The following is a 144179-nucleotide window of genomic DNA, read 5'->3' as shown; positions in this document are numbered from 1 at the left end:
CAGCAGCCCCGTGTAGCACGTGCACAGCTCCGCGCCCGCCGGGATCGCCTTCACCGCTATCACTATCATGTGGAAGTCACTGTTGAACGCGTGCCGAGTGTTCGGGACACAGTCGTGGTTCATCAAACTCGCTACCGGGTATAAACCTCTCTTGTGCATGTCCCCTTCGCCGTACTGATTCGATATTTGGTACGCGTTTGCGTCAAGAACACAGGAAGCCAGAATCATTAGCTTTTCTTCTTCTTTAGGAATGTCGAAGTATTTACTGAGATCCCTCACTTCATTTCCATGGGGAGGCTGAAAGTGTGCCTGTAGCGAACACAAGAATTGCCGACTCTTTTCATCGAGGAGCAGGGCCCTTATTGAAGTAAGCGCTCTCGATAGCAGCGTATCGTCGACTTCCTCGATGGGTACTTTATTGGGCCAGCGCGTAATGAGGGCACAGTCATTGTGATGCGCCGTTGAACTCTGACACTCTTCGGAACACAATAACAAACTACACTTTGGACACTTGAAGGAAGTTTGGTCATTTATTTTGGAACAGACGGTGCATCCTCGGTGTATGTTGGTCCCGGAGCGCGGTCCGCAGAGCAGCGGGTGGTCCACAAACAGCACCTGGCCCGGCGCGATGTCCCGGACGGCGAGCAGGCCGCGGCCGCCCAGTGCGGACTCGCCGGCGACCCACGCGGCCGCGCCGGGCGCCGGGTCCCAGCCCTGCCCGAGGTGCTCCTGTATGAGCGCCGACAATTGCTCCATCGGCAACATCCTGCCGCGGCTCCGCTCTCCGCACTGCACTCAGTTCCCGATACAAATATAAACATCGGCTGTGATAACGCAGATACTCAGTTGACATTTGATAAATTACATGGCCAAAAGCGAGTTAGATGCTCCGTAATTAAACACACTGCGAGCACAGAGGGAAGTCGTTACAGATGAATTTCACTTCGCGTTAGCTGCCAACCACTCGTATTTTATAATTAATGAATGTTGTCAACGTTTGATAATTATAGTTTCTTTCTAATCCAGGTGGTAGGTGGTGGCCGGTGCGCCGGGCGTGGACTGTGAGAGACGAAGCCGTGACATGTGGGAAATGTTTGCTACAAGCCGGTAGATTGCTATTTTTAAATTCACTGAGACTTGTTTAAAATTTGTGCATAAGCCCAGGTAGACGCTGTGTACACATTCTAGCAAATCGAGTAAACTGATATTATTTACGTAGGTATAGTGAATAATAAAACAATGGCTGACAGGAAAATATTGAAACAATAACAATTTGTTATTGCACAACCAAGGTGCTATCTAAGTATTTATGCAGCATATACTTAGAACTTTTTCATGTATTACATAGGTTACCATATTGTTAATTTAAGAGAAGGTCGGTAATAAAAAGGACTATAAATTAAAACTTACTTTTTAACTATAACTTTAATTATTGCCCCAGGTTCTCCCTGGTTGCCTGAAAGAGATCGCTCTTAACGATAATGATGTTTCTAGCTAAACAATTTATGACCGGCCTACAGCCATTTGAGCATTTACATTTTACGAACTAGTTTAATGTAAGTACATACTTAAGTTCTCTTACGAATTAGATACGATACCTTTGCCTACCTCATTTCTGAAGCGATCCTTCTGAGAAACCCCGAGCGTAAATAGCTTTTTCAGCAATGACCTAGACACGTAGGTAAGTACTTCCGAGTACTGTTTATATTATTTGATTGTAGGTATAATTATGTTTCTAAAACTAGACGACCGAAAAAATACTGGCTGGTCTGTTTCAGACTTCAGATTAAAATGTATTAGTTTTACTTCAAAGGAGTGCCTCGCTGATCTGTCGCTATTATTATTTAGTCGCGAAATACTAATTGGTTTTTGGCTGTAAGTTTGAGTGTTCTGGTTAGAAGTATCCAAAATTATCTTTAACTAAGCAGGTAACACACACACATAGTGAAGCAGTCAGTATACGAAGTGAAAAGATAGATTTTCAAGATCAGGTTGCTCTACAAGCACATTATGTGTTACAGAGGACCTAAGTACTTGCAGGAGTGATACGAAGTTTCGGAGAATTGTCATGACATGATCGGTCGGTATACGTGTAAATTCGATTACCGCAATAGCGCTTCGAAATATAGTTTTTTTAAAGAAGTGATGTTCATGGTCAGGAAATATACACTTAGATTTATTTAATCCACTAAAGGTATACTATACTATAGGTACATAAGTGAGTGACTTATATTAGCAGTAGATATAGGAAAAATCAAATATACACATTACTAAATTGCAAGTTTTTAAATGTACCTAGTACTCTACATACTTACTTACTTGTTTTAAATGTATGTAACTCTACATATAATTGGGTTCAATTATCAAATCTCAGATTCAGATAATGCGGAAGCGCGAAACAACAAAACTAGACTATGTCTATCTCTGTCGCTACACTGGCGGCGAGTAGCTCCAGCACTGCAGGTAGCAGGACTCTTCACGCCCCCGATATCACGTACAACAGCAGCGCCCACAATGGAAACCCGAGCCGCCCTTTGTGCCAGTACCGGCCTGGTTCGACAACCTGACCAGTCTCTGTGACCACTCCACCTAAGTGGACGCTTCACCTGCCAGTACCAATCCTTAAAACTAAATGTGTGACGTGAAAACTTCAACAGAACAATCCTGGTGCAAAATTGTCCGTGACGAACCGATCACAGTGCCCTCTGCACTATGCAGACAGTGTACGACTACTATGAAGACGACTGCCCCTGGTATTACTTCGATAGCTCCTACAAAACCTTACTCGGCGGTTGCCTCATAGTTTTCGGTAGGTTTCACCAAGTGGCCCAATATGGAAGTTGTGAGATCTGGCATGATATCGTTGGCGGTGTGTTGCAGGTACGTTCGGGGTGCTGCTCAACGGTTGGCTGTTCGCCACATTCATCCACAGTCACCTCCTGACCCTGAGGAGCCACATACTAGTGCTTAACCTTTGTACGGCGTCACTTGCCAGAAACCTGCTGGCATTTCCATTCGCGAGCTCATCAGCATTAGCCAAGAGGTAACGAATTTCGGAAACATTTATAACAGTCTAACATAATTTTCGACTAATTAATCATATCGTAAATGATTGCTACAACGCATCACTTCTAATTTCCAGATGGCTATTCGGGTCGTCATGCTGCCAGTTGTATGCATTCGTGAATCAGTTTATTGGTGTATTTCAAATGGTGGCACTGGTCGTTATTTCCTTGGAAAGATATTTTCAAGTTAAAGGCTTTAAATATGGCAAGTATTATTTAATAACTGAAACCTCAATTTTTACACAAATGTACGGTCAGCTGCATAAGTATCTATGCACTTCTGTACCTTGTTGAATTGACGAACCGTCAATGTTTCAATTAATTGATAGGCGGTTTCAGATTAAAAAGGTACAAAAGTGTACAGAATTATGCTTATAAGTTTGTACTTATGCAGCTGACTGCACCTTTCATTTCAAGAATGAAGGCCTGAAAAATTCCCTCTTCCAGAGCAAGAGATGAGCCTGTTCTTCCACTGGCTGCTGGTGGGCGTGTGCTGGGCGGCGGCGGTGGTGCTCGCCACGCCGCCGCTGTTCGGCTACGGGGTCTACTCGTGTGACGTCACCAGCACTGTCTGCACCTTCCTCTGGCCCTCGCTGCTCTCCGGTGCCAAGCAGCTCGGCTTCAGCATACTTTTACTTATACTCGGTGGCTTATTACCTATTTTCATTATGTAAGTATGCAAGATAATTGTGGATTTTAATCGTTATCATCATCAGCCGATAGGCCTCCATTTCTGGATAATGGCTCTACCAAGTTCTGTAACAATTCTCTTTTCTCTGACTGCGTCATGCAGCTACTACAGCTGAGGTTGAGGGGTCCGGAGAACGTAATTAACCCAATATTTGCGTCATCGTTGTGTGCATTCGATGACTCGACAACTTCAACGCCGATTGTATACTGCTACGCAGCCTTTAGCAACTTCATTAGTGCCTGATGTGTTCAATATTATGTGCCTTTATTTCAGTAATTGATAAAATGTCATCCTCATTCATCAATCCCATTTATTTTTCAGATTTTACTTCATTATCAGGACAATACCGCTAGAAAAGAGATACTACAAAGGGGAACAACAAAAAGACTTCCGTAGTCTTACTAAGGTGAGAAACTAATAATATAATCCTGCATCACACACATTTGCAACAGTACGCTGACTAGGAAGTACTTTTGGAGCATCTTCATCTGTACCTAATACAGAAGAGACCAGAGAATGAAACACAGATCCAGAAGCTTAACTGCCAGTTTCAATAACTCTATCTACCGATGACTGGTAGTTACTTTCATACTATTTTAAAAGTTAGAAACTGTAAAAATGTAATGAAAGTAACTAACCCGTAATCGGTAATTAGAGTCATTGAAACTGGCAGTAATTATACCACAAACGCTATTCCAGACTCTGCACGGGGTGTGCGTGACGACGCTGGTCCTGTGGCTGCCGTCGGCCGTGCTGGCGGCGTGGCAGTGGGCGCCGCTGCTGGTGTACGGCTACCGGCTGCACGTGCCGCCCGCCCTCGCCGTCGTCGCGCCCGCTGCTGCTGAGGTAGGGCTTGGATTTGAGGAACTTTTGCTGAGTTGCAGACAGGAACCTTAAGCTAATGTCGACATTAAATCAATGTGTCTCTTTCTACCCATATACTGTCAAATCAAGGCAGCAATACATTTAAGGACGACATTAACTTAAAGTTCATTTCTGCAAGTCAGTGTTCGTATTATACATATATAGGTACAAGGCATTAGAATCGTGGCTGGGGGAAAGCATCATGTTACCACCGACTCGTTGGTAAGATGCTGATTGTTACTTGAGAAAGCTCTATACAGTGCGGTGGGTTAGCATAGGTAGCGGATGTTGATTTATATTGGTGAACTTTAATCAGGGAACCGGTAGTGGCTGGATGAGGATATTGAGAGTTGTGGTGCTTCTTCTTGTAGGCCCATCACCGCCCATGGATGTGTAATGTGTGCTGATTTGGTATAATACAATCACTTCCAAGAAATTACTTTATCATACAATCAGTAAAACAATTTAGCAAGTGCCAATAAATTTCATATTGAATTAAAGTCTGTATAAAAACACCTTGCGCAATCAATTGCTTGTTTGCCAAAAACAAAACGATTAAATCAGTCTCAATCTGCGAGGTCAAAATAATTGTAGACCTCTCTTTTCTGTGTCTTTATTGATTCCTTGATTTATTATGATTCAGGCGGCAACGAGCGTCCCTGTACTATGCTATCTGCTGGGAAACGAGCGACTCCGAGCAGCCCTGCTGGGCCGCATGAGGAAACACTACGCACTGCTGCGGCCTGATAAAGCGAAGCGATTCCACCGAGCATAGGAGCGTCTCGTGGTACCGGCCATTGGATCACCGTTTGCAAAGAAAATGAAGAACATCCGGCCGGACATAATCTAATCCCGCGCTGGCGGGAAGCTGGATGGCTGGTGTGGGTCAAAGACTAAGTTATCAAGAAGACAGGAGCTTTAAATTAATTAAAGTATTTTTTATCAATTACTGAGTTTGTTTCCTTTATGTACCTACGAAAATCGTAAGTTGTTCGCGATTTTACATAAATACGCAGCACAGATGGAATGTTCAAAGAACCATTAATAATAATAATCTGAAATATTTTAATTTATATGTAGAGTTGACAAATATTAATATGAGTAAGTACGTATGTATACTCAAGGATTTTCACGGAGCTGGTGTATGCAAACAGATGCGAATGACGCCATCACATGCCCACGCTCAGTTACACCTCGCATCTTCAATTAATTACCTGAAATTTATGGAACCAATCTTTTTCATGGCCGCGGAAATTAAATCATTGCGAAAGAAAAAATACTAAGTTCTTTAAATATGTATAAAGAATGGGCATAAAATAATTTATGTTTCTTCTTCCTACTTTTATACCCACTGATATAACAGGTTCTGAAGTACAAAATTTTTATTGAAGTTCAGAAAGTACTTAGTGCATTTTTTTACTGAACTCAATAATTTAACATAATAAAGTAACCTCAGTGAGCTTGGATTTGGTTCCTCTTGGCGAGTAGTTTATTTATTTACTGTTGTTCAATCATTTATTCAAGGTTATAATATAAATTAACATTTAACTAATGAAGCCTAACCTAATTGTAAATAAAATTATGAAAACTGAACTAAAAGATAAAATTTTACAAATTCAAAGTATTCGCCTCAATCTTTTAGTTCAGTTTTCATAACTTTATTTACTTATTTATTTTATTTTAGGAAAACTTAAAGCACAATTAACGACCGAACGATAACCCCATCGAATTTTGGTTTTTCTATGATTCGTCTTGACTACTTTAAATGCTAGATAGTAAACCAGGTTCTGTGATGGTAAGCAGGTAAGATTTAACCTTTGACGTTTGCACACATGTACATGAGATGTAAATGGAATATTACAACTACACTGCGCAGCGGACACAAAGCGGTTAACCAGACCGGAACATAACTTGACTTAAGGAACGAGAGAATACACCTATATTATGTAGCTACTCAAGTATAAACTGTAATGTAATCCTGTAATTGTGTGGCGCTGAGTCGAGGCTCGAGCGCGAGGCTGCGGCTGCAAGTGTACTCCGATCATTTTCAGAGATCAGCCGGCCACGCATGCGCCCTGGCTTCCATCATTTCATTGACCGTACAACTTTTCACTCTGAGCCCGGATAATTAAGGTCCATTTTTCTTCTATTTATATCCGCGAATCTGGTTATCCTGTTGCGTTGTGTTTGTCAACATAAAGTGAGTCAGAGAATTGATTTTGCTAGTCAGTTTTGATGGAGGTGTACTTCCTGCCGCCATCCATCAGATTTTTCTTAAAAGATTCATCATCCCAGAAGAGTATTAGTGACAAATTGTGTTTATTTACCTATTTTGCTGGCGCTCTTTATTTTAATTGTTAAACATCTCTGCTATTTCGAAAACTGAAAATGTAATATCTCCTCCTACGCACTTTGATCCAAGCAGCTTTCAGAAATCTATTGCGTTGCGGCGAATTTCCTTACAAAGGGCATGAGAGTACTCAAAGTTTTCGATATTTTTATGTCTTTTGATATTTTGGTTTCTCTCAGCTATTTTGTAATGTCACCGGCTGAACGTTGTTCCTGGGATATTTACAATGAAGGCTCACAACAACTATTGGGATATGGACTTTACATCACAGGTATCCATATTTGTTTTGTAATAATTTTATTGCGTCACCACATCTCAGTGCTAATTAATCAATACCAACTTTACGAAATATTATGATTCGATGATACTCGCAATAATAATTAACTAAAAATAATGCATTTAGTAATTTCATAAGTATACTAACCCAACTATTCTTCTCTCTCAATCTAACATCCCCAACATTCTCTCCGCAGGGGTGTTCTCTCTCTTCATGAGCGCGCTGGTGGTGGCGGCGCTGGTGAAGAGTTCTCTGACGGAGGAGCGCAGCTTCCTGGGACTCCGCACCGTCTGCGCCGCCGGGCTGGTCCGCTCCTGGGTCTTCGGCTTTCTCTTCAGCGGAGCTTCGGCTATTAGTGGCAGGTATGGACCTTAACACATGAAGTTATGGACCTTAACACATTAAGTTATGGACCTTAACACACGTAACACCATACGTTTGTTAGAAGTTATTATTATTATTATTACATTATTTGTATTTCAGGTGGTTATTTAACCCAGACATTTGCCCTATCTTTGGATTCTTCAAGCAGTTTGCGAGTGTGTACCAGATCGAAGCCGTCACCCACCTGTGCATCGAGAGATACGTCCACGCCAAATACGTTAAGAATGGTAAGGCACAACCCTATTTAAATAACTAATTTAATATCTATCTTCTTACTTTTGCATATGCGATGTGAATATCTAACCAGGCACTGCGGTTCTCTTGTAACGCTACCTTTAATACTTGTTGGTTATACAATGCAGCTTGAAAAGTACCCCTTCCTTTATTTAAAGGAATATTTAGACTATTGTTAAGTGGTAATGCACGGTAATTAGCACGCGTTAGGAATAAAAATATTACTTACGTCTATGTAACTAATGTAAATATGTATTCTATACCACTAAAACTAAAAACTAGGTCAAATGCTAAGTAGATACTTACTTCGATAGGTACGAGTAATAATTTTATATTTATGCACTCTTTCAGGCTGGGAAATGACGAAGTACCACTACGTGCTTTTCAACTTCCTGTGCTGGACCTTCGCCTTCGTCTACTCCCTGCTGCCGTTCATCTTCGGAGGCACCTACGCTCTGGACTTCACCTGCGCTTCCTGCGCCCTGGACCTGGTCTTGCCAACGAACTATGGGAAATATCTAATGGCTACGCTCTTGTTCTTCCAAAGCGTGAAACCTGTTCTTTTCATGTAAGTTATACAATACCTATGTTAATGTTGTGTTAACGTAAAGGAACTTTAAGCTAATGTCGACATTTGTCTCTTTCTGTCCGAATACTACTGTCAAAACAGTCGACTTTGTGCCATTCTTGAAGTACCAACTTACTCATTTATACATTGCCTGTTGTATATTTTCAGGGGCTACATGCTGTACCACGCCATTGCAATTGAACAGAAGTGTTTCGATAAAGAAGAACACCGCAACCAGCTGCTATTTACTCAGGTACATCATGAGTTCATTACTTGTATGAATGTAACTTTATTTTTAAATTACTTCCAATACTTAAGAAAAATATTTTTATAATTTATCTTAAAAATTCTACTAACACTCACCCATATTCTGATAAATTTTATCAGGATAAAACTGCAGTATTTAATCTTCCTGCTCAAAGAGCCAGCTATAGTGACTTATCAACTGTACCTTCAATATACCTTCGGCGCACCCTTGCAATTCAGCGACTGACAACTATTCTAATCGGCTAATCCTTTCACCATCGCCACACCCTACCCTAGCTGTGTTTAAGTCAGTGCGCGCTCATATAATCATCGTCACCATATTTCAAGACGACGTTGACGACTCTCGCAAACTAACGTAACTCTCGTTAACTAATCATCTTCACAATAATTCCAGACGACGGTGAAGCTGACCCTCGCGGCAGTGGCTTGCTGGACTCCCGTTTTCCTGGCGACGGCCTGGGCGGTGGTGCCTCAGCTGTGGGGGGCGCCGGCGCCGCAGCCCCCGCGCGCGCTCGCCTTGGCCGCTGCCTTCGGATCTGAGGTATGCTGATTGTGCTGTCAGTGTAAGCTAGGATTTTAGAGTATTTTATTTTTAAAGTAGGTAACTATTCCTTAGGCTGAAATCAACAACCGCACGCAGTTTCTGCGATGTAGTCCGTCTGTTATCAGTTATCAGTCTTATCTGTATAGGCACTTGCATATTATTATACCATGGGCTCTTGCTAAACGAAGTTTCGGAGAGCTGTCATGCAATAAAAAATATTGTGTAGCCGTAGTAATAAATAAGCAATGTAGAGCAGCAAAAACTCAATTCGTTCCCATGATTTACATAAGTTTGTAAAACATTTGGCTCTAATTCGTAATTTTATAACTTTTCAGCTGAACCCTGGAGCGATTGCTTTGACCATCTTGTGCAGCAACGAGCAGGTGCGCCAGGCGACCCGCGGCCTCTTCGGCAAACCGGCCCATCTCAAGGACGACTAAATTATTAAAATAATCATAAAAAATATTCTATCCTTACCGTAGTGGAATGCAATTCTTGTGATAGAAATAGATGAATAAAACAAAGAAATATATTATATTTGACTCCAGTCAAGTTTATATATACTTATAGTTATATTTATTTATGTACAATGGTATCGTATTACATACGATGGCAAGAATAATAACAATATAAAGATACAACAAAATTTGTACGAAGAATTATCAGCACGCCGTTACTGTTTGGAAATATCTAAGTCAGTCCGTATTTATAGATGCTACTACAAGTAAATATTCTACTCAAAGATATAGGTAATATATGTATGAACACAAAATGATAAATTAACAAGTAGAATATTTAAAAAGATTTTTGGTAACTTTTTGTGTACTTAGTTGCTTAATTATGATTCTTACGATACGACGATAAAAATAATGCACACACAAGCTAAATCAATTCTGCTTGATAAGTATACAGTGGTTGGACCTCATCATCATCGTCGCAAGCATTGGTCCGCAATAAGGCCATTATGAACTGTGACTGTTTCATGTACACCATCATCATCATCAACCTATAATTGTCCACTGCTGGACATATTATGTAGTAGGCCTCTTACAAGGAGCGCTATCAACGCTCTTTCAATGTACATAGGTGCACAGAAATAAACTTATGCTATTACAATATAGTGTGTTAAATTATGAACTAAAACTAGTAATTAACACTATACAAAATAGGCTTCATATTATTATCATTATCAATTGGTTGCAGTTCTTATTTGTTTGAGGCCCCAGTGTGACACTATGAACGTTTGACTATATTACACGTAACTTCACTAAACTATAGGAAATCATAATTGAACCCACATTATTAGCACTAAAGTTCGATTCACACACTTTGTTTATGTTCCTTGGAATGAGTCGCAGTTACGTTGAACAGTTCACATTCATCCTTGTCTTCGTCGTAGTTCTGATTCTTTTCAAACTGCTCATCGAAGTTATCTAAGTAATTAGTATATACCCTGTTGCTGAAAGAGTCTTCAGTGATAGTTCTAGAAGATGAGGAGGGGCTGTTGAGCACGATGATGGGGTAGTCGTGCCAAGAGCCTCTGAAGGCGTCCTGCTATATCTCCTCCATGTCGATGTCCTGGGCCCACCTCTCCTTCTTGCTGCGTCGCTCCAGGCACGGGATCAGGAACAGGATGACGCCACTCAGTGATATGGTGCCGCCGGCGACGTAGAATGCTGGCTTGTACGACCCGAGCTGATCAAAAAGCCATCCTGAAATTGATCAAAAGAACAGGTTAGGAACCCATGTGACATATTATGATCATGATCGTTGTCGGGTAAGTGGTTAACCCGACTGTAAGATAATTTCTAGCTGCCTGAAGGTCTCTAACTAAGCTTTACGACGGCTGTCGAAACAGTAACCGGGATCCATGGCACGTGCCGTCGCATATACGCACCGAGGCTATGGAATTTATGGAGGAAATTTGTAAAAATGTGGACTTGGTTTTATATAAGTACGTCCGACGCACACTAGGTAGTCAGCGTATAACAGTCCTTTCACCACTATTTCAAACGTTAGTTCTGTTAATTCTGTCTATAGAAAAATTATTATCACCTGCAAAAGGCGGTCCGATGAGGGAAGCGATTCCCTGGAACAGCAGCAGCAGCCCGAAGGCGTTGGTGAGTCGCTCGAGGCCGAGCAGGTCCACCAGCACCACGGACGTCAGCCCCACGTAGGCGCCGATGGTGAAGCCGAACGTCGTCGCGTACAGCGCCAGGCCCCAGAACTCCCAGCACAGCATCGCCATCGCCGTCGCTGGAATTATAAGAGTCTATAGTCTCTAGAACATCTTTTGTACTGTCATTTCAGTGTGGATCAGAAAGCTCAGATACATACCTATGCCAGCAATGGTGAGACACAAGTTGTAGGCCAAGAGTCGGTTGACCCACGGCTGGTCGCTGATGAACCCAAGGACGATCCGTCCCACTAAGTTGGATGCGCCAATGATGGATATTAAATAAGCAGGATTTTGCACGTCCAACTTTTCTGACATCGATACTGTGTAAACGTATGGTATATAAAATCCAATACTGGTCAAAAAATTGGACAGGGAAAAGAGAAGAAATACTGGATCGATGAGGAGCGATAAATCCAACATTTCTGACAAGATGGCCTTTGATTCTGCGGCGCAGGGCAGCCAGGCACATCGCTCCTCAGATTGTTCTTTGGCTGCGAACATTCGTCTCTCCGGCGAGGGTGCCCTGAACTTGGCCAGGCTCTGCATGCTGCCCTGGTATAGAACGTCAGGCCTTTGCATAATGCCGCTACCACTCCTGGAATGTATTTTATGATTGTGATCATGGTTTTTGTTCAGCGCTGGTTGCGATAGGGTCAGTCTTGCGATATCTCCATCCTCCACGTTACCGTTGGCTCTCACTACATGCTCTTGACTTTGTGACCTTTTTAGTGGGGACTTCTCACTTTTTGGGAGCATTGGTTCAGAGGCAGGGGTCCTGGGTAGGTCTGGAACTGGCCGAAACATAAGTCCTAGTGGCACACAGTTGAGGATTAGCGCCCCGATAATGGCCATCGCTCCTCGCCAGCCATAGTTCTCTATTAGAGCTGATGTGATCGGCGCAAAGAGAAATGTGCCGAGGCCGGACCCGCATACCGCGATTCCTGAAACATTGAGAAAATCTTGGTTATAGAAATGGTTCATAATAAATACAGTAAAAAAAATGTTATGTAAAACTGATCTTTGATAAACTATATCTATAATTAACAATTTAGGAAAGGTAACTGTCTCAACTAAGTTATTTATTTAAAAACCTGATGGCTGATGAACCGAATTCTGTACATGCGACTGAGAATCCAACCGTAATCGGAACACATACCAGTGGCCAAGCTCCTGTATTTCTCGAACCAGACGGTGACGCTGACGATGGCGGGCAGGTAGATGAGGCCGAAGCCGAAGCCGCCGCCCACGCCGATGGTGAAGATCAGCGTGAGGATGTTCTGCGCGTATGCTGACGCGATGACGCACGCGGCGGACAGCAGCGCGCCCGCCACCGTCACCGCCTGGCAGCCCCAGCGGTTTACTAGCGAGCTGGAGATCGGACCTGGAATGATGAAGAAGAGTTTGTTTAGTTTTAACGCTTAGAATAATTGTTTTGGAAATGAGAAATTTCCTTGCGTAATTTAACCTTATTTGGAATAGTATCGCTACATATTTATGAAATGCAAGACTAACAATATTTTTAATTCAATACTTTATTTGTAATAGTTGTCTGAGTGAGAAGATAGTAAATTTGTTAAGTATAGCATAGATATTATTTGTTTTTAACTTAAATATTTTATGTTATATTGCACTTTTTTGTAATATTATTATATACCTAGCACTTTATATCATTAAAATAGTAATGTGATCCCGAGAGGAGGGACGGGGTCTCTGTAATACAGGTCTCGACTTAGCACAGGACCCCGGCGCTAAGTTTTCTTTGTAAAATGTTTTAATGAATAAAGATTTTTAATTTAATTTTTTTAATTAATTTTTAAAAAAAAAACAAGATACAATGGTGTTACATTGTATGAGAAAAGTATGATGATTAAGAATTTATGTGAGTACATACACAAATGTAATGTCAATTACGACAACCATTTAATTTATAGTTATAGTGTATTTAAATACAATTTTCATTTTCAATTAATAATTAATTACTGTGTAACACTGAAAACAAAGGAACTTTATGCTAATGTCGGCATTAAAAATATATCGCAGCTTTGTTTTGACAGTGTATGGACCAATAAAGCCAGACATAGATTTAATTGCTCACTACTTGCTACCTAATTCTATGATCTTGGTACCGCTATGATCATTTGTCTCACTAATAATTTGGAAATTTCTGCCACTCGGCAATCGTATCTTACATTTTCATCTTCAATTAATAATTAACTAGGTAGGTTTGAGGTAGGTACTGTGCAACTGTGTAAGACTTCATATCTCTAAACTTAAATGCTTGCCTGTCAAAGGGTTAATATTTCCCCTGATTACCTGAGCTGAGCGTGACGCCGACGAGGATGGACACGATCCAGGCGGTCTTGCCCTTGCCCTCGTGGAAGTAGTCCAGGAACTCCGCGTAGAACACGCCGAACGAGTATGTCATGCCGTCCGCTGGAAACAAGAGAAGGGGGCTCCGTTAGACATGTTGTGAAGGGGATTTACCTTATGTGTAGTACTTAGTACATCTCAAAAGTTACATTGCACGAAAAACGCAACGCATATTATATTCTTTGTATAGAAATTCACAGAAGCGCGTGCACTTCATCGGCATTGCCGACGACGAAATCCGTGTCCGATACGTACGATAGTGGACGCTTCAAATTATATCCGGCTACTGCGTGCCCGCGGCAATTCATTTTATACAGGTTGATGCAAATTCAGAACAGCTTTAGTCTGTTTTTTGACAATTTGCAAAAAAATATTTATATATATATTTATGCTTTCCATAGAAACTTTGTTGGTCAAGTGACTTTTTTCTATATGTGAATAATTATTTACACAACAGAAGTTTATAGGGTGGGGAGGATTAGTAAAAACCCAGCATAAAGTTTGATGACCACAGGGCAAAGTGAGTCCCTTGCTTTATCTACTTTTGTTCAGGTAAAAGGCAGAGAATTTCATTTTGTTATAGGAGGAGAGGAGGTGAGGAAAAATAAAGAAGATATAAGGGCTTAACTGGCAGTTTTGCTAATCCGCATGAAAACTAATGAATAACAGAAGGAGGTCCTAAACCTATGCTCTGGCTTTACAAAAATCCAGGAAAGTATAGTTGATCTCATAAACTTAGTTAGGGAGGTGTTTTGGGATATACGATTCTGTATGTATGTATATAGTATATATGTTAAAATTTTATTAAGATAAGCCTGTGTTTCTACTACTTATTCACAGGTGACAGCCAAAAATACTTATCCCATCAAAAACAATACTTGTCAAAAAAAAACCAAGTCTCGTAACTCAGTTGTTCTACGGTAAAAAGTTGTGAGATCCATGTAATACCAAGTCTTATCCACGCACGCATCTCAATCTTAAAAATATTTAATGTTTTATATAAATATATTGACTCGGCCATCGCATGGAAACACGTGTTAATTTAATTATTAAGTGCGACGTCGATGTTATTAACAATTTCAATATTTAGTCTTGCTCTTCTTAAAATTTACATTTACTGCTTGAAATAATTAAAGTATAATAATAGGTAAACTTTGCGCTATAAATAATGCGAAAGTTATATATCTGATTACACTTGATAACGTCAAAATAATTAAATAGCAAATACCATACCAGATAAAACCAGTTTTTCGGTTATGTAGACTTAAAAGTATTCTTATGTACACTTTATTATTTACCATCATATCATTTTATTGTAAATAGTAAAATAAAGTTGTCATGGAACTTTTACCGTCCTTTATCAAATAAACCTGAAGAGACACTTAAGTACATAGCTTGTAATTTTCCTAAGAATAGAAAGTAATTTACATATTTCCAGAAAAAAACAAGTAAATTGGCAAAAAACACGGGAAATGTAAGTACCTACTCTGGTTTCAATACTTTCACCCAAGATTAAAGTAATTTGGGCTATATAATCTTGGCATTGAAAATTATCTCCGTACCTCCGAAATCGATACAGAAGTTTCACTGAAGATACAAAAAAATGTCACGTACATTATCTGGCCCAATTTTCTTTAGATACAAAATAAAGAAAGTCTCTTTCTGTATGGGTTCCGCTAAATTTATCTTTATATATCTTTAAGCATGTTAGTATGTAGATATTTAGTGAGGAAAAGTGTACTTGTAGAATATTAATTACTAACCACAAGTATGTAGGTACTTTTAATATATATTATTCTTGCCATCTGAACAATTAAGTATGACTCTGTTATAAAACAATCGAAGCCAAAAATATCCTACTCGGATACAAACTTTTTCAAAGACTTAATATTACCTACATAAACAACTCCCTTACTTTTTGACCACAGGTTAAATTTAAACCAATGCAACGGAACCCTAACACGTGTCTATCACGCCTTGATCCAATGTTCAGAGTGTGATCTCGCTAACGACACCAGAATTTCTTTCGCTGACTCAAATATTTTTATTGCAGACCGAACAGGATTGCCCGGGAAATGCTCCGATCATTCTGCTGTTACATGTTCAGAAAATCTTTACTTACTATAAGAATCGATTTTCTGGGTTGTATGAACACAATTTACTGTTGGCGAAGTTTTTGTTTCTACCAACTCATCTTGACCTATGTACAAACATTATGATAACCGAGTTAATCAAAACGTTATTTTAAGTTTAGGTAATGGCTAATTTTCTGTTATCTTTTTGCAACGCCTCCCAATTTATGAATAAACCGCTTGTTTTCAAATTACTCGTAGTGACTGCCCTCCTCGCCCATTCAACTACAATTGTTGATAAGCGCCTACTTAGATAAATTTTTTATGTGTTTATAAGTAAAGTGATATAGGTTTGAATGGATTGTTGTCGTCATAGAAGTCAATCTTTCTTCGATAACAGAACTTGGTCAACATATTTTATCGTATCCTATGATCCCGCTTGAAGACCTAATATACATAGGTATATTAGGTACTGTTAGATTTGTCCATAGGGACAAATCTAACAGTAGCTCTATACTCTAGAAAAGTTACTTGGTAAGAGCCTCAGTGACCGAGGGGTACTTCAGTAAGAGCTATGCCGTGTTCCTTGAGTGGTTGCCAAAGGGATCGCCAACGCAAATATAAGCGGAAACTCGGAATGAGTAAAGGCGCATCTCCACTAAAGGAAAGTTGGCAACTTTTGTAGAGTTGTCAGAGTTGCCTTGAGCTTTCATTCGACTCAGAGTTCTCAACAAAGCAATTTGTAAATAGTTGTTATATTCATCTATGTTTGTTAGAAAGACATGAGCGTTTGGTAACTTAGTCTGATAACGCGCCCACTTCTCACGCACATATATGTAGAGAAATGGTGGACCATAGGTAGTGGAGCTCAGGAAGCGAGTTTATACCTTCAGCGAGCATGCACAGACGTTTTATTAGAGTCAGGCAGGTGCAGGTATGTACTATCGAACAAAAAAGTGAGTTGCCACTTTTAAAACAAATCCTTTGCAATCCCAAATTTGCCTTTGCCTGTTTTTTTAACCAACCCCATTATTTTAAATTTCTTCCTTTGTATTATTTATTGCTTTCGGATTTTTGCACCTTTAAGACAATGCAATGTTGTTTTGTGTTTACACATCTGGTGGCAATAGAGACAGTAACTTTTGGTCAACTTGTACCCCATTGGTCAAGAGCGAGTCATTGATGGCTGATGCCTGCAAAGGAAAATGATCCTTGAGGGGGTCCACACTTTTTTGTTCGATAGTACGAACACCACCGCAAAAGATAGAAGATAGAATAGAAATAGTTTGTTCGAATATTTTATGCTCTATCTTATAAAACTTCTGACTGAAGGCGCACCGGCCCCATATATGTGTGTAAGACAAATAAGTAATATTTTTTTGCATTTTTTTGTAGTGAGCTGTTAGATATCATTGCTTTAATGTTATAACTTAGAATCTCTGTAAATACACGTATAAAGATAGACTTGTTAATGAAATATTAAATTTATACCAGTTAGAAAAGTATACTAAATAATTCTGCTCATAACTGCGGAAAAGATATGAAAGTATTATTAACCCCCAGCGGGAAACACATGGTTATTGTAAAAGTTAGTTCAGTGAGATTATATGAACGTGAGATGCTTAGTTTTATATTCATTTTATTACTCTAAAGTTCATACTTTATTTCCGTACTAGCTGTTCCCGCGAGCTTCGCTTCGCCTTAAAAAGTTTTCCCGTGGGAATTCCGGGATAAAAAGTAGCCTATGTTCTTTCTCAGGGTCTAGACCATATGTACTTATACCAAATTTCATGCAAATCCGTTCAGTAGTTTTGGCGTGAAAGAGTAACAGACAGACAGACAGACAGATGAGACAGACACAGTTACTTTCGCATTTATAATATTAGTTAGGAAGTTAGGATTAGGGTTCCGTACATCAAAAGGGAAAAACGGATCCCAACTTCATTGCCTTAAAGGTGTGATAGTATAATTATCTTTGCTATGAAAACAATCCGGATGGGACTTTCCTTCGACGAAGTAAAGGTTAATATGTTTCATAATGCCGTGGCCTCGTGGCCTTCACACAATCAACGCATTTCTTTGAGCGACAGTCCCGTGGCACGCGATATTGAGTTTTACTGCAAAATGTTGAGAATGGGGGCAATCGTGCCAGCGATGCCGCTATGTCCTTATCATGTCATATTCTTTTCTTACTTATTTATCGTCGGGTTAAGGTTAAGTTGTTATTTATTAAATAAGTAAGTTAACTTGAGTTTCGCATAAACAAGACCCGTGATTTTGTATTCATAAGAAGCTTGCTACTTGAGTTAATTATCTTTAGTTACACTTTGTATTTTTTTCTGATCGTGGAATGAAAGCTTGGAAACGTTCCGATTTCCTGATCGCTAGATCTTGTGGCCTAGATAAGTACATAATATATATAGTACCTCTATGTTTTATACATGTCTGTCCTATTTTTCTGTCTATATCCCTGATAATGTGATTGCTAATCTGTTGTCTGTTTCAAGGATTCAATAGATTAGAGCTAATCTTTTTTAAAATACGGGTAAATACCTACCTACTATAAATATACGATTGAAGCTTCAACCATATCGAGATAATGTAGTATCGATTGGTTCCGTATTTGATAAGAGACGTTAATATTTATGAGCGGGTGGAGCGAGATTCAATACAATCACATTCATCTAATATTATCCTTACTATCCTTACTAATATTATAAATGCGAAAGTAACTGTGTCTGTCTGTCTGTCTGTCTGTCTGTCTGTTACTCTTTCACGCCAAAACTACTGAACGGATTTGAATGAAATTTGGTATACATACGGTCTAGACCCTGGGAAAAAACATAGGCTACTTTTTATCCCGGAATTCCCACGGGAAAACTTTTTAAGGCGAAGCGAAGCGCGCGGGAACAGCTATTAAGTATATTTCACCATTACATTAGACGATTCCGTAAGGAATTAATCATAGTAGGCTCACAAGCCTCACAGCTAATATCATCAGAGTGAATGTAAAAAGTGCTCCTAAACATCTTCAATATTGAAGTATCAGATCAATTAAAAACCGTAAGTACCTATAAGTATTTGGTGACGGCATTTTACAAGTTTGATCGGTACATAGAACGTCGTATCAATTAATAATAAAATCTTTTAAAATACTATGTAAGTAGAATGCTACAAAATATGCTAGGTAGGTACCGTAAAACTTGCATTCTGACTTGTACTCGTAATCAAAACTGACAATAGTTAAACGACAAACTGCCATGAACTAACAATGCTTTATAAGCACTAAACGTTTCAGTCACGCTATCTCCGTTCTAGCTCCAACCTAGACTAAATGCCTAGGTGAGGAGAGTAATGAGTAGAGTTAAATTTATATATGAACTTACAGATAAATTCCGGATGAAAGGACTGAATTTTATAATGAAATAAATCCTACAAATCGAATTTGTCGTTTGAAAATCCATTAAATAATCCAATGGTTCGGACGGTGGGCAAGTTATTTAGTAATACATGTCTATCATAGAATATTGAGTACAGATGTCTGTTGTTATTAAACAATATTGGATCGACAAATCCTCTATCACCAACTTTAGGTTTAAACCGTATAAATATCAATTCAGATAAACTGAATTATAAATCAAATTGTAAATAAGGTAAAATGAGGCCCTCTGCCAGGCGAAGAATTCAGTAGTAGTGGGCGTCGATCCCAGGCCATCTCATTACTGTAACCTAAAATGGCGGGTCAATGGAGCATAACACGATTCTGGGAACCCACAGGATATTTATGTACATATGTATTGTATAGGTACATAGTGGATACACATATAAAGATATACAGAACTCATTTGGGAATTTGTGACTATTATTATTTAAAGTAACATCTTAAGACTTCTATGAACTGAATCGGTATCCTGACTGCAGTTTTTCACACGAAATTTTCTTTCACCGTAACAGTATGTGGTTTAGTTGTACTTAAAATCGTTATTTCTTAAAAATCATTGATATATTTGACAGGATTCGAACCCAAGGCCTGACGAATGAGAGCAGAAACCGTATCCGGTACGACTCTATCACGTGATGTATACTTAATTAAATAAGATGTTGACAAGGTATTTAGAAGTTTAGTGGTAAGTAATTATTATCAGTACCTACTATAGTTAATAATAGATAGTAGTTAGTTTATTTAGTATTTAGTAGAGTTTATTTAAGTGTAAGTATTTGATCAAAATTAAAACAATGATGGGTAGTATGCAATGCAGTTACAGACTATGTCACGTGAGTTGGAATACTTGGAATAAAGTAATTGGATCACATACTGTACCTAATTATAATTCACAATTACATGAAAGCATAACTCGATTTCGTTGTTACAAAATGTTGGTACGTAGAACATCGAGCATTATGCTTGTCTCAGCCTCATTTTTTAAATGTTTATTGGAGTTCTTTATTAACTTGCTAACATACAGTAGGTAAGTAATGACGATGACGTTGCAAAACGATACAACCTCATATCGTCCGTATATAGTTCAATGACAAAACAAGAGTTCTGTAATTATCAATGTAATGCAATGCAGTAGGCTGTCACCTTTGTCAAGCTTGATAACATATTCATAATAATTATGAAATATTACTACAAATTGTAAGTACTCACTATCTAATAATGTTTGCACAGCAAACAATTAACAGTAAGTAGGTATAAGAAGCATCTATTGCAAAGTTTGCCAACTCAGAACTACCAACTTAAGCTTTAGTAAACAGTACTTATTAAAGTAAGTACAGAAATAGAAATGTGAATTATTATTTACGATATGGCATTAATTCAATATCTATAAATTGGTAAAAATATTTTTTCACTTATAGGTATATTGTTTTCACACGATACCCATTTTCTTTCTTTCTATTTCCTATCAATTTGGTTGTCTGGAAGAGATTACTTTTAGTAATAAGGCCGCCGATTGTGCTATTTATTTTCTTTTCTTGTTTGTAACTCTGTTTCTGTTTGTGTGCAATAAAGAGTATTTTATCTTTATTTTTAATATTATATAAGTGTATGTATATGGAAACTGTGAGAGCCCAATAATGTATTTTTGTCCAACCTTGAACTGTGTATACCTATAAATAAGAGTTCCATGTTTATTAAATGACGGTGGTCGCCGCAGCTCCACCCTTACGGTCTATTTGTGGCTTCAATGCGCCACTTTTAACCGAATCAATTTTTAGCTTCCGCATTTTCATAAGAGAGTTAGTAAAAGTTTCTTAATATGTAATTGTGCATTCACGTGATCAAACATAATTTAAAATGGTAATGGAATTTAAATAGGTTCGCACTTTTTAAATGTTATGTGATGGAAGGGAGTATAGGAACGTGTGTATCTCAGACCAATGAGATCATCACAAATGCGTCTATTAGATTTCCCATCACATAGTACTGAATTTTACAGTACCTCATTTACGGTTACAGCTATAAGACTTTGGAATGCATTACCTGTTAATATCCGTTTTGCGAAGACAGATAGAGCATTCAAAAAACAGGTAAAAGAACATTATCTTTCCTCCATCTTGCTTTAGTACCTCTATATTATATAATCTTTGTAACTATTTCCTCTATCTTTGAGTATATTATGTATGTATGTATTATTAAGTATTTATTATTAAAACTGAATGTCTACTACATCATTTGTACACCTTCCTCATTTATTCTTTTAGTCTCTCCTCCACCCAAAGGTTGCCTGGAAGAGATCGCTTTTAGCGATAAGGCCGCCTATTGCGTTGTATTCACTGTATTATAAATTGTTATTTGTGTTCTGTTTAGTCAATAAAGTAGTATTCTATTCTATTCTATTCTATTCTATCTCTTATGAGAGTTATGAATACGTGAAGTTGATATCTATAGGCGTTCATATTTTTATGAGCAAATAGGTAGTAAAACGAGAGCTACTTACTGACGACATGGATCATGAAGGAGGCGAAGACCACGACCCAGCCCCAGCCGCCGTCGGGGGGCGGCGCGGGGCTCTCTGACCCCTCGCGCGAGGACTCCGGCGACTGCGCCTGCGCAACTTTGCCGTTCTTCGCACTCTTCACTGCGCCGCCGTGAGACATCGCGGATATTCAAAATTAGAACTTCCGCGTCCACAAATCCGTTTGGCACTCTGATTGTCACTTGTTTCGAATGTAAGGCATCGGTGTACTTGTAAGTTCTTGATATGTATACTTAGATAAGGCGTTTTATTTAGTTTTTAGTTAATTCCTCAATATTGTCACATTTAAGCTTATCACAAAAATAGCTGTTCACTATGTTGGCTGTCTATTAACTGGCAAAATTATTATTTGTTATAGGAAGTAATTTGTTATCGGAAGCACAATTAGTGAATGAGGAATATATGGAGTGGATTATTTGAATACTGTAACCTATCTGTTATCGTAGATCATTATCGTTAGTTATTTATTTCTTATTGTCTTTGTTTTATCTTCGGCTTAAACTATGTTTTTCTTCCATTACTTTAAAGATTATCGTTCCTTACTCATCGTAATTGGTAAATGTTGTGCTTCTTTATGATTCTGCACCTGAAACAATAGTAAAGAAATGTTTAGTGGCGTGAGGAATATAAGAATACTTACATGTTGGGGATCATCAATTAAGACTTTTATCTGGTATTATTAGGTCAAATTGAAAATAATTCAAAATAAAATTCCAAGTACAAAAAATCACGAATTCACCAAATTATTATGCATCATTTACACACAGTCTTAGAAGCTACGCATAGTAGATTCTCCTTCTACTTGCTCTAATCAATCGGGTTACAAAGATATATAATTGATTTTATGCATCCAATGCACGTTGATTTATACAAGAGCTTGACTCGCATGCATTATACCTACGTACGGATAGTTCGTAGAGATAGTGATATGTTCTATTTTGAAACTAACCGCTTCTCATGTGACACCACTATCTATTCTCGTTTCTCGTACACAGATATTTATATGATGTATATGTATCTGTAGTACATTTATCTTCCATGTACCTACTACCTACTTTATGCTGCCTACATGAGAATTCTGATAAAAATATTGCTCTAAACATAGATACCGAACATGATTGATGAGATTATGTACTATCAGATATTGATTTCACCTCCAGATTATATTTTGTTGCTATCGTCTCATCCTAGAAACATTTATAACGTCCAGTTTATCATATGTCCAAACTGGCCTAAATCTACCAAAGCTCTCACTCACAAACTGCCTATTCTTTAACCCAAACGTTGACGAATTGTTAAGAAGGCACACTTAATTAAAAAGTTCCACCTGCTATAGACGTTCTCGTTCTATATGTCACTGGAAGTCTTTCATTGCTCGTGAGGGTAGTTAGACAAGATACAAAAGCGACCATATAGCTTGTAAAAGCTGACCGTACCATACCTAAGTAATTCCAATAGGGATAGCTATCCTTCTATACTTCTTAAAAACTAACTAGTGGCAATGATAATTGCATACGATAATGATAACAGAATAAGCCAGATGATTGCCGACCTCCGATAGGAGATGGTACCCAAAGAAGAAGAAGAATGATAATTTCTACTTCTATGTATAATTATATTCGTCTTTTGCCAACCTAATTATTTAAACACTTCTTTTTAAGGTACCTATCTCTCAGTTTGTTATCTTGACTTGCTGAAATATAAACCCACTTAATTTTGAACAAAGAAACTTTAATTTAGGCCGCAGATGTACATCTTACAATTAATTAGGTAAGTATAATACCTAGGTATAAAACTGTTAAGATTTGTATTCTAGTTACTCGGTACATGAAAATTTTAGCTTGTTTAACTTCTTCCTTAATATCTTATTGTAGCAGTATGTAAAATAAATCTGTTAATAATGTACAATAATTGAATTATCTGTATAGTAAAATATCAAGTATTTATGAAGTAGGTACATGTATTTATAATATAAATAAGTGCACAATCAGTGTAAGGATAATTGAGTAGAACCGAAGACTAGTTCAGACCTTGTTCGACCGTGACCTAATGGTGCATATTTATGCTTCAACATGTTTACCTATGTTCGTAGCCTATTCAGTAATTATTTTATTAAACTCAGCGCTTTTTATTAGCTCAGCCAACAAAATTACTTATTTACTTATAAAGTCGTTGTGATTTGTTGTAAACTTGGGTATACAGTGCAAAATTAGGAATTCGACGAAATAATTTGTTTACTTGTACTCGTAAACAAATTAGTTCGTCGAATGATTTTGTGGAATAATGAGAACCCTAGTAATATGAATATTTATAAGAACATGTCGAAAATGAGATGCGTAGTAATTAGCTAAATAGGTACCATTTACTTTTATAATATCGTTTCTATGTGAATATGAATGTAAGTAGAACACAATATATCATTGTCAAATCCTTCTAGTTTATAATATTTACAACAATGCAACACGATGCTATCTATACTTAAATACTAGAGAATAATTATTTTATCGGGTGTGATGGCTATTTCTAATGAGAATGTCATTTAACCCAAACAAAAAAAGTTCTCATCTAGCTTTAAAACAGATTTAACTAAGTATATAAACGTTACGAATTTTACGAATAGGGTTCATCCCTGAGTCCATACCTATTTTTATTGGTAATGGATGCATTAACATCTGCAATTCAGAAGGAGGCGCCCTGGTGCATGCTCTTTGCAGACGACATCGTGCTTGTCGATGAGAGTGGTGATGAATTACAGGTGCAACTGAACCAGTGGCGAGATACCCTAGAGAGTGTGGGATTGAGACTGAGTAGGACCAAAACAGAATATATGTTCTGTCAATTCGGAGGGCCTACTTCAGCTGCGTCGATATCTCTGGGTACCTCGCCACTGGCAGTAGGTGAGGATTTCCGATACCTCGGCTCCCTTCTACAGAGTGATGGAAGTATTGACAGGGATGTGACGAGACGAATGAATGCAGGATGGATGAAATGGAAACAACTCACCGGCACGACGTGTGATCGCAAGATGCCAATTAAGATCAAAGGCAAAATATATAAAAGCGTCATAAGGCCGGTGATGTTGTATGGGGCTGAGTGCTGGGCAACCAAAGTATGCGATGAGAAAAGGATGCATGTGACAGAGATGCGAATGTTGAGATGGATGTGTGGTGTTACAAGAAAAGATAGAATACGAAATGAGTATATAAGGGGAAGTATGAAAGTGGCTCCTATAGTGGAGAAGATGAAAAGCCATCGTCTTTCTTGGTTTGGGCATGTCATGAGAAGAGAAGATGATTATGTTACAAAGAAAGTGTTGGAAATGAGACCCGAAGGAAGGCGCAAGAGAGGAAGGCCAAGAAAGACGTGGCTTGATTGCGTGAAAGAAAATATGAGAGAGTGTGGAGTGAATGAGGATATGACAGAGGATAGGGTAAAATGGCGTGACATGACCAACAAAGCCGACCCTAAATAAGGATAAGGCAAGGAAGAAGAAGAAGATAAACGTTACGAATTTTCTGCGGTGAAAAAATTTGCAGTAGCACACAGGGAGGATAATGTTACTAGAGATGTTAATAGAGATACCGTTTTTCAAATGGGTTCAGTAGTCAGTATCAGAGCCTATTCAATACAAATTACCAATAAATTATGTCAATCTTTTTCTTTATAATATTAGTTATACTTATGATTTATACTTAATACGTAAATGAAAATTATTAGTGATGTAGGGAAAGTAAACTTTCAATAAAGAATTAGATATAAAGCCTATAGACCCATTAGTCTGTCATCATTTCTTCTTAAAACTTTAGAACGACTGTGTGACAGATATATACGTGACGGTGCACTTTCCGTGAAACCTGTCCATCCTAACCAACATGCATACCAACCGGGTAAGTCAACAGAGTCGGCCTTACACGCAGTGGTAAGCAAAATTGAAAATTCAATATTGTTACAACAATCCTGCCTTGCAGTTTTTATCGATATTGAAGGAGCCTTTGATAAAACTATGTTCAATAGCATAAGTAATAACCTTAAAAATCATGATGTAGACCCGGTCATCAGTGCCTGGATAACAAATATGCTTAAATCAAGAACAGTATCTTTTACTTCAACAAATACAATAAGATGCAAAGTAGCAAAGGGATGTCCGCAGGGTGGAGTGTTATCTCCATTGCTGTGGGTTTTAGTTGTGAATGATCTACTTTGCGATCTAAATAATAAAGGTTTTACAACAATAGCCTACGCCGATGACGTTACGATTCTCATTGGCGGTCTGTTTGTAAATACCTTATGTGAAAGGATGCAACTTGCACTGAACATCATAGAGGAATGGTGTCACAAACATGAATTGTCAGTGAACCCAACCAAAACGGAAATGGTTCTATTTACCAAAAAGACTAAGATAGGTAATTTAAAGCTACCTAAACTTTTTAATACAACCTTAAAGTTAACAAATGAGGTAAAGTATCTCGGCATATGGCTAGACCACCGCCTAAGCTGGTCTAAACATGTGGAGAAAACCCTAAGTAAAGCAACAATATCCCTATACCAAACTAGGAAACTTGTTGGATCCAAATGGGGACTCAAGCCAAAGCTGTGTAAATGGTTGTACACAGCGGTGGTCAGACCTATAATAACATATGGAGCAGTGGTTTGGTGGCAAAGATCGAACCTCATTACTGTGAAAAACAAACTACGACAGTTTCAAAGGCTTGCATGCGTTTCAATCACTGGATGTATGAAGTCAACCCCAACAGCCGCCCTAGAAATAATTCTAGGACTTCCACCACTCGATATTATCATCAAGCAGGAAGCTAAAGCGGCGGCGATAAGGCTAAGTAACATGGGACTATGGTCAACGAATACTACTGCACAGGGACACAGTCGCATACTTGACATTGCCAAGTTGTCGGCTCCCGGGTCCACTGAATGCAGCGACACTACTATAAAGACGTTTATCTTCAACAGAAGCTACACTATCCAGCGAGATCAGTGTGGCACATCAGACGAAAACAATTACGACATCAATATCTACATTGACGGAGCCAAGAACAAGAAGGGCAGCGGTGGAGGTGTCTTCTGCCCGGAACTTAATTTACAATACTCTGTCAGCTTCGGGAACAAAGCTACTGTTTTTCAGGCAGAAGCTGCCAGCCTACTTGACGGAGCTACACAAATAAAAGACACAAAAAATAGCAATATCTGCTTCTACACAGACAGTATGGCTATTTTAGGTGCCTTAGGCAGAACTGTAACAAAATCTAAATTAATTTTAGAATGTCACAGAACACTGGAAAACCTAAGCATTTCAAATAATGTAACAGTACAGTGGATTAAAAGTCATAACGACAACATAGGAAACTGCGAGGCTGACCGACTAGCAAGAATGGGATCAAATACCCTACCAATAGGGCCAGAACCATTTATTAGTTTGTCATCAAAGGCAATAAGGCAAGTTCTCACCGATAAAACACTATCTGAACACAATCAGGAGTGGAAAAATCGTGTAGATTGCAGACAAACTAAAGCGTTTATTGTATCACACAACCATAAACTTACACGCTACTTACTCAACCTGTCCCGTAGTAATATATCATTAATGGTAGGATTAATAACAGGACATTGTTGCGTGAATAAACACTTATATACCATAGGTAACTCAACTAGTCCCTTATGTAGGACATGTAAGGAAGTAGATGAGACGGTTGAACATATTCTGTTAGCTTGTCCACCTACTACAGAAACAAGATTATCTATTCTTGGACCAACAGAGCGCCTACCTCAGCTATTACAACACCCAGGCCTGCTACTCCAGTTTACTCGGGAGCTAGGCTGGCTGAGCTGAAATCAAGGGGATATGTACAAAGGTTCCACTCGAGAGAGCCACGTACAGGAACTTCACCCCCTATGAGAATAGAATAGATATATTGATAATATACCTATGTATCTATAAAAACTAGATGCAAGAGCATAAACATTAATGATCGACCACAATATTGATTTATTTGCTGAGCCGGGTTATCATGCGAGCGAGAGGTCGACGGCGGGCGTCGTCTGCGCACACTTATCAATACGTAATTGCTATTGATATTGAATAATAAACCAGCCTCTTTGTTACGTAAACTTATTGACCAGTGCAGTGGTAAATAAATAATATAAAATATATTTGCAACCTATGAAAAAATTGGGACCATTTTTGCCTCTGAAATTTTTACTGTATCATTTTACTAAATAATTGACCCTTTACCAATCATAATAGTAGGTATTGCTTTAGCTCAAAACTCAAGGGAGTATTATCACGTATTATTTTAATGAGTTTCCAACTTGAATAAAGAAAAAGATGACCATTCAGTCAATCGCAGCGCTGCATTCTAAAATAATGTTCTTAACATGACGCTCTCAGTTGTGAAACCGGCATATATTGTCTGTACATAGAGTCATATGTAGTACACGAATGTGTGATAATGTTAAATGATGATGTTGAATCACAGAGTGAGTCAGCTGGTTGCACTTTGTTGTAATGTGATGTCAATGGCTTATTGTTTGTTGGTGCCTTTTGTTTGTAGTGCACTTCTATTGCTGCTACCTTTTCTGCTGCTTCATTAAATTTGATGTACACTTTAGGGTGTCAATATTATTGTGATTTTTTTTTTAAACTTCCCTTTAACCTCACCATTAGATTAGTACTACATATTTTAACTATCATGACTTTCTGTATATTGTTTGTCAAAAATATGTTTTTTAATACACGAAATAAGTATACCAACGTTATGTTTAGGTATAATAACAAAATGCTGTTTATTTTGCCCATCGTATAGTCTCGAATTGACCTACTTGATTTTCAATTCAGCTCCAATTAAAAACGATTACCTCGTGGCTAAACAAAGAAATAGTATTGAAAGTGAATTCATTTATTTGTATCTCATGTACTTATATACCTACTATGACAATAAAGAAAGCGCAGTGAATCTTTTTAATTATTTTTCATATGCACATGTTTTTGGTAAACAATAGTTCGTCTTCTGGTGACAATTTAATGATCTAACAATTATTTATTACTAACGTAACTAGGCCTACATACTGCAGCAGCCATTATACGCTTAATTATAAAACAAACATGCTCTCTACATGCAGTAAATAAGATAAAGCAAATATGTACTCACATTTGTTAGCGGTTATTTCAACTAACCACTGTTTAATTGTGTTCTATCATCCGTATTTTCCGAAACCGCCGATACCAATACAGCGATTAAACCGGAGCAATTTTATTTAATTCAGTGACTGGAAAACAAAGCCGGTCCGGCGGCGGCGTCACCGAAATAGTTTAATTTGTTGTTGAAATGCACATGTGTCGAATATATCGCGACTAAAATAAGTTTTGGCGGTCGCCGGGCGAATCGCGTGAGCGTGTGTGCGCCTCGGTGGCTGACCTCACACTGGCTACGAATATATCGGACACACGAGAAAACCACTCGATACTCTCTTGTTGACAACAAAGATGTTATCAGTGTATCTCCAACTAGTGAGAGGAGGGAAGATAAAGCCGACGCCTGACAATGATAACGAACTACCTCTTAGAAACACTCTTCGGAAAAGGAGCACTCGCTGAAATTGAAAATGTTTTTCTTTTTCACGCCTGGCCTTGGTCTCCCTGATTAATAGGTTGTTTGAGGAAAGGCGGACATGGACTAGAATAGGTTCGGTCTCATCATCATCATCAGCCAACAGACAGACTTCTTCCTCATCGGACCACAACCAACAGCTTAGTCTAAGGCCGTCTATCTGTGGGCTGGAAGGGCATCCCACGCTATGTTTGCCTGTTCATGCTAGATTTTAATATGTGTATTATGAAAATGGCTCTCTAGACGGTAAATCCTCATGTATTCACTGATAAGGTAGATATACAATATGCAATATTAAATATTTGAAGAGTTAAGTCAACAAAATTGGGCTTTCTTTATTGTATTGCCAGGAAAATGACTGATAAGGAGAGCTATTACGAGATATTTTAAATTATCATTGCACTAGATTACATTGTAGAATGCGTTAAGCCACAAACTACACAGACATAATTTAGGTTTTAGGTAATATGAGTAAAACGGTTGCTGAAATAAAATATACTTAGAAATGACATTTTTGTTTTCAGTTCATCGCTCTGAAGCTACCTTGATCTTTTTGAGACCTCGGGATTCTCGGGGCGCACCACCGCATTGCACATAAATATTTAAAAAAAAACACCTAAGTTTTTTGTACGATAAATATGATAAAAACCTGTTGCGCCATGAAAATTGGATTTCGGTTTACTGTTCATAAATAAAAAAAACCTATTAATTTTATGTCAGCCTTTACATGTTTATTTTTAAATTATAATATGGAAAGGGACACAAAAAAGCTCGCAGAACCCAATCACTGGCAGCATCATCTTCATAGAGTACTGGCCTCAAAGCACTTAACGGACACGTGGGTACTTTAAAGTAATTTTAGTGACCACTAGTAAAATTATCAGCTTTGAAGTGGTCAAGATAAGCGTTTGAATGTAATATCAATGATTATGTAGCAAAAGTGTGTAATATTATAGCCAATACTTTGCCGAGATATTTGTTATCTTGTTACATATTGACTGTCAGTAGATAAGAATATTTCGAAATTCATATTATGTACTTACCTAGCTCTAGCTTCCCATTGGAGTAATTCTACTTAAACTTGAACTTAAGTGCTACTTAAATGGGAAAAATGACATTTTAGGCAATCGTAGTACTACATAGCTTGATGTGCTTAGTTGTGAACATTTTAAAGCTCTTATAAAACATTCAAGTATCCGACTTTACTCTGACGTTCTAAATAAAAGCCATAACTACTCATAACTCATAAGTAAAGGGTCATTAGTAGAATGTGCCCCCATTCCGATACTATTACGATACCCATAGCTCATTGAGTCAGCACCGAGCGCCGGCGGGAGGCCGAATCTTGCCAACAGACGCTTCCCGTACGGACTTAACATGCTTATTAAAATCAATATTAATTAACTAGTTTGTCTAAAATAGTCTAAATACTCACTGCATAATGACATGACAATACACAATACCTAAATTGCGAAAATAAATGCCAAAATCGAATTTCAATATTGTACAGCCTGCTACGATCCCTGCTACGGCGTAGTATTGTGGCACCCTTGCTACGCCGCCCCGTAGCATAGATGGTATTTTGTGGAATAAAAAAAGAATTCTATGTAATTTTCATAAGTTTTTCTTAGCTTAGGTCAAATGGGTTCTTCGGCTGCAGTCATTACGCGTGTGAAGGCTACTTGCTGCGTGCGACTTCACAGTTTGTAAACAATCTAATGAGACCAATCGATTTAACGATTTGTTTTCGATCTAACACTTTTATTACTCACAAGTTTGGCTTCCCGAATTGTTGGAGACGTTTGAGAAAATTAATGTAAATTAAATGAATTATGCAGAGTGCAATTTTATCAATGACGTTACAGGTGTCGCAAATGAATGTACCTATCATATATATATATATAGATATTGCAAAAACTAAACAACTGATTCATAATAAAGCTAAGTTGCTAACTCAAACAAAATCTTCTTCTTCTTCCTTGCCTTATCCTTATTTAGGGTCGGATTTGTTCGTCATGTCACGCCATTTTACCCTATCCTCTGTCATATCCTCATTCACTCCACACTCTCTCATATTTTCTTTCACGCAATCAAGCCACGTCTTTCTTGGTCTTCCTCTCTTGCGCCTTCCTTCGGGTCTCATTTTCAACACTTTCTTTGTCACAAACTAACTAACTCAAACAAAATTTGGGTTATTAAATAACATAATATAATAATAATTTTTGGTTGTAATTAAATACTTCCCCTTAGCTTACCTAACGAACAAAACGCATTTACCCTAAAGTACCCCCTCCAAAGTGACATTTGAGGTGCTGTCCTCTTTACTTCGTAAGTGGTACATCAGTCCCGCCCGCACCCGTCCACTGTACCTGCGGCCTACAGGGGGTCACTCTACATCATGATAAACGAAGTTTCGGAGCGCTGCTGCGTGAGCCACGACTCTACCTCATGGTATTAAACGTGCCGATTACACGATAGCTTTCATTCGTAATTTTTCGTCAGTATAGAGTAACCCTCCAGTACTCGGTGTGGACACAAAGCGACTGAGCATCACAGCGCCTGTCATATAGGGAAGAGGCCATTGTTCTTTATGAAACATCTATACCACTTTCACCGCCCATATACGGAACGGAAACTATAGCACCTTCCCGACTAGCTTTATATAAGTAAAAGCACGTTGATCTACAGACTGAAATGAAAACTTCGGGTTTTTACAGTGATTCGTAGTATTGTGAGTGCGTGACCTGTAATATTGAGCGAATGGAGATGTAAAACAAAAGGTGAAAAGAGGAATGATGTGTGATTTCTTATGCTGAGCGATTATAAAATTATTCCCTTATAGTTAATTGCAACCTAAACTACCCTGTAAATTTCAGTCCAAATCCAAATACCATTCCCACAAAATTGCTTAAAAAAATGCTACGATATTTTTGTCTTATTATAATGACTGCTGGTATGGTGCATAGAGTAACGAGTACTAGTACTTCTTATTCTATGATTGTAGTTATATCTCCACGTATGTAAGAAGGGTATGTTGTCGCCTCATTATCTGACTTCTCAGAGCTATAATAGAAATGTAAGTACCTCTTGTATCCTCAGCGGGTCATTAGTTTCAAGTGGCTCGTCAGATCCAGAGTCTCCGGTGCAGTTTTCTGAAGAGTAATGATCTTTCATTGTTGTGTTTAGTTTTCTTTTTTGTACTTGTGTCATTCATTGTATGTAGGTCGTAGGTACACTGATTCGTACATAAGATTAGCCAGATTCTTCATAAGAAAACCGTTCTTTATTAGTGCGTGCGTACCTGTACCACCAGTCTGTATCTCTACATTTCGGAATACATTATTCATGTTATTCAAACAAAGACCTTTGGTTCAACTCGAATGAAAGAGAGACCTTTGTTAGTGCTAACGCATCTGGAGAGATTCCAAGTAATTTTCGATTTTTCCGGCGCCATTGCCAATTTCACGTATGTTTATAAAGTTGAATATTGCATGCGGCAGGTGTTGTTCGATGCAGTGTAATGTGTGTGTGAGTAAACATTATCGGGTTGACGGCCTAGAGCATGACCTCAAATAACTGATCCAATCAGCGTTGTTGTGGAAACAGCCGATTAAAGCAAAATGGTGTTGTTATTTGTTAACGATCACTTATATTACAATTTCGCAGAAATATTTGCGTCTGCAAATTTGTTATTCATAGGAAATAATTGTTTTTACTTTAACATTTATAGTTTATAAGTATTGTTAATATCTACATGTCATAATACTATATCCTACTTACATACTTCATTATTATTGACTAACATCTTATTATAGCTTTTCAAATATATACATCTCTCTTAAATAGTAGATCGATTTGCAGTTCATATTCCGAAGATCAAATTCCTTACACTCCATTTACTTGAAACCCCCGAGCCGCGTCTGGACCGTGTTGTATTCATTTCACCGCACAGCTTTCTTACGACACTCACACAATCGACTTGGTACTCAATATTGTACATAATCGTAACAACTCAATTTGCTCTCAATTTCAGCAGGGCTGCTTCTTACGAAGACTAATAAAACAAATTTATTATTAAACAAAACCAAAAAAAGTGAGTGGGAGTGACTATAGATTTCGAGGTCCAGTAGAATATTTATTTAGACTCACTTTAGTGTTAGCTGCATCTCACAATAGATAGGCAATCTAAAACATGGGGTCGTTAGTACTTAAGTACTATGATAGAGGTTTTATATTATCAAGAATAACCACATGCTTTGATAAAGTTAAATACATCACAAGTACTTATCGACACATGTCACATATGGAATCAGACATCCAATCGACACATTTTATCATGATACTTTGAAGGTGGGTGTGTATTTGTCACACTATATCTTTGTAGGTCGTTTATCTAACATTGAATCGAAGCGTGAACTCCGTACTTATGTTTACTACACGAGTCTTTTTTATGAGGAGTAAAACAAGATACTTAAAACTTTATTCTTCTTTTCCTTTAGGAACTTTTCTAAACATAAATTCAGGTAAAATTACGTAGAATTCAGGATCAAGCAGTACCTACTTAAAATTAAAGCTTTCTTTAATTTAAACAGAGTTAACCACCCATTTCCCCAGATCTTTTCCTCCATTTCCTAGCGCTATTCTATTTCTATTCGTCTGAATATCTTTAGCAGAAAACCTTCTTACGTATTAGATTACGTTATTTGGTACGTAATGGCCTCGTGGCATGAGTGGGGGTGGATGCTCAGAGCCAGTGCTCAACCCTAGCGAAGGCGCGGTGCGGCGCGTGATGTCAGAGGGCTTAGAGGGAATGTATGTTTTTATTAACCGATCGAGCAGTGAAAATTGACTCAAATTTGTTTAACGCGGAGCTATAGTGCAGCCCGTATACCGCAACGTGGCGACTCTCCCGCGCCATTCAAAGTCACGTTTATTCGTTACTAGGTACTCATACTACTACTACAACTCGGACGAATTAACTGTGCACCTGGCCAACAAGAACCAGGGGTCACGGCGGGTATGCCAAAGCTAGTTAATATGATATCTGGTTTTTTCAGTCAGGTGCACCGTTAATGTAATATTATGTAGTACTTGTAAACTCGCACTTCCCATGAAGTCTTCAGCTGTTCAGCCCTAGCGCGGGCGCGGCGCGTGTAACCGGATTAGCCTCAGCTGATTGCCTCGCCGTCGATCGCCGATGTCGTTTACCCAGCGGATTTACAACTTTAATAGGTACCTACGCGCGCCACTGGGCGGCTCATGTCAGTTTTTATGTTTTTGAAATGCGGTGCCTTTGTTTTTAGAGTCCCGTAGTAAAAAAAGAACACACACACAAACACTTGGAAAATCTTCGAGATACAGAGTTGAAATTTAAATCATGATTAATTATCTTCAAGTTTACAACAATACATATAAAGTATATTTAAGAATAATACAACAATACAGGTCCTGATAAGTATAAGATGATTTTGTATATTACTTTGCATATAGTCAACGTATAGTAAAATCGCATTTACATAGTTTATTGTCCATCATGTGGCGTTATACGAATACGTGAAATATCTAGGTCATCGTGGCATCCCTGAGGAGTACTTGGATGATCTGCTGATCAAAGTGACGTAGGTACCTATAACCATAGATAAGAGGAAAGCTAGCTCAACGTTGCTTGCTGCATCTCACAAAAAGTGCAATTCTTAGTTTGATTTGTTTCGTCAGAAAAACGTGTAGTAAATAACCTAAAACATTAGTTCAATGCCTTTGAAAGTACACCTATACATAAAAATATTCATGTAACTGTACTGGGCTATTATTACATATCAATTTAAAATTGTATTGTATAACATAGGTACAATATTTTCTATTGGTGAGTGTACCAATTCAGATGCCGCTCGATTCAGTGGATCCAGTGCATAACAGGTTTATAGGAAATTTCCACATGATACATAAGTCAGGCATTATTGCTGGTCTAGAAGCAGGCTAGGAACGACATAATTATCCATTGTAAGTTGCTTGCTGCTACTTATAAACATAAACTGTGATATTATACTTTTTACAAGGCTGGCATTATTGTTTAGTTGATTATGTTTATGGAGCAATACTAAGGCAATTAGCTACCTTGGACATGTTTAAAGATTAGGATAAGAATTATTTTTTTTATTTTTTATATTTATTATTTATTCTGTACACTCATAAAAGTAAGAAAAATAAAAATATCTGGTCTTCTAAGACAGTAGTAGAGTTTTGTATTCCAAGTACATTGGTAAGGTTAATGTATGTATGCTCTATAAAATCAGCTGATTTTGTATAGGTACAACAACTATACAATATAAATGTCGACAAAATTTCCAGATGACTATATGAAATGGATTAAGCTCACTTTAAACAAATTTATTATTAACTGACTCTATATAGCTACTTAGTTAGGTTTATTATCGTAAAAGTAACAAACAGGTGTCCTGCGTATAGTATAGTAAGAAGTTATGCTTATCTACAAAAAAGTTTCACAGACTACATTTTGTACTGAAAAAAATTGACTTACCGTATCATTATGATAATTCTGCGTAGTTAACATCCTCCTACACTTGTTTACATTCAAAACCCGCAGTCAGCGAATCAATAAACACCTTTGTTTTGATTTTTGTAGCAGACGAGATCCTAAATTTTACTTTACTACTGTAACAATGTAAATTCGAAGCACTGTGCTAATAAGTAAAAATATTAATATATCTTTGCAATTACTTTTCAGGTTTTTATTAGACTTTACACTGTATTCTTAATTGTATGAAGGATTTGGTTGTGTGAGGAAGTGTAGGTGAGGTTATGTTTAGTTCTCGGGGCGGCCGCGCGGCGCTGCAGTCGCGCTCGGGCCGGGCGCTCGACTGAAACACTCAGGGCGGGCGGCGCGGCGCCCATTCACCTATTCACTCACCAGGCGTCACTTCCGCACCATTTGCTGTCTCGCTTCTCTGCTCATTGATAAACAGAGACAGATTCATATACGTAAGCTTGTATGTTAAAAGTAATAGTAAATACGTAATGTAACAATTTTGAAAGCAAGAGAGTAGGTAGCGCCATCGCGACGTCTAATGCGTGCTCACAATATTTCGGTAATCGACCGTTTTAATTTCATTCGTATGTCAATGACTTTAATTGGGTCACAATTAAAAGTAAAAAGGTAGCTACACCTAAGGCGAAAGTGCGTAAAGACGACAATATAGGTCGATAAAAAAGGCATTATTTTATGATTGATGGATGATGAAAGCTTGGCGTCGTTAGGAAGCGAGCTTTGAGCTGTTGCAACTAATAATATGGTGGTGGTAAAATATTAATTTTAAATTTGAATTCTTTAAATATACCTAAATCATTTTTTCATGTCAATAAATAGTTACAACCACAATTCATACGGATTTATATTTTTTATGACGTCATGTAAACCTATATACCATATTCTTTTGCAATGCGTTTTATATTGCACGAGATAACCTAGTTTTATTGCACACCGACGACACTTCCTGAGGTAATAAAACCTACATAAAACAGAGGTAGAAAAACTTTTATGTTTATTTAATAATACCTACCCAAGGGAAGATACTGATAAGTATGATCATGTATTAGCTCCCATAGTTTTTACCATTATTGTGTTTACCATTGCTTAGTAGATAATATGTACTTTTTGAATCTAAGTTAAATAAGTTCTGTTGTTCCTTTATACCTATTTGCCCCGTTTATTACTGCAACAGAGTAGAACACACTGCACTGTACAAAATATTAGCCCATCCTCATTAGTATACAATAGATAAATCTAGATCAATAGCTATGTCTAGACGAGTCGAGCGCAGTCAGCAAAATTTCAGACGGATAATAAATGGTAATAGGTGCTTTCTCGCAAAATAATTCATTGATAATTTTAAATACTTATACATTGTTCCTATCGTGTCAGTGGCAAACACTAGTGCTACGATTTAGAGAACACAACTCTGAAAACAGCGTTTTTTTATGATTGGATAATAATAATAATAATTATTATTAAATTCTTTATTGCACATAAATTAATTTGTACATAGGCGAACTTAATGCTAAAAGCATTCTCTTCCAGTTAACCTTTTGCGTTGTGGAGAAAATGATAGGTAGTGCGAAAGACAATGAGAACAGTTTAATTTTGTTTAATATCTATGGTTTAACACTAGAATATATACTTACTTATACATAATATTATAAAATTAACTTAAAAAATAGACTTATATACACATATATATAATTTAAATATATAGTTACTATAACAAAAAATAATAATATCATCGTCACACTTACAAACTACCTAGACTTAAAGGTTTCTATGGACTGCGATTGCCTTATATGCAATGGTAACTCGTTCCACAGGCGAACCGCTGACACGGTGAAAAAATCCGAATACCCTGGCGCATTATGCTCTGGGGTACGAAAGAGCAAATTTCGACTTGACCGTTGAGGACGGTCAGTAAAGTAAAAGAATGATAAGCGATCAGTTAAGTAAGAGGGGGCACAAGGATTATAAACTATACCATATACTAGGGAAACGATATGAGCATTCCTTCGATGACGGATGTTGAGCCACTGGAGTTTATTACGAAAATCGGTGACATGGTCATACTACGCAGGCCAAAAATATAGCGAATGCATAAGTTGAGCAGACGGTCGAGTTTATCAAGTAGCTCTTCGGTGAGATCAGGGTAACACACATCTGCGTAGTCAATGATAGGGAGCAACAAGGAGTTGACTAGCGTAACTTTATCGAGTATGGCAGGAAATTCTGCAACCGTTTTAGTCCATGCATCGTGGCATAGATCTTGCGACTAATTTCTGAGACATGCAATTCCCATGACAGGTTTTCTGGATATGAAGACCAAGATAATTCATGGCGTATGTGTATCGTTTCTGTAGGAGCATACATTGAAGGTGATAAAATAAATTTGGGTGAATAACAATTTTTTTTGTTTTATGGATCTAATCCCGATACTTTTTACATAGTATGTACTCGTATCTTTCTTTTCTAAAATCGTACTAAGTAAAGGGAATATACAATACATAACAAAGGGCTCTTTTAATAAAATTATAAGCATGTTTCAATAACCGAGGCAATCAATTTCTAATTACGAATTTCAGATAATAAATCTCGCCTTTCCAGTACTTCATTAAGTTTTATGACTTTTAATTTGAGTCTATTATTACAAGCCGGTAGTGTTCATTTCAATAACTAACATGCTTTCTTATGCATGTGTGTGTAAATAATATGATTTTATTTTAAATTCTTTGATAGTATTAATCGACCATGCTAAATTGTTTAATTATAATAACTCTCCTACTGAGTCTAGAAACTTATTGCGATGACACATCCGACGCACCTACCACTGGAGCATCTCAAGAGGAGGTCGATGACAACGCAGACCACGTCACCAGTGCTGAGGCAGAACCAGAATTACTAGAATCAACCACGACCAACCAACAACCGATCACAACCAATCAGCAACCAACAACGATCCACCAACAACCAACTAGTATAGCCGGAAAAGGTGCGAGAAAGAAAAATAAAGTGAAGGCGAAAATAGTGAGAGGGGTGTCAGCAGATCCCTTAGCCAGAAAAGGTGCGAGAAAGAAAAAGAAAGTGGAGGGGAAAATAGTGGGAGGGGTGCCAGCGGACCCCTCAGAGTTTCCATCCAACGTTCAGTTCTTCAACCTCGGCAGCATGTGCGGGGGTTCCATACTCACTGTACGCACCATCTTCACTGCCGCTCACTGCTTCACATCCAACACTGACCTGGGGTGCATGAGGGTGGTTGCAGGTAAGAACTAGGCAACGCTGAGCTTCTTTTGCTCCAATCATAGTCCGCTGCAGATTTTTCTCTCTATCCTCGTACAATGACGGGCTAGTAATTGAAGTAATTGAACGAGTCCTCGGTTGAGCATACTATTCTATTCTATTCTATTCTCTGTGGGGGTGTTAGTACCTGCACCTGGCTCTCTCGAGTGGAACCTTTGTGCATATCCCCAAGGTCTAAACTGCCTTCCTAAGCTTGGACCATGTCCCACCACGCTGGTCCACTGCGGGTTGGTGGGTTCACATATCTAGATGTGCTAAATCAAGATATGCAGGTTTCCTCACGATGTTTTCCTTCACCGTAAGAGCGATGGTATACATTGTACTTAAATTCAGAAAAGAACTCATTGGTACATGTCAGCGCCGGGATTCGAACCCGCATCTCTGGCGTGAGAAGCGGGCGCTTACCCGACTGAGCTACCACCGCTCTGTCGACTGAGCTACCACCGCTCTGTACTGAGCTACCACCGCTCGGTTGAGCATACTGTATCGCCACTCTACTCGGCAGGTGTAATCAGGGTATAAGGAAGCGTATGCTCAAGTTCGAATGAGGAATAACTCCTGGCTTGTTACGTAGGCGGCGGGGGCATGCAAAACCAGTCTATCTTCTATAGCCACGTTTCTAGCGCATGTGCATTGTGCATAAGCGGGTAGGTTATTTGGGGTGTAAGGGTTCTAAACATCCGAATGAACCAATTGCCAACCTCACCTGCCCGTGGTGCACCCTGCTAAATAACAGACGAGGCTCTGGCAACCGGATGATGGCGGTATAACCATCCAAAAACAGCTACACTAAATCCCATAGGCCGGCGATGGGCAGCAGCGTCACCGGTACGAAAAGTGTAGCCCTGCGATCACCAACCCGCATTGCCAAGCGTGGTGATTATGGCAAAATCCTCCATGGGGTCACACCCAAAGCCCCGGCCCCCAGTTCCCGGCAGCCCTACTATTAAGTAAGTGTACTGCTAAGACCCAATACACCGTTGTGATGGGGACTTCAACGCCAAAGTGGGAGTACAAGAATGCGACGAATCGAGGGTAGGACCTCATGGCTTTGGTAGCAGAAACCAGAGAGGGCAAATGCTTGTTGACTTCCTCGAAAGGGAGGGTCTGTACTTGATGAATTCTTTCTTTGAGAAACAGCCCCAGAGGAAGTGGACATGGGCAAGCCCCGATGGTAGGACGAAAAACGAAATCGACTTCATTATGACTGACAAGCGGCACATATTCAGAGATGTCTCAGTGATCAATAGGTTTAAAACTGGGAGTGATCACCGACTTCTCCGAGGTACTCTGAATATTAACTTCAAGCTGGAGAGAAGACGTCTGGTGAAGTCGACCCTTCGTCCCACACTGAACCAAATTAGAGCTGGCAACACCAGCTTCCAGAGAGAACTACAGAGCCGATTCGAATCGCTGGAAACCACTACGGATATTGACGCGGATACAATCCAAATAGTGAAGCCTCTTCGTGAGGTGGGCCACAGACATTTTAGCATAAGAAGCAAAAGCAAGGAGTCTAAACTTTCAAGCGAGACACTCGAGCTTATGAGGCAGAGACGTGAATTTCCGTCGGCAGGTGACACTTCGTCAGAGCTACGGGTACTCAACAAGCGTATAAAGAAGCTGATACGAAGAGATCTCCGTCGCTCCAACACACGCGCCATAGAAGCAGCAATTGAGCAAAATCGGGGGTCAAAAGTCTTCGTTCAGCAACTTGGGAGAAGCCACTTGACGAAGTTGAGGTCTGCAGATGGTAATATCGTTGCCTCTAAGCCGGAGGTTCTTGCCGAAATCGAAGGTTTTTACGGACAACTTTATGCTTCACACGCGCAGAAGTCTGTGGCTCAGCTCACCGATTCCAGAGCGCCACTAATACGCCACTACACTGACGACATCCCGACGTCGACATAGGCGAGATAAGGATAGCCCTTGAGCAGCTTAAAAACAACAAGGCTCCGGGTGAAGACGGAATTACTACAGAGCTTCTGAAAGCTGGAGGTATTGCAATCCTCGAACAGCTCCAGAGGCTCTTCAATTCGGTTCTTCACAATGGCATTACACCGGAGGCATGGTCTGAGAGCGTCGTGGTATTGTTCTTTAAGAAGGGTGACAAAACCCTTCTGAAAAACTATAGACCGATCTCGCTTTTAAGCCATGTATACAAGCTGTTCTCAAGGGTTATCACGAACCGTCTTGCCCAAAAGTTAGACGAGTTCCAGCCCCCAGAGCAGGCTGGGTTTCGAAAAGGCTTTAGTACAATAGACCACATCCACACAGTAAGGCAGATTATACGAGTATAATCAGCCTCTGTGTCTAGCCTTTGTGGACTATGAAAAAGCCTTCGACTCCATCGAGACCTGGGCAGTTTTGGAATCCTTGCAGAGATGCAAAATCGATTGGCGCTATATCGAGGTGTTGAGATGTCTGTACAATGACGCTACTATGACTGTCCAAGTACAGGACCACAAGACAAGACCAATCCAACTGCAACGTGGAGTGAGACAGGGGGATGTGATATCTCCGAAACTGTTCACCAATGCATTGGAAGATGTCTTTAAGACGTTGGACTGGAAAGGACATGGCATATGTATAGATGGCGAGTACATGTCACACCTCCGATTCGCGGACGACATCGTTATTATGGCAGGATCTCTGCAGGAACTCAGCTGGATGCTAAGTGCCCTAAATGCTGCTTCCCGACGTGTTGGCCTCGGTATGAACTTGGACAAGACGAAAGTCATGTACAATGCTCACATCAAACCGGAGCCGGTCGCCGTTGGTGAGGCAACAATCGAAGTTGTGCAAGAATATGTCTCGGGCAGACTATTCGGCAAGGCAGAAGCAACTTCGACGAGGAGGCTGCAAGGCGCATCCAACTGGGTTGGGCTGCATTCGGGAAACTTCGTCACATATTCTCCTCGGCCATTCCTCAGAGCCTGAAGACAAAAGTGTTCAACCAGTGCGTCCTGCCAGTGATGACGTATGGTGCAGAGACGTGGACACTGACGGTAGGACTGGTCCACCGATTTGAAGTCGCTCAGCACGCTATGGAGAGAGCTATGCTTGGGTTTTCTCTGATGGATCGTATCAGAAATGAGGTTATCTGTCAGAGGACTAAGGCTACCGACATAGCTGTCAAAATATGCAAGCTGAAGTGGCAGTGGGCTGGTCATATCTGCCGAAGAACCGATAACCGTTGGGGTAGTGGTTGGATGAGGAAGGCCGAGGTCCGAGTGTTGTGGCGCTCCTTGGGAGAGGCCTATGTCCAGCAGTGGATGATTATTGGCTGATGATGATGATGACGATGATGATGATAGGTTATTTGGCAGGTATGATATGACTGACTTACTACCACTTCTACTCGCAAATCCAAAATATAAATGCTATACTAATTTAGTGGTTTACATACAAATAATACTTAAAGGATACATATTAATTTATGTAATTATTAATTCTTAAAATTAAAGTTAACTTTTATCCGGGTCATGGAGATCAGGTGAACGTTTCCTTCTTTGGAACAATAAAATGAAGCTCTATAAATTGAAAATTAAAGCTAAGTATTGTCTACTACTTATATTTTAAGAAACATACGGGATGCGGCCACAGAGAACTACATTTAAAAAATACTATAATCATTCATCATCATCATCTGGGTAACTGTTTAGTCCGTTCACTACACCTTGTCCTTCCAGGCGCCCGGTTCGTGCACGATCCCTTGGCTCAATCGTTCCTGGTCTGGGAGTTCACGATACACGAGGATTACAATAAGGAATCCGTTTTCTCTAATGACATCGCAGTCGTGATGATCTCGGGAGAATTTCAGTTTGGTCCAAACGTGCAGAGAGCTGTGCTGATAGACCATAATAAATTAAGAAACAAAAAGAATTTCAGAGTGGCTGGGTATGGTAAGACTAAGGTAATGGAATGGCTTATTTCTGTGAACGATATCTTAATACAAAATAATTATTATTATTATGTAGATGACCTGTCAGTGCAATAGAAAGGTCTCGACAAAATAACACCCCACTTCAACCACTGAGCTTTTATATTAGTTAGAAGATTTGTGACTTTATTCATGGTACAATATATGGTACAATTATCATGAGATTAAACTTTACTACAAGTCTGTATACCTCTGGGCACTGAAATTATAACATTAAGTGATAATATTAAAACCATACTTTACAGTATAATCAACAACCGTTTGAGAACACCAAATTCATGAAAACTACTTTACAATACGTGAAAAAGAAGAGATGTTTGAGATTGATCGAAGAGAAACTGGGTCCGCACGTGTTCTGCCTGGGCGGGAACAAGAAGGGCAGAGATACTTGCCAGGGGGACTCCGGGGCTGGGGTCTTGTGGAAGAAGTGAGTATATAACCCTGCCGAATGCAATTGGCACCAGCGGCCGCGGCACGGGTCTGTTATTAACGTCGATAAACTCGTTTAATGCGCGTTCCTCCAATCACAGCGCCATATTTATGGTGAATCGCGGTGTAGTGACCTTTATAAGGAACCCGTGAAGCGGTAGCTGGGTGATACCTGATAAGGACCAGGGGTCAAGCTGGGTGCTTCCGAGTTACATGTTATCTGGATCTTAATGGCTAGGAGGACTACGCTAGCTGAGCAAAAGCGAACGAACGAATGCTGTTTTAATACAATTAGATAGTGTTGACTAGCAAAGCAGCTAGAGTGACGCACCCAGGTGCCGAGTTAACTACATGTTTAGAACTACATTCAATAGTACTGGACTAAGGTCGAACTGTACCTAAGTCTTGTAAGGAAGACGTGTCGTCCCATCCGTACCACGATATGAGCGGAGGTTCCCCAGAGCTTGATAAATATTGGCAGGCGGACCGACTGACGGTCGAACAGACGCTCCCCTCCTCACACCCACCTTCTTACTTCTTTCATCAGTAATTGTAGTACTATTATATTCTTCCCAGCCTGACGGTGGGCTACCTCTTCTACTTCTTACTTCTCTCACCAGTAATTCTATTTCTACTTGTTCCCAGCCTGACGGTGGGCTGCCTCTTCTCCTTCTTACTTCTCTCGCCAGTAATTCTACTAAACATTCTTCCCAGTCTGACGGTGGGCATGGTGTCGTTCGGGATTGGCTGCGGCGTTAAGCCCGGCGTGTACGTGCGTGTGTTCAACTTCCGGAGCTGGCTGCTCACCGCGGCGGCGCGCCTCGCCAGCGCCTACTGCCAGCACGCGCGCGGCTGAATACAGGGAGAGAAACGGGATTGTGTTTTGTTTTATTTCTTTCTAATACCTAATCTCTAATCTTTAATCTCACGGAATTCTGACAGTTATAAATTTTTGACATGTCAGAGATCACAAACCTTTTTTTGCTGGGTACTTTTTTCAATACGAGTCTGAACATCAGTTGTATCCGGAAAATTTTCTATATTATATTTTTAAATATTTAGAATGATGGTCTTTACGTTAGGCGCAAAAGAACCACGAGGACGCTTCTTTCTGGGAGAGAGAAAGTCTGACTCTTGTGCTCTGTCAGATGGGGCCGCTTCCTGGGAAGGGCCGTTGTGGCTCCATAACGTTTATAAAAATCAACAAACTATCACAACGCGAAAGGTCAACGATAAGAAACCGGCCAAGTGCCAGTTGGACTCGCGCGCTGAGGGTTCCGTACAAGTCTACTTACCTGAGATATTTTTCCTTTTAAATTCATCACTATGTACATCTATATGAAATATTAGCTTGATATCTTTAAACCGTTTCTGAGAAAAAGGGTGGTGACAGACAGACGGACAACAATAAGGTGTCCTTTTTTCCTTTTCAGGTACGGAACTCTAAAAAAGAATAGAAACAATCGGATCAATCGTTTCCGAGATATTCGTGGACAAACATACATACCAACAAACATATAAACATACTTATACAATAAAAAAATCATATTTGTTTATTAGGCTTAATGGATTGTCATATGTTAATATGGTGCAGTTCTAATAATCTTACATAGGTACCTATATACCGAACTTATTATGTACTTACCGAATTGAGAATATTTTATTTGAAATCGATTAAAAAGGTTTGTTATCCCTGAATTTAGTAGCAAGTGATGCCATGCTAAAGAATAAAATAAAGTAATTAAAATTAATTCGATACAATGGTCGTGAGTCGTGATTTTACTTAATATTATAAATGCGAAAGTTTGTGAGTATGTGTGTGTGTATGTATGTATGTGTGTACCTTTGTTACTTCTTCACGTCAAAACAACTGAACCGATTTTAATGAAATTGGAACGGAGTTAGCTGACACCCTGGATTAACACATAATAGCTTATGTGTTAATCCAGGGAATTCCGCGATAAAAAGGCTACGGAATTCCCACGGGAAAACTAATTAAGGTGACGCGAAGCTCGTGGCTCGTTGAAATATTTGTTATTTTTGTATTACCTACTTCACTTGAGCAAGTAAATATTTAGATTTATGTTTTTCTATAAAAAACATTTTAAAAAATATTGCCCTTAAATGGATCCAAATTTTACCTTTTTTCGGTGAAGAGCTTTTTTAGTGGTATCACTAATGAAATGTCAGAATTCCGCGGAATTAAAAATTAGAGTATAGTATACCTACAATTTTATCTGACGAATAGACAAGTCATGCGAAACTGAGGCGCGAGCATAGGATTCGATACTATTTTCGAATCTACACGAAGGGTCGTTTTTACCAAACGCTAAACGTATTTAAATCAAATTTTAAATACATTTTGTACTGACTGACAGACGTATGACAGGCTACTAAATTGTTAAACGTTTAGCGTTTGGTGAAATTTCACCTAACATGGAAAAAACAAATGCCACTTTTGGAACTAACAAATTTGCCTTACATTTTGACAGTGACATTTGACGATACGCAACGTAAACGGAGGTTTCGAATCCTGTGCTCGGGCAACTGACATACTGATTCAATAGCCGGATCTCCACCAGACGATCCAACGCGATCCGATCGCCCGATCCAAGAAGTTTAGTATGTAAAATTCCATGGATCGCGCGATCGGATCGCGTTGGATCGTCTGGTGGGGATCCGGCTAATAACTCTTTCGATCTTCCAACTTCCATAAGATTTTGATCCAAAAAGATACAATCTGTCAAAATCGAATAAAAGTAAACAGCCATAAACCATCGATAGATAGCGTTAATGAGCCCCGCCCCGGCCTACTGCCGGCACGGGGTGGACACCTCATCACAGCATGAATACTGGGAGATAAGACGACAATTGTGGTTTTTTATTTACTTGGCTAGGGCCGCTTTGCATTAAAAAAATCTAATATGTAGCCTATAATTATGTTAATCCCGTTGTCAGGTTCCTGCGTACCTAATTTCGTGGAAATACGTTTAACTGTATTTTTTACCTGAAAGAGTTACCTACTATAAAATTCTCATAAACTTTCCCTTATTGGTATCTAGATGCCCGAGATTAGGTTATGATATAGTATGTGGAATGGCGGTCCGCTTGCCGTCTGATTTCTAGAACTCTCTCAGTTTAACTCCTCTAGACTCTATTCCTGCTAATATGCTGTCTTGGGATAGTTTTATGTGTCTAATGTACTATACATTAGACACCTAAGTGCCAATTTCTCCATAGCCGGTTATCTAACCGACAGGGATTGATTTATAAATTAAACGTCATCTCCATATAAAATTCATGACAGATGTGTCAAAAGTCAACCACGACTCCCTGGTTATGCTCTAACCGACTATGGAGAAATTTTGGCACTAAGGCCTAATTTCACACCATTCGGTTATGTTAAAAATACCTCGGTTTGGTTACATGTTGGACCGTTAAGTTTAGTGAGTGTCCCACCATGCTAAATCAAGGGGTTAACTCCCTTGATCGCGTGATAAACTTAATTGCTGCTGTGGGGTTCCGCTAAGACTTGGTTAAGACCGGTAACCAGGCAACGGGTTGTTGACTTTTGACACATTTGTCAAGAATTCAAGATGGAAAAATGAACAGAGCCTTTGATAAACAATATACGAACTAGATGTTGTGTGACATAAAAAATGAAGCGAAATATTGTCTGGGTTTTATATACTGTCAAACCGAGATAAAAGTTTTAATTTAATGTCCTAACCTAACTTGGAACCGCAATATAGAAACACCAATTAATGGCCCTACCTGGAAATCAAACCCGGGATCCCTGGGTGATGAAGCAGAGCTTCTACCACTAGACCACAGAGGTAGATATAAGAAGTTAAACCTAAAGACTTAATGAGAACTATTGAATTAAGTGAAAAATCTTCTAACAAACTATTTTAAAATAAGACCTTACTTAGAAATTGAGGTGTTATTTGTTGAGTCCTTCCTTTTGCACTGACACTCCATCTAGTTCGTTGTATTGTTTTTCAAAGGGCATGGCGTAATGATATTATTTTCAATGACGGATGTCAAAAAACAACCTCGATAGAAATAGTAACCACGGCAACCTCAAAACCAAAAAGTTTGGTTGTTTGAGGTTGTTTGACATTATAGAGACATAGACACCAATTTCAATGAATATGACAGAATATTGAATGAAGTGTGGGTGAATGATTCACATAATGCTTGATTTATTAATGGTCTGTTAGATTTTCGTCATGGGACTCATCCAATTTATTTAACCAAACAAGGGTATTAATCCTTAAACGCGTTGTTAGCAAATCCGCTATTGAGACTGTAACTAACAGAATCATGAGAAACCAGGTCTAAAACTATCAGTGAAACTAATCAGGCAGTGAGAGTTAATAGAAGTTGAAGTCAATGAAGCTGAATATAATAAAGTAAGAAATAATGTTCTAGTGCCATCTATACTATCAACTCAGAACTACGTAGCTGAATACTCTCAACAAAAATTTTATTCCTCAGGCGTTGTACATAAGGGTTACATTAGGTACCTATATAAATAGTTTTGTGATGATAGTACAGATGACACCATGAGTGAATTTCAAAAACTATGATTCATTACCAACTACGAACACATCGATATTTTATTCGGGGACGAACGAACATTCAAAATCAACGACCCCTTTTGCATTGCATCAAAAATCGTAATGAATATTTTTTTAAATTCTTAAACGACTTGTTTTTGATGGATCTATTTGATGCATCCAACTATGTTATTAGGTTTTTTGTAAAATTTACTAACTTCCCTAACGAGAAGAACAAAAGCGTAGAATAACGCGGACTCGGGTGTCGGCAAAAGTGTCCACAAAGTATAAGTAATAAAAAAAACTCCATCAAATATTCGCCTTTGACACGATTCACACATGTTGCGATTCCGCGCACGCTTGCCGAAAGTCGGGGAAAAGGATTCCCGAACTAAGTTTCGCTCTCGTGACGTGTTTTACGTATTTTTATCGCATGTGTAGTAGATAAATTGCGACTCGTGTCGTGTAGGTGAAATTATATTGTAACTTGTATTTTTCTGAGTAGCTATACTCGCACGGCTTGCCTCTGGTAGGTAATGGCGAAATTTTGCTTTGATTAACTGTAATAAGTGGTCGTTTATAATTTGTTCGTTTTATTGTTAGTTTTGTATGTATAAGTAGCCTTTTTACGATCAGAGTTTTAATTTTTGTAATTCTTATTTTTTCTTGCGTATTTTAAGTACGGTAACCGGTTAGGTATTTATCAAACCAATTTCGAATAAGTACCTACATTGTTTCACTTCCATTGTGAGCTTATGCATAAAAACCTCCGAAGGGCAGCGTTTCAGTGCTGTGAGCTAAGGTTTGTTAGAGTCATATAAAAATATGAAATATGAGCGGTCATAAATACCAAAGACCAAACCATTTATGAAAATAGATGCCGAGAATCCTCACACTCGACTGGAAAGTCGGTTGTGAATCGGTATTATAGTAGTTTATTATAACATAACTGTTGGGGGTGGACTGTATTTTAAAGTCTCCTTCAGGTTTTCCAGTTGTTCTTTATTGTTCCTTTTCTGTTTCCTGAATGACAATTTGCGTACCAAAATAACCCTACTTAAGTACTCAGAATTAGTCACGCAACCGATAGCTGACTAGGTGAGATAACTAAGTAACTCAACCAATAATATCAAAGTATTTACAACTTACAAACTATGATAACGAGACTATTCTATGATACATGTTATTCCTAAACTAGACTTATTCTATTGTTCTTAGCCTAGGTATTTCGTCGTGAACATTCTCCCGCCGTCGCTATCTTGCGATTCTACTGGCAGCACGACGATCCTCTTCGTTGGTCGACGCAGCACGTTCCCGTTGCTCGTAGTGATGTCGACGACTCGCACGATGTTGTCCTTCCTTCCTTGTAGACAGCTGTGACTCGTCCTCGGGGCCAGGTGTTGCGCGGGTTGTTGGAGTCGCACACGATGACCAGGTCGCCGATCTTCGGTTGGCTGCCGGTGCTGTGTGGCTCCCGCCGGTGTTGGAGTAGCGGTAGGTACTCCTGCATCCACCTCTGCCCCCTGTTGGGCTTGCCTCCAGTGCTGTCGTGCTCTCCTACTGTCGTGCATTCTTCCACGTGTGTCCGAGCGACACGACGGCGCAGCTCTCCTTTTCCTCGCCGGTCTTGGGTACTGGTTCCTTGTTCTCCGTGGGCCAGTGTTCTTCAGAATGCCGCAGGTACTCGGGCCGGTCGAAATCGTGCGGCGTGGCTTGAGTTGCGTCATCGGCGACATTTTCAGCTGTAGGTACCCATCTCGTAGACTCTTCGATTTCAGCGAACCTGTGAGCCACGAAGGTCTTGAATGTGCGTGGCTCAGCTCGTATCCACGCCGCCACCGTCCGTGAGTCGCTCCAGAACACTCTTCTCGTGATGTCTTCATAATCGTGTTCCGATCTATTTGTGTTCGAGATGCGAGTCCCGAGTACCGCAGCCTGTAGTTCCAGCCGCGGTTTTGACGTAGGCTCGATTGGTGCCACTCTGTTCTTCGCCATGGCCAGTGTGACCTTCACGCTGCCGTCTGCTCGTTGCATTCTCCAGTAGGCCGCCGCGGGAGGCGGTTTCGACGGCGGACGGTCCCCTCGTAGCACCTCAGCCGGGGTCTTATGACTGTTAAGACGAATGCCGAGGTTGTCTTCATGTACGTGCCACATGAGGCCGAGTGTCTTCTCTATTTCGCTCCCGCCGATGTCGATCGTAGCTGTCCCGGGGTCGGTGATGAGGTGGAGTAGTCTCTCGTTCCATGCCCATCCGCGTAGTTCGAAGCCTGCTCGTCCACGTATCTCGTCGACTGTCTTCGTGACGTGCTGGGCCTCCTCCACCGACGTGAAGCTTTGCAGGTAGTCGTCCATGTAGTGATTCTTCTCAATTGCTCGGACGGGCTCGGGGCGCGTGTCGGCGAAGTCTCTGGCGTTTCTGTTCTTGATGAAGAGTGCCATGCACGGTGACGATGATGCGCCGAAGATGACGGACGTCATGCGGTACTCGTCTGGTGTACCCTCCCGCCAATCGTCGCGCCAGAGGAAGTGCAGTGCGTCTCGGTCGCACTCCTTGATGCGTATCTGCATGAACATCTCCTTGATGTCCGCGCTGACTGCGTAGGGGTGCTGCCTGAACCGCATGACCACCCCAGGAAGCGACTGAAGCAGGTCGGGGCCGGTCAGCAGCATGTCGTTCAGGCTGCGTCCATGTGACTTCGCTGCGGCGTCGTGCACCAGTCGTATTTTCTTCTTCTCGGGGTTGCATACAGCGAAGTGCGGCAGGTACCACGTTCTGTCTTGCGTCGGGAGCGTGGTGGCGGGCTCGGCGTATCCGGACTTCAGCATATTCTCCATGCACTCTTCATATTTCTTCTTGAGTTCTGGGTCACGGTCGAGCTTGCGTTTAAGGCTGCAGAGTCGTTTCAGTCCGTCTTGACGGTTGTTAGGTATTTTCTCATTTTCTCGTTTCCAAAACAACCGAGTTTCGAAGCGACCATCGGGCAGCCGGCGACTTTCCTCTTCCAGTTTTCTCGTGGCTTCCTCTTCTGGATCTGTCATCGGTTTTCTTGCTTCGATGCCCAGGGACTCCAGTTCAAAGCAGTGTTTCATCATTTTCTCCTTTGATTCTTCTACGCTCGTGACGTACCCGCAGAAGTTTACAGGTTTGCTCTGTGTGGTACGGCAGCCGTGCAGTACCCAGCCGAGCTGTGTGCGAGATGCCACAGGCTGGTCACGGCGGCCGTCTCGGACTTCCCTCGAGACAATTAAGTCCCAGTTGTCCTGGCCGATGAGTAGTTTCGGCGATGCCCCCTCGTAGGCAAGTTCCTCTTGAATGTCACTCAGGTGGCTGCAGTCGTCGACTTCTTCTTTCTTCACCGTCTGAGTGATGAAGTCGATCTTCTCGACTGTGCGTGCGTCTTCAAGCTTGAACTCTTCTTGTGTGTGCTTGCCCCGTATGGTGAAGTCGACTTTCTTGCTCTTCGAGTGTCGAACTTCTTTGCCGCTGACTCCTTGCACCCACATCGGATCCGTGGGGCCGTCGAGGCCGAGAGAGTTGGCCACGTCCGCGTCGATCATCGTGATGGTGCTTCCCTCGTCGAATAGTGCGTAGGTATCAATACTGGAGTGAGGGCCAGTAAGTACCACGGGCGCTATTTTCAGGTAAGCGCGGCGACGCTCGCTGTTGTTCGCTGCGACGGTCGGTTTTTCTGTCGTGGACGCGGTGACCTCTTCGCGTTTGTCTTCTTCCTTGACAGCTTCGTGATGCAGGAGCTTGTGGTGGCTCAGTTTGCAGCCGGAGACACCGCAGGGCTTCGCTTTACATGAGAAGCGGCGATGTGTGCTACGTAGGCAGCGGAAGCACATCTTGTTCTGCTTTGCTATTTCCCAGCGCTCGTCAGTCGTCTTCTCGGTGAACCTAGTGCATTCAGGTAATTTGTGAGCCTGTTTGCACATAGGGCAGCCGTCCTCTCCTTGCTTGTGCGTGTTCTCGGCGGCGTAGGTACGTTCCGTCGTCTTCTTCGCAGCTTTCTCCCTCGCACTCACGGGTGTAGGTGCGCTGTTGTCGATCTGCTCGAGCGCGGCGTATGGGCCGCACTTGTCCGCTTCGTGGTTCAGGTAGGTAGAGAGCTTCTTCAGGTTTGCTTCTTCACCATGATGCGTGAAGTTGTACTCGTACCATTTGTCACGAAGAATGGGTGTGAGCTTCTCGATTACAGTACGCTCAATCTCCGGGTTGTAGAGGAAGTGCGGTTTCTTCAGTGCTTCGATCGTAGCCACGATGTTGGCCAGCTTGCTTGCGAAGATGCACAGGTCACGTGGGCTCTCAGCTAACTTCGGTAGTTTCTTCACTTTGTCGAGCTCGTTGAGTATGAGTGCTTCTGGCCGCCCGAACCGTCGTTCCAAGCCCTGTATAATGACGACAGGGTGCGGATCGCTGATTAGTAGACAGCTGACGGCTTCGAGGGCGGCCCCACGCAGGCTTTTTCTCAGGCGGGCGACGTTTTCTATCTTCGTGAAGTACTTCTCAGTTTCCTGGTAGGCCGCACGAAACGGTAGCCACTCGCTGCTGTTTCCGTTGAACGTAGGTAGCTCTTGAATGTACCGTGGCGGCTCTTTGTAGCCGCCGCCGCTCAGCACACTTTTCAACAGTGCGGCGAGCTGCGTGACGTCTTCACTTGAAGACTTTTCTTGTTGGCGCTCGGGAGGCGCGCGCTCTTCATACTGCGGCGCCTCGACGACCCGTGGTGGTTCCGTAGGTATCCACGGGGTGGGAGGGGCCTGTGTCTGGCCCCTCACGGGGGACGAGCCTCTTGCATGGCCCGCTGTGAGAGCGAGAGCAGGGGGCGGGGGCTTAGAGGATTGCTCCTGCACCCACTGCTCGATGCGCTCGCTCTTGACGATGATATCATCATCTTCCTCGTCGGACGAGTCCTCCGCTTGTATCCGCATGAGCTTCACCTTCGCTAGTTCGGCGGCGGCTTGTGCTTCCTTCTTTTGCGCCTCGGCCAACAGCTCCCTAGCCTCCAATTCCGCGAGGAATCTCTTGCGGGAGGCTTTGGAGTGATGTGACCGGGGCCGTAAGGTAGCTGGCTGCGATGTGACTTGACGCACCACAGTGACCACGCTCGTGTCTCGAGGTGGCGGCGTCGCAGGGCGCTTTGATCCGGTAGCGCTTGCGTTCGCTGCCGACGTGGTCGTGGCGGATGTCTCAGTCACACCACTTCCCATAGTCGTCGTGGTGTTGCTCGTGCAGACCATGCTTGATTCGGCGGTACTGGACTCTTCCTTCCGGCTACTGTGGCTTCTAGTAACCGGCATGTTCGTCCTTTATTCCCGTTTTCGGCTCTTCGATAGACCACTGTTCAGTAGGTCTGCCAATTTCTTCCTCTTATCTGGCTTCTCGAAGGTTCGATGTTTCTTCTGATCCGGCTCGAAGTTGACCAATGTTCGGGGTGGACTGTATTTTAAAGTCTCCTTCAGGTTTTCCAGTTGTTCTTTATTGTTCCTTTTCTGTTTCCTGAATGACAATTTGCGTACCAAAATAACCCTACTTAAGTACTCAGAATTAGTCACGCAACCGATAGCTGACTAGGTGAGATAACTAAGTAACTCAACCAATAATATCAAAGTATTTACAACTTACAAACTATGATAACGAGACTATTCTATGATACATGTTATTCCTAAACTAGACTTATTCTATTGTTCTTAGCCTAGGTATTTCGTCGTGAACAATAACATATGGCAGGTAAGTACTTACTATTTTGAAACCAGTGCCCATTATTATAGGCCATCTCATATTACATTATTATTTTACACAATGTAGATTTCACTAAGGTACGTAATAGATTTTCTATTGTATGCCAAATAGCACCTCCATAATACCACTGAAGCCTACGCTTACTAAAACTTCATTTACTTGGACGGTAGAAGGCTGTGAACAACGTATCGTATGTTTTAATATTGTAGAATACAGTACTGCTACTCTTGATACGCAAGACGGTTATTCATATTGCGTTAATATTGTGCTCGAGTCAGAACCAATTTCAATTTAGATTTGGTACTCTTGACGTCTATTTGGTTACAATTCGGTTTCACTTAAAATTTGGTTATGATTGTTTGAAACTGTTTTATCGACTTTGTGAAAGAATGAATGAAAAGGAAAAAATAACAAAAACTGTCGTGAATAGTGTCAAGTTGACACTATCGAAGCGTCTGTAGTCGAGCGGGCTTCAGTGATCGTAACTGATCACTGAGGTTAAGCAACAACTGGCACGGTCAGCCATTGGATGGGTGACCAATTTCAAGTGGTTCTTTTCTGGACGCTTCCGTGCTTCGGACGGCACGTTAAGCTGTGGGGCCCGGTTGCTGATTCGGCAGCAGTCCTTAATCCTAGTCAGAGGCCTGTACTGTATTTTATTTATGTAGCCTTGATGTATGTAACAAGTGTATCATTTGTTGGTCTTCAAATAAATAAATAAACTCTTTCAGCACAAGCTTGCTTGTGTTGGGGTCCACCAACCCGCACTAGGCCAGCGTGGTGGACTAGGCCTAAACCCTTCCTTCATGAAGGGCTCTATGTCTCCACATAGTTCATCAAAAAGTTTTTTTGTGAGGCGGTAATTATCGACGAACTCCGCCTGTCCCATTTCCACTGCTTCGTCCAAATATCTCACCATTCGCCGCTGATTTTTGCGCCTCCGGATATCTCTTCGCTGCGCATTGCGCTAAATCGCTATTCGTAGTGCTAAATAAGCCATAACACAGCATCTTTAGTCTCAAATACCAGTACCACACAAAACCACACAAAATCGCCACTCACAAGTACAAATACAAGTAATAAAGTTACTTTTTTCTTCTTGCCTTAGCGATTGCGTATATCAAGTTTGTTCAATATTGACAACTGTCAAAATGGCGGTCAAGAGTACCAACTTGCGTTCGTAACCGAATTTAGACTAGTTCACCCGAAAACCACCAAATACGGTAGGCAAGGTGGCGCTACCATCGTGTTCCAGAGTGCCAAATGACTCGAAGGCAATATTACCGCAATATGAATAACCGTCTTGCGTGTCAAGAGTAGCAGTACAGGAATGACTGAGGATTTAAAAATAATAAATAAAATATATAAAAATATAAACACTCACACCTTGTACTAATGTATTCCCTTCCGGGGTAGGCAGAGTTAAAAATTATAAACGAATAAAGCTTGCTCTTCCGGCTATAAAATATATTAGTAAATAATATTTATAGATAATATTTACCAAGATACTAGCTACAAGTTAACCCAGCTTATACTTACCAAATTTTATAAAGATAGTTCCAGCTGTTTTCTTCTGAAAAGGTAACAATTAAGGATAGGAGAAATAAACTGTTCTGAACCAACAAGCTAGCAAAAGTACAGCGACTCCTCATCTTTTTTTACTAGTAAGTAGTATCCAGTATATATTTTTTATTGGTTCTATAAAATCGGCTACGTTGCATTGGTGATGTTACCCATACCTAGAGGTTACTATAAAAAAATAAACGATGATGATTAAATCAGCCTACACCTAAGACCCACATTACACACGGGACATCCATAAATAACTATTAACTCGGCCAAAGCTTGCAAAGTCCCATAAAGTACGGTCATTAATTGGCACTAGGACACTGATAGAACCGCCCAGCCCTCCTATTGGCTAAAAGTAATAGCTACGTAATAGCTTCTGTCGTCTTACTCTTGAAATACGTAAATACCCTCTTAGATCACGGTCAAGATAACATGTAGCAATCATTTTAATTGTTAAAGAACATAAAGGTATAAAATAAAGCTTTTAAAAAAACTAGGAATATGAGGAACGAATACTTTATTACACATCTATTTGTATGAAATTTCAAGTCGTTTGAGACTTGGGACCATGTTAGAATCTAACAACATATTATTTACTAGTTGTTCACGCGAGCTACCCCTCGCCTAAAAGTTTCCTCGTGGGAATTATGGGATAAAAAGTAGGCTATGTGATAATGTACATATCAGCTTCCTGCATACCAAGTTATACGAAAATCTATTCAGTAGCTTTTTATGTTAAATAGTAACAACACAGACACTCTCACAATAATAAAAATGTTCCCTATTTATAATATAAATCTTTGTAGATGTAGAAAGGGAAAAATTACTATAAGAAAATCAAAAGTTTGACAAACGCGGAAGAAATGCTATATAATACCAGCAATACAGTATAATATAAAAAAGCCACTTTCAAATTTTAGCCTTTGAAGCGTCGATATGGTTTGATATTACATATTACAATATTAATGAAACCCAGCAGTAATCCTGCATCCACACGCCGCCGCCGGCTGCCAGCCGCTGCCCACAAACTGTTCGCTCAAAACTTTCACACTAATAACGACTGGTCACTTTCAAACTGAATTAGTTTCACATCGGATTAATTCAGAAGGTTTACTTTTTTAATTAGTTATTGATAATCGATAATATTTAGGAATTTATAGTGTAAGAAATAAAACCATTATGGCTGTCAAAATAAGTTCGTAATAATAAGGGCCGTTTTAAAATTCTATATTTTTTGTCATAAACCGTATTCCCAAACGAAGACTCAAGATAGTTCTGGCTTAAACTCAGCCTTAGGTTACTGATTTGTATGAAGGTGATTCTTCGAAATCCCATTCTTCGTCTGATTTATATGGCAATTTTTTTATTTCATTTTTAGCTCTATAACATATGTTTATATGAAAATTGATATAGCAAATAACATATAATTGGAAAAGGCAGTCTTTTTTATCAAGTAGTTTTTGAGTTATTGACGATACCATTTTTTGTTGCCATATGGATCAGAAACAGAAGAAAGAACACAGTGGAAAACCATCTTTGTTTTAAACATACAGCATTGCTCGTATTTTTCTTGAACTGTCATCGTCACGAATAGAATAACTATAGAAGGTTACGCAAAATAAAATTAAAACTTATAATATTGAATTTTGTACCAGTGACATGCAAAAAACTGATATGGGGCGACTATTTTCAGAAAATTTATAGAAGTGTCAATATCTCAAAAAACTATCGACATTTTAATAAGGTCATATAGCGATATTCTGGTCACTCCTAAGCTATATTATCAGCCCTCCAAGGCATGACGTAAACTTTTGGAACATCCTGTATAGGATGAGGTTTTTTACCGTATGAATCATATACATATGAATCAGGATTTTGCATAAAACCTTAAGTAGTTCATAATACATTCACACCATAGTGTTGTATTTTTTTTCATAAATCTGTAACCCAAGAGCATTACATGAAACTCATATTGAAGAATCATAATCAAAAAATATAATTTTTACAGGAGAAATATTAATCAGAAGGGTACCTGAACCAAGAGCATATGAATCAAATATTGACCTTCTTTTCACCTGGATGTAGGCATACTAGGAGCACCTCCATCTACTGGGTGGTGCGTTGGAGAGCTGGCTTCTAGCGAACGGATAGCCATCCCATTGCCACTACATGACCAAGTATGGTCATCAACATGTTACGACATATGAATCGGTACTACATGCCGGACACTGTTTAATTATTTATTTATAAAAATACATACATATGCACTCACGACTGTAATCCCCGAAGGGGTAGTCAGAGGTGGCTCACAAGTGGGCTCACTTTTCGCAGCACATTTGTACTCACGTGATAGGTTGCGAACCATATCGTCGTTTTTGAATAAGTACAATGCACTTAGGATACACATCTAGAATCTAGATGTGCAGGTTTCCTCACGATGTTTTCCATCACCGTAGGAGCTCGTGGTATTATTGTACTTAAACTCCTTAATTGAAAACACAATTGAAAGAATTCATTGGTACAGGCCAGGATTTGAACCCACGGCCTCTCGATTGAGAGGACGAGGCCTTATCCATTACGCCACCACCGCTCTAATGATAAAAATGTTTACGTATTTATAAGTACTAAATATTTATTTTGTGAAAGGAAAACTCATTGCCCTTTGATAAAAAAATTATTTATGTCAATAAAGCAAAAGGGAAATGTGATACAGAACATTTTGTTCCTCAAGCTGGCAATCGGACGCCCTATATGAATCAGAATAATACACTTCAAATATTTTTTTCAGTAAGTACTGAAACAGTATTTACTGAAAAAATAAGATTGGCTACAATTAGAGATAGAGCTAGACTGTATTGAAAAAAAATTACGTGTCATTATCTTTATTAGTTATAGAGATATCCTCATCGCCGTCGAAAATTTAGTCCCTGAAGAATCACCCATGAAATCTCTGGACTATAGCTGGTTCTTAGCCAGAAATATCTTCAGACTACGTCCTATAATAAAGGGGTATTTATTCTACGGGATTGCTTTGAATATGAACACGCCTATAAATAAAATGTTCCGTAGCTAGCAGCTGAGTACACACAGAAAACAGTGGTAAAAATCTTAAACTGCTCACATTCTTTGGTTAGATCCAAGACTCAAAAACACATGTCTGCTGGGGAATCGAACCCGGGACTTTATACCATTTTTCTAAAGCAGTAACCGCCACAACGTCAGGTACTCTTTTTTATTATAAATTAAATTCAGGATTTAATCAAACAGTGTGTGAGTGTAAATAAAAGTTTCAATATGGTAAAGTGAAATATGGATTATTCGTCAGTGGATTGAATTTGTTGTTGCACCCCAATTTGGTTGTACACGATGGAAAGAGCAAAAAAAACTCACGCAATATACGTGGATATTGTACTCTGTCCGGATCTGGTTGTTTTTTTAGATTAAAAAAACTACGTTTGTATGGCAGCAGAACACAAACTCTGTAGCATAGGAAATTGCCTGATACATTATTCTTATTGTATTTGAGTACGTGTGGGTATGTTTTTGTATTTTTAAGTCCTGAACATGTTCATCATCATCATCACGACCCATTACGTCCCCACTTCTGGGGCGCGGGTCTCCTTCCAATGAAGGAAGGGTTTAGGCCATTGGATGGGTGACCAATTTCAAGTGGTGCTTTTCTGGACGCTTCCGTGCTTCGGACGGCACGTTAAGCCGTGGGTCCCAGTTGCTGCTTCGGCAGCAGTCGTTAAGCCTAGTCAGAGGCCTTCGGGCGGCTTGAAAACATCTGACAGTCGGGTTGCCCACTTACCCGACAACTCTCTCAGCACAAGCTTGTTTGTGTTGGGGTCCACCAACCCGCACTTGGCCAGCGTGGTGGACTAGGCCTGAACATGTTAATAAGTACATATTCACAAAAATATGAACACTCACACGAGTAAAGTCTTACATAAATTATTATAAATAAGGACAGTATTGGTTTGACTTGGCTACAAACGACACGGGACAAGAGCCAACTGATATGTGTTTTTTATAATCGCTGCACCATCTTCCCCAGATTTCAAAATATTTTGTACAGATATTTCAAGTACGTATATTATGTCACATTTAAAGTTAGAGTGGGTCAGTATGCTATGCTTTAAAACAATAACGGCAAGTGATTAATAAATTACTTAACCAACATACATAGTTTACCGACAGCGGCCTTGACCTTCGCTTCACGTGCACGTCTAAAATAACGGGCTTTTTCCATTGCAGCATTTGTCAAATAATTTGTTTACGTAATGTATGGGGATGGGGTCTGGTGCTACGACGCTACGCCGTAGCACTCGTAGCGCCGTAGCGGCAGTCTCGCGCGGGCCGTGGCTACGCGCAGTCGCTACGAGCCAGGGTGCCTACTCCGAGTCCGCTACTGTGCGATGTTGTGGCGGCTAGCCGTGCTGGCGGCGCTGGCCTGCGCTCAAGGACGAGTGGTAAGATACATATCTCACTCTATTTAATTAATTCTAATCAGTTACATCACATCAGTTAAAATATTAATAGTAATTAAACTAGTTTAAGACGGTCAACCTAAAAGTTTGAGAGTTCAAATCACGTACTTTACTAACTAAGTGAGTAGTTGAATTTTTCATCAATCTTCGCAACAGTAAAAGTTTGATCAATATAGTTAGCGTTCTTAATTACTCGCAGAAAAGTTTTGGGGCTAACTTCGCAATAGTTTATTGCGGGTAATATTCGCCGTTCGACTTCGTGCTTCTAGTTGAGAAACAAAGTATAGTAAATAAAGTTGGTGGAATAATTGTGGTACGTTTGGGGGGTTGGAATATATTAATTAGTGTGTGTAGCGTAGCGTACAGCGTAGGTACCGAGACTACCGAGCGAGGGTGTGGGGCTCCTTACTCGTACGATATGCGTAATTACCCGCGGCGGCGGCGGCGGCGGCGGCGGCGGTTCGGGAGCCTCTTAAGTGCCATCTCAACTATACAGACTAATTTTATGAGCTACCGTCTTAATTATCAAAGTTTTAATCCGTTTTGAAGATTTCTAGTTTTAAGCATTTTATTTGAGATTAGTACCCACGATGTTCACTTCAATGAATTAAAAACTTGTCTAAATAATGAATTCCTATTTGTAATGTAATAAACGCATGATTATTATAACTAGGTACCTTACACCCATCATCAGGTATTCCATTTCCAAACTATCGCTTCAGAAAAAAACTACCTATATTGTTTGTAAAATGTTACTTTCATTATAAAATATTATTTAAATACCTGTACTTCCTTGAAACCTAGCAATTAATTAATATTTATGACTGTGGTTCTTATTCGGATTATCATGTGACGAATAATCATCTAATTTACTGTATATTCTTTGTACGAAGAGAAGGCTCTCAAATTATACAGCAAGTATTGGATTTCCATCACACAAGAGATATTACTTTTGTGTCAAAGGCCGACGCACATTGTCGATCGTAAACCGAGGAACAGTCGACTGGAGTACACTATCTCCTTGTACTCTCTTATTGTCTTCAGTTTTATTCTCATTTTTATTCGACTTCATATCTCTAGATTCTCTAGAACATTCCGTTCCCTCGATATCAATTTTATTCTTGAATGAAAATATAACAAAGAAACCAATCAATTGAAATGAAATGTACACAATATCTGTAGATACCGTATAAACAAAGTTGAAATGGATACCCTTGATGGAGTTTCTAATGTGAGTTTAATTAATATATACTGGGGTAAAATAATATCGCATAACGCTATGTGTTCTACGCTGTATGCGATGCTATACACACATATAAAGAAATTAATCTGGATTACACGAGTCCATTCAATCAAATTAGTATAGGTATTGTTTTGTTCTTGTATTGTGTTGTATCGGTGGGCGTAATTTTACTAAGTATTTATTCTTTGTTCCTATTTGTGAGTTTTGTTTTCTTTTAGAACATGGTTTATGTAATAAGCTTGTACGTTTATGAAAAATGAAGAAAAATAAACATCAAAAATATGAAAAAAGTTGCTTAACACTTGGAACACCCTGAACATTTATCAGTTTTTTACTTCAGTTCGAAAAGTGAAATTATCTTTTTGAATAACCTCGGGCATCGGACCACCCGAAGTTTTATTTAAACTTTATTAAAACCCCCTGTAGCTAAACCTGAATAGGAACTTGGCACTGCTACTGTAGAAAATTATATTTTACTCCATATTGGAAAACTTTTCTGGTTTAAAAAGTTTGATAACATTATATGCCGAGTTTAGTCTCTTTTGTGCCATTTACTTCGATGTGTTTCTTATTAGTTACACAAGATATTTATTAACTTTATCGTTTGTTAATTTAATCTTTATTTGTAATAAAATAGCTTTTAATTTCAAAGGAGACTGTTTATTTTATACCAAGAATAGAAAAAAAAATACCTGGGTCTTTTAAAGATAAAATAAAATACAAACGGTGTTATCGCTCATACTGCTGTATCACTGTAAAGGTAAATTAATTATTTTACGAGTAAGTATATGCGGAGCTATATCCAGTGGCCGAAGGTAATAACTGTAAATAAAAGGAATGGGCCCCAAGGTGGCGGGTACTGGTATAATTCAGGTCGAGTGTACTCCTAATAGCTTGTTGACACGACCGGCGGGGAATTAACTAAATAATTGATTAGTGCTACGTGAAAACGAATCGTTTGTCCATTTAATTGGTTCTCAGTGGATGGACCCACTTCATTTTGCACCTTTCAAGCCAAACTAGCAACTGGTCAAACAAACTGTCTCGGCATGTATTTGAAACTGGGGACTACAACCGTAACGGGTCGTTAACTGATAAACTTTTAACCTGCAAAAAAGTAGAATAAACTTAAATATCGACAGTATAGTCTGCCACGCAGATATCTGACCCCACTTAATCCAATACTTTGCTGAGAAGAGTCACCTACCACTCTAACACGATTCTTGGCAAGCGGACAGACAAAATGTTAGCATAAACTAACCCTCTTATTCATAAAACTAAGTGCCAGTCTACAAGAGGCTTGAAAAGCTTCAAGGAATGTTGTCTTTTCGACTTACATAAAGGAGCTCTGAATCAATTTAGTAATGTTAAAATAGGGCACATGCAAAAATAAACCAACAATGACTCAAGCTTATGTTGTCCATCGTCATCAAAATTTACTATCCTCTCCGATGGTCTGTGTGAACGGACCCTTAGGCCACGTTCAGATGACAAGCGCTCAACGCGCGTTTTGGTAACACGCGTTTACAACTACATACATTTTATTCAGGCTGTACACATGCTAACGTGCGTCGCGCGGAATAAAATGTATGTAGTTGTAAACGCGCGTTACCAAAACGCGCGTTGAGCGCTTGTCATCTGAACGTGGCCTTACAAGTTCCATGCACACTAGTGCTGAAGTCCACGTGTGTGTCCGCAGGTGAACATCAGCAACACGTGGGTGCTGCCCGAGGAGGGCTTCCCCGTGTTCTACCGACACTTCCGCGACCGCATCTCGTGGTACGAGGCCGACGCCGTCTGCCAGTTCCACCACGCCAACCTCGTCACAGGTTAGTTACACACACACACGGACATTTACATACAAACGCATACATACATTCATACAAAAAGTACCCTCGCGAGCAATTAAAAAGTTCCATCAGCCATTGTCGTTCCGGAATGACACTTCAACTTTTTCGTTGCTCGTGAGTCTATTGTGTATGTCTACCTACATAATAACAATAATAGTAATAGCTAATAAAAATAATAGTGCTACATTAACATTATCTCTCTCTCTCTCTCTCTCTCTCTCTCTCTCTCTCAGCCTTCTATAGTCCACTGTTGGACATAGGCCTCTCCTAACGATCGCCACCCCAAACGGTCACCCGCCATCTGCATCCAGCGGCCATCTGCATACATTATACAAGCCACTATTTAATTGTTTAGTTTCATAAAACTTTGTAAGTACATGTCATTGTATTAGAGAGATGTCTTTGTATTCAGTCTAGAAATCCTAGAAATCCAGGATTTAACAGCCACGGCAAAATGGCAACTGACACTATGTCATATTCAGCCTGTAGGTACTCAAGTGTCTACAATGCATGCTATTCAATAATCACTCATCATTTTATTGTATCGTCTTCATCATAAAGTTAGCGTAATATGAAGACGTTAGCATTAGTGCACAATAGAGCACGCTCGTCAATAAAGGCAATCATGTTTGAGCGAAGCTTGTAGACGCTGCCTAAGGCCCTCAACACACGTATCGTATATTGAATAACGAGCCATGCATGCATTGTGCGACGCATCCCAGGGTGGAATTCTGATACATACCTACCATGATAATTGAATAGCAGCAACTATGTTGCTCAGGTCTAAGACTTAGTGGAATGTGTATTGGAGGATTAAAAAATAAAAACTCAGGTGTGATACGTAACTGGTTTATACTCCCCAACACAGTGAAGCTTTGGGCTGCACTATACGGCCAATTTTTGTAGCAGAGCTCCTGTAAACGCCTCAATTTACAGTCATACAATTTTGTTGACAAAGAGTAATGTAATCAATAATGGGAATATTTGTGATTTCATTAACTGTATTGTTAATTTTGAGATAAAGCTAACGGTAACAGTTACCTACTACCTACCTAAGTTTACGCTCTAAAATAAAATTTTGTAAAATGGTAGATTATTGTGTTTTATAATAGTGCAGCCGAGATACAATGGTTAACTTGTAGCGTAGAATGGAATGACCCCTTCAACTGACAACATCAAAGGGCCCTTGTGTCCGCAACCGCCACAACGCGTCAGCAGACATTTGAACATTTCACAGTTAAACCGCTACTGTAGTCTTGTGGGGGCGTATACCCTGAGCGTCTGGTGGATGCCACTGAATATTACGCTTTGATTTTTTTCGCTTACCGGTTCATAATTAAGACATGTTAATGCTGTGTACGATTTATACATGCAGCTAATATGCGTAGAGAAGGTAATTAGGTTAGGGATAAAACCACAGATCTATAAGATCTGGAAATAAGCTAAATAATTTTCATAATATTAGGTCTACCCTTATTGTCTCTGTCTTGTACAGAGTTTATGTAGCATTATTTTTATAAACCGTGTAGGTATAAGATATTGACTAGGTGTCACAAAGAAACATACTTACAATAAATATTATTCTGCCCTAGATATAAAATACTTTCACATAATATTTTGTTCACATTAAAGTTTTTGCGTGTAAAATGGATACTCACTGTCACATTTAGCAAAACCCATGGGACTGTACTGTACATGTGTAGCCGGTTGAACAAACAAAGTTTACCCGGCCAGTTTATCCGGGTAAAGGGTAATTTACCCAAATATGTCAATTATCAGGATTCACCCCAACTAGCCGGCACTTAATAATAATAATGTCCTCCTAGCCGAATTCCGACCACGGCGGCTAATCTCAATTGAGATCAGCCATCTACGCAGGAGTAGATTATAGTGCCCAAGTGTGTGCGCAGTACACAGGAGCACTCTCTGTTCCATCACTCTCATAGCCCAATGGGACGGATTGACCGACACGACTGGAGAGAGCTAGGCGCAGGACCGACTGCTTTACATGCCCATCCGACAGCATGGATCGTTTCACTGTTTCGGACAACAGGTGATCAGCCTTCTATGTCCTAACCAAACTTAGAACCACAATTTAGAAACACAAATTGATGGTCCCACCCGGGAATCGAACCCGGGACCTCTGGGTCATGAAGCAAAGCTTCTACCACTAGACCACAGAGGCAGTTACCCGGCACTTACCCTAACTAGAAAAGCTGGGGATCATATAAAGTTTGTAGCGAATTCAGTTTATTTTTGCTCGCAAAAACCACCACACGAACAGCTGTAAAATTATCTTGTTTGGAAATAAAACCAACATATTATGGCTGTCTGGTTTACGCTTGGAATAATAATAGGGGGTAGCTATTTAGGTAATTATCGTATCGATACTGCAATATAATTGGATGATCATTCATTTGGAAATTTTCATTTGTTCATAGTTATTGTTTATAACAGGTTGAAATAATAGTGCTACATTGTCGTATGCACGTACTAATGAACTTTATATTCATATTTTTAAGCACATAGCAAGCTCTCGTGCAATAAATCAAAACTCAGCTGACATGTAGTCCAAGAAGAAGCACTGACTGTAGCCAAGTTCTGCTAAACAAATGTCTCCGTGTAAGTTGTCGGTAATCTCAGACAACACAAACACAATTATGTAGCGGGATGATGCTCCGCCATTGTTCCCGAGCTGTTCCGTATGGGGCACGCGCATCGCGAAGTATGGATAGCGAAGCCATGTTATACAGGGTGTTGCAAAAAGGGTATACTAAGCCGAAACCAGCATGTGCAGCATGTTATATCTAAGCCCGAAATCTATCTCAATCAGAATTTCAAAATTCGCGAAAAAAAAACCATTTTCCTTAGAAAAAGTCACGTGACCAACAATCTACTTATGGAAAATGAAATTTAAATTATATATATTCAAATATGACATGTTTCCGGAGGGTACAGGATGCTAATCGAAGTCCATGGCACACGACTTGACACGACCTCTATTAATGTAGATCCCACCGTCTTACTTGAGATTGGGTAATTCCTTACGGGACGTGACTGCCGATAAATATATTATTTATTACGGTATCGTGTTTCTATCCCAATGGATAGCTTCATTGTTCGTATTAGTGTCTACCATGAGGTAATAACGAAGAAATATTATAACCATTTCTCAAATATATTAAGTGCTTCGTTGTAATTATAATGTTCAGGTTTCTTTTTATTAAACAATTTGAGCACATTCATAACTCCAGTATGCCTTCTTACAAACCAAAGATTAATGCGGGACCGTGATGCTAGATATGACTGTGAAAGAAAAAGCTAAGATATAAAAGAAGCCCAGCGCGGGCTTCAAGTTACCCCTTAACCTTTGTTCCGTACCTTTTGTTACTATAATTAATAAAAACCGAGCTCAAAGCGCAACCTCATTATTTTTATTTTTTCACCGCTGCCAAAGGGAAATGCCTTCCTTTATAATAACGTAAGGTAATCCATCCCTATAATCCGCGGATTTGTTTTAATCTTCCGGTGAACGAATTCAGCTGTGAATATTTCCACGGAGAAACAAACATTTTGTCGATATAAATTCGGTTGCTGTTTGGTAAATACATTGAATTTCAGCATTTTAATTAACAAGAACCTACCCTCTTAACAAATCGCAATGAGTTGTTTCTAACACATGAAGGCCAACTGGTCTGACCTAACAAATAACCGATCATATTCATGTCCGAAAGTAGAATCAATGTAGAATTTATGACTACCCTCGATCGAGGATCATCAGTACAAGAGGGTGGGTCATTTGTGCTCATAAGTTGAGGGCAGGGTCCACCGTAAGCAATAATGTCCTTCGATATTACTTACCCAGATAACGGACTAGGGACCTTGTGTTGTAATATTTGTCTCTATGGTTTATTCCAACGACTTTAATGATTACTTTAAATCACAAACTTATACTTTCTGAAATTATTCATTTCAATTAGGTCCGTAGAGAAAAGGAAATGTACTAAAAAGGGCACTTAAGCACTTAAGTATTTCGTGATTTCCCAAGCAGTGTAAAAATGTAGCTTTATGTTTATGTTTCTTTTATTACGACGCAGATAGTCTGAGAAGCTTTTATTCGAATCAGAGCACTTGGAAACTCTTCAGCGGGAGAACTGACGGCCCGCGTACTTTGTTCTTGTTTCAATGACAACAGTTTGTTTATGGCCGTGCTCCCAGATGCAGAAAGGAAATAAGTGTTATTTCCGTTATTTACGTACATAAAAATGAAGAATAGTTTTTAACATATTCATGGCTGGAAACAAGATTGCTAGGACATTCTTTTATTCTCCGTAGCAATGTTTTGTACTTATTATTCGAAAGTTGTATTTTATTATAGTTAAAACAACAAAAAAAACAAACACTCACGCCTTGTACTAATGTACTCCCTTGCGGGGTAGGCAGAGGTGCATTGCTGCACCCACTTTTCGCCAGAGAGTTATGTTAGTCCCAATATAATAGGGGGCGGGCCTATTGCCATTTTACGGGCACATCCAAGACCCGTTTATTATAGTTGTTTTTTATAATGTTAGTTTTTAAGTTAAATATATCATAGACTTATATTGTAGGTGCAGAAAGTCAAAACACTATGACGTTATCAGCTATCCTGCGGTCAATAAACAACCATACTAATCTAAAGTAAGAAAACATGATTATCATTAACTTGAGATTTTGATGTTAATTATAACTTCGTCAATAATGTTAAGAGTTATTGACATACATTTCTATAATTTCCTCTTGATTCTCGGCCGTGGCGGGTCCCCGACTCAAAGTCAGTTTTGATGAGGGTCATTGAAAGCAGATTTACCGGCCAGTCGAGTCTGGTTAGATTTCTTATCGCTCCTCGATTTAAGTGTATTTTAAAATCCAATTCAAGGAAAACTTTATGAATTATTTATTAGTTTGCTGATGGATTCTTTCCCCGACTTGAAGTAAATTGAACATAATATATTATATGTATTAATAACACATATAGCATGTTGCGAAAGTGGTCATATCAAGCCGAAAGCTTTCACAGCTACTTTGTATGAAGACTTAGAGTGTCATGGCTCATGAGGAAATTCCAGAGTGAGTTGAAATAATTAACTCTTAAAACAAGTCTTGATATCACAGATAACACATATGCTATTTTACTATAAAGGGTTTTTGCAAAAAACTGGAGCAGCAAAAATTAGATTTCAAGCTAGTAATAGTAATATAAGAGCTACAAGCACATTTTCTTAGATAAAGAAGTCTCAGTAGCCGCCGCGGCGGTCCCGGAGGCCCGAGCTGTCAGTGTCATGCGGTCAAAACGTGACTCCGATACATTTATTAGATCCCCGATTAAAGTAGAGAGATATACACTCGAGACCGCCCGTGGTACAAGCAAAAATGAACCTTTTTCACCTTATGCATGCGTTTTTTTTACTGTTAAGTACCCTGAAGGATTATTTTGGTGCTCGAAAGTATAAGATATTCGCCTTTAAAAATACAACTTCTCCATAATTATTCATTTTCAGTCTATTGACTAAATTATTCATGAGTCTAGCTGTTGTCGTCTGATCCTTTTAGGTAAAACTGTAGCGTAAATTGATGTTTCAACTTTGAATATAGAGTTTCTGATCCTTGCCTTTGGACATCTTTCAAAGTTTGGTCTGCTGTTGATTATAACTTGTTTACACGACTAAATATCTTATTACAAGCGACCTTTATCTGTAAAATGGCTTCCGACTTTATTTGCCAAAATAAAAATATTCATCACAGGTACGTTTGTACTGAGGTTAAATTTGTAATCATAATCTCATGATAAACACCCTGCCCTCTTAACCTTTTGTATGTAATTAAATCACAATGCCTCTTACAGGTGCGGTACCCTAAAATACATCAGCCAATTACGAAGTATCGTACGAAACTTTGTGTGATGTCGAATCGCAATTTATAGAAACAACGCTGCCAAGAGGCACGCGTGGGGAATCCTTCAAGGTCGGGAAGTATCAGGGTTGTCACAAAGTTTTGCCAACTTTGAAATTTTCAAGGAGCAAAACATTTTCAAACAGTAATCTTAACCACTCTAGATCGACCTAGGATTTTATAATATTACATGAAATTCAGTACCTCTAAATAGCTGGTTGAATGTTTTACACTGAATAATATTATAGTAGCTAAACGGTAGTTAAGTAGTCTAGTTTGAAATTTCAATGCATTCATAATTTATATAGAGTTAATAATGGGCATTCTATACTACACATTTGATACTTGACTAAAACATCCTTTGATCGATGTGACGGTGTAACCAATAAAAACCTTTTCTCATACCAATATACGACCACATCAACCTTTAATAGCCATATTACTTCCACAAAGTGTCAATAAATGATTGACGTTACTTTATTAAAACGGAAAAGCACACTTTTAAAGTAAATTTGACTTTTCATATCCAATTTAACGTATTTTATTTAAATTCATCATGTTATTTCAATGACTTATAAAGCCTAACCAAATAAAATTTAACGTAACCTGAAAACTTTTTTATAAGTATTGTAGATAAATTCATTAATGAGTCATGAAACCAATGTATGACTCTCATAATTTACGGCATCGTGATTTAACAATTTCATCTAAAGCTAGTCACGGTCAGCATATTTTTTATGTCTACGTCGCGATCTTTCCTATTTTTAGCTCCTCCGACAAAACTCAATTCTTCGAGATTATATCTTTCCTTATCTCCGAAAGTGTCCATCCGTAAACTTGGCCGCGTCAACGGATACGGAAGATTACAGGAAAAATGCGCCACCATTTTCTTTTTTATCGCGTGAGTTCGGACCGTGTCATCAATCCTGTGCCGCAGGTTCTGCCTTGGATATTGGAGTAACAATAGTATTATGAGTATATACCTATGTACTAAATTTCTAGAGTTTCTTCTATACTGCTGGTGTTCCAGTTGAAATAAATAAATACTGTGTTTCTACAAAGGAAGACGTTTCAATTTCTTATAATGGGATTATTTATTGCGAAACCTTATTAAACTTTAGTTACTCTAATATTTACCTTAGCAGCAAAATAACGAGTGACTTTAAAAACTATATTAGCGAAGGTTTTTCTGGTCCTGGGACCTCTTACTCATGAAAAACAAAGTTTTGGGGCACTACTCACGACTCTATCTCGTTGTATTAAACGAACTGTAGAGCGATCCGGAAAAAACGCAGCACATTCTATTCGATAGTCTATTCGAAAGTGCTGTCAACCTGTCAACAACAAAATGGCGGTGTATAGATTTGCGAAAGTTTGACAGCTACCATTCCATAGGTCATTGTCAGAATAATATTATGTACTCTGTGGTCATTCTTTTCGAAACTCATTCGAAAGGTAAAAAGTGTTCGAAAGTGCTGTCAAGTTGACAATAGTCGCACTCGCATTCGATTCTATTCGTTAGCTCGAATTTTCGTGATACGGGTACTGGTTGCAAATTGGAACACTTCTTTCGTATTTTGTGAAGCTAGAGTGACCCTCCTGCTCTGACCCCTTAGCATGAATTTTCATGGTGAACATGAAGTAAAATTACTCGATGAATTTTGTAGGAAAAATTTAGTCCTGCTACCGACCGTCAGGGGCGCTGTTCATATATTTTCATACAAAATTACTCGATGAATTCTACTTCACGTTCACGATGAAAATTCATGCTAAGGGGTCTGGTCTCGGGTGACGCGGACGTGTTCTGGGCCGCAGCCGGAGACGGCGCCGGCCCCCTCTGTGCCGTTCACTGTCACTACACACTGCGGACATTTGTTATGAGAATTCATTGTTTCGTATAATTCTACGGCAATGCTGTGATCGTCAACTGCCAATGATCTGTCTCTGCAAAGTAATTATATAGACAACAAAAATCTGATGGCGTGATTTATTGATTTGGCGTTGTCATTAGCTGAATCCCGGGGTGTGCCGGACGTAAATTCATATTATAAATGTACAGAATTGATACGTGACTTAAATATTGAACTTATCAGCTCAGCTAGACTCATCGGCTAACAGACAACACTGAACGGCTGCTTAAACATCATTAAAATAAAGACAGCCTGCGTTACACGCTACAGTGATCAAACTGTTTAATACATAAAGTAAATATAATAATATACTTACAAATAAGTTAGTTCTCAAGTTATGATTCCAACTCCTCCCGCGCCAAATCAGCTGTGATGCGAATTCGAATGTTGCGGGCTTCGCGGTACGTGTGTTTGATATAGGTATTAGACATGTATTAGGTAAATAGTACATAAACATATATGTATCTTTAGTATATGTAGGTAGTAGTAGCACTTATAACTTCTAAAGATATCACTCAAACTTATAACTAAAACATAGTACGATAGGCGCCCTTATCGCTAAAAGCACAATGAGGAAGTTGTGTCATTACACATTACATTACCTCCGTAGTTATTGAATTACCAACTTTAGTGTAGTAACTATAATAAGAGGTTAAGCGTTTTTTTGCAGCACCCAATTCAACATTGTATAAAAACGTAGATATTTTGTTCTATAAGGCTGAATCAACAAAAACCAATAGTATTCAGGATGGGTAGATACTCAAGTTTTACGAATACGCATGCCAATGGCATTGGTACCTCTAATGCTAGAGGCATAGGGGCGGTGTTAGCGTTAACACATTCTAAGGGGATGTCATCGTGAGCGAGAGAATCGGGGCGATATTTCGAATAGTGAAGGTGTGTAATATATAGTCAGCCAAAGAGATATGTGTGCCACCCCAGCGCACACGGTTTGATGCTACTGATAGGTGGAAAATAGATGAATCAAATAATATTTTATTGATACGCATACAAACAATCTCTAGAGGTTCTATTCTATTCTATTTCTATTCTCATAGGGGGTGAAGTTCCTGTACGTGGCTCTCTCGAGTGGAACCTTTGTACATATCCCCTTGATTTCAGCTCAGCCAGCCTAGCTCCCGAGTAAACTGGAGTAGCAGGCCTGGGTGTTGCAATAGCTGAGGCAGGCGCTCTGTTGGTCCAAGAATAGATAATCTTGTTTCTGTAGTAAGTGGACAAGCTAACAGAATATGTTCAACCGTCTCATCTACTTCCTTACATATCCTACATAAGGGAATCTCTAGAGGTTAAGTTTATAATTTTTCATATCACTTATCCCCGTCAGTAGATCATAAAGTTAAAGTGTTTGCGCTGGGGTGGCCAATTTAGCTCTTTTGCTGACTTTACTAGTGACCCCTAGATTGGGCGTGTTCAGAGTTAGACCCTTGACTCCCGCGCTGGTTCTCATGCCTCTCAATAATTTCCCGAGGGCATATCGTTTATTTAATTTGCTGAAGAAACAAACTTATTTATCGTTACCTAATACTTGTAACCTGATTACGACAAGCCTAATCTGATTGAAGGATCTTTGCGAGAGTTTTGAGAGAAACGAGGTAGTGTTGTTTTGGTATTTGCGTTTGTTTACTAGGGTATGTACCTACCTACGATACTGCGAAAAATCTAGTGATGCAAAATTTGTATTATGTGAAAGTGTCATTTCGATCGCTACATTTTTATCGTAAGTTATTACAACTTTTTTACTTCTATTATGATATCAATGATCTTTTCTCATTGTTGCAGAATATAATTTTAAGGTTTAATTAAATATAATTAACACGGCAATAAATAGAGAAATCCAATAATACGAAATCTTATTTATCTATTAAGACCAGCGTTTCCCAAGGGGTGGGTCGAGTCTCGTCGCCGGATGTACGGAACCAACACTTGGTAACACCAACACATCTACTTATTATGTTATTATACACTCACGAACAATGAAAAAGTTCCACCTGCCTTCGACGTTCCATATAATAATATACTATCCCCCTTTATTCATAAAAAAGTTAGTGGACGGTTTAGCTATTGAACTGTTTTGTCGTGGTTCTGTCACTCTCTGACAGAGAACAGTAGGTATAGTGCCACAATCTTATCTGTTCCGGTGGTCAAAATGTGCAACTAACGAGACGTCATTGTCAAACATCATTTCATACTCTGTGCGTTATTTGAGTTGTCAATTTCTGCGAAGAGGCTGACGCTACGTTATTTAATTTGTTTTGTGATTTTCTGCGTGAAAATAATGCCAAAAGCGCTAAAATGTGATGCAAGAAAAGTAATACTAGATATATTGGCTTTTATGCTGGAAGAATAACGTATTCAGACGCCTTTAATTCCGTTTGAAAAATTGGAAGAACGAGTTGCAGCGGCTACAGGTTAGTGTTGCCAAATATGACGAACAATTTTACCCATATACTCACATGTAATTTTATTAATATTTTCACCCCATCACGTGCCCCAGCAGTGGGGACGAGATGGGTCATAATGAAAGGTATATAATCTTTATTTTTCTTTGATTACAGGTGACATGTCCCTTTAAATCTTAGGCAGTATACCAAGAAGAATTTCGCGCACCTGCAGCGATTTTAGACGATATAATGATGATTAATGACATCTTCTCCCAACCTATCAAGGGTTGGCTGGAAGAAATTGCTTTTTGGCAAATAGCCTTTGTACATTGTCTGAATTCCTTTTAACTTTATGCTCTTATTTCTTGTTACTTTAGAAAATGTAAAATAAAGTGTTCATAAATAAATAAACAATAATTAATAGTTTTTTTTAAGTCTGTATCTCTCTTTTTTTTTAAAGTCTGTATCTGTCTCGGTATTTCCACGACCCACAGATCTGATATTAACCTATACAAATGTAATCTAGATTTAATCTCCTATTATTTTATTTCTGTTCGCCGTGTACAAATTTTCTATACAACAAATGTTGTTTGATATATAATATCATCTTTCATTTACTATCGACCCAATATTTTGATTTATCTATAACTACTATACTTATGATGTACCTAATTATAAAATAGGCAATAGCAGAAATGCATTGTCGTTTAAACCACAAATAGGCAAAATTTAATCGATGGCATCACTGGATTCGATCACAGAGACGCCATCACCGGAACAGATAAGATTGTGGCACTATATCTTCTTTGCGTCCACTAACTTTTTTATGAATAAGGGGGTTACTCAATGGAACTTTATCATTGCCCGTGAGTGTACAATGGCACTTGCTGAATTTAAAAAATACGGTTTGTTAGTTTGTCAAGGTACAATAAAGCATAAATATTTAAGATTATGAAGCTGAATTATAATTATATAATATACTTATTCGGATTCGAGGGAAGAAATATCTATTTGTGTTTACAACTACTCAATATTTGACAAGGACAACTTTTTTATAACTGTGGAAGGTTATTTGTTTACTTACTCGTATTTTGATCAATTTTTCAATCTTTCTAAATTGAAATAAGTTTGGGAGACGCAATAAATATAAAACAGTGAGGACCGTCGGAAGATTTAATTAAACATCGTGACTTTATGAAAGTTCACAGAAATATAGAGAAATTCGACTGAGCAAATAGCCTTTTTGAAGATAGAACAAAGAACATTTCGGCAAAGGATTTAGTCGTGAAAGTTAATATTTACAACTTTATCTTTCGGTTCAAGATTAAATTCCTGTTAAGACGTTATTTATATACAATCATCAATCTGTAGATATTAAAATTTGCATTTATAGGACTAAAATGGGTAAAGGCGAGAATTTACAATAAATTTAGAAAGCAATCGAAGATTGGCTGGAAGAAAATATTTTTTGGCAATAAGCCTGCCTTTGTATGCGATAATTGAAGTCTGTTTTAAACCTGTGTGTAATTTGTCTAAGTATTTTGAGTACAAAGAAGTGTAAATGAAGGGCCCGCAGACTAAAGCACATAAGTCATTTTTTCCTATATTTTTTGTTAATCGCCAGGGGCATTATTTTGGCTCGACTCATAGCTGGACTAAAACACACATGTCAAATCACTATTATAAGTAGCTAAGTCTCAAATTGTTCCTTATGAACATTTTGAAAGCTACCAATTTGTAATCAGGCTAAACAACATAAGTGAACTTATGTGAAAAGGAACAAACACTTCACAGTCACGTTGTGCCGATAAGGAACGACTTATGTTATAAGGTAGTAGGTACCTAATAATTTTAACACCGTTTCTCAAGTGTCTTACTACCCACTAAATAAAAAATATATCTTCAAAGAATTTTGTTGAACAACAGGCAATTACGGGTAGTCTACAAGTGGTTAGGTACCTACACGATATTTTTTATTACAATCCTGTGGGATATAAGTGTTATTTTGCTTCAGTCTTAACTTTGATTCTATTTTAAACAGTACGTTTAATCGTTCATATTGTGTGAAGTGAATTATTGTTAAAAATGAAGAAAAAAGCTAGTGGAACTGGCGCAGCTCAGCAAGCTCAGCTAGGATTAAAGTCCCACAGCAAGTAAGTGTTTAACTGCAATATGTATAAAGTATAAACTCATGCATATTTTCATAAATACTTATTAATTGAAATTGATTATGCTTAGTTTGTCTTATACTTTATACACGGTAAAAATCAAAAGGAAAACGAAGGCACCATAAGTGTGGTGATGACTTCTCAAGCAATGGGATCAACCAATGACCCATACATGGAGCCAGTAAGCTGACCCCGACTTTTTATTTGTCAACGAACCGGTCTAGTCGAAAACAGGAACACATAGAACTGGAAATGTTACAAATGATAGTTCTTCTACGACTTCAGACTTAGAAATTACAAATGAACCACCTGCCGTTGCTGGATTAAGCTTGCGTGTGTTGAAACAACAGAAAAAAAATGCGTAGTACAGGCCAAAGTTACAAAACATTAAAATGCAAAGAGATTCCTGAAAGAAGGTTGCAGGCTCAGACAGCATGTAGAATGAAATGTAAGAAAAGAAAATAAAACAGCAGACAAGACGTAATTTCCCCGAAGCTGTTCAGCAATGCTTTGGTCGATGTCTTTAAAACGCTGGACTTGAAAGGACAAGGCATAAACATCAACGGCGAAAACATCTTGCACCTTCGATTTGCCGACGACATCGTCATTATAGCCGAATCTGCAGGAACTTCAACAAATGCTGAACAGGCTATTCAAAGCTTCACGCCAGGTTGGCCTCGAGATGAACCTGGATAAAACTAAGGTTATGTATAATAACCACGTTTTACCGTGTCCAATAACCGTTGATGGCATGACCCTAGAAGTTGTTCAACAATATGCAGCTGGGTAGAAACAACTTCCAATCAGAGGTTAATAGAAGAATACAGTTGGGCTGGGCAGCATTTGGCAAACTCGTCAAGTCTTCTCGTCACCCACATACCACAAAGTCTCAAGACGAAAACGTCTTTGATTAGTGTGTCCTACATAGGTCATACCTATGGGGCTGAAACGTGGACACTTACAGTGGAACTGGTTCACAAACTGAAATTCACTCAGCGAGCTATGGAAAGAGCTAATGCGAGAGAGAGAGATGCTTGGAGTCTCTCTGAAAGATTGCATCCGGAACGTCAGTAATCCGACAGAGAAATAAAGTCACCGACTTAGCACACCGAGTTAGTAAGCTTAAGTGGCAGTGGGCTGGTCGCATCTGTCGAAGAACCGATGACTGATGGGGTAAACGTGTTCTGGACTGGAGGCCGCGACAAGGCAAACGTAGTGTGGGACATCTACCGGCTAGATGGGGTGACGACTTCGCAACCAGTGGCGTGCTTTGGGAGAGGCCTACGTCCAGCAGTGGACTGCTATAGGCTGATGATGATTATTTTGTTCAAGAATACCTTAGACCGAAATAGTGATTTCCAGACTATGAATCTGAAGAGAAGATAGTGCCCGATGCTATAGCATTGATGTCCAGCAAACCTATATTCAAAGAGAAAAAAGATGATATTTCTTAGTTTTACAATAATTTGCCTTTTTCTGAAACAGCTCAGAACACACTCCCAGATGTTTTCAGTAGTGAAGAAGAGTTCAATAATTAGATAATTATTAATCATACACACACACATCTCTTCTGTGAGTGTATGATTAATATTATTATCTGAAATAAAAGCAACACTTCACTAGGCCTAATCACTTAAGTCATATCTAAGGTGTACTTAGTAAATAATACGTATCACATAAGTCACTCAAAGTCCGCTTTTGACTTATTTTTTATAGTTTTTTATGTTCATCTAATGTATTTCATGTTTAACAATGAAAGTGTAATAAATAAATTATTAAATTCCAAATACATTGATTTTTATTATGTTTTTTGTTGTTCCTGTAAAAACTAAAGTGAAAATGAATTATGACTTATGTACTTTAGTCTGCCGACCCTCCAAATAATAATCTACCCTTAGACCGTTGTGGCTCCTTCAATGGAAAATTTAAAAAAATAATCCTGACCTAGTTGAACATAGTAAATATAATTGTGTTACAAGAAAATACTGATAAATAAATAGGTATTTTGGGAGAGTTGTGGGTCATTAATCATAAATGTCAACCACAGTGAGGAAAACACAAGGAAATCCCATTTCGTATCGGAGAGCGCCATAACTGAAGTATTTTCGCTAGTAAATTATGTACCTTGCATAACGCGTTCATGTTTTCTTAGAATAAGTGATGTTCCCTGAAACAAAATGATAACACACATATTATGTAGTCTGAGCCTATCTGAAACCTAGTTAAACATTGTGAGATATGGCGTTTCGACTTTCTCCGTGTTCGGCATCATAAGGGTCACAGTGACAGTTAAATAAAGTCCATTTTTCTCTCCACCTTTAATTTGCAAGGTGCGGGTGCCTATATAAATAGAGTGAGTCGCCCGCGCGCCTCAGTTGGTTTTTGATTTTTGAAGTGAACACTTCGGCAAAATGGCTCAATGTAGCCACGGTTCTCGTCGGCTTCGCTCCGACGGGGAAAAATATAATATTGAATTTGCGGAGTCCTCGCTGCCGGGAGCTGTAGCGTGATGCGGACCAGGCGGCGCGGGGCCTGCCGGCTGCTGCGCACGCAGCCATTGCTGAGGATTTCGCAACGAAGGTTTGAGTTGATAAGCCGTGAGTAAAATGCTATTATTTACTGTTTTTAAAAGCTCAGCCACTGGTCATAATGCTCCGGCGCTTGGGGTTTTTATCCCACGCAGTAGGGTCCGATTCAATAGTCGTGGTGATGATTTATCACATATTCCGGTCCTACTAGTGGCGCTTGAGCTAGATACTTACATTAATGACCGCTTTAAGTAAAGCATATGTTAATTTTATACAGGAAAAAATAATAAATATATATTTTTCTACCCTCAATTTCTAATATTTTTAGAAAACAGTTGATAAAAACTTTGCTATTACAATAATGCACTTGATTATAGCTTATGTAAGGCTTTACAAACAGGAGCTTTCCAAGACCGTCATAGGATTTTTTACGTGGCTCCGAGTTTCAGTATGTTGGGACATTGTGGCATGTGCGGCGAGTAATGTGATCCGCCTGTACCTACCCGCTGAGGGTAGGCAGGCCGATTCGGTGAAATTGAAGTTTCGTGTAACCTGCACCCGGCCCTGCGCTCCTGCCCTGGCCACCGGTTCGTGCCACCTGCATCGCAGCATACACCCGGCCCTGTGCTCCTGCGCTGGCCGCCGTCTCGTGCCACCTGCATCGCAGCGTACACCCGGCCCTGCGCTCCTGCCCTGGCCACCGGTTTATGCCACCTGCATCGCAGTATACACCCGGCCCTGTGCTCCTGCGCTGGCCGCCGTCTCGTGCCACCTGCATCGCAGCGTACACCCGGTCCTGGCCCTGGCCACCGGTTTGTGGTACCTGCATCGCTGCATAGACCCAGCCATGCACTCCTGCCCTGGCGGCTGTACACCCGGTCCTGGCCCTGGCCACCGTTTTGTGCTACCTGCATCGCTGCATAGACCCAGCCATGCACTCCTGCCCTGGCGGCTGTGTTGTCCCACCTGCATCGCTGCGCACACCTGGCACTCCTGTTCTGGTTGCCAGATCCAAACGCCCCCTGTCTGGGAAGAGATTTTATGCTCAGCGGAACCGCCTGCACTATTGCTAGCACGGTCATCATCATCATCAGCCATCATTATGAGTGACTTATTTAGAAGGTATCGAGTAACGTGCGCTATTCATCAGTGATTTTGGAATATGCAGACGAACGTTTACTGCCAAGGTTGGTCATGTTAGCCATACAAGGGCACACCAAGGAAGCCTGAGTAACCACCTGCAGTCGCCGTAGCCGCATCGGCATGGATGACGACAAATCGGGTAACTTGCACCGCTTCTAAAAGTGTTATAGCACTTCAATTTGATGCCTCCGCTGAGGTAGGGTATTCTATTAAAGCAGCTTTCTTCTGAACTGCCCAAAGTGACCTGTAGACTGCTCCTGGGGATAGTTGTGGAATCAATTTTTTTTTTATTTCGATGTCTCTGCTGAAGAAACTGTCTAATGCAGCTTTTGTTCTAAACTGCCTTAAGATCATTGGACTGCTCATGGGAATGGTGACGCACGGTAAGTACAGGAGCGTTACTCTATACTGATGAGAAACGAACGAACGAGAGTTGTCGTGCAATCGGCACGTTTAATACATACAAACAGATGGAGCGGCTCGCGCCGCAGTGCACTGAAAGTTTGTTTTTCGTCATATAAAGTGACCCCCAGACACTATCTTAAGTGTCATGACACATCGGCAGATTCCAGCTTTGAGTCTTTTCTTTTCTCGGCTGTGAGCGAAGTGAATCCCACCGGCGAGTGTTCAACCTAAAAGCACTGAGCTAATTCCTGATTTCGTGAAAGTCGCTGTTGCTATACCATACCGCTTCACAAGTTACCGAATTTATTATGATCCTACTGTCGGGTGATCATGATCGGAGTGTCATCGCGGTTTCTGAGTGGCACCATATTAGCTGCCTTCCTTATGTCCCAGTGGATTGTGAGTGTGTATCCGAGCTCTTTGTTGAAAAATGCGTGAACCTCCTACGCAGCAGCTGTCTACTAGTTGTGTATCGAATAAATCGAGTAACGGTGCTCTTGCACGAGACGACTACCTTTTGGTAAAATTATAACTTCCACTATTCTGGGAACATGCATATACCTACTGTGTACTGTGTATCACATCACGTGTAGCCGCAGCCCTACTCAACGTACGGGGCTAGATAATAAACAATGGCAGTCGTCATTAAATTTCTATGAATTTCGAAGGTCATCATTTGAGCACAATCCAAAGGGTGAAAGTACCTATTCATGCCTAAACGGCTTCTCTAATGAAAATGTATTTTTAATTCGATTCTGGCGCAAACGTTTCATAACTATTTTTCAACACTGTATCTGCTGAAACTACTTAGACTGACTGGTTAAGATGCAGACGTGCCGTTTTCACAATTCCATTTTGAGTAATCCTCAACTGTTTTATGGATCTTTCAGTTAGTTACGTAACTAGTTACCAATTAAAAAATTACTTGTGTCATGCTCGTACTCGCATCTCATTTAGGAGCTCTCTGGCCTCTAGCTGAAGGCTAAAACTGGTATATATATCTACTAAGCTAGTACAGAGTTATAACCGGGCAGCGGTGACATGGTAGCTGCTTGATTTATTAGAGTTTGCTGAAAACTTTCTAAATAAGTAATAATTATTAGTCATAATATTAACTCTTCGCAGTTCTTTCAGAATGCAATACCAGGTCGCTGAAGTAGGTAACCTTCCTTAGCTGGACAACAACAAGCCTTTTTGTTTTAAAGAGTGTCACAGTTATTCACCGTTCCACTGTCATATCGATGTCCAAGGACTTTTTCTTGGGTATAGCTAACTACCTAAGTTTACCTATAGATAGCCGCAAGCTATCTGCTGTTAGCGAACTGTCAGTTCTGATTGATAAGTCAGGCTCGAGGTGGCTCGTCCAACTGTCCATGTTCCCGCCACCATGATTGTTGCTTCCACAGATTAGAGAGTCTATGTTGGCTGTCGTTGCATCAGGTCTGATCAGGTACAACTAACATCTTTACGTTACGTACCATCTTTATTTAATCGAGCTATTTTATTTTGTTTTATCTAGGTTGACTTAATGGTTTCAAAATCGAACCTACAACAATGTAAGTAGGTACCTACCTACGTACCTTTGAAGTTGCAACAAGGCGAAGCCTAAATTAAGGTTTTGGCCGGGACCTGCCCTTAGTGTTGACGAACATACCTAAAGGTGACCTTGTTAATGTTTTTCATATGAAGTACTGAACATTTTACTTATCCTGGTGGCATGACTGATCATTTACTTACCCAGCTAAGACATGTTGGCCGGGTTTCATTTATCAACTATTACAATTGTTATTGTTGTGTTAATCAATGTTTATTAATTGATGTCATCTACCAAGGAATGCTGCCAGAGCTCATAATATTCACACATGATGATACAGAATGATAGTAGCCCACAAAATCGGTGCAAAGGCTTATAAAATAACTTTCCTTCCTAGTAGGACTGCACAGGAACTCGTTAACCGCCGAGTTAGTTAGAATACAAAATTAGACTGTGTGTTACTTGTCAATCTAGAATATGAATATAGTGACCTGCATCATGTTTTGAAAAACTGAATACTTAGTTATCCGCCAGTGTCACAGCCTTCATCTAATCTTTTCCAGTAGCTGATGAGGCTGAGATATTTAGTAAAATTATCTTCCCTTCAAGCACCACTCCTCGTTCCAAGGACTAGATGCCGCGCCAGGTGTTGCAGGCCGTGTCGTCGTACAGGGCTGACTGAGCAGGTCCTCGAGGCTCCAGGGTCGGCTGCTGCATTTCTGAGGTCAGTCCAGAATTACATACCCTAGTCAGCATGTGCTGACCTGAGCCCCAGCGGCCTGGATCGATATTCTACATTTTACAGCTTTTAAATATTGTTGCAAAGTATTTCACTGGTTCCATCCATTCGGCTAGTGTATGTTAAAAATATTGCCTTGACAATAACAAGATTTTGATCAATAATTACTTATAAGTATTGCTTTCGAAGAGGCACTGTGTGTATCCATATGTATAAATACCTACCTATATGTATAGGTACATACCTTCCATAACTTTCTGACAAGTCAGGAATAATAAGGAAGTACAGTCTTATGTATACTTATACCTTTCTTTTTAGTATATCTATTACCTAGAAATCTATGCATTATAAATTTATAGATTCAAATATTTATCTACTGATATACTCATCAGTAGCTTATGGGTCACAGTTGGTTTTCTCTCCACCATGCGATAATAAACACATCTCACAATGTTTAACTAGGTTTCAGATAGGCTCAGACTACATAATAGACGCATTTTTCCTGAAATAAAAATGACATATTATGTATCTAGCCTATCTGAAACCTAGTCATTTCTGCATGGTGATATTACAACTGAGGCGCGCGGGCGACTCACTCTATTTATATAGGCACCCGCACCTTGCAAATTAAAGGTGGAGAGAAAAATGGACTTTATTTAACTGTCACTGTGACCCTTATGATGCCGAACACGGAGAAAGTCGAAACGCCATATCTCACAATGTTTAACTAGGTTTCAGATAGGCTAGATACATAATATGTCATTTTTATTTCAGGAAAAATGCGTCTATTATACGTGGTTTATGTGAGGTATTTCTTACCTCAATTCTACAAACGGTAGAGTTATACACTCACGGGCATCGGGCAATGAAAAAGTTCCAGTGAGAAGTATGGAATGTATATTTTCCATGGAAGTATGGAATGTATATTTTGTCGATTTTCCTATGTTCAAACACCAAGAAAAACACCAAGTTCCGCTTAAACGGATAAAACTAACTTGACGACGCTTTCTGCCTCATTTTAGTACATTTAAATGGTGCCTCAGAATATTACCAACTGAAAACATAAATATTTTCTTCATATTTCCTATAAATTTGTTCAAAAAATCTACGCCTTTTGATATCAGCATTTTGCAAGTGGAACTGTTTCTGTGTATTATCAGAAATCGGGAAAAATAAATAAATAAAAAATTAATTGGGATCTTCGTATTCTATTTATGTTAAAAATATACTACGCTTCATATTTATATAAACATAAATAAGATAATAAAATTTTAATCTGTTATAATTAGGTATATACCATTAAGATTATAAATTATGAAGATACTTAGAACATAATAAATAAGTTTAAAGAAAACTTGCAGATCCTGTCAAGAAAATTGTTCAAGGGATGTTATAAATTAATGATTTAAAATAAAGGCCGGCGTAGTTGGCAGTTAATTAATGACTGAGGCCTTGGGTCGAGGTCCGCTGTAGAAAGTTTGAACTTTGAAAGGGTTCCAAATCGTATCCATTTATTATTTCAATCCAAGTGGACTTAGAACTTTAATCCATTTATGTAAATCGATGGTAATGTGCTTTGTTCGGAACTCCTAAACTGTTTTGAGAATTCCTTTGGCAATCGCGAGTGTTTACTGGGTGGAGTCGGCAGTACACCCGCTTCCGCGTTCGCTAGAGAAGTTTTGACTTTGGAACAATTTCAGTTGTAAGTAGTGTTGGAAATCCCGCACTCTCACATGCTCGCATACAATATAGCTTATAACTTGGGATACCGTCATTCTTAAATGCTTAGCATATGGCGTTAGATAGTAGTGTTTAGAATAGTCATGGACTATGATGGTTATGTACTGAAAATGAATGATCAATGATCCACCAGGAAGAAAAAGGTAACCGATCGTATCTAATAATTTCTCCCATTTCCCAGCTGATCACTATGAAAATGATCTAGATACAAGATGGAAGTAAATGTAAAATGTAACGTTTGTTGCTGAAACGTTTGCAGCCAAATCGTTTGAATTGTGTAACGCCGGCCGTTCTAATTTCCAATGAATTCGGAAGGCTGTTTGGAAAATTACTTTCATTAATACAATTATACTTCCTTATTGCTTACTAAAATTAAATTTTCATGGTGGCGGCTGTTGAGAATACCCTATATTTATTTGTTTTGTGTAATTAAGTATTGTGTTTTGAATAAAAATATGCTTAATGAATTTTGGTTGGTTATTTTTTTCATACTAATGACTAATCAAATCAAATATTTTATTAAAATAAAGTGTACATTAAAGATCATTAAATAAACAAGTACTACTAGCAACCAAAACCTCAATTTATTTACACAAAGTTTTCTTCGTTTGTTCAACTTCAGACTAGTTTCCTATAGCTTGCAGCAATATACGAACAACACAAATTCAAAATATGCAAAAACTGTGTTACAAAGTCAACATTAAATGTCGAATATAGCAATACATTATGAACAACACAACATCAAAGTATGCAAAAACTGTGTTACAAAGTCAACATTACATCTCGAATATTCGATTACCGACCGATAATATCAACACACGGCATGATGGATGGAGCAAGCGGCGGTGCAATAGTAACTTGTGATACGAGTGCTGAAAGTGGGAAATTTTAGTAGAGTTAGCGTAGAGGTTGAACGTAGCGGAGTGCAAACAAAGGCTTAGAGAGTGTAATGACCACAAGCACTAGTGTCTCACAATGGTTTTCAATACACCTTGACAAGAACCAGTAATTTCGTAGTAAAACTTTGTTTCTGCAATTTGTTCTGATATAATAGGTGATTGTTAGATAGATAGGTATACTTTATTTGTACACAAACAAGAAGAGATATCACATAACTGACAAAATTATGATAGTCAAGGACCCACTAGAAATACTACCCACTTTTGCAATACCCTATACACAGTAATGCGTAAAGTAAACTAGTTTTTGAGCCATTCATACAACAGCTCACATGATACCGATCAAGGTGTACTGAAAAAATGTATATTTGCAGACTGTAAAATGATTTCATTTTATCAGACGCAAACGAGTAGAGCCGTTCCATCAGCGAACTGAAAGGCTTTTTCAATTCACCGCTGAAATTCAGCCCGGTCTAGTCCCAGTCGAACCGAGCCGCGTGATTGCTTTCGAAACCTCATAGAGACAGGCGACTGCGCCGCCCGTGACGGTTAATGAAATCTGTGCTTAGGCATGTAGGACTCAGGACTGTGGATGCTGAAATACCGGAAATTACTCGTAGTGTTAAATAAAAATTATGACCAAAAAGTTCGTTTTCGCTTGTATCTTTAAAAAGATCTACATTTTTATTATGAATGATACGCGGAATATCGGTATAATATTATAACCACCTAGATTGCAGAGTCATATTCGAATTCACAATTTGACTGATTCATACCTATCCGACCATTATGAATATAAACAAATAGTGTAGTAGTTATAACCACTTTAATTTATCGTGAGAGTCAAATGGGACTGAGCACTACGAATATTGCCCTGCTGATGTTTTGATGGGTTTTTCAATGAACGAGACCGTATAAATTTAGATCGAGTTTGAAATATTGAGCCACGATATGAAATAGTATGAGCAGAGTAAACGGGGCCGTTTGATTTTCATCAATTTAAATGTACCTAATAGGTAGGTAGGTACATTTTCTTGTCTAGACGTGGAATCAAATGCTTTCAATTTATCAGTTTTTATTAATCTTTGATGTTCTAAAATACTTTCAAGTATATTTTCTTAGAAAGGCGCCCTTTTTTTAATACTTACTACCTGCTTAGTTATTATACACCTACATAGGTAGTTATAAACGCAATTTAAAAAAAAATCCTGTTACTTGATAATAAAGTCCTTTACATTATTTTTTTAATATTCAATAGATATTAAATGAATAGTATTTCAGTTTGCGGCAGCTGCAGCGTGTCCGAGCCGGTATTTCAACCGCATCCGGGATCGCTGGTTGTATTCGCACAAAATTATAAAAGCCAAAGTTTTCAAACAAATTATCCTAATAAACGTTGATAATTATATCATCAGACATAACTAAATTAATACTGAATAACGTATTTTACTTAAGTACTTAATGTTTACTAATGCTATATTTTTATGAAATGTTTACAAACCAGTCGTTTGAATAATACACCGTAAGTACATAGGGGTGCCACCGCAAGCACCCGTAACATTAGTTTAGTGGCCTTGTTTATTGAAGGTTTATGGGCAAGGTGGCCGGGCGCGGCGCTAGGAGTGTCCAGCTCGGCCTACACCTCCGTCCATCGTATTGATTACCTTCATTTCTCTGTCTATTTCTGTGCTTCGTCCGAAAACGCGAGAGTTGACTGTTGTTGAAACTGACTTCGCTGGCTGACGCTGCGATAACTTTTAAAAGTTTTTTTTTGTTACGGGTGTGAGTTGAGTTGAATCCGTGGTTGGCACTTACTGATAACACCTCTCTGTCTTTCACTTAAGCTGTCGTGGTTTTGAATTCGAAAGAAAATCCTTTTCAATTCAGTTTGGAATTTAACTTCTTATGTTATAGGTAAATATTATTATGTACCTTGCGCTCTTACAATGAAGGAGAAGGTAAAGAAAACATAGTTTTTCTTACATCGATTCAATTTTTTCATTGCGAATGTTTTTTCACAATTTTATAAAAGGAATAGTAAAAAGTGGTATAGGTGAGTGAGTTTTTCAGTTTGTTTCCATTGTGAAATCCATATAATATGTACTTACCTATCTTTAATTCGTATAGATAAGTGTTATGTTCCTTAATCTAAAATGTATAGGTATATCATGTGGGGGTCATGATCGTGTGGCAACTTTCCGAAGCCCCAGCCGCCAAGACCTCGTATATTTATTGGCACAATTACTCATCCCGCAAGGACACAGGCGTTCTGTAAAATTCTTATTACTGCCCATTAATTCACTGACATGAATCGGCGAAAGCCCAGCTTTCAACCTCCAACGATATGCCATTACTTTAAAGAGCAATTCAAACGCAAATGAGCTTCGAGAATCGACTTTTACATACTTTGAATACGAAGTGGGTATTTACGAGTTTCCTCAGGTCGGACCCGCCATATTTGCTCTAAAATTTTAACTATGAAAGCTTTCATAAAATGAATAAAGGCATCAGAACTGAGCTGGTTTTAAAACGCGGCGGAGTTCCATTATGGCGCCTACTTAGCTTTCTCTCAGTGAAATGTTTACATGGTCTTTCTAATGAGTAAATTATTGCGGAAACGTAATTCACGGGCTGAATGAATAAATATTTCATTCATTTTGAATTCAAGTAAATAAAAAAATGAAATTTAATTTTAATCCTTTATTCGCAGTCGGTTAAAAATAGGTTACTTCCTGGTCTAAAGGTATAACACCGAAACAAACATACAATATAGGTACTTTCCCTTTATCTTCTTTATCCTTAAACCTGTAAAATGGAAGCCGTGTAAATACGTAGCAATAAAAGTAAGTAAGTGAAGTTTCTTTATATTCTTCATAAAAGCTACAGCGCAGCGTGATAAGGCGAAATTGAAGATTATAGAAAAAGGCGTATGGCGCGTGGCACCTCAGGAAATGGAGTGGTTTTCTTTTAACTTTTAATACTTAAGTTGATAAGATCCGTACATTGTTCATAAAGGTGTCACGTACTAGATATGTGATATAACTGTACATGTAGCTCATAAATACCTTAAACACTTGCACTTGCTCTTTAACGGAGACAGTTCAATAGCTAAATCGTTCAATAATTTGTTTATGAATCACAGAGTTGTACTTTTATTAGTAAATGTAGAATGAAAGCTTATGTGTGGTCCCCTCCCATTATAATATTTTGCGCCACCCTAAACCTTCTTTGGTAAACAGGAGGACTGGAAATGCGATGCACTGAGGACCCAGATGCCTGCACTGTGTACGTGTATCATCTTCCTACACTTGATACACGGCAAATTGGAGAATGCGCCACATACCCACACTTAGGCCCCATTGGTGCGTTGCGTCGTCATATATTTTTTATACTATACAATACACGTTATTTGCACCAAGAACAGTTAAATACAAAACAAAAACTTAAAAATAATACAGTACAAAGAGGCAGCCTTATTACTTTATTACCGTTCCTTTGGGATGACGACGCGATGCAACGCAGTGCCACGCCAATGGCGCCTCACCCTTAGCCTCCACTGAGCTGAATCTAGCGTTTGCAGCTAGCTCAAACCGCGCTATCTTACTGAAATATTTAGGCGCCATAAATTGGCTTAATGGCTTTCTTAGCTGCATCCAAATTATGCATCGTGTGTTAGTAGATTTTTAAACTTTAATGCTGGGTATAAGTATGGGTAGTTAAGTTATATTGTTCTTCATCAACACATGAACGAATTTTGCCAAGGTAGTAGTAATTAGTAGCTTTGACACCGATCTTTTGATATGGTGGGCTGAAACGTAAAGAATATTCAGTAATAATAAGTACCTTTATTTTTGCTTCGCCACATAAATTCTATTTTTTAATGTATTGTGAGTGTGTGGGTGTGTGTTGTGAATGAATGGAAGTAGGGTCATCTGTCGTATTTATGACTGCCGTAACAGTCGCTTTTCGCACCATAAATTGTATTTTTAAAAGCTTTTCCGTTTTGTGTTACGAAATTAAAATTCGCTGTTATATGGGAGTTACTGGTAAAAACGGAAATTTTTATGGATCCGTGATTGTTTTATTCATTTCAGTGATTTTACAAAATTAATAGTTTCAACTTTTATCCTTGATCTAACCATACATATGTACCTAACATATAGCGGATGTAACCAGATATATGATTTAAATTATTATAATGCTTTGCATTATCTTTAAATAAATCTCACCATGCTTGAATTATATTACAATAAGTACATCTTACAGGCTCCTGAAAACTCTCTGAGAAAAGCATTGCTGTATCCATTTTTTGGCGGTATGATTAATGTAGGTAATCCAAAAATTACGTAACGGTATATCTTTTACCGCTAAAGCCTTGACGTCTTATTTGGCTACAAGGATGTAACGAGATCTAGGTAATCCTCAATTTACATGTTAGGGCGCGGTCTCAGTGAATACGTGTAGAGGAAAGGAGCGGAGCGGGCAGCGGCGGGGCGGCGGCGTCGCAAACCTTGTTAAATGTATTTAAAATTTGATTTAAATATAATTTTTAGGTATGTTTAATGATCTCTATTTAGTAAGCGAGGCCAACATCTGCATAAAGGTATACTTGTAGCATAATTTGGTCACGGAATACATTGCATTAAATAATAACTAAAAGACTAATAATATATCATCCCTATTTTACTGAAATTGCCAGTTTGAGCCACATTCTGTGTTATTTATGAGAATACCGCGTTTCGTAGTTTTATGGCCGCTTTGTTGATAAAAGGTAATAAAACGCAAAACTGTCTGAATAAATAATATTGCAGGTACATTACCCATGGCATTTACCTCTAGTTCAGTTTGCAGTGTACATATAGCTACTCTATAAATATAAATATATACAGGGTGAAATTTATCGATGAACTTCCCGTCTGCATATCACTGCATCTAGAAAAGTTGCATGTAATTTTGCAACTCTATAAGATCTTTATTGTCGATGTAATAAATTCTAAATCTAAATTATAGGCTAGCAATAATCCACATAGCATATTATACCTACAGATGCATTTTTAATATATCTAGAAAATTATCGAGTTTTTACTAAGGTCATATTGTGATATTCTGGCCTCTCATGAGCTGACCTATCAGCCCTTTAAGGGATGACGTTGACTTTTGGGACACCCTGTATGTTGTTTTGGATTATTTACATACTACCTATAATGATTTAATTTACGTTTTCATATTAATGAAAAGCACAGTGTTTATCTTAGGAACCCCTTGGGTAAAAATATATACTTCTCTCCAGTAACTGAAACATAATCTGGATTTCGTTTATATTCCATTATTTCCATGGGACGTGTGATTTTAAGTCGTTTTCGCGAAAATATAAGTCAATATTGTGTGCTGTTATTCTTTAATATTACACTCTGAGTCTTTGCGAATTTCCGACAGAAAGTTCATTTCCGTTTCTTAGATAAAGTGTTTCAGTTTGATCAGTAGATGTATTAAGGGTCTGCAATAGGCAATCGAGGGTTGGCATTGTCATAGAATTATGTAGTAAATGATGCTCTACAGCCTTGAAAAAAATCACACAGGTAGCCGAAGAGTCTAGCTAGGTGCTGAATCATTCGAATTTAAGTAAATGCTTATGGATAACTGTAAATTAATTACGAAAAACCAGTAAATCACACTCCCGTATTGTAACAACTGTGTCGTAATTATCAAGAATTTTCATATGATTCTTATCAAATTATAAAGATAAATGCTTGGACTAGGCGCTAAATACCTTGTTTTTTAATAAACACACACCTATTTTGTGTAAATTAATCCCAAACTTGAGCAATTTTTTTCCCTCAAATCTTCATACAAATATCTATGGCGGCTTTCTGTGTTATAAAATCATAAACACAAGTGACTTTTGACTCAGTCGGCCGGTGGCCTCCAAAGAAGGGTCACGTCGGTTTAGGCAGCACTGACAGCTCGCGATCTAATTGTGTACAGACACAAAATCACTGCACATTGGTTGTCATTGCACTTTTTCAACTTTTATGACACCAACATAATTTGATTTGAAATTGAGGAAGCATAATTCTTATACTATATTCAATAAATTAAATGATAATGTTTTTTATTAGTTAAGTCCATGGTACTTCTTGATTAAATTATAATTATTAATGCCTAACTAAAACTCACTAATATAAAATTAAAATTAAACTAAAAAGAAGATGCTGGCCAGATCGCTGCCACTGTCGGGTAGGGTACCCAAGACGCTGGCCGCGTAACCCCGCTATATAGCGATGCTTAGCCTTTGTGATAGGTAAGTGCCAGCCCTAGGGTCCCTTGAGACTTCTATTAGTCTGCTGCTGATGTCTTTAAAAAGCTGACGTGCCTCCCCACGGCCCTGGGATGAGGAGCAGGAATATAGTGAATGGATCTAAGTGATGACAATACGTAGGAAGATTAGGTTAGGATTCAAAAACACAGTCTCATGGTGCTGGTTGAGGCATGGTCTCGTGAGGATCTGATGAGGGCAGTAACACGGAGGTGACTGAATTTTATTTCAAAGATTTAATAGCTAAAAGCATCGAGTTTGGGCGCGGTGGTAGCTCAGTCGGGTAAGCGCCCGCTTCTCACGCAAGAGATGCGGGTTCGAATCACGGCGCTGACATGTACCAATGAGTTCTTTTAACTTAAGTACAATGTATACCATCGCTCTAACGGTGAAGGAAAACATCGTGAGGAAACCTGCATATCTAGATTTAGCACATCTAGATATGTGAACCCACCAACCCGCAGTGGACCAGCGTGGTGGGAAATGGTTCAAGCTTAGGAAGGCAGTTTAGACCTTGGGGATATGCACAAAGGTTCCACTCGAGAGAGCCAGGTGCAGGTACTTACACCCCCACAGAGAATAGAATAGAATCGAGTTTGTGCTATTAAGTATGTTTTTCAAAGAGAGAGAGTAAGATATTTTAGGTTTCCTCTGGATTAGTTAGGTTTACTGGGTTTACTAAATTCATTCGTAACGTAAAATTGTCAATGACGGAATTTCTTCTATAGACAGTAGCCACTAATAAAAACAACGATATATGGCGTGATTTGCAAAAGTACCTATCTAGTCAACCTGCCACGGGGTGACTTCGGTGGGTAACTCAGAATAATACTAATTATATGTTATTGCATCAATAATAAAAAATCAAGAAAATATTCAAAGTTTCCATCCTCGCTTTCACGCACACAAATCACAAACTCATGCCTTGTTCTAGGAGCAGGGTCTACCCTGGTGCATTTCCATGACCACTTTTCATTAGCGTCCCACCGGTTTCGATGCTCAGCGGAATAGCACCATTAACCATTATTATTCTGAGATATCATCACTTCTTATTCTGAGTTACCCAACATAAAATCACGCCATCTATTGAAATCATTTTTTAAATTAGGATTTGTCTATGGTGTGGTCCCCAAATTTAAGGGCCAAATAATTATATTTTAACCTTTTTTTATACATATTATATTAAAAGACCTATTCAACGATACCCTACCTACACCATCAAAATAACCGGAAAAAATATCAGCCCCAATTTATCATGATGACGTATGGTGCAGAGACGTACTCCTCATATCTATGCGAAATATCAGCTTGATATATCTTTACCCGTTTCTGAGAAAAAGGGCAGTGACAGACAGTCAGTCAGACAGACGGACAACAAAGAGATCTTATAACGGTTGCTTTTTTCCTTTTGAGGTACGAAACTCTAAAAATATGAAAAAATATTATTCTGCCACCAAAAAATATACTTACAAACATACATACATACAATCAAAAAACATTACTCTCCTCCTTCGGCAGTCGGGTTAAAACAAGTGAGACTGATTCTGAACTTTTGTTCTACGAGTTTTAAAAATTAACCAAAAAAAACTTTATCATAGAAACTTTGTTGACACGTGATTTTTTACCATGGAAAACGATATTTTTTTTTCGCGTTTTTGCAAAACTCGTAGAACTAAAGTTGTTCAGAATGACCCCTTGAGTCATCCCCTTTCGGCTTAGTATACCCTTAGTATAACTTATTATCTACACTTTAATACCTGTAGTTACCTTTCTACAAGTAAATACCACATTTGTTTAGAAATCTAATCGGGTTCCGAGTATGGAGAAAAGTGGCACCCCTATTAATTTCTACTCTTTCCTGGTGCCTACCAGTGTAAGTAAGAATTATACTTACTTACCCTAAAATCACCCAAAATGTACTTGAACATAATTGTCAATAAAGTTGGCGAGTAAAAGTTTATCGACCCACTGTGCAAACTAACATGTGTGCGTGTCACTGCGTGTGCTGTGTGAAGAGCATTGAAAACCCAAAATTGGCGCGGCACGTCACCCTGTACGGGCCCTTAAAGATATTTTATCATTCATGACAGAAAAGCATATTTTTTCGAACCGGCTTCTCCTACAAAGGAATCAACATTTCGCTACTGGCTGTATAGCTTACCAAGGAGTTTCAGTGCTGCATGTATTAAAGTTAAGGTAACGGGTCCATATTCCGAGGTAAATAACAACATTTGAAAGTAAGTAAGAAAAATAAGCATTTGTAACCATCAATATTGATGTGAAATATTGTCTTCTGTAAGAATATACGTTAAATTTTATATTTCTTAACACAGATTCATTGATAACACATTAATTATACTTAAAAAAATATAATTTATTACACATGTCGATTTGCCCTTATACCGAGGTAGGATTATGGTTTCTTCCATATACCGAGGTAGCCTGTTCCATATTCCGAGTTAGTCCTGTCAGTGGCTCCATGAGTGTGGCCATGAACATAAGGAAATTACAATCTAAAATATCGATATACTTTTTTAACCCTAAAGTACTCCAAATAAATTTAATTATTCTAAATAGTAGTTGAAAATAATGAAAAGAATTAAATACTCTCCATTTATATTGGTTTTCGTGATAATTTCTATTATTTATGTAACATTTTCATAATTCATTATTGCAACTGGTAACATTGGCTAGAAAAAATATTCATAATGCTTCTATGATGTTCTATGGACTTTTCCAAGCGATTAAAAAAAAAATAGAGTAGAGATGGGGTAAATTGATGAAATAGTGACAGTAATCGAATATAATCGATTATTGAACTCGAATGATTTAAACATTTTTTACTATAGTTTTTATCTAAGTAAGGTCTAAAATTTTTCCACGATATTTTATGTTCTTACTTAAATGTTTAAAAGTTGATGATACGTAATAAAAGTAGATGTGTAAGGGATGAGGAAAAGTATCGAATACTTACAAAAGCCAAATACCTTATCAGTACTAATTTCCGATGAGTACCTAATGTATTTACCATAAACGAATATGATTATAATAAAAGTATCTACCCAGGAATCGATCCAGCATCGATTATTTTTTCATTCAAGCATAGGTCGGAAGCAAGGAACATTGCACTAGGTACATCTCTATGGCGCATGCGCGCTGGACTGGAGGCGCGCCGGCGCCATGTTCAATTTTCCACCGAAAAGTTTGCCGCTATTCTTTGAAAGTATTTTTGTTAAGTCTTTACATTAGAAAACAAACATCTTTTATTAAATTATTATGTTTGTATTTGCAATATGCAATTGGAAAATCGATAAGGTAAGCTTGTGTGCGAATTATTTTAGGAAATTACGTAAAATGGAAATATTTTTATGTTTTTATCAGTAATTTGGCATCAGTTTAGTTACTAACCTAGGTTTTTGTTCTAGCGTTTTCGTTTCTAAACTCACTAAGTTTTGTGAAAATGGGTACCAACTTATAAGGATAAGCTTAATTCTGTCAACTATCCATACAATTTACCTACTTACTTTATTTTTCAGTGACAACAACAAGAAAATGAAAAAATCAACCAGACCCCTAAACCAAACATGAAATGCAGTATACAGGACATTCATTTATCTGGGAATTCTGGGATAACAATATTACAACGGCCATCAGACCTCGAAGTAGAAGGATAATGGAAATAAAATACAGAAATGAAATTAGGCAATTGTGTATATAAGTGTTATAAAAACTCCACGGTCGTGTGTGTTATTTTATTCACCCAAATAAAGTTTTACGTCTACAAATTTCTTTCTTTCTTCTTTTATAAAGAGTAATAAGTAGGTAGTATCTAGTAGTAGTTTCGTAAAGTCAGGCATATCTATCCACACCCCTTTTATATTTAGGAAGAAAGTCGCTAATTCATCTTGATTTTATGGTTTGATGACGGCATCGGATGACACTGCGAAGGTGTGATGTAGTCATATTCCGATTTCCGAGGTACCTACCTATGTAAAATGTCATACTCCATATTAGGGGTTCAGCAAGTATTTTAATAATCCATATTCCGAGTTATCAAATTATCGATTTAGAAACAACATAGATTTGTTACTCAAATCATACATAAAATATTGGTAAAATTATGTATCACTTACGTTAATAGCGATGAAATAACACTGTTTTTTATCATTTCAAATATACATACTAAGTTAAGGTTTTCTATGTAACCATGATTTTTGGGTCAACAATTATCGTGTCATATTAAGGTTCCTAGAGGATATTTTGTACCGCCGAATTAGGTTATAAGCTTGTCACGTTCATCATTATTATTATGTAATCAAGCATATACTTCAAATGTTATTATTTGTAAAGTTATAAGCTAAAAATCATGACATAGTATTTTTCCTTATACCGAGGGTAACTCGGAGTTAGGAACAACGTATAAAAATCAGGCCCTTATACCGAGGTATTTTGTTTTTGAGTTTAAAGGGGTTAAATTAGTTTAAAAAGAGTTAAAATTTAAATTTAATGTAAGTATAAGAATATAATAAACTAAATATAAACTATTTACAAAGTTGAACGTCGTATAAATATTAAAAACACAATTATTAAATATGGCTGGCCTTACGTAAGCCGGGTCGCGTTTGTATGAAAAACATGGCGGCGTCGCCCTCACGGCACATTACATGAGTTTTTAGTAATTTTAGGCAATTTTAAACATATTTACTACATCAAGTAGTTTCAGTTAAAGATAATGAACGATTAAATGTAATTTTAGAGTATCCAAACCTATTAAAATGAGTAATAATCATGAAAATAAATATAACTCGAAATAAGGACGCCATTTTGAATACCGCGATATATGGACCCGTTACCTTATATTTAACCTACTAAAACCGCTTTAAAGCTGACTTCGCCCATGTTTGACTTTTCACTTTACTAATTAAGCTTCCGGCGTACACATTTTATACAGAAGTGTAGCCTACTTGTTTAGGTATAGTTTTAGGTCATCTATGAGCATAGCTGACGTAATACACTTTTCAAGGATAAATAAAACCTAGATAAGAAAGAATACCTAAACAAACGGCCCATACATTTACTCGGCAGAAAGCAATAATTTCTTCCTTCAATGAATCATCAAACATCCAATTTAGCCCAACAAAGGAATCCTAGCATCCCCAATTTTCGTTACGACCGACAAAAGAAAAGTTCTCACCGGCAGAAGCTGATAAAATACGAGAGCTTATTCTGGATAGTAATATGACATCATATCTTGTCTTGACGCTTTTATTGCCTCCTACAGACAACTGCTTCCTGATTGGGAGGAGCCGAAGAACTATAGTAAAACTTGATATGTTTATATGTTTTGGTTATATTTCGTTGTGTTCATGGTGATGAAAGTGTGAATATATATGTATTACTTACCTGCTTCAAAATCATCATAGGGACTTTTATTTATTAAAATATATTAGGAACGTTGCGTAGGTTATGCAAATTGAATTCCTTATTCAAATAGCTTCAAGCTAATAGTTACCAATTTGTATCCATCGACGAAGGTTGCCGCTTGCATATAAATCGGGAGTGCGAGTATTAGGGTTACGTTTGTCGGAGGAGCCAGTACGTGACTGCCTGGAACGAGCCCGTGATCTGCTGATCTGGAACTACGTGGCTCTACGTGGGGCTACGTGGCTCTACGTGGGACTACGTGGCTCTACTTGGATCTACGTGGCTCTACGTCGTGCTACGTGTGAGTCGGCGGTCGCGTCGCCCGTCTCCGTCGAACCGCTGCGGCTAAATCACGGCGACGACCGGGACACTTGAGATCGATATGTGTTTGCACAGCAGTTTGCGGGGAAAAGACTCCACATTTATTTTGAGGATTGTCTTTTTATTGTTAACTTGGTTTTATTTACGATTGTGTCTTTATAATTGTATGTATCTTGGATTAAAATTGATGAAACCTTTTACATAAAATAACAACTGAATAAGTACATATATAGTAAGAGTATCATGTAGCAAAGTAAATGAAAACAAATCCGTTCCCGATTCTTGGCAACGGAGCTGAAATGAAAGCCGTCTAAAAGACTTTGAAGTTCTTACGAGTAGTCCAGCTCTAAGCTCCGCTACTTTCATTTCTAGCTTGGCGTAGACGAGGTACTTGTGTAGGTACTCGTCGTTGTGTGTGAGTAGCAGAACAACAGGAGCAAAGTGTCCCATTTCCGCTGATCCCGGATTTAAAATCTTTTCTCGTCCCGCGCTGAATTGTGGGTTTGAATGGCCGCCGAGCGCCCCGCACTAGTCACTAGCGGACTGAACGAAACTGTGGCAAGAAATGCTTAAATGGAAGGTTCAAAGACGAGTGAAAAGGAAAACTAGGTTGTTAAAATGCAATATTAGACATAGTGATGTGCTAAAGCAGTACAATAAACTTAGAGTAGGCACTAGCGTAGGTATTATTGTTTGAATATCTTTGATCAGTATTGTCCTAGACAGTTTTTTTTAACCTGTACAGTATGTAGCTGGTAGACTGCAATCCAGTAAAGTTATATAGAGTTAATAATAATATGTGTTATTTTTACACGATTCAGTGGGTCCTCTTACTTATTCCAAATCTCCACTGAGGAGCGAAGAGCCGAAGTGAAGTGCCCCGAGTGGTCCTCACTGGACCATAACGAGATGACGAAAATAAAATAATAGGCAAAATATCTCTACAATAATTTGGGAAAAGAATATTCAAGAGAGGATGAACATGAATAGTGGGATAAAAGCCAGTATTTTTTTACTTTTAATTTTATTTGTCTCATATCGGTACGTAGGTATAGCTAAATTTTTCAGGTGAAAACTAATAACATTCGATAGCTATAAAATAGTAAAATTACAGCTGTGATTTACCCAATTGGTTACACAATTAATAATTAATGATATCGTTAAGTACCCTACAGACATGTTTGTTTAAGCAAGTTTGGCCGAACATATGACACATACACTATGGGAGCGGTGAATTTATTATGTTTCCATATTCGTATGGCGGTGGACTCACGTTCCGAAACTACATTTCCATATGAAATCCAATATTCGCTACGAAAATCATGTTGAAACAACAATACGGAACAAAATTTGGGTATGTGCGAACGCGCCCGGACTGCCTAACTATTGTATGTCCAGACAGACAGTTTTCTATGTTGTCAATGCAGCTAGAGTTGTGTCATTAAAGCTTAAAATCACTTTATAATGTATCATAATTCATAACTATTCCTTACATTCAATAATTTCGGTAGTTTTTTAAAATACTAGGCAGATTAATTGAAAGCAGAAGGTGTTTTTCACTCAGAAGTAACTCTACGATTATTACTATTTGCCTCCAAGTCATGTGTAGGTCTGAAGGTATTCCGAAACACAGGGAACGCCACTTATATTAGCGCTAAATCTAGTTACGGGCCCCGAGGCGGGCTGCGGCGGCCGACTCTGGCTTACAATCTAATATGGATCTCCTGATTCCCGTTTCCCTTCATTTAAGCTGGATTCCTATCTCGGGAAATTTAATATCTTATCACAGTATCGTTGCGGTTTGCCAAGCAATAAACGGATGCTGATTCAGTTTTGCAAATCAATTTTACAAATTAAAATACGAACGATAGATGGGACAAGATAAAAGGAGCAATAAATTTGGCTTAAGTGGCGATTCGTGAAAGCCTTGTACAAGCCCGATGTTTTATAGGTTCCCCAAAATGCAGTGACGTTTAATTATTGGAGGATCATCGAAAACGAGCTTACCGCCCTGGGATTAGTTTATTCTTTGTTTAGAGGTTGTTTTTGAAATCAATTAGGAGGTAAGAAGTATTGCAGTCTGATAAAACAGGCAGTAAATAAAGTTAAAGTAGCATCCCGCGACAGTTAAATGGCATCACAAATATTGAGTTGGCGCTGCCGTGTAGTTTTTCCCGCGCTTGGCTTGGCGCGCCTCCAGCGCCGTGTGGCTAGTGGCTACAGCTTTACCCGACAAACGTGAAATATCGAAATTTCCTAAGTCCCATTCTAACCGCTCAAGTTAGCACTTAGCCGCATTAGTTGGTTCGCTTGTTGGAAAGTTAGCTGGAGGATCCGCGAGCCAAACCAATATTCCAAAGTTATAATTCAATTGAACTAATACTCTTTCAACTATATCGGGGTGCCGGAGTTTGATAACGACTGTAAGCTGTTATATAATAGTGCTGATTATTGTTCTTGGGCCAGCATGTAACCACCAGCTGGGGCACCTAATCGCGTGAGAAAATAATTGGATCTAACATTTCTAAATATACATTTCAGAATAAAATCATACCATAATATATAACGTAGGTACTGGTACATGGTAATGTTTATCCACAGTATGAATTGGAATGCATACAACATAGTAGTCTTACTAACTTTTTATTCATTTTTGTATTTTATTCCGTAAATCCAGTGTTTCTTGTAAATTAAAAAAAGTACAACGGTTTCCTTTCAGTGCTCGGTGCGGGTATAATGAGTTCAGGATTAATTCTGTTCTTTCCACGCTCCCTCAGCTGTTCCACTGTGGAGGCTCCCTATCTATTATGTGGTATCGATTCTTTTTCAATCTGCCTGTAGGAATTATATTTCAATACGAATTATTGAGTACATATTTGAAAGAAAGAAATATATAATTTAGCTGCCTTTAAGATACAGAAAAAGAAAAAAGACAACAACACAAATAAGGTAAGTACACAAATTATGTATAGCAAATTATGTACAATAAATGCTAGAATCAGCTATGTTGTGTATTGACTGCATAGCGAAGTGTTTCAGATTTTATCTAAAGACCTGATGTTGCTGTTTTTAGACAGCTTTTTTTATTTGCAATAATCTCGAGACAAGACATAAAGTAAAATTGACTATTTGAAACAACCAACATTTAAGAAACTTCAATATGTAAACTGTCAGTCTGGCTACATCTCCTGACATGCTAAATTGCAATTTCTCCGAATACGTTAAGGTTAAGTTGCGCAGCTGTAGCGAAGTCCCAACAAACTTGAGGAGAGATTGTAGATTAATAACATTGTTTGCAACTAACTGTACAACAAGTAGAACTGCGCTCAAAGGTAAGCTTCCGAGAACTTGGCGTAAATTACTCTAACACTCGCTTGTTTCATTATTCCAACCGATAAGGATGTTGTTGGTGAGTCGTTCGTTTTGTTGCAGTTGCAATTCAGTCAGATTATATTTTACATGTAAGTATGTATAATATATAGGTAGTTACATTACAGATACAGCGATACCCCGGTTGCCTACCTTGAAACAACTGATACCATGCCACATGTACACTACAAATACACACGAAAAATTGCATTGTAGATTTAAATCCTACTTAAAAATCTGTCTACTCGTATTAGACCAGTGAGATAATGGTAATAGGCACCGTAGAAATAAAGACACTATATTTTTATAAACTAAAATTATGTTTCGTCAACATCCGTCGTGTTACTCGAAAGAAAATTGAGTTAGACACAATTTCTATCCCCAATAACTCGAAGGCAGTTTGAAGCTCAAAGTGAAGTTATTACGGCTTTATCCTTTTACAAGTTTGCTTGGTATTCCGAGTGTGCTGCTGAATAAGCAACCGTGACGGCGCGTAGGGCTGGCACCAGGGACTTATTTACTTACTTTTACAAGCTACTGCGTAACGTTACTACTTACATTTCCTGTCCGTGTCGGCAACGCAACGCATTCCGCATCGGAATGACGTCATTTAGTACGCTAAAACAAGTGAAACAAATGAACATCGAATACGAAAATACTCTGTAAGGTCTGTAAGGCCCTAAGAAAGTGCTTCACATGGCGCATTTAGAACAGCAACCCTATTTTTGTATTTGCTCAAAACAGCTTCATTTGCTCGTGATTGGGGCAACATCTTTAAAATAGCGAGTGTCTCGAGCAAACATCGGGCTCCTAAGCACAACATCAAGTTCACATTAACATTTCCGACAAGCCTTTACTGCTTTCATTACGGGAGTTCTTGTGTTCGGGATTTAATGACGTCAATTTGAATACGTCGGGATTGCCTCCTCTCTAGCAGCAGCAGGAGGGTTACTCTATATTGACAAAAAACGATCGAACGAGAGCTTTCGTGCGATCGGCACGTTTAATGCAAAGTGATAGCGAGTTCTCGCGTTGCAGCGCTCCGAAACTTAGTTTTTCGTCATATAGAGTAACCCCAGGGCTGAGCTAGAGGCGTCTCTGCACGGGCATGACGTGCAGTTACCGCTTCTCATTTAAATTTGTCACATTATTTTACATTTCCTGCCGCGCTTCTATCTTTTAATTATCTGCTCTACGCCACTGAGCATACTTTGGGAGAATTTGTTCGTTTAAATTTTATTATGAGCTGCGTGTTTGTTGCTTTATAGCTTGTTAAAGTACTAGATATTAGTAGTTATCCTTAATTAATAAGGACATATTAGTAATATTGTAACTTTACTAATTAATGTAGCACAAAATGTATTTTCAGAAAAGTATGTAGGCCCTGACATCTCTGAGAAAAAGATCTTCAATAAAAGTTAGATGCTTATTACTAAGTACGTTTACACCCTCCTGTAAGCAGAGTTTATGTCATGTTGATCCCTTTGTCACCTGAAATGTGCCATCAAGCTGTCTCGATAGTTTCACGCCTCCAGCTCCGTCGATCGAGTAATTCTGACGAAACGTCAATGGATTACTGAAAGGCAATCTGATTTGTGGTGAGCGTGATCGGCGCCAAAACTCGCTCTATTGCCAAATAAACAAGCACTACATTAACGCTATGAAAAGGTTATCTATGAGCTTTCATTTTGGTCGTTTAGATTTAAATATACGGAAATCGAGCAAAGAGTTAAGATTGGCATCATAATTATTATAGACGTATTCAATTATAATGAAGCAGCATGTTTTATACTCATAAACTAAACAATAACAGCAGAACGATCAACTCTAACTTGTGATAAGTTAGAGTCGATAATTTCTAAACTTGTAAAAACTACATTACACGATAAAACCTAGCATAGGTAATATAAAACCAGTAAGGGTACTTAATTTCTAAACGTAGTGTTGTAAAAACTGTGCTGCAGCGTGCAGCCTGCATGCAGCCTGCCAGCAGTCACCGTGTCGAGCCTGCGACCGGCGGCTAACTGGCAGTAATCGAATGAGGACGTGGGCTTCGGACAGTTATTGTGCTTTTGTTACGTTCTTCATTAGCTTTGTAAGCTTTCCACCACGGAGCTTTTCGAAAAAATGCTTGCCTGGCATGATTCGCTATATAGGCTTGGATGTATCGAGATGTGGGTCAGTTGCAGGATGCACAAAGGGGCAAATTGAAATGCGTGCCTAGGTACATAGTATCATCACAAACACAGCTTGGCACAAACATAACTTCCAAGGCCCGACAACAAATAAAGTACTTACATATTTGGTGGAACCCGACCCAACAGAGGTTCAAGCCCGACATCACAGCAATATCCAACTTCAAACTATGCTCGTCTGTTTGACAATCGCATTATTCGCTCCTGCAGGTGCATAACTAAAGGCATTGCCTCCTCGGGGAGCCTCCGCTAGACGGGACCAGCGCCGCCTGGCGGCATAATGGGGGAAGCTTCTTTAATAAACCGCGGGACACTTTCCGCAACATGAATTCGTAATGAGATTTGAGCGCTGTTTGCAACTCTCTTACTACTGCAAAATGACAACAAAGTACAGACGGCTTAATGGATTTTTTGCCGTATCCTGCGGTTCCCGTTTGTCTGAGTCAAGTAGCGTTTAAAATTCAAAACTTTACTTCAACTCATCTTTATTAATTTTGGTGAGGATTAATTTACTTGGTAAACTAAATAAACAAAGTCGATTTTCCCGGAAGTTGTACATGATGTCAACTTCACCAAGTGTATGTCATTTTGAAGAATCCTTAAATTCATATTTAGAGGACTTACAACAAACTTGTGTAGCATCTGTTGTGAAGTCTTCAAGTTCTGTTCTTTATACAAAGTTTTGTCATCATAATGTACTTTTGTGTATAAAGAAACTTGTGTTTTCAACTTGGCGTGTTTTAGTCCCTCCGTAGTGTTTGTCACCGTGGCAAAAGGATTAAATTATAATTCAGCTGGATTAGCTGTCAGTCGCTGACATATCCAGGGTACGGCGCCGGACGTAGCACAGTAGATGCATCACATCCACATGGAGAGGCTCTTTTCAATAAAAGATAAAGAAGCATTTTATTTGGCACTCAGACAAAAATAGCGAAAATAACAATACAACAATAACAATACAAAACAAACAATAACACAACAGGTTGCTGTACAGAGCATCAAAAGTGCATCAGCTCAGCTCGTGCTATGGACAATGAGGCCACAGCTTCAGCTGGCCCTTATACATACCTCGACAAGATGTGACCAATGTTTGTTTGTCCCTTATACCGTGACCAGATGTGACCAATGTTTGTTTGTCCCTTATACCGTGACCAGATGTGACCAATGTTTGTTTGTCCCTTATACCGTGACCAGATGTGACCAATGTTTGTTTGTCCCTTATACCGTGACCAGATGTGACCAATGTTTGTTTGTCCCTTATACCGTGACCAGATGTGACCAATGTTTGTTTGTCCCTTATACCGTGACCAGATGTGACCAATGTTTGCTTGTTGCAGTGGACACGACGGCGCAGTACGACGCGGTGCGCGCGTACCTCAAGGAGCTGGACGTGGGCAGCGCCGTGTGGGTCGGCCTCATCCGCAGCAACCCTGATGGGGACTTTACTTGGACGTACGTTACTAGTAACTCTATAAAGACTACCTACATCGGTTTCCTAACTGAATATATCAGGATAAGAGCTTAATGACATAAGATAAGCCCACGGCTGAAATACCGTTAAATGACTTCAGCTCACCGTTTGGGCCTTAGATTCTGCATCCCTTCTCTAAAATGAAAATAAAATTAAAATACGTTGTGTAATTTGAAAGATCTAAGCATACATATTATTATGAGGTTCATGCAAACATGATAAAGACATACGTTTTCGCTTTGATCGCAGTGCTAGTGATATTGCTGCCTGTGCCTACTTACTGCTGCAAACTATTGTATTTTCTTCAAACAATCACCCACACCACCACCTCCTTCCAGTGACTACCGCGGTCTAAGCAGCGAGGGCTACTGGAGCGCGGCGCCCGACGCCCGCGCCGCCCCGCTGTGCGCCGCCGCCGACCCCGCCGCCGACTACCGCTGGGAGGCGCGCGCTTGTGGCGGACCCATGGTGGCGTCCTTCATCTGTGAACTGCCTGGTGAGGATGTTTATATGGATAAGTCATGTTTTATAAACTATGTCGAACAGATAGACGAGAAAAGCTATAATTATAAGGAGTTTCCGAAAATAACGTGCGTCTATAAAGAGACTTATATAAATATGAATGCGGAGGAAGCGAAAGAAAAATGTCAGGCACGTGGGCATCCATTGACTCTGCCTACCCTTCTGCTAGGCGTGAGCATATATATATATGTATGTGTGCGGATGGCCATGCAGCTACAAGCGCAAGGCCTGACCTAGAAGGAGGCCCAGGACGGCGCTGCGTGGCGGTGGTGGCGTGACTTTCGTAAATGCTCTTTGTACCACCGGGGTACCATAGGACAACAAAACATATTTTATAAATATTGAAGTGTAGAAATAGGGGAATTTTCGACACTACGAAATCTAATGATAAATGTCTGATGAATTTCTGATTCAGTTACTTCTACATAATATATGTATTATTTAAAAAAAAAACTGTAAAATTAGGGCACAAATTGGTTAAATTTTATCCAATAAGATCTAATTTTTTGATGCTTTCATATTTATCATACATGGTTCTACTCCATGCAACAACTACTTCAATTCTTCCTCACCTTCCACCATACTAACCTCTCCCCTCCCCCGCAGTCCCGCAATGGGCGTCGGGCCCCTCCGGCTGCATGGTGCGCGCGCTGCCGGCGCTGACCGTGCTGTACCTGCCAGAGAGCGCGGCCGTGCAGCTCACCGCCGACTGCGGGCTGGCTGGCGTCAAGCGCGTGCAGTGCACTGGCAATGTGGTAAGAATGATTCTTCTGAAATCAGCTATGATCGAAGGCTACCTAAAATTAACCCATAGGCAGCGTCACTCACTTTTCAAACGTCGCCGTCGGCAGATTCATACAATTTGCGTCTGATTCTGATTTGACAAGCTGCGAGCGACTTGATAAATGCTAATGTTCGGTGGTTGCCCACACAGTAAAGTTTTCCCGTGAATAAGTTCACTCTGCCTCAAATGGCATTTTCGTGTGGTTTGAAGGGATAAAATTGTTGCTTATGTGTTAATCAAGTGTGTCTGCTTCATGCATACCGATTCATTAAAATTGGTCCAGCAATTTTTCCCTGAAACTTCTCTGAAAGAAAAGAAATGTCCAGCCATAATTACAGACTTTCTCTTTAAACATATAATTATAATGTAGAATTTTTGTTATTGTGGTTGCTGTATTTAGAAGCGTAAGTATTTACTTAGTGTTTTGTTACAGAAACGAGAAGACCTTCTCGGAGATTTATCGTGTCCTGAAGAACCTGAAGAATCTACAACGTTATTGATCAGTGAAACCACAGCGGAGTCCATCACATCTGAATTAAACACAGAACAAGATCCCACGCATGATGTGACAATGAATGAAAATATCACAACTGACCACGTTACGGAAACTACTCCCGAACCAAACGTAGTAAGAATAACGCCAATTCCTTATCAATTAAGACCGATTATCCATGAAGATCCTCCCTACGTAAGGGTTCCTTTGAATACTAATGTGAATATTCACATTATAAACGACAATAATTTAGAAAGTAATGACATCCCGAAGTTTGCCAATGAACATGTATTATCAGAAGAGGAAGCTAACAAACTAGAGGATGAAAAGTACATGGCACACAAACAACTACATAATGACCTAGCCCATATTGGAAATATTCCAAACTTTGAAACGATTTTCAGTCAACCAGCTGATCATTTTATTCCTCCTCTGGTTATGGCTAAAGCTAGAATGGGTAATGACATGACAGTTTTATCTTTAGAAGAGAAACATGCTCAGCAACACTTAGAACAATACAAGCATAAAGGATATGGTGAGCTTCATTATGTACCAGACTATCATGTCAAACAAGAAACTTTATCAACTACTTCTGAGACTACAACGACTACTACAGAGATGCCCACAATAACTACTATGTTACCATTAAAAAACAAAGAAGTATTTGGTAAAGACATGAAATCTACAAAATATGGATCTAAGAAATATAATGAGAAATATTCTGGCCCTAAGGTAAAAAATATAAAATCTTTAGAAAAACCATCTAAATATACAGATAAACCATCATTAATCCAAACTGAATTGACAACTGTGCAAGTGGAAACCACAACTAAGGATATAATCAATAACAATAATAATCAGTCCGGTGGTGACTCAGGAATCGATTTATCTGTCATTATCAAAGATACAGTTTCTACCGAAACAAACCGTAACTTAATAAATCCTAGTACCGAACCAAGCAACAAAATTACTTATACCGATAACAAAACTAAAAAACATTTACCAGAATCAATTACATCGGAACAAATACAAACCTCGACTGAAACACATTTGACGTCAATTCCTGAAATGACTCACGAAATAGTTAAGATTACAATTCTAGATGAGAATTCTTTAAACACTTCAATATTTGAAGTGACCACTAATGTCCCCATTAGTGAGGATGTTTCAAGTACTACAATAAAACCTGTAGAATATAGTGTATCTACAAAAGAACCTCTTATCACTTCACCTACAATAAGTATATCGACTGTTACTGTTGGTGATTTATCAACGACAGCAAATATTAAAATAAATATCTCTGAACAAACAACACCAAATGATGTTCATACATCTGTCCCACCCAAAGAAACAACCGAAAATTTAACGACTTCTGTATTTGTTACTTCAACACAATCGAGCAGTACAGAAAATATTGGTACAACTACTGTTACTACAAATAAACAATTGAACGAAAACCCTATCACAGCTAATGAACAAGCAGTTTCCAGTACAGAAAACACTGATACCGATACAACACAGAGTAATAAAAACGAAAGTATCAGTAGCCAACCAGAAGAGCCTCATATAATGGAAGATTTTAATGGAGAAGATTTAATGCATTCCGATGAAGTAATAGACGACTTGAATTCACCACTTCTTTCGGCTGCCAATGAACCTTTACATCGCCCAAATCGGTCTAGAAGACCGCAACAACCATTAAATAGGATTAAAAAGTTCAACCCATTCCGTATATTAGGTTAATTTTCGTTATAAGAGTATGGTTTGTAACCTCACAGGAAGTAGTGATGACTGATATTTCGTACGGAAGTAAAATAAATGAAATTAATTTATCAGTCACGGTATACATCAAGACACGATGCACTAAGCTATTTGTTGTGACGAGCAGCACGCCTGCGCCTGCACAGTACCACCGTAGAAGTAGATGATGGACTCACGGTACAGATCAAATTAATTCGAAAGATTTCATAAAGTCAGGGTTTCAACATCAACAATCATTTTAACTGTGTTTTTCTTCTTTGCAATTTATAGAAAATATAATTATATTATTTTAAATCGTTGTAGGTAATTTGTCATGGCTACTCTTAAGGTAAAAGTTAAGTATGGATAGGCTTACTTAGATATCATCGTTTTCAGCTTCTATAAAATAGATTATTTATGAGCAACTTTAAATATTAGTCAATTGAATACATTTCAGAAATAGCTTAGCTATCTATAACTTAAACTTACGTAACTACTCTAGAATCAATTCGACACCATTTTTGCCAAATAGTACCTAAATAATAAAAATAAAATCGCGGGAAATATGTTTTTAGATAAACTTAATTATAAATAGGCATCAAAGATATTAAGTACTCTAGACTTTCCAAACTCTTTGTAGGAAAACATTATATCACAATCTACGAAACACAAATTCATTAACCATATCATGTTAGATTAAGAAACCTACATACATTACAATGTTTTATGGAATTTATTTTTATGAAAATTTAAATTTTGAAAGTTATTATGTGAATAAGAACGAAAAATAAACAACACATAGGCAAAATATTAATTTGGGAATTGGAAAAAAAATATACCTACATCACATAGGTAAGTACTTACCTTTAATTTTGCCTTCAAGTACCTGTAGTATTTAACCTATGTGCTGTAATAATTTAACATTTTATGTACTTACTGTAACTAGTGTAATTAGAGTTTAGAGTTGAGAAGGATTTTTAAATAAAGTTTATGAAAACAAATATTTTTTAATAACTACCAAACTGTCCTAACTTTTATAATAATGTTTTGTCTCTTTCAAAAGTTATAAAGTTTGTGCTTATTAAAGTTTTAGCTAATGCAGGTTTTAGAGTGATATTTTATTAGGTACATGGGAACGCCTGTCAGTTGGTTAAAATTTCGAATACATTTTGGTCTGAGACATATTTTGCGGTGGTTTAAGAATGAGAGATGCTATACAGGAACGCGGACTACGGTGTGTTTTAGCTGTTGATGTCCGCAGATAATATTTGCGAAGTGATGTAAGTACTTTTAACAAGTCCCGCCTCTTTGGAACCTTTTCCATTAAAATTGCCTTGGAAAGATTGAATTTTAGCAGGACTTATATTTGTGTTCACGAAATAGGTAGGTACTTCCCAACGAATAACTCATAGATAGACGTGATGTGACGTCTATTTTATACCTAAGTTGTATCATGATGTTCATACCTTTCTATAGTAGATAGGTAGGTACTTTTTGTAATCTTCAGCATCAGCTATAATAATTTTCCGGAATGAAAAATGGCTTCATTAATATAAACAATTGTATCAAATAAAAATATTTTTAATAAAATAACAACCAGCAGTAACAGCTTATTTTTAAACAAAGTTTTATTTTATTATTTTAGCACGCGTCATCACGTCGGCAAAACCTACTCCAATTCTCTTTGAGGTCGCTTATAAATTTTAACACTTGACTATCGTCGTTTTTGTTGACAAACGTTGCCTCTTCATTTGGGATAAGAAGATTAACATTTAATCAATGGAGCACGACCCATTATACATATTTACAATAGTTATGTAAGCGAGTCGCAGCAAAGATTCCAATCCGAACAAACTGCGCCACTGTAGTATACAAATTCCCATTTTCATATAACTTAATCCTGCGGTAATAGAGATGTAGGATCTTTATTATGAGCCCGGGGCTACATGGAAAGGTCATAAAAGTAATAGCGGTCCCGCAGACTCTGTGAAAAACCTCGGCTTACCTACCTGACCTCCTGCTGTCTGGGGAATGGAAACATAACCTCTTTTTACGATACCCAGGGTATATGAGTCCAATATACAAGAAACATTTAATTCCACGTAGGAAAGGGCACAGGAAGTAATATTTGCAACGAGCGCAATGGAAGAAAATAATAGAAATAGAAAGGATATAAGTACTTTATATATTACGGTGTAGCTGTACTGTACACGCAATATCTTTTGTAATCTAGGCATCCTATTTGAGCGTTAGTTCCGTTTAAAGAGTTTTGTAGCTCAGTCAGAAGGTGGTGTAATAAGTGAGGGTGAGGTGTGAAGCGTCGAAGCGCTGTTTTACTGAAATGGGAGGCGCTGGAAGTAGGACAAAGGTCACACGGGCGTGTAGTGGCCAAAGCGCCATACATTATTCAGAGTTATGGGCCTAGGCTCTTCCGGCCGCTGCCGAACTGTACGGTTTATTGTTCAAATGGAATTGAGGCCCGCGCAGTGAATACCGCTCGTGCAACACAACACAATACAATACAATATTACTTTGCTTGTAATCCAGAATACACATATTACAACTCCAGAAATAAGTAGGTTACCCTATGAGAAATAGAAACATTGCATTGGCTGCAGAGATATGTCAAAGATTGGCTGTCATCATGGCTATTCTAATAGCAATCTAAAGGTAAGTGTATCATACCCATTCAAAGCACAATACGCGCTAATATTGTGACTATTTTTTATGAGTGCGCAATATATTTTTATTTCAATTCTTAAAATAATAAAAAGATACGTTTTTAGCGACCGATATTTTTTATAAATATATACGCGGCGGCGGCGGCGAGTGCTAAGTCACCCCCCGCAGATCGAAGCACGCATTATGCAGATTGCTACGAGGGGTCGTGTAGTCGTGTTAAACTCCAACCACTTTACGTAGCGTAGCTGTGTACCGTGTACGCTATATAACTAAGGCTTTGGTGTTGGTAAATAACATTCGTACAGTCAAATTAGCCAAGGCTTCGATTTTTGCTATAAATATTCCTAATTATAACGTATCACTCTAACCTAACTAAATACCAACAATTTCATAGGAATCGGTGTTTCAGGAAGGTCACTCTAACTTTGAAATCTAATTATAGATTTTATGTAATCGGTAAGTTTAACGCAACTAGATAGAGTCACTAGTGAGTTTTTCACAAGTAAAGTGATCTCCAGATCACAAAAACTACCTATTTATATTATACCTATTACTAAGTATGGTTTAAATAATAAAATCAAGTCTGATCAAGACAGGTTGAGGGTAAATTGCAGCATGCACATTAGCGTCAGTGTTTTATGTATGTAGGTAAGTCCGATTAAAACTCCTAGCAATTAAAACTTTTTCTATTAGAAAAACAGCCTTTCTGAATAACTTGACCCCATTACGAAAACAGGGAGGGTTTGCAAATTAAACTCCATCTACATACTAGGTATATACTGTTGTGTCTATTTACAAATCATGGTTATATTATATACTCTTATTCAATTTATTACATACCTAATATAAAAATAGGTAACAAAAGTAGCATCAATATACCGCTGTAGAATACAATTCAAAATCAATTACGCTCATACACATATTCATGGCAAAACCACTTTCGTCTGAAAACAAAATGCGTTGAGGAGTAAAAGGAAAATCAGTTCTTTTGAGAAAACATGAAATCAAAGTTTTTCCATGAGGAGACATATTGGAATACGGGCTCTGAACTTAAAACGACTTTTGCAAAAGTGCTTATGCAAAAGCACGGCTTCTCAGACGCTTTATATGTTTAACTTTCGTCTTATAATAAAATAAAGCCTTTATTTGGCTGGTAATAAAGCCTAAAACGCAGAAGAGGTAGAACGTGAGACGAATAAATGATATTAACCCGGTTACATGGATTTCGAATGAGAAAATTCAGCCTCTATCCCTCATGAGTATTTTTTTTATTATAACCTTGTAGATTTTGATTATACCTGTTAATAAATTATTTGAAATAACAATATTGATGAAAGAAAGAAAGAAGAAAGAAAATAATTTTATTTCAAACACACAGAAACAACACTAAAATAAAATAAAACAAATAATGATGGAAGTAAGTATACAACGTATATATAAAAGCATTAACAACTATGCTTAGATTTAGTTCCAATTTCTCCATTGTTGGTTAGAGCATAACCAGATTAACCCTGGTTAATCTCCTTGCTCCCTGGAGCAGTGGTTGACTTTTGACACATCTGTCATGAATTTTATATGGAGATGACGTATAGACGTCGGTTAGATAACCGACTATGGCGAAATTGGCACTAAACTGGTAACTTGCTAACATCTCAATATGTTAGTGCAATGGAATGGGTTGTACAGTATAATCGAGTTGGTAGCATCGGCAGAGTGTGTGCACTGTGCAGTCTGTGCATGAGCTAGAGAACCGGATACCGGTCAGTAACCGATGACTTCGCTTCCTATTACCACCTCTCAAGTAGCACAAAGGGCCGCAATTTATTTATTTATAAACACTTTATTGTATACTAAAATAAACAGTTCAAAAAAATGGACTTAAAAGTAGTGTATACAAAGGCGGGCTTATTGCCAAGAAGCAATGTAAGGTCCGTTTCTGAGACCTGAGATCATTCATGCATACAGGCTGTGGTCATTCTAAACAACTGAAATAAAATTAAACTTCCCGTTGTAAAAAAACCCACTTTAGATCACGTCACGGTATTACTTACGAGTATTATATCAATGGTTCTTTTAATTAGAGTTTAGGTGTGCTAAAGATTTAAAAAAAAACTTTCAATTTGCTTATTAAACTCCGTCAGAAAATTAATTAAGCAGAAAAACAAATGAATATCACATCTCACAGTCTTTGTTTTCTGCACTGAATAGATTGGATTTAAAATTAAAATTTTAATAAAAGCGAACGGAAACTTGAGATACTGAAAGAAAGAAAATAATAATTATTGCAACTGAATAATTTTCTCAGCTTACTTCATCCAAGAATAAGTTTACGCTTGTGTTTTTTTTTCAAGAATAGTGTAAAGAAAGAAAAAGAAAAGAAAGAAAAATATTTTTATTTGTCTCCATAACACATATTAAAATGAAAATAAACTAAAACTAATAATAAATTAGAGACAAAAAGGGGCAGACTCAGCATCTGCTGCGAGCTGCAGGGCAGCAACGCAACGCTGTTTTTCAGCCTGTCCCTGTGCATGCACTTACGTTAAACATAATTATGCAAACAAACAAACGGAACTTGTATTAAACACACTATTTATAAACAATAGTAAACAGTATATTGCATCGCTTAAATCAAAATATAATAATAACATCAGGTGTCCATAAAAGTTTTCTCAACAATACGGCTTTTAACAATTATTTTGGATATTGAAAAAAATTCTTCTCAAATGCTTTTTAAAAGTCATATTTGTCATCGGTTCATGCAATGGTGGGGGCAAATCGTTCCAAATTTTGGAAGCCGCATATTTAAAACAACCTCTATAGCCCTCAGTGTTGTGCCTAGTCATGATAATTTTATGGCTCTCCTTACTTCTGGTGTGATGATATGTACAGTGATCCCTTGCCCAAACAAATTTTGTATATAGGTATTTCGGTCTCCTACTTTGTACAACTCGTTGAAACAAACATGCGAGGTGCAATTTCCTGCGTGCTGACATCTTTAAAATACCTTTTTGGTTCAAAAATGGTGACACATGAGATCGCCTTGGAATATCAAAGCAAAAGCGCGCACATGCGTTTTGTACACGTTGTATCGCACGTTCAGTTTTAGCAAACAATCTCGGCCCATACACCACATCACAGAAGTTGAACAGTGACAAAACAAGCGATTCTGTTAGCAAAATACGAACCCTTTCTGTTAGATAACATCTAATACGGTACAAAACTTTAAGTCTGAAAAAAGCGCTCCTTATTATATTGTTAATAATATGTTCAACATAGCGAAGTTCACTATCTAAAACGAGACCTAAATTTCGCGCTTTTGTGACTCTTTCTATGCTTTGTTGGTTTATTTCAATACAAGGGTTCATTTGAATAATCGATTCACATTGTGTAAGTAAACGGATGATGTCATTCTTCGATTTTAAAGTAATAAACTCGGTATGATGTTTGTATTCATTCCTGCGTTTATTTCACACCAAAGTGCAAAGCTAATTTTACATACTAAAGTCTAGTTAGAGTGGTGAAAAGTGAAAATAAGGAGTGTTGCACAAAGACTTCTGAATAATCTGTCGTGAAGAATCCCCGACATCCTTATCCTGGCGCTCGCGGAGGCTCCACTGTTCTCTGAATTCTTTCCGTTCCTTTTAGATGTAAATATTTTCGTTTCCCTCGCCTGTGCACCAAGTTAAAATGATTCTTTATTAAAATGTTTGCTAAGCTTTCCTTTCGTTATTAAATTACTGTGTAGGACAGGAGAACGCTTTTATACATTTTTCCTTCTCATTGACTTGGAACACGATTATCTTTTACTTACGAATGTTAATTATAAAAAAATACGGGGTTTTTTGTCATGGACTCTTTATTTATGTACCCCTTTTGGAAGTAGGTAAGAAACTTTTCGGCAGTAAATTGTTCGTAAAGATTTACAATTTACGGAGAGGCCGAGAACTCGTTTTCATTTTAATTTGAAAGTTTTTTGGCACAAGTTTTTATCACCAAGTCAGATAAAAAGTTTGGTGAGTTGAAGACTGAAGACACCCGAGTCCGCCGTGTTCTATGGTTGAAGATTCAAGGTCGCATGTGACGAGGAGACAGAGGAAGTAAATAAAGCCTTTTTTATATTATCAAGTCTATTATTTGGCAAATCGACAATTGTAAAAAAACAAGTATGGTAAATTAAGTAAGTAAGTGAAGTAATTTCAAGAACGTATTCCCAATGTATCTGGGTCTGTTTAAATCTTATTTCATTAAACTTTGTAAGAATAGCAGAGAGGAGCTTATCATTTCAAAGGAAAACTTTTTCAGTCATTTGCGTGTGATTGTTAAAACTTTTTGCAATTAAGGTACTTAAGTGAATCTTTAAAAGAACTGTAATGACATATATTATTTACTCTCTTCAACTAACAAGGTAGTTACGGCATGGACTGGGAGTTCGAAGTGAAATATGCGGCCCGGTATGGATCCCATTATTAATTAATTACCTACCTAACCTACCTACCTACGATGAGTGACAAAAATGGTACGAGTATAATCGATATTTATCCCTTATTGTACTAGTATTAGAGGATATTCAACAATAATCTAGTTGAAATGATAAAAAAACTACTTAAAGAAGTATTTTCAGCGCAAATAAACTGACACATTTATGTGTAAGTAAATATGCAAATAGGATTTCACACACTCGTTAAAATGCACGATTCGTTTAAAATTTAATTGACAATCTGAACTGCATGAATAAAGGATACGGCAATATACGAGACATTAATTCTTCATGTCACTGTAGTGGTTACCATTTTACCAATCAGAAACGCGAATCCCACATGAAATATTCATCATAAAATATAAAATGCTTTATGACGACCGAAATGCATCTATACCTATAGATTTGTTGGCAAAAACATTTATTACTTACCTAATTCACGTGATCTATTTATTCATAATAATATTAATTTATTAACATCACTTCAAAAGAAACTCAACTTAACTCCAAATTGGGAAAAGCTATCATGTACGTATTTTGAAATCATCATCATTATCGGCCTATAGCAGTCCACTGCTGGACGTAGGCCTCTCCCAAAGTACGCCACTGGATGCGATCTATAGCTTTCCGCATCCAATCATAACCAGCCACCGTTACCCCATCTAGCCAGAGGGCGTCCCACACTACGTTTGCCTAGTCGCGGCCTCCACTCCAGAACACGTTTCTCAATCGGTTGATGATGATGATGGATCCGACCGATTTCGGCCATGGCGACCATCGGTTATGGGTTCTTCGACAGATGTGACCAGCCCACTGCCACTTTAGCTTACTTACTAACTCGGTGAGCTATGTCGCTGACTTTCGTTCTCTGTCGGATTACTTCGTTGCGGACGCGATCTTTCACAGAGTCCAAGCTCGCTGAGTGACCTTCAGTTTGTGAACCAGTCCTACTGTAAGTGTCCACGTTTCAGCCCCATAGGTCATAACCGGTAGTAGGACACACTGATCACACTGACTTTCGTATTTTAAAATGAAAAAATGGGATGATGGGACTGACATGTTCTTTTGTTGAACAAAGTCCCAATTAAATAAATAAAGATTTAAAAAAAAAAAAAAATGAAAAAAAGTTTTTTTTTTCGGTCATCATTGTTTGTTTGCATCATCGTTTGCTAACATTCCTGCACTATCAACTTCTGGCCATATACCTCTCCCAAGAAGCCTCCGAAAACTATGTCCATGAATTCCATGATATACAATAATGCAGCAACAGTTTGGAGAAAGCCTTATAGCGGCAGCGTGGTGTCATAGCGCAGGAGGGTTACTCTATTACTGATGAAAAACTAACGAGAGCTGTCGTGCAATCGGCACGTTTATTACAACGAGATAGAGTCGTGGCTCGCGCAGCAGCGCTCCGAAAATTAGCTTTCGTCATATAGATAGAGTGACCCCTTGCAAACTTACCGAAACAATAATTGCTGCAGCCTCGCATACATATTAGCTGATACGACACCGGGCAGCACATGCAAATTTTATCAGCCTGGCACAAATGGTGGCGTGCGACCGACCCCGCCTATTCGTGGCACATATACATACATCGCACACTGTACAGGTGATGCCAATATGGTATTGTAAAGCTGAGAGAGGGTCGCTGAGCTCTGACCAAATTTTGTTTTATGTTCTTTGAATATTCGAGAGGAAAATTTTGGATTTTCATTTAATAGTCATGTCTTGTTTAACAATCGTCTTTATTTTGTGTAAGGTGAGATTTATTTCAGCACATTGGAAATGTCATAGGACATCATGCGTCATGATCTTCATGATTAAAAACGTCCAGTTGCCTGATAACTCTTTCAGCTTCTACATGTGGGAGACACCCCGTTTCACATATATAATATCAACATATATATAATATGTATAATTATCTTCCTATATACATCGTGCGTGAGCGTATCATATGTACGCTCTTTGCTGTGGTCATAGGCACTCTGCCAATCTATTAGTGTAATTAATCTATATTGATACTGTGTGGAACATTTAATACGCGGGCCAGGCTCGGGCGCGACGCTTATTGGATTTTATTCCACACAAACTATGATGATTCTCGTGTCATAAACACAGTTAAGGATTATTTCCCACGAAGTTATCGGAAACGCGACGCTCATGCAATGGGAGATTTTCGTTGAGAGTTTATAAGTTCCCAAATCGTCCGATAGATGGCATCCGGCCTGTCGTTTTTTATGAGCAGCATTCTTCTGAGGAAACAGAAGACGTCCTTTATGACCACTAGTTAACACGTCATATTATGCATAATATGACAGCTAGTTATCGCTTATAGTGCCACAATCTTATCTGTTCCGGTGGTCAAAATATGCAACTAACGAGACGTCATTGTCAAACGTCATTTCATACTCTGTGCGTTATTTGAGTTGTCAATTTCTGCGAAGAGACTGACGCTACGTTATTTAATTTGTTTTGTGATTTTCTGCGTGAAAATAATGCCAAAAACGGTAATATGTGATGCAAGAAATGTAATACTAGATATATTGGCTTTTATGCAGGAAGAATAACGTTTTCAGGCGCCTTTAATTACGTTTGAAAAATTGGAAGAACGATTTCCAGCGGCTACAGGTTAGTGTTGCTAAATATGACGAATAATTTTACCCATATACTCACATGTAATTTTATTAATATTTTCACCCCATCCCGTGCCCCAGCAGTGAGGACGGGATGGGTCATAATGAAAAGTATATAATCTTTATTTTTCTTTGATTACAGGTGACATGTCACAAATCTTAGGCAGTATACCAATAAGAATTTCGCCCACCTGCAGCGATTTTAGACGAAATACTGATGACTAATGACATCTTCTCCCAACCTATCAAGGGATGGCTGGAAGAAATAGCTTTTTGGCAATTAGCCTTTGTACATTGTCTGAATTTCTTTTAATTTTATGCTCTTATTTCTTGTTACTTTAGAAAATGTAAAATAAAGTGTTCATAAATTAATAAATAATAATTAATAGGTTTTTTAAGGCTGTCTATCTCGGTATTTCCACGACCCACAGATCTGATATACCTATACCATTGTAATCTAGATTTAATCTCCTATATCAGAACATAATTAGAGCTTATTTTATTTCTGTTCGCCGTGTACAAAATTTTCCATACAACAAAATTTTCCATACAACAAAACGTTTGATATACTCTCTTTCATTTACTATCGACCCAATATTTTGATTTATCTATTCTTATGAATGTACCTAATTATAAAATAGGCAATAGCAGAAATGCTTTGTCGTTTAAACCACAAATAGGCAAAATTTAATCGATGGCATCACTGGATTCCATCACAGCGACGCCGTCACCGGAACAGATAAGATTGTGGCACTATAGTATAGTTGAATTCACATCCATTGGGTTTTTGTACTGGCTGAACAGTCTGGTATACATGCCGGCTAAAAAAAAAATGCAGTGCTGTTGAGTATGAAGTTTTACTAGCGCCATCTATAATCGGTTGTTGTCTATGGTTAAAAATCTCCCATTTTAAGGGGAACTAAACAAAACGGCGTATTTTTGTGAAAGCGTTCACTTAATTGCGAGCACATTCAAAACTCAACAAATAAATTTACTCTTGGTGGACTGTCTGTATAGAAGTAAGTAAATACATTTTACAACAGTCAACTATTTTTTCTGTAATTTAACCATATTGATAAAATAACCACATTATTTAATATATTTTTTTGTACTTCTTCAGCAGCAGATAATTAATTCAGCCAACCAAAGTTTTTAGATAAAACAGTTTTTTTTTATATTAAAAGACGGAACGAATATTAAATCAGAATGAAGTAAATGATTGTTCGGTCTTTGACTTTCAACAAAAAGGGGAAAAGGAGTGTTCTATGCAAACCGACCCACGAGCGAGCCAACTACGGGAAGTTAGTAAAGTTTTGGTAAGTACTTACTTATCCAAGTTTACTTCCTCGAAATAAGAAGAGAATATTTACTTATACAGGGTGTTGCAATGGTGGTGCAGTACAGTTAGCCGAAAGGCCGTGACCGAGGGGGTCATTCAATCAACTTTAGCTCAAGAATTTTGGCAGATTGCCAAAAAATTATTGGTTCCTTATAGAAACATTGGTGGTCATATAACTTTTTACTATAGGGTTTTTTTGCATGATCGCTACGCACGCAGGTCTTATTCAGTATTGTTATTTATGTATATAAATATAGAGGCGAGAATTGTACGGCTGGGCGTAATGTAAAGCATCCCTGTGACGTCACACACGCATACGTACAGCCTAGCTTACATGAGTAATTAGTTAAATGAGACCCTCAGACCTTCGAGAGCAATTTAAACCGGCGCTTAACCCAATTTCTGTCTCGTTACCCTAAGCTTAGCACCTTGATTCGACCCGATTACCCTCCAGCACAGCTGACGTCTTAACTTTAATAGCCAATCTTCCATACCCTGATGGTTAATCTTACAGGGATACTGGCATTAAATTGATAAATATTCTGTACAGGAAACTCTCAAGATTATTAAAGCTGTTGCTATGCATTACCAGGTTTTAATTAAAAATAAAATACAGTTTGAAATTACTCTACTATTTATGATGAACGCGAGTATATATTTCTCAGTTTCCTACCAACACTGACCCACTTTTACGTGGAATTCCTACAGAGGTTAAGGTTAGGGTAGATAAATACTACGTAAGCGCAAGCATCATACATGAGTCATTGCCATTGCCACAGACCTACGACTAAATTCATAGCCACAGACGATATAACTTGAAAGACAACGCATATTCAGGCGAAGTTCACTAACAATTACAAAATTTCTGTTGCACCCTGTAGAATACCAGTGATTCTGACCGGATATTACATGTAGGGCCTGTTTCAAGACGTCTGGATAATGCCTAACAGTGCGATAAAAAGATGTGCTGTCACTGTCTGTAATTATGTTGAAGACAGTGACAGCATGTTTTTTATACCACATGTTGCCATTATTCAGACATTGTGAAACAGGCCCTTAATATTATCGAATGCATACTATCTCTGCCAAAGCGCTGTCTATAGCACCATCTGGTCTGTGGTCGTAGCATAGTTGAGTCATGTCGTGTTATGGAAACGATGTTTGCTTGAAGTGTGTATTCGGTCGCCTACAAATATTGATACTAGCGCTGAATCAACACGCCACGCCTTCATAACACAGCCTTCAAAGCTTCTGCATACTATAGTCTAGGTACTTATAGTAATATGAATATGAATTACTACCCCCTTATTGAACTGAATCAACTTTAGCATCGAGTGCGAGCGCGATGAAGAACTTTTGTCACGTCTTGCGCCCTGTGCTAGGCTACGAGGTCTAGTAAAATTCTTACTAATTTCAAATCTTACAGTTATCAATTATGAAACCAAATATAGGTATCAATATAATCTAACGATGCACAAAATCCATGTATACCTACAAGTGATAATTATGTTGTCATAATCATAATTCTTACACCTATAACCTCGAGCATGTGATTGTGAAGTAATTACATTTTCATTTTGTGAAATACGTGTGTACTTATTTAACTTCTGTATTGAGATGAGTTCTTAATAGCTGTCCTGAAGCGTGCTGAATGATTAATCTGACTCATTAGTGTATTGTATACTTATTGTACGTATTCGATTAAAGGTAGTCCTTGTCTACAAGGTTGTGTATTTATAGACGCTCTTTGTTACCTGGTGCTTTACTCCTGGAGCTTATAGAAAGCTTTATAACATTCGTAATGAATCCAACAGAACCTGGCACCTGAACGGCACGATTCTTGTATTTTTTATAGGTACATACAGCGCCACAAACTTATCTGTTCCGGTGACAGCTCACATAAATGTCTAATATTTCTTAATTCTATAAGATTTTAAGTTTGCTCGTATTGTTAATTCGCTCTTGCGGTGTTAATAAACCCATCTAATCTTTAACAATATAATATTCATTAGTAAGTAATGAGATATGGATCAATTTAGTTCGTTCTCACCGGAACAGATAAGTTTGTCGCACTGTACCAGCTATTGACAGTTTCTTTGTTCTACGTAAATACATATACTGTTTATGGCCCCACTACACGTCCGCGGATTCGTCGGGAGACGTACGCGGATGCATCTGCTGACGAATCTCTGCAAGCGACCACACGTCTGTTGATCGGTCAGTCTGAGTTGAATATCGGCAGAGGCTACTCGTAAACATGGACATCGAAACGGCAGCCGTTGCAGCTATTTATGTGTTTAGTACTTTTGACTACTACTTGAGTTTGCATCGCAGTCGAGTTATCAAGAAGAAGTGGAAAAGAATACGATTCTCTGTCTGAGTCGTCCGCGGACGTGTGGGCACGATGCCGGACGCTCGCGCTTGAACCCTTTGATCTGTGCCAGAAAAACCGACAACAAGCGGATCGGTGGCAAATGCGTCTGCAGACGTCAAATACCTACAACGGGTTCCGCTCATCTCGCATAATCTTTATTGACCAAAACTCATTTCGCATAACTCGTATCGTCTAAACTTTTTTGGCCGAACCATCACTTTGCCAAGACTTATGTGGCATAAGGCTCGTTTCGTCTAAAACTCTTTAGGCACAATCTTTAAACACCTAAGTTTCGTTTGCTCAAATTTATGTTCGTCTATACCTATGTATAATCTTGTTTCTCGTAATGTTATCTTAATAAATAATATAGTAAGTATGTAGTAAATGTACAAATTGTGGTATTTTTCTCCTACATCCCGAAAATCACGATATTGTATGATCAAAAAATCGAAAGTTAACGACCAATATAATTATTACAAACCCCATAAGATCGAAACCTAAAAATAGGTGCGACGACGAGCAAAGCGAGGAGGAGCGTGTTAGGTGCACATGTTCATCAAAACCAAAGCGGAGCGCAGCGAAGCGGAGCGGAGCGTTTTCCAAACAGCGGAAACAATACAAGGCACCAGTTTGCGCTATGTAGGGAGACGCTCCGTCAAAGTTAAAGCCAAACAAATATTATTACTTTGTATAAACCTAATAAACCTATGCCATAGCATAATTAGGCTATTCAAGATTTGGCCATACCATTATTAGGCTAAACAATGTTATGCGAAATAACTTTTTACTAAACGAGATTTATGCCATACGATTTTCGGCGTAACGAGACTTTGACCAAACGTTACTATGCAATACGAGATTAGGCAAATAAATCTTATGCCAAAAAAGGTAGAACCACCTACAACAGATGCCCAAATCACCCCTTCTACACGTCCGCGGAGGTCATCTCCGGATGCATCTCCGGACGCATCCGCGGACGTATAGTGAGGCCATTATATGTATTCGGGAATATGTACACTAAATGTTTATATAGTTACTACATATTTATCGAGCATTTCTTTGTTAATTTATGAAGATTTCTAAAAATTCCTTGAACTTTCTGTCAAGTATCTTCATAATTTATTCCAAAGGTCGGACGTGTCTCGTCGTAATCTATTTCGCGAAAAAATATTTAATTTGATTTAATGAATGTGTAATTTTTTAAGCAAATAAGGTATCGCGTCCTTATTCCGAGGTAAATCACAACATTTGAAAGTAAGTAAGAAAAATAAGCATTTGTAACCATCAATATTGATGTGAAATATTGTCTTCTGTAAGAATATACGTTAAATTTTATATTTCTTAACACAGATTCATTGATAACACATTAATTATACTTAAAAAAATATAATTTATTACACATGTCGATTTGCCCTAATACCGAGGTAGGATTATGGTTTCTTCCATATACCGAGGTAGCCTGTTCCATATTCCGAGTTAGTCCTGTCAGTGGCTCCATGAGTGTGGCCATGAACATAAGGAAATTACAATCGAAAATATCGATATACTTTTTTAACCTTAAAGTACTCCAAATAAATTTAATTATTCTAAATAGTAGTTGAAAATAATGAAAAGAATTAAATACTCTCCATTTATATTGGTTTTCGTGATAATTTCTATTATTTATGTAACATTTTCATAATTAATTATTGCAACTGGTAACATTGGCCAGAAAAAATATTCATAATGCTTCTATGATGTTCTATGGACTTTTCCAAGCGATTAAAAAAAATAGAGTAGAGATGGGGTAAATTGATGAAATAGTGACAGTAATCGAATATAATCGATTATTGAACTCGAATGATTTAAACATTTTTTACTATAGTTTTTATCTAAGTAAGGTCTAAAAATTTTCCACGATATTTTATGTTCTTACTTAAATGTTTAAAAGTTGATGATACGTAATAAAAGTAGATGTGTAAGGGATGAGGAAAAGTATCGAATACTTACAAAAGCCAAATACCTTATCAGTACTAATTTCCGATGAGTACCTAATGTATTTACCATAAACGAATATGATTATAATAAAAGTATCTACCCAGGAATCGATCCAGCATCGATTATTTTTTCATTCAAGCATAGGTCGGAAGCAAGGAACATTGCACTAGGTACATCTCTATGGCGCATGCGCGCTGGACTGGAGGCGCGCCGGCGCCATGTTCAATTTTCCGCCGAAAAGTTTGCCGCTATTCTTTGAAAGTATTTTTGTTAAGTATTTACATTAGAAAACAAACATCTTTTATTAAATTATTATGTTTTTATTTGCAATATACAATTGGAAAATCGATAAGGTAAGCTTGTGTGCGAATTATTTTAGGAATTTCCTAAAATAATTCGCACACAAAATGGAAACATTACGTAAAATGGAAATATTTTTATGTTTTTATCAGTAATTTGGCATCAGTTTAGTTACTAACCTAGGTTTTTTCTAGCGTTTTCGTTTCTAAGCTCACTAAGTTTTGTGAAAATGGGTACCAACTTATAAGGATAAGCTTAATTCTGTCAACTATCCATACAATTTACCTACTTACTTTATTTTTCAGTGACAACAACAAGAAAATGAAAAAATCAACCAGACCCATAAACCAAACATGAAATGCAGTATACAGGATATTCATTTATCTGGGAATTCTGGGATAACAATATTACAACGGCCATCAGACCTCGAAGTAGAAGGATAATGGAAATAAAATACAGAAATGAAATTAGGCAATTGTGTATATAAGTGTTATAAAAACTCAATCGTCGTGTGTGTTATTTTATTCACCCAAATAAAGTTTTACGTCTACAAATTTCTTTCTTTCTTCTTTTATAAAGAGTAATAAGTAGGTAGTATCTAGTAGTAGTTTCGTAAAGTCAGGCATATCTATCCACACCCCTTTTATATTTAGGAAGAAAGTCGCTAATTCATCTTGATTTTATGGTTTGATGACGGCATCGGATGACACTGCGAAGGTGTGATGTAGTCATATTCCGATTTCCGAGGTACCTACCTATGTAAAATGTCATACTCCATATTAGGGGTTCAGCAAGTATTTTAATAATCCATATTTCGAGTTATCAAATTATCGATTTAGAAACAACATAGATATGTTACTCAAATCATACATAAAATATTGGTAAAAATATGTATCACTTACGTTAATAGCGATAAAATAACACTGTTTTTTATCATTTCAAATATACATACTAAGTTAAGGTTTTCTAGGTAACCATGTTTTTTGCGTCAACAATTATCGTGTCATATTAAGATTCTTAGAGGATATTTTGTACCGCCGAATTAGGTTATTTAAGCTTGTCACGTTCATCATTATTATTATGTAATCAAGCATATACCTACCTACTTCAAATGTTATTATTTGTAAAGTTATAAGCTAAAAATCATGACATAGTATTTTTCCTTATACCGAGGGTACCTCGGAGTAAGGAACAGCGTATAAAAATCAGGCCCTTATACCGAGGTATTTTGTTTTTGAGTTTAAAGGGGTTAAATTAGTTTAAAAAGAGTTAAAATTTAAATTTAATGTAAGTATAAGAATATAATAAACTAAATATAAACTATTTACAAAGTTGAACGTCGTATAAATATTAAAAAACACAATTATTAAATATGGCTGGCCTTACGTAAGCCGGGTCGCGTTTGTATGAAAAACATGGCGGCGTCGCCCTCACGGCACATTACATGAGTTTTTAGTAATTTTAGGCAATTTTAAACATATTTACTACATCAAGTAGTTTCAGTTAAAGATAATGAACGATTAAATGTAATTTTAGAGTATCCAAACCTATTAAAATAAGTAATAATCATGAAAATAAATTTAACTCGAAATAAGGACGCCATTTTGAATACCGCGAAATATGGACTCTCTACCTTAACTACAATTATTGAAAAATTATATTTTAAAGAATAAAGGTATTTACTTGAGTATGCATTGCGATTTGCGATTATAATATTCAGGTATCCTTACCTACTTATTTATCACTTTTAAAAATAATACAATGTCATAATAATGAGTAAGGCTACAAAAACTAAACCGAGAAAAACTTTCAAATAGATGAATCTACATGGTAGGTAGGTACTACGGTACTAGGGTGTCATGTTAGCTGAGAGAAATAGCAGAATTTTACAAAACGCTTAGTGCTGAAGCGTTATTCTAGCTCTACACCCGCAGAGTGGGACGTTTACTCACCGTAGATACTAGAGGGTCACTTTAGCTTATGAAGACTTAAGTTTGGGAGTGTTGCTGTGCTGGCATTAATCGTATAATGGTTTTTGTAAAGCCAGAATAACCCTCCTGCACCACTAGATGACCACCCAGTAGGTTATGTTGCAGTGGCGACACTCTACATACACATTACTTTATTAACTTTTAAAATATATCACTTCCCCAGATTCTGATTATCAAACCACAGATATATTATACAGACATAATCATCATCAGCCAATAATCATCCACTGCTGGACATAGGCCTCTCCCAAGGAGCGCCACAACGCCTCGGTCCTCGGCCTTCCTCATCCAACCACTACCTGCCACCCGCCTAAGGTCGTCAGTCCAGCGGGCAGGAGGGCGTCCCACGCTGCGTTTGCCTGTTCGTGGTCTCCAGTCGAGAACTCGTCTACCCCAACGGTTATCGGTTCTTCGGCAGATATGACCAGCCCACTGCCACTTCAGCTTGCATATTTTGACAGCTATGTCGGTAACCTTAGTCCTCTGACGGATAACCTCATTTCTGATACGATCCATCAGAGAAACCCCAAGCATAGCTCTCTGAGCACGCTGAGCGACTTTAAATCGGATCAGACATAACTTAACGAAGTTTTATTTATATGCATTATAGGAAAATTCAACGTTGAAAATATATTATAAGTTCACCAAAGTTTAACGAGGTTTTGATACGAAAACTAAACCAGTTCGGGACAGGCAAAGTTAATGAATAACTTTACTCTTTTACTAAAAGTTAAACTGAATAAATCATAAGAGTCATTAGAAATATGGGGCGCATGAAACTCCCAGAGTGACATAAATATCAACTCCTGACCGAGATTAATTTGACTGGCTATTCCTTTCCGGCCTAACCGTGACAAACCCTAGTGCAGATCTAGAGCTGTTTTAGAAATAGGTATATAAGTACTTATATACTAGAAGTTATTCTATCTACTAAGTGTACTCTATTAAGTTTTATTTATTTTTGCAAACGTTATGGATTCACTCTATTACGGGGGCGGTTGTACAATCTTTGTTTTTAATACGCATTTTCACAGTTAATCCCAAAAATTGCTCAGTATCTCGGGTTTTATTCACCGACAGATAGTTCAGTGACAAATTATTACCCTGTATAGTATGTAGGTATGTATATCGGCTTCTATCGGTTGCTTGTATGTCGAACCTATGTTATAATAGCTTTGCCAGATGTTGCGCACATTCCATGAACCTATTAGGTATAGTCTAGTAATATAATATTATAGCACCGAATCCAAGTATTATAAATACTTATTAATAAAATTAGCGTGAAAAACATTCCAAATTCGTATATACCTACTTAGTAGGTCTAGTATAATAATGTATATTAATTTGGCAATTACTTAGGTTCTGTTGAAAAGTTTTAACAAGAAAATTAGTTTTGCGAGTTTTGAAGAGCTAAGTTTGTTCAAGAATTTAACTTCTATGAGAAATAAGGAAATTGGCGTGCACGTTGAAGACTATTGTCGATTCCTCAGGTTCCACAATTCATTAAATATATAAATTGAAAATTATATCAACGAGGGCAAAATATATAAATTGGATAATTCTGAATTTTGTGAATAAACTAAATTGTTGAATGAACGGATAATGGACAACATTTCATTTTCTTTACCCTATATTTTTATTAGCTATTCGGAAAGATTATAGAAAATTAGTGGACCCGTATTTTTTTATTTTGTATATACATAAATTTTTGCATGTTATTTTTAACTTTAAAGTTTATTATTTTAAAACCGGAAGTGAAGTCACATATTAGGCTCAATTTTTATTTTTGTCTATTGCCTGAGTCTCGAAAAAAAACATAAATGACACTGACAAGTGACATTTAAACTTTGTTTACATGCCAACCAACAAATGGGTCATTTTCAAATGACATTGATATTTCTGATGATGGAAAGTAGGTACTTATCATGTAAAAAAATAAGCAGAAGCATTGTTTCAGCTGTGTAGGCGGTGGCATGCTCTGGGACATATTATATAGAGGTCATCTGTTAATAATAAATAAAAAAATAGTCAGAAAGTGTCAGAACAGAATTAATGAAAATGACCCAAATAAACAACAACGTCACGATAAAACGTCAAATTCAATCAAAAATGAAAGTGACAGTTACTCTGTTTTTAAATCTATAGGCTTTGATCATCAAAATGCATGAGACTTTCTTTTTTGGCGGGAAAGAGAAAGGGCGCCTATTTTAAATTTTATTTTCAAAAATTTAAATTTTACTATAAATATTGTAAATTAACTGTGAATATTGTGAATAAATGTATATAAAATGGATGGAAATGAAGGGGACCCGAGTAGTGCCAGTGTAAATAAAAAAAAGAGACCTGCGGAGAGTAGCGGCGGCGGTGAGGATGTAGACAATAATTCGTACAGTCCATTTTTAAAACAAAACTATGTAAGACTATATCCAGACAATTCTACAAACGTTGAGTTCAAAGTGTTTGTTGAAAGTGCGGATAAAAAGGACAAATTGGGAAATAAAAGTCCAATATATTTGAACCATATATTCACGACGGACATTAAGGGGGTAATTGGCATTCACAGAGTTAACGCTAACAAAATTGCGGCTGTTTTCAAACAATCCAACAATGCGAATAACTTCATTACCAACGCTACATTCCTGGCTAAACACCAATTAAGGGCTTATATTCCAGCGGCTCAGATTGAGAAAACTGGAATAATTCGGTTTGTACCAACTAACATCTCCAACAAAGAGCTGTACAACAAGCTCTCAAGCACAAGTGAGATCATTGCTATAAGACGATTCACGAAAAAAGTAGGGCAAGAAAGGGTCCCACTGCAAACAGTCAGTTTGACCTTTCTGTCAAACTCTCTTCCAGACAATGTCCAATATGACCTATTTTCATATAGAGTCTTCGATTACGTACCACCACTACAACAATGTTTTAGGTGCTTTAAGTTCAATCATTCGGCAAAGGTGTGCAATGGCAAGCAGCGCTGCAGCTGCTGTGCTGGTGAGCACCATTACAAAGAATGCAGCACACCGGATGAGGTTCGCTGCTGTAATTGCAGCGGGCCTCATTTGGCTATTTCAAAGTCATGCCCAATTAAATTAAAAAAGATTATGGAAAAAAAGAGCAAAATCACATATGCTAGCGCTGCTGCCAGTAAACAACTAGAACTTGAAGTAAACTTCCCACCTCTACCAGCTGTAAATAAAACTCAAAATGTAAATAGTAATAAGTTTAATAATAAGAATGTAAACAAGTCTGTACAAAGTGTATCTAACAATGTAAATAAAAATAAACAAAAAGGTAACGAACCTGTCTCACAAGACTTTTCGCCTAAGGCTGTTGACTTAAAGACGCAGCTAATCAACAATGATGACCTAGTTAACGTCATAGTGAGCACCCTAATACAACTGGGTAATAAGAGCGACGATAATCCTATAACTACGTCATTTATCAAAGAATTATTATTTAAAAACCTAACCTAATATGGATAATAACTTGAACATAACACAACTCAAAATAGCTCAATTTAATATTCAAAGTTTAAATAATAAAAAGCCGTTACTTATAAAATTTCTACAGGAAAAAAATCTTGATATTTGCCTTTTAAATGAAACATGGTTTAAGGAGAACCAACATATTTCTATACCCGGTTACAATCTTCATTTTAAAAATGCAAAAAATGAGCATGGTGGTGTTGCCATCTTAATTCGTCCTTATTTCAAATACAAATTAATTAACACTGTCTTTTACGAAGATATTCAAACAATAGCTATATCAATTTCTACAGGATGTGGAGAACTAACTCTATTATGTGTATATTGTCCACCTACAAGTAGTCATATTAGAATTAATAAATTACGTAATTTAATTAGATATCTGCCTAAACCTATTTTAGTATCAGGTGATTTTAATGCTCACCATATTGCTTTTGGGTGCTTATCCACTAAAGGACGAGGACAACAATTATACAATGTTATAGATGAATTGGATTTATGTATCCTTAACAATGGTAATTTTACTACTATTAATTATCCTAATCGAAACCCATCGGCTATAGATGTCACTTTTACCAGCTCAGCCATTGCACCCTTGTGTGATTGGATTGTTCACGATGACAATATGGGTAGCTACCACTTTCCTGTGATCATTACTATTGCACTATCAATTGATAGATATCAAATAAATCCTCCAATAGATAAATTTATGTACAGTAAAGCAAACTGGCAAAAATACCACGAACTTTCTAAGTCCTTTTTTACAAATTTTACCATTAATAGTGATAATCCTTTAGAAACTTATGAATATTTTTGTAACAAGTTAAACTCTCTTAAAGAAGAATGCATTAGGAAATTTACAAAACCTAGCTCATACAAAAGTAAACTACCAGCTCCTTGGTGGAATGATAGATGTGAAAAAAGTGTTACAGACTCTTATGAAGCTTTAAAGTATTATAGAAGTAATCCTACAATAGGAAATTTTGTAAAATATTAAAGATTAAATGCTATTAAAAAAAGAACAATATCAGAAGAAAAGAAAAATGGATGGAGTAGACTATGTAACAGTTTTAATAGAACTACACCAATAAGTAAAATATGGAATTACATTAAAATGTTTAAACATAGAAAAGCTTCCAATAAATTTTATTCAGACGAATTCATTGATGGATTTTTTGATAAGTTAACAGAAACCGGCTTACAAATTCATGAATTAAATACCTATTTTGATCTTCATAATTCAGACATTAAATCAAGTTTTCTTATACAAAAATTTACTTTCCACGAATTTGAAAATAGTTTGAACTCGCGAAAGAATACATCACCTGGATTAGATGATTTTCCTTATATTCTTATAAAAAAATTAGATACTTCAGTGCAGAAATTATTTTTAAATATACTTAATAGTCTTTGGGTGAATCAAATAATCCCACAATCTTGGAAGACTCAATGTGTTATTCCTGTTTTAAAACAAGATAAGCCTCCAGAAGATCCAAATTCATATAGACCCATTTCTCTCTCTTCATGTTTAGGTAAAATATTTGAAAATATGATTAAAACTCGTCTTGATTGGTTTGTTGAGTCAAATGGCTTGATTCCCAATGTTCAATATGGCTTCAGAAAAGGCAGAAGTTGTGCTGACAGTTTCGTCTCCCTTATCTCAGATCTGGAAAATGCAAAACATAATAAAGTTAGTGCTGTGTGTGCTTTCCTAGATGTACAAGGTGCATTTGACAATGTCCAACCAAGTATACTTGTAAAAGTGTTATCAGGGCTGGGTATTCCCGGTATCCTATGTAAATGGATTTATAATTTTTTGATTGATAGAGTTTTATATGTAAAGCATAATAATAACTTATATGGGCCAAAAACTGCCTCTAAAGGCACAATGCAAGGTGCAACTTTATCGCCATTGTTGTATAATTTATATACGAGTGAGATATGTAAATATGTAAATAATAAGTTTGTAAATATACTGCAATTTGCAGATGATCTTGTATTATACAGTATGAATGTTAATGTGGATGTAGCAATACATAATTTAAATAGTGCCTTAACACAATTACATCATTATTATAGCGGTAGATTGAAACTTAAAATAAATCCTAATAAAAGTAAAGTAGTAATATTTAGTAAGGACTCCAACAATGATGCAGTTATGTACAATGATGTAGAGATCTCAACAGCTAGCTGTCACAAGTTTTTAGGTGTTATCATAGATAATAAATTGACATTCAAACAACACATTATGTATATAATTCAAAATGCCCTTAAAGGCTTAAATATTCTTAGATGTTTAGCTGGTGTATCTTGGGGTGCAGACCCAAAGACACTGACCGTACTATATAAAGCTATAGTCAGAAGTCATTTTGATTACAGCTGCTTTGCTTATATAAATAGTACTCATGTAAATAAGTTAGATATTATTCAGAACAGAGCTTTGAGAATTATTTTAGGTGCTATGTGCTCAACTCCTATTCGTGCAATGGAAATTGAAGCCATGGTAATGCCTCTTAATATACGAAGGCTTTTATTAGCTGAAAGATTTTCATTAAAACTTGTATCATCCAATAATCAACAGATAATTAAAAAAATCTTACCTAATTCAATTGTCCATCAAACACCTATGACCTCAGGTGATGATTTGTTATGCAACAGAAGCCCCAATTTGTCTCAGATTCTCCTGGAAATTAAAAGTAAATACTCAAATATATGTATTAGGCCTTTATGGCCAATGTATTTAAATAACTATAGCAATCTTCTATTCAAAATTAAAATAATAGATGTCACAGTGAATAATAATACAGAACTTTTACAATTTCTAGATCTTAATAGAGAATATTATAAACTTTATACTGATGGAAGTAAAACAAGGTCTCATGTGCGTAGTGCTGTATATGATCCACAATTGAACTTTTCTCAGAGCTTTGTTCTCAATAATTACTGTAGCATTTTCACGGCAGAGGCTTTTGCAGTGTTAGAAGCTCTGAAGCGTATAAATTCTGTACATAATTACAAGTGTTTCATAATATTAACAGACTCATTAAGTTTGGTGGAAAGTTTGAGGAACCCAAAATGTCATTTTAAAACTAATTATATTTTATTTTTAATTAAAATAATGTACAAAACTATGAATTGATGGGTATAAACATATTATTTATGTGGATTCCTTCTCATAGAGGGATCACAGGTAATGAAATAGCAGATAGAATAGCCTATGAGGGTATAAACTCTTTAGATATAAGTACAGTTGTAAATATACCATTTACTGATTGTTATAATAGCATTAGTAATGACATGTACAGTTTATGGAAAGATTTTTGGAAAAAAGACCAAGAAATTAATGGGAAAGGAAAATGGTATGGAAGTATACAAGAAGACTTACCTTCGAAGCCCTGGTATAATGATTTGAAAATAGCCAGTCGAGATTTTATCACAACAATGAATAGACTGAGATTTGGTCACACAAAAGCACCATCGCATTTAAAAAGATTTAACATTATAGAAGATAGCACATGTTTATCATGTCAAAATGCTGTTGGAACGCTAGAACATATGTTTTTTGAATGCCCTACCCACAATATGGAACGTTTAGTTTTTGCAAGTGAAGTGAGTGAATTTATAACAAATGAAGATAATCCCTCCCGCCGCCTCATTATGCTACTAAAATTAAAAGTGTGCTTTAATGCTATATACTATTATATTAAAAATACCTTCAATAAAATATAGTGAAGAAGTGAAAGTGCAACTGTGCTGTGAAATGTGAAAATAAAGACATGGCTTAAAGGCCCAGTGGCCAAGCCAAAACCCTTTAAAAAAAAAAAAAAAAAACAAAATGCATGACGTCATCAGCACTTTTTTACTATTTTATGATTTTCTCGAAAATGATACATCCAAAAAATACAAAAACATTTTTTTTGTGTCCTTTAGAGCTAAATCTCGAAATGGTTTTCGATTTATAGCAGCTTTAGTTTTTTGAAATGTTGTCCATTCCAGTCATTTGTTTGACGAATACGCAGCCGATATCTAAATACACAATACAGGCTGCTCAAGTACCGTTTGACGTGGTGGACCCATAGCTAGACACTCTTTTTACCTCTCTATTTTAATTTTGTTACTTTACTTATTTTAAACTTAGGCAGTAGTTCATTTCATAAAGCGATGACTTGTGAAACTTTCATAGTTTTTTTTAAATATGATATTGATGCTGTTCCCGCAAGCTGCGAAGCTTTTCGTCTTAAAAAGTTTTCCCGTGGGAATTCCGCGATAAAAAGTAGCCTATATGTTAATCCAGGGTATCAGCTAACTCCATACCAAATTTCATTAAAATCGGATCGACCGTTTTGACGTGAAGAAGTAACAAACATACAAACACTCAGAAACTTTAACTCTAATATTAGCGGGATAGACAGTGCTGCCTCCTACAAGAATGAGTGGCTACATTGGTCGCCCTGTACCCGCCTGTCGCGGTAAGCCTTCATCAAGGAAATTATTGCCGATTGTTTGTCAGATTTGGATCGAATCGCGGTTTCATCAATTTATGTATTGTTTTGTTAACCCCTAATGAATATTTCCTTTGATAATAAATCTAAGCAAACGTAATTTTGCGGATAAATATTTGCAGTACGGATGTATGTTGTATTCAGATCTATTGTTAATAATATTTTACTTTTGAAATCGAATAAAATGGTAAAAAATAATAAGTTCAGTGAAACTTTATACCAAAAACTACTTACTTACCTACATCAAATATATACAATTTTTTAACAACATAAAAACTATATATTTATGTATGCTAACTTTATTCTAACGAGGAAGAGTACCTAAATTAAATACGGAGCTGAAAACCAGCCAGTATTTATTTCAGGGAAGGAAATAAATGTGTAGTGAAGTCACACAAAGTACAATACGTCGTGATCCTGAGATCGACGATTACTTCCTGCGGGACCCGGAGACTAATCTCCTCTTGCCACCGCTAGACCAGGAGCTGAGCCCCTAGCAGGAATATTTCATCGTGAACGTGAAGTATATTTCATCGAGTTATTTTGTATGAAATAATTAACAGCGCCACGGACGGTAGTTAGAAGAACTAAAATCACAGACAAAAACTAACTATATATGACTAAAATTACAAGTAAAGGCACAGAATAATAACTACACTCACGAGCAATGAAAAAGTTCCACTTACAAAATATTGAGACCAAATGAATAGAAAATTTGAATATTATAATTACGTTTTTATTTGGTAATGTTTTGATGCGTTGTTAATATGTAGGCACCTACTTCAATATTGCTGACGGCGTCATTAAGCTAGTAGGTAATAGCATAAACTCAATCCTGCTCATATTATGATACTATTTTGCCAAAATAACCATTGCAATAAAACATTCATCTTCAGATTTTCCAAAATCTTCGGCAACAGTTCCCGGTCTTAAATCCGTACATCTCGCTAAGATATGAGACGGGTGCAAACAGCATTTTGTTTTCGTTCCGCGCCGGCAGGTGTCGCTGTCGCAGGGGGGAAAGTTTTCATTTATCACCGGTGCATGCTGTTTGTTAGCCATTGTAAATATTGTAGTGCACGCCGGGGCGGAAAACAAAACGTGCTCGCGAATAATTTTACACGGGTTAGGGTGTTTTTAATAGCGTGCGGATTTCATCAAGCATGCGGGATCGCACGCTATTTCCCCGCGTCCCGCGTGCGTATTCCATAAATTACCGTTCACTTATAAATGGTTCATCATCATCATCATCAAGACGCATCAAGGAAGGGTTTAGGCCTAGTCCAACAATAAATGGTGGTATAAAAATAACACTTCAGGGTGTGAAACGTGCGGGTCAATCCCGCGTGCGTGATTAAATCCGCATGCTTTAAAAAAAAAAACCCTTACCTTTACGAGCACGTGCCGGCCTATTTCACGGAAATTTTCAATGTAGGGGTTTCCCACTACCTGCCTTTATTTTGTAGTTTGGTCAATAAGAGCCAGTATAAATATATTTCAGCATACTTAAACCAACACTGGTGTTTCTCTCTATTTTGCGATTTTCAATGCAGGTATTTCCCGTTAAGGGTGAGGCCCCATTGGTGCGTTGTCTCGTATCGTCCAATCCCAAAGTATAACTGTTATAAAAACAATATGGCAGCGACGACGAGACTACAAAACGTTAAACGACTTTATTTAGTAGCTTTGTCAATACGAGATATTCTATTCTATTATATTCTCTGTGGGGGTGTAAGTACCTGCACCTGGCTCTCTCGAGTGGAACCTTTGTGCATATCCTTTAGGTCGAAACCGCCTTCCTAAGCTTGGACCATTTCCCACCATGCTGTTCCACTGCGGGTTGGTGGGTTCACATAATCTAGTTGTGGCAATTCTAGATATGCAGGTTTTCTCATGATGTTTTCCTTCACCGAATGAACGATGGTATACAATACAATACTCAAATTTCAAAGAACTTATTGGTATACTATACATGCTTGAGTAAAATTGTATTAACTAGATATAAGTAAAATTGTATTAACAGTTATAAGCAAAAAGTTGAAAAGATGCTCGAGGAGTTTCTTTCGCCATTTCTTTCCTCCATGACGGGGCCTTTGTGAAATGGTGGTAGATTATGACTTTTGACAAGTAATTCTAATATTCTACGTCGAAAAAATAAACGATTTCATTTCATTTCATTTCATGTCATTGCCAGGATTTGAACCCGCATCTCTGGTGTGAAAAGCGGGCGCTTACCCGACAGAGCTACCACCGCTCTTATAATACGAGATAATTTTAATGTAGGTACTTACTTATTTCATAGAATCAGTAATTACTAAGTACTATGTACCAACTGTAGATACATGTTTTGCTGTACAAAGTAGGCATGGCACAGTGACGATGACGTCATCACATTAGCGTCAATCACTGGCCACACCTGAGGCCCGGGTCTCCTATTTACTCCGTAGGTCGCGTCAAGTGTCACCGCCGTAGGCCGCGTCACAATGTTCATTATGTCTACGCGCCAACGTCGGCGTGTGAGAGAGACCGCATCAGTACATTTCTATAGTGAGCATTATGACGCGGCCTACGGCGTGACGCTGGACGCGATCTACGGCGTAAATAGGAGACCAAGGCCTTAGTAATCGCCGCGTTGACGCGTGGAGCGAGGCGGTTGCAAGAAAATAGTTTCTATAAGTTCCAATTTCTCCATAGTCGGTTAGATCGTAACCAGGGAAAGGTTGATCAATTATACGTCATCTCCATATTAAAGTCAAGCAATAATCCCTGGTTATGGTCTAACCCACTATAGAGAAATTGGCATCAGAACTGCTGATTTTTCTACACGCAGAATAACAAGATAAAAAACCGGCCAAGTGCGAGTCGGGCTCGCGCACAAAGGGTTCCGTAGCAGCAAAATTACAGTTAAATCAACCTATCTCAAAAACTATAAGAGATACTTTGATCAAACCAAAAATCGTTGAAAGAGTTAATTAGCATGCATCACCTCTATTTTTTTTAGAATTTTATACCCCGTAGTTATAAAAATAGAGGGGGGGGGGACATACTTTTTACGACTTTGAGAGCTGATATCTCAAAAACCGTTCACTTTAAGAAAAATGTTTTTTAGAAAACTTTATATCATTTTAAAAGACCTTTCCATTGATACCCCACACGGGTATGTACATCGAAAAAAAAAATTTCATCCCTCAGTTACATGTATGGGGGGCCCCACCCCCAATTCTTTTTTTTACTATTTAGTGTCATATTTTTGTAGCGGTTCATACAACACATATTCCCATCAAATTTCATCACTGTAGTACTTATAGTTTCCGAGTAAATCGGCTGTGACAGACGGACAGACGGACAGACGGACAGACGGACAGACGGACATGACGAAACTATAAGGGTTCCGTTTTTGCCATTTTGGCTACGGAACCCTAAAAAAAGTAGCTTATTGCAGATTCAGAGTAAATCTACGTAGGTACCTACTATCTTGATTAACACTCCTAGGTACAATATTACTGTAGCTATAACGCAAGTCACAGCTTTGTTATTTATTCTCAGACAATTGACAAGCAATTACCAGCGCCAGAGAAAAATATGAGTAGAAAAGTGTATTTGTTTATGGCCTCATTATTGGATTTTCTTTCTGTATTATTTTCCGAAGCTATTATTTCTGACAAGACGCAAGTTGATACTGACAGCTACAAATTGATAGGGACATTTTGGGTAGGTACCTACATATTATTGTAAGAGCGCCGCACCGTACGTAAGGTCTACAATTCAAAACAAATACTACCTTATATTATGGAAATATTTCAATTTTCATGCTGTAAAAAGATGATATTCTATTATCAGTCGATAATTTGGGACAGCATGCAGTGGTGAGTACTCTTCAATTAGTAGGAAACCGTAAATCCCAAGCAAATAAAAAAAACGTCCACGTTTTCAGTTCTGTCTTGTACATTGTAGGACAAAGATACCTGACTAGCTTTGTCACTTGAGTGACAGAGTGACGCTACGTATGACGGATCAGGTTTCTTTGTCCCTGACTCTACGGTGCAGTGGCGTACAAGCCGAGAAGCTTTCTTAGATTTCAGCAATTTCAGCAATGCTGAAATTGCTATATGCAGCTCTTTGGTGTCAATTTATTCGTACTTACACGAGTTCCTAGCGTTTTTGTCGAATATGTAGGCTCTTGTCTAAATTAATCTATTAACGGGGTCTCATATGACACCAAGTATATGTCGCAGGCAATTTGTAAGATCTCGCCGTTTACATATACAGAGTGTTACAAAAGTGGTAAGTATAGTAACCTGAAAGGGGGTGACTCGGTGGGTCATTCTGAATACGTAGAACAACGCGGACTCGGGTTGTTTGTATATTTTATTTTCATTTGTGTACGGTCGTCACTTGTTATTCGTCGGACGCCCCCGCCCCCGACTCTCCCCGCGCCCCCTGTCGAACCCCCCTCTCGGCATCGAAGTTGACATGGACAAATTGACACGTCCTCAGCCAACCTCGTTTGTCCACCGTCCCGCCTCGCCGCGTCGCGTCGCTGATTTGAAATCTTCTTGTCGTTCTGTTTTAACTACGTACTATCGTTCAAAAATGGGGTTTTAACAGTCTGTACTCTATGTTGGTATGGTTGCTAAAGTTTCTGGGTATTTTAAAATCTGTATGTGCTGTTTTTGGTGTCTAATAAAGAAGTAGGTAGTAAACAATATCGTGTAAATTCCTAAACCTAGCGCTCTAGGGGCTGCTTGCAGAAACATATTTAATCTATATTTAGGGCCACTTGCACAAACATTTAAATCTAGATTTAGTGTCAAATCTCGATTTAAGAAACGTCAATTCATATAAAATTTGACACTAAATCGAGATTTAACACGAAATCTAGATTTAATATGTTTGTGCAAGTGAGGCTTAGTGTCAAATCTCGATTTAAGAAACGTCAGTCCACATAAAATTTGACGCTAAATCGAGTATAACACTAAATCTAGATTTAATATGTTGGTGCAAGTGCCCCTAGATCACTGAAAGTCAGTCAGCGGAACGGATCTCACTGTATTTTCATATGGAATTCTGTAAGAATGAAGTAGGTATACATGGAGAAACTCAAAAAGCAAATTCAGTCCTGTAGACAAATCCAATATAAGTCAGCCATGACAATATTTTGAATTATCAAAATATGAGTACCTCTCCTAAAAAAATTGGGCTCGTCCGGGATTTGAACCCGGGACCTCTCGCACCCTAAGCGAAAATCATACCCCTAGACCAACGAGCCAGCTGCTTGATGATTCGAATTTAGATGTTACTTTCACTAAAGTCATGTGTCGAGCGAAACGCTACTCATTCTCATTACATCATCATCAGTGAAAGGCACGCAATCAAATGTAAGGTTATACGTTATACAGTATGCCAAGTCAGCGTTATCAAAAGCACAGTGATTTTGTATACTTAATACATGATGATCAAATAACTAGTTTACTAGCAATGTATTGCGAATTAGGTAGGTACTTATATCGTTTCGCTACTGACATGAATACGGCACCTGTTTAGCCGACAAAACAAAATAAAGCCGATGCTGGACTTGTGCTGTGTGCTCAACTGGCCCCAAACCCCAAACCACAACCGTATTTTAATAAATCCTATATGGTCAATTTCAACTCTTTAACTACCAATCGCTTGTCATATATTTAATTTTCAAACGCGTTCTTACTTGACGCTAACGCTAAAAAAACGCTGTTTAAATCTTAGTTCAAAAAACACAACGTCATCATTCATCAATTTCATCATACATCATACTTTTATACAAGTTTTGCACATAAAAAGTTGGGCTCGTCCGGGATTTGAACCCGGGACCTCTCGCACCCAAAGCGAGAATCATACCCCTAGACCAACGAGCCGATAAATAACTGTGTTGAAATGTTAAACCACAATCAATTGATTACTTGGTTTAATTGGTACTCGATTACTCAGGTAGGTATCGAGAAATAAAAGTAAATACGTAAATGCGTGTATCGATTTGTTTACGAAACATCGTTTCAATAATCTTACCTCAATAGGTTGTGGATTTAGGTGCTAACATAGATTTGAGGTATTGTTATCGATCATAAAATTATGAAAAATAAAATAAATATGGCACTTGTAATTTATTGTGCCAATAAAGCTCGTTATTCTATGCAATAAAGGTTGTAAAGATCGTATTAGGTAAGTAACTAGGTACCTAGGTACAGCGATATGTCTAGCAGTTGACTACTTATTAGCTGATGATGATAATTCTAAGTATTTACGAATGTTCTAGAGTTCTGCATGTCTGTTCATGTGTGCTCCACTGCAATTAAGTTTCTAGATTTCTGGATCAAAACCCTTGTTTACGGCTGAAACGTTAAGTACTTATACACGTTTTGTATACCAGCCTAGGTCTAAAAAATACAGGTAAGTATAGGTACTTACAGGATGTTGCAAAAGGGTGTGATTTAGGGAATAATTCTCATAATGGTATTTCGGCTCCGAGTTATACTTACTACTATATTATATAGTACCTATATATGCTGTATAGGTAGTAGGAAAATCAAGATAGACGTTGCAATACCGTACCGTTTGATGCGATGCATTTCAAGTTTCACACTTTTTAGTTACCTCCTCCATTATGCATGCGGAAACCCGAATATTCAAAGTGTGCATGACTGTGTGTGTTTGTGTGTGTGTTGTGTGTTTGTGTGTGTATGTGCCAGTACGCGAGGAGGCGGGAATATTTTATGTATTTTTATTTTATTTGGGCACACAGGCGGAATGCGGAATGGCCTGTAAGCTCGGTCTATCAGCCAGGAGACTCGTAAACTTGGAGTAGAACGGACTGCGGACCCCTTTGCTGGCTGCCAAGAATCTGTCTTTCTTGTTGATCTTCTTAACATGAATCTACGTTTAGTGCCCTGAATACACTGGAGGTCAGCCATGAAATATATATTAATGCAATATAGTAAGTATATGGTCTAAATAATTATTGATTGATTCTTAAAGATACACTATTATTACTTAGGTACATAAACATAGGTATAGCCTAGTTATCGAAAGCTGGCACGTTCACCATTGACACGTCGTCGCGCTTATGTGGTGTCTGTGACGAAGCGCGAGGCATGACGTCGTCGTTAGCAAATCCATTAAACAGTTACGTATAATGTTAAACACACTTTATATGGAACACAGTGCTGTAAACGGAAAGTGCCAGCTTTAGTTATCTAACTGGCCTTGTACTTAGGTAAAAGTAAATAAGATCATAACGTGGTCTGACATCTTGAGTTTCACGATCATTAAGTGCTTCCGTTATCTAGAAAGCGTTTGAAAAGCGGTCGAATGAGAGCGGTCATACGAGTAAAGTTAAACCGATACCTAGGACGTATCTACATAGATTCTACGTTATAAGTACACTTTAAATCTTAACCCACACGGATCTTACTGTATTCCAATAAAAACTATTTTCGCTTGCTCTGATAGTCGCTTTAACACCGATGCATCGGTGAATAAATGTATCGATGTCGAATTTATTCATGCTGCCAAAGCAGCGACTTTCGTCTCCAAGACTCCGGAAGTGAGATATTTTGAACGCGACTGTACGTGTACATCTCCATAGATATGGGTAAAGGATTTTGCTATTCAGTGTACCGTGGTATCGCTGCGACCAAAATATCGATTGCCATTCTTCTCCACGTATTCTGCCTTATCTAAATCTGAACCTTAATTCGAGACCCTCGGAAGTATAGATCGCATCTACGTATCGGCTCTATTGTTACACGCGGGACAAATGTACCTATGAAGGTAAGTAGAGCCTTCTTATTTGGAGAAACTGGTATATAGCATCCTGCTTGGTTTTTGTTCCAAAACTTAGACAAGCATGTAGCATAGATAACAATGGATAGAGGTCCACACCAAACGATATTCATTGGCTTGCTTTTGTATTGACTGAAACAAAAAGAAAAAGAATACTACAAATAATTTATATGAAAAGAAAAAAACAGAAAATAATACAAACAAACACGGTTGCTGTCCAGAGTGTCAAAAAGGCACCAGCTCAGCGTGTGCTGTGCCCAGAGAGGCCACAGCGCTGGTTTTCAGCTGGCCCTTAGAGTAAGATCTGCAGTAACATCTCACAAGGCAAACAGATGTGTTCAAAACAGACGCATGTTTGCCATGGATGGGATACACATACTCGGCCCCAAGCTTCGGAAGCAAGATCACTACCGGTTTCACGATCATTTGTAGCTTGCGCCATAGCATTCTTTTATTTCTGGAGCTTACTCATAATCTTTGTGGTGCTTTTCCTAAAAACTCATAAAATTAATAGGTTTTAAGAGTTTTTTCAAAGGAGCTTATCGAAGTAATAGAGGAGCTTATCGAAATAATACTTAGATTACACAAAAACCATAGTTTAACATTTGAATGCCGTAATTTTGATTCAAGTAAGTATTCCGTCCATCAATATCAGAATACGTAGGCATCCCCATAACTGCGCAGTTAGTTTCTCATTCGTAGAGAACGTATTAATTTCGTATTTGTCTCATGTAATATTCATGCGTTCGGAAGCGATTCCGGTAGCATTTTAGCATAAAATATCATGATCGAATTCGTTGATATATAAAATATTTATAGAAAAAAGGAACAAGCTTATCGATGTTTTGCGGCGCGCAGCATTGCTCGCTCCACTGGCTAGAATTGATATAAACGAATCAATTTGCCGGTTAGGCAAGCTATCAGGGATACAGCCGTGTCGTGCAAACGGGGTTATTTCGTTTGTACGCTGAGTGGTGCTGGAAATGCATGCAAACCTCCTCCTCGCCCCCCCCCCCCCCCCCCTGTTTTTGCCCTGCCCCCTCTTCTCTGCCTGCCGCCCTGCCCAGCCTCGCCACAAGTGATCCTCGTGGAATCATAATGCCACTTCGTAACTAGCATTTCCGTGTTTTTATTTCGGTTTCCCTGAAAGTCTGCTTTAAAGCTGCAAACTCTACCCACCTCTTTTAGTTTTAATTAGCAGAGGCTAGGTCAGGTCTTCCGCTTGTGGTTTTAGCATTTCTGACGTGAACTCAACAGTAATTTAATGTTTTTATTGTTGTTGTATTGTTTGTGTGTTTTGTAATGGGTGTAAAAGTAAGTACACAACTGTTAACTCAGGTAGAGTGGAGGTCTACTGCAAAATCACGCGCCGCCTCTCCGTAACAAGACTAACTAGGATTATCCGATACAGGTCGTCGCCGCACCGGCTGACAAAGATGCAATATCCTGAAACGACATCACTATGAACGTTATAGTTATTTCATGCAAACTACGAGGCTGTTATGCGAAAAGTTGACTACTAAGTAATTTACTTAATTTTGATGATGGATGATTTTAAACCTAACTATTTTCAATTCACCTAGGTATCTTTAAAATTGAGTTTGACTGTCAACTATGGCCGTAAGCACTTTTGAATTTCCATAGAAAAGGCTATCGAGGATCATAAGACGCGCTATAAATATGTAAGTTTTATAGCAAAATTTAAAACGTACGTATACATTTTTATATTTAATGCATAAGTCGTTTGAAACTACACTAGTCTAACGGCGTTCCGGAAGCTGATGATAAAGGCACTTAATAGTGACGGAACTTTTTGGTTTTCTACTAAACTTCACAAAACCTCATTTATATTCATTTCAGGAGCGTAATCTTTTCCGCATGAAAAATCCGTCCCTGTCGGGGTTTAGGCTCATAACCTGAACAACACAAATTATGTAAGAAAGACGGCCCCGTGTACTTGTAGGTATAGTCTGTGTAAACCGACCTTGTTCATTATCTCATTGTGGCCTCCCTTGTCTCTGTAATTATGCACAGTAATGAAAGCTTTAACATTTTGGTTTGTGTAATTTTTTGTTGACTTAAATAAAACATGTCTTTTTAAGCTCCGAACATTTTACACGTGCCTTTGTTCTAATAAAATATACTCGCTGAATTTTAGACTTTATTGACGTAAAGTATCTAAGTGAAGTGCTTATTCCGATTTTATTCAACGCTTACCTAGCTAAGTAATGAAAATTGAGATTACGCTCAGCTTTAAGCAAAAGATGAAAGCGGGCCAAATAATCGCATGGTAACAAAAATAAATAACGTCTTTTCCAAGTCAATTTACGCACCCTTATTCCTCGAGCAGAAAATACTCAACCTCGCTTAATGCTAATTTTAAAAATACGCTCCTTTCGTAGTAAAAGTTCTCAGTTTATGTAAATCCGGTTCCAGACGCTTATCTCATTGTAGGCTCCGTCGCTAGTAATTATGGCCGTGGACGCAGATAATTGGCCGGCGCGGTGGGGGGGGGGGGGGGGCGGACATTCTGTGAACATTCTGTGGACATTACCTACAGGATTTTTCCCGCGACACAATGCTCCACCGCTCCGGAGTAAATTAATGACTCCAGCACAATACTCCAAACCTTATTGCCAGGGATTAAGGTTCACAAAAACGCAAGTAACCAAATGCTCGTTGAATAATTTCTTAGTCGCTTTTATAATCCAATTGTGCAAAAATTTGCGTAGCGTCACTGGAAATCGTAAATTAATGACGCTTTCAGAAATATTTGCCATTATCTGTGCGATTCGGTCCCCATTGTCATTTCTTATCTTAAAGGACTTCAGTAGATACTTAATATAATATATTTCCGAAATGAGAGGATCCTAATATCATGTAAATGCTCGACAAACTTCGCGCATAACATTCACAGTTAATTGGACTAATTTGTTATTCAAGCATGAGTAAATTGTGAACATACAGAGAGCTGTATCAAAGACAGTCCCCGAACATATCTTAACTATGCGGCTATGTACATACTTGGCATCTCGTCCCTAGGTCCCTGAGCAGGCGAACTATTTAGTATTCTATATGTATATCCATCTCATGTTTGCTACGGACCATTGGGGAATATTCCGACCTACATAGTTGTTTATCTGATTCCCATGAAGACTCGTATTGAATACAAATTTATGTTTGTGTAGTAATACCTACGTACCTGTAAATAAATAGAGCCCGATGTTAGAAAGGGGCAATCATTTTTATTACGTTATACAGTTATACGTAGATAATAAAGTTATTTTTCCCGTCAATCAGCTGATTGATCTTCCGTCTCGTTATCTCTTTCAATGCCTTCGCAATCAAGTCACAACGTTAAAAAATAACAACCGGGAATATCAAATTATACCTACCCATATATTTTTTATAATAATA

General features: G+C 38.2%; 8 protein-coding genes and 2 non-coding genes across 13 annotated transcripts in view; 5 read left to right on the top strand and 5 right to left on the bottom strand.

Annotated features, from left to right (window-relative positions):
- The window catches only part of LOC105383723 (SET domain-containing protein SmydA-8), a 7460-nt gene extending 6231 nt beyond the window's left edge, over positions 1-1229 (bottom strand). Inside the window, exon 1 of the mRNA XM_011553818.3 lies at positions 1-1229. This exon is cut by the window's left edge and continues 403 nt beyond it. Within this exon, the coding sequence (XP_011552120.3) occupies positions 1-765 (765 nt within the window). The 5' untranslated portion in view covers positions 766-1229.
- Positions 1230-2278: 1049 nt separating this feature from the next.
- On the top strand, positions 2279-5569 carry LOC105383724 (visual pigment-like receptor peropsin). The gene is made up of 7 exons (XM_011553819.3): positions 2279-2809; positions 2881-3043; positions 3143-3270; positions 3513-3735; positions 4078-4162; positions 4456-4602; positions 5264-5569. Exons 1-7 carry the CDS (start codon positions 2713-2715, stop codon positions 5393-5395), a joined length of 975 nt encoding a protein of 324 aa, XP_011552121.3. The 5' UTR covers positions 2279-2712; the 3' UTR covers positions 5396-5569.
- An 866-nt stretch (positions 5570-6435) lies between these two features.
- LOC105383697 (rhodopsin, GQ-coupled) lies at positions 6436-9791 on the top strand. Of its 3 annotated transcripts, none has more exons than XM_011553790.3 (8): positions 6436-6753; positions 7150-7241; positions 7444-7609; positions 7731-7858; positions 8217-8433; positions 8602-8686; positions 9095-9241; positions 9580-9791. In XM_011553790.3, the coding sequence occupies exons 2-8, from the start codon at positions 7160-7162 to the stop codon at positions 9682-9684; spliced, it is 930 nt and encodes a 309-aa protein (XP_011552092.3). In that variant the 5' UTR covers positions 6436-6753; positions 7150-7159; the 3' UTR covers positions 9685-9791. The 3 variants fall into 3 exon arrangements, with proteins under 3 accessions (XP_011552092.3, XP_037976941.2, XP_011552091.3); XM_038121013.2 differs by having other exon boundaries at positions 6440-6753; positions 7046-7241; XM_011553789.3 differs by lacking the exon at positions 6436-6753 and having other exon boundaries at positions 6831-7241.
- An 855-nt stretch (positions 9792-10646) lies between these two features.
- On the bottom strand, positions 10647-36253 carry LOC105383725 (monocarboxylate transporter 12). Of its 2 annotated transcripts, none has more exons than XM_038121012.2 (7): positions 36004-36253; positions 21808-22432; positions 13737-13856; positions 12580-12804; positions 11582-12364; positions 11300-11500; positions 10647-10956 (listed from the first exon to the last, which is right to left on the bottom strand). In XM_038121012.2, the coding sequence occupies exons 2-7, from the start codon at positions 21965-21967 to the stop codon at positions 10799-10801; spliced, it is 1647 nt and encodes a 548-aa protein (XP_037976940.1). In that variant the 5' UTR covers positions 21968-22432; positions 36004-36253; the 3' UTR covers positions 10647-10798. The 2 variants fall into 2 exon arrangements, with proteins under 2 accessions (XP_037976940.1, XP_037976939.1); XM_038121011.2 differs by lacking the exon at positions 36004-36253 and adding an exon at positions 29007-29311.
- A 4026-nt stretch (positions 36254-40279) lies between these two features.
- LOC125490255 lies at positions 40280-41247 on the top strand. The gene has a single exon (XM_048628860.1). It carries the CDS (start codon positions 40399-40401, stop codon positions 41230-41232), a length of 834 nt encoding a protein of 277 aa, XP_048484817.1. The 5' UTR covers positions 40280-40398; the 3' UTR covers positions 41233-41247.
- Positions 41248-42995: 1748 nt separating this feature from the next.
- LOC119694602 (trypsin-3) lies at positions 42996-44586 on the top strand. The gene is made up of 3 exons (XM_038121341.2): positions 42996-43237; positions 43510-43691; positions 44408-44586. The coding sequence occupies exons 1-3, from the start codon at positions 43124-43126 to the stop codon at positions 44547-44549; spliced, it is 438 nt and encodes a 145-aa protein (XP_037977269.2). The 5' UTR covers positions 42996-43123; the 3' UTR covers positions 44550-44586.
- A 5226-nt stretch (positions 44587-49812) lies between these two features.
- LOC125489974 lies at positions 49813-53496 on the bottom strand. The gene has a single exon (XM_048627781.1). The coding sequence runs from the start codon at positions 53494-53496 to the stop codon at positions 49813-49815; it is 3684 nt and encodes a 1227-aa protein (XP_048483738.1).
- A 6401-nt stretch (positions 53497-59897) lies between these two features.
- On the top strand, positions 59898-108182 carry LOC105383698. Its single transcript, XM_038121238.2, has 6 exons — positions 59898-60039; positions 63000-63129; positions 103509-103623; positions 103981-104138; positions 104771-104919; positions 105382-108182. The coding sequence occupies exons 1-6, from the start codon at positions 59986-59988 to the stop codon at positions 107182-107184; spliced, it is 2409 nt and encodes an 802-aa protein (XP_037977166.2). The 5' UTR covers positions 59898-59985; the 3' UTR covers positions 107185-108182.
- A 29962-nt stretch (positions 108183-138144) lies between these two features.
- Trnap-agg lies at positions 138145-138216 on the bottom strand. Its single transcript has one exon. It is a non-coding gene; the product is annotated as a tRNA-Pro (tRNA).
- Positions 138217-138766: 550 nt separating this feature from the next.
- On the bottom strand, positions 138767-138838 carry Trnap-ugg. The gene has a single exon. It is a non-coding gene; the product is annotated as a tRNA-Pro (tRNA).
- Positions 138839-144179: the final 5341 nt, after the last annotated feature.

The sequence above is a fragment of the Plutella xylostella genome, chromosome 4, assembly GCF_932276165.1.
Source record: "Plutella xylostella chromosome 4, ilPluXylo3.1, whole genome shotgun sequence".
Taxonomy (NCBI): Eukaryota; Metazoa; Arthropoda; class Insecta; order Lepidoptera; family Plutellidae; genus Plutella; species Plutella xylostella.
The sequence above is the reverse complement of the archived record's forward strand: the minus strand, read 5'-3'. Positions and strand labels throughout refer to the sequence as shown.

Coding starts and splice junctions, on each gene's coding strand:
- LOC125489974 (XM_048627781.1), bottom strand. CDS start 53,496: ATGGTCTGCACGAGCAACACCACGACGACTATGGGAAGTGGTGTGACT.
- LOC119694602 (XM_038121341.2), top strand. CDS start 43,124: ATGATCTCGGGAGAATTTCAGTTTGGTCCAAACGTGCAGAGAGCTGTG. Junction 43,238..43,509: donor CTGGGTATGGTAAGACTAAG/GTAATGGAATGG, acceptor CATACTTTACAG/TATAATCAACAACCGTTTGA. Junction 43,692..44,407: donor GCTGGGGTCTTGTGGAAGAA/GTGAGTATATAA, acceptor CATTCTTCCCAG/TCTGACGGTGGGCATGGTGT.
- LOC105383697 (XM_038121013.2), top strand. CDS start 7,091: ATGAGAGTACTCAAAGTTTTCGATATTTTTATGTCTTTTGATATTTTG. Junction 8,434..8,601: donor GTGAAACCTGTTCTTTTCAT/GTAAGTTATACA, acceptor GTATATTTTCAG/GGGCTACATGCTGTACCACG. Junction 9,242..9,579: donor CCGCTGCCTTCGGATCTGAG/GTATGCTGATTG, acceptor ATAACTTTTCAG/CTGAACCCTGGAGCGATTGC.
- LOC105383725 (XM_038121012.2), bottom strand. CDS start 21,967: ATGTCTCACGGCGGCGCAGTGAAGAGTGCGAAGAACGGCAAAGTTGCG. Junction 12,365..12,579: donor ATACAGGAGCTTGGCCACTG/GTATGTGTTCCG, acceptor TCAATGTTTCAG/GAATCGCGGTATGCGGGTCC. Junction 11,501..11,581: donor TCTCACCATTGCTGGCATAG/GTATGTATCTGA, acceptor TTATAATTCCAG/CGACGGCGATGGCGATGCTG.
- LOC105383724 (XM_011553819.3), top strand. CDS start 2,713: ATGCAGACAGTGTACGACTACTATGAAGACGACTGCCCCTGGTATTAC. Junction 3,736..4,077: donor TTATTACCTATTTTCATTAT/GTAAGTATGCAA, acceptor TTTATTTTTCAG/ATTTTACTTCATTATCAGGA. Junction 4,163..4,455: donor ACTTCCGTAGTCTTACTAAG/GTGAGAAACTAA, acceptor ACGCTATTCCAG/ACTCTGCACGGGGTGTGCGT.
- LOC105383698 (XM_038121238.2), top strand. CDS start 59,986: ATGTTGTGGCGGCTAGCCGTGCTGGCGGCGCTGGCCTGCGCTCAAGGA. Junction 63,130..103,508: donor CCACGCCAACCTCGTCACAG/GTTAGTTACACA, acceptor TGCTTGTTGCAG/TGGACACGACGGCGCAGTAC. Junction 103,624..103,980: donor GATGGGGACTTTACTTGGAC/GTACGTTACTAG, acceptor ACCTCCTTCCAG/TGACTACCGCGGTCTAAGCA.
- LOC125490255 (XM_048628860.1), top strand. CDS start 40,399: ATGCTTGTTGACTTCCTCGAAAGGGAGGGTCTGTACTTGATGAATTCT.